General features: G+C 39.3%; 1 protein-coding gene and 1 pseudogene across 2 annotated transcripts; one reads left to right on the top strand and one right to left on the bottom strand.

Annotated features, from left to right (window-relative positions):
- Window positions 1-42,648: 42,648 nt before the first annotated feature.
- On the top strand, window positions 42,649-42,771 carry LOC129763765 (U4 spliceosomal RNA; annotated as a pseudogene).
- Window positions 42,772-64,258: 21,487 nt separating this feature from the next.
- LOC129777522 (BCL2/adenovirus E1B 19 kDa protein-interacting protein 3) lies at window positions 64,259-137,390 on the bottom strand. 2 transcript variants are annotated; one of them, XM_055783834.1, is made up of 6 exons: window positions 137,138-137,390; window positions 136,329-136,580; window positions 66,075-66,346; window positions 65,805-65,881; window positions 65,581-65,745; window positions 64,259-65,516 (listed from the first exon to the last, which is right to left on the bottom strand). In XM_055783834.1, the coding sequence occupies exons 1-6, from the start codon at window positions 137,229-137,231 to the stop codon at window positions 65,465-65,467; spliced, it is 912 nt and encodes a 303-aa protein (XP_055639809.1). In that variant the 5' UTR covers window positions 137,232-137,390; the 3' UTR covers window positions 64,259-65,464. The 2 variants fall into 2 exon arrangements, with proteins under 2 accessions (XP_055639809.1, XP_055639817.1); XM_055783842.1 differs by having other exon boundaries at window positions 136,670-137,382.
- Between the last annotated feature and the right edge of the window lie 6,789 nt (window positions 137,391-144,179).

Genomic DNA, 144,179 nt, shown 5'->3' with positions numbered 1-144,179 from the left:
GCACACAGCAGCCTCAGGTTAGAAGTTAACAACAGCTGATATTCATTTGGCTGAAATGAAATTCAGTTCTGACGTTTCCGATAATCAAGATGAAATTGACACTGGGTGGAAAAAATAAACATCAAAACATATTGAAGGACAAAAGTTCATTTGCCCATTTTCAATGGTTGCCTGGATCTGTCATTTTAATTATCGTTTGGAATATATAGGTTTTCGATGCAACCTAGCCCGAAAATCTATGCATTTGATCTTAGCGAAGATGATTTTTTCCAAAACTGAGGCACTGATTCTCGAATACACTTCACGGTGGAAACGAAAATAACGGCACGCCATTGAACTACGTTTTACGAGTTAGTGAAGTGTCGAAGATAATGATGAGTTTTCAGGCAGAATGAGCACTTTTCAAATAAAAAATCATTAATGAAAATTATCTTTTTCGTATCAAACTAGTATTCAATGTGAGTGGAAAACTTTGTTTTCTTCATGTGGTATAATAATCCCATACACAAATTTCATCTGAAGATAATTTGATATTATAATGATAAATTTAGTGGGAAACTAATCTCGCATCCAGATGTCGACACCGTACCGTTGTCATCGCGAATGCGTTTCATACCGTTTCCACCGTGAAGTGTATTCGTAGTGTATTCGAGAATCAGGCCCTGATTCTATGTAATGCGACGTGCCGAAGCACCACTCAGTTTCGCATTGGAGGCGAATTCAACCTGTAATTGAACATTGCGATGACAGTGGTACAGTGTCGACTTTCAATGTGGGATCATAGTTTGGACCCCGAACTCTGGGCCTGATTCTCGAATACACTACGAATACACTTCACGGTGGAAACGGAATGAAACGTATTCGCGATGACAAAGGTACGGTGTCGGCATCTGGATGCGAGTTTAGTTTCCCACTAAATTTATCATTATAATATCAAATTATCTTCAGATGAAATTTATTATTATATCACATGAATAAAACAAAGTTTTCCACTCACATTGAATACCAGTTTGATACGAAGAAGTTATTTTTCATTCATGATTTTTTATTTGAAAAGTGCTCATTCTGCCTGAAAACTCATCATTATCCTCGACACTTCACTAACTCGTAAAACGTAGTTCCATGGCTTGCCGTTTATTTCGTTTCCACCGTGAAGTGTATTCCAGAATCAGTTTACAAAAATGTCCAAATAAATATGTCGCATTACAGGTCCGTCCAATCAGCTAAATGTCGACTGTACTTTCAATCTAGAAGCAATTTAAGAATTGGTGAAAATTGAATAATCGGGAAAGTCCCCAACCATCAATAAGCTCAAACAACTGCCAAATTCTCATACTCATCATATCCTGGCAAACAAATTATGAATAAATCAATTTGTGTTTTATTATTATTTTGGATATTGTTTTAGAAAGCATTGAACTGTATTTCGTAAAGTCTTTTTTGGAAGGTTTAATGGCCCTGAAAAGCGCCGCGTTTTATGGAATGGTTCCAATTTAGAAAACTTAGTACTCGTGGTTTTGAAAAAAACAATTCGAACGCCCTCGATGCCGCCTTGTTCTGGAGTTGTCACCAAAGCAGTTTGTATAAAGAAGAAACTGTTTTCTTCTGCTACCTGCTGCCGCTTTGCGATTGCGTTTGCCACTCGCCACTCGCTGCAACTGCCTGTTATTGTCTTGAAGTCCACCGAAACTAATGCGGTCTGTTCTGAATGCGGGTTTTCTTATCGTCGCGAGCAGCTTTGCCAGCTAACTCGATCACTTCGGCGGCCGAAACTATATAACGCCGACTAGGTGGACTGGTGCACTGGTACTAACGCGCTCGGCCTAGCTACCCTTGCGGAGCAACTGGCGAATACACCTACGGATAATTGCAGACCAACACGGTTCGAGCGGGATTTTGCCTTTCCCTTCACTTTTCCTCCTTTGTCAAGACCAGACATGGCTGCTTGTGTTGGTTTGTTGATGTGATGTGATGCGAAACGATGTGGTGTACGGTTTCGATGAGAATGGCCGTTACGACAGCGGAGCGGGGATTTTTAAGCTGACTGGCTGGCTCGAGAATTACGCATGTGTGAGACTGCGACCAATGTTCGCGATCTACCGGTCGCCCGCGTAGGTTTTCCTAGGCGCCTGCCAACTGGTCCAGAATAGTGCCACCTCCAAAAGCAATGGATTAAATATACCTCCATCTTTTTCCGTGATCACTTTATAAAATGTTAATGTTAAGGCTGCCATACAAATGAAACACAAATTTCTGCATAACTCGAAAACTAATCAATGGAGCAAAATTTACGATGTGAGGGTTTTTGGGTACGAGAAATGTTTCTATGATGCTATGACTCCCCTTCCTACTCTGAAAAAGAGAGGTGGTCCCATAAAAATAATGTACATATTTCAACCAAACATGTTCCAACCAAACATAACAATTGAAAATTTTCGGAAAACTCTGAAGGAAAATGGGAAAATTCAAAAAATTCAATTCGCATGTATTCTACAATTACATATTAAAAATCTTGCACGAGAATTGTGTCTGAAAATAATCTGATATTATAATGTCGAGTTTTGGTAGAAGTACTGAAATTTTATAGCAAAAAAAAATTAATGGGTAGATTAGAAGATCAATCAATGAACAGTTCTGCGATTGGACCCATGAACGTGCGCTTAGTAAGAAAACGTGGATGTGATAACGAAAAATAAATTTTTGGCGGGATGAAGTTTGCCGGGTCAGCTAGTAGATAATAAAGTATTATTTATCAATTATTCAGTAACCGACAGATATTTTTATGTTATAGAATAATGAATAGAATAATTTATCAATTGTATGACCTATGATTTGCCTTCAATTAACCCCTCCTATACTCTATTATACGGTCTCACAGGCCGAGAATCAATAATTTTGTTCTTAGTAGGCTGAATTAAATGTCTATTGAAACTGAATGAAGTCGAAGGAAACATATTTTCTGGAGTTTTTTCATTTTATTATATCTTCTTTACTTTAAATAAATACCAATAACGTCTAAGAATACACAGTAGCAAAATTACAGAAACATGCACAGTCTGTGACACTGTTCGCGAGTATACAAGTTATTATTATGCGTGCGAGTACAGGAGGGTTCAAACTATGTTTCATCGTTTAGTACTACATACATTATCTAATTACTTTTTTATACAGTCAACGTTGGTAGACCGCAGCCTAACATTTGAACAATTAGTCGTCCGCAATGCACAAAAGTTTGGCCATCCCTGGTTAAGATGTTTCGTACTAAAGAACGAGAATCGGAATATTGGAAACTCGCTATATCAAGTGTATTGCCTTTGAAGGAAACTATGTTGAGGAACAAATGCAGCTTTACAAAAAAAAGATTGTTTTCATTAAAATCCCGGGACTTTTCAGCACATAACATATTTGTCTGTAGCGCTGTCCTACATTAATAGACATTTAACCCCCTTAATGTATACCGATTGATCTGAAATTTGAAACACACTATTATAAAATTTAAAAACAGCGGATTTCAGGATCGAATTACATATGTTCTCAAAACCCCATCAATATGGGTTTTTCTGAAACCCTATTAATATGGGTATCATATTAAAGGGCTTAACTAGTACAACACAGTTATTTATGAAAAATACAAATCCAACATGGAAAAGGGGAAAATGATTAACTTTGAAAAATCATAACTCAAAAACGAAAAAAAACGCTTCCTTCGTTTCGAGATATGTTTTGTGAAAAATCCTCAGCTCTCCAGAAAAAATATAAAAAACTATAGCGCATTTGGTCCCGAGACTATGAAAACAATAAAAAACGAATGAAATCAATAATAACGGGAGCAGAATTCAAATTTTCTGCAAGTATAGTATTTTTTCAAGAATTTTTTCAAGGCTTTAATTTGATATGTCGATCATCTGAATCAGTCTAGTAGTTCAATAGATATGAATTTTTGAAAAAAGTCATTTTTGGCAAAAATGCGAGAGAAAGGTTTCTTGGACCACCCTAAAATGGAAATGGTCACCCTAACAAAAAAAAAATACGGGTCTCATAATTTGCGATAAAGAACAAAACTACCACTTTTGACGAAAATCTGAGAACGATGGAAACCGATGGTTATATATATATATGGATGTACACAGAACACAGTTGCAAATCCCCGTCAATATGAGTATTAATTTAAATTATTTGACTAATAGAATATAGTACATCATGAGAACATTCCGAAAAAAACGAAGTAAAAAATATTTTTTTAAGAAAATGGTTTATTAGTTTTATTATAGACTAGCTGACCCGGAAAACTTCGTCCCGCCCAAAATTTGTTTGTTGTTATCAATACCTTCAAACTTTCACGTTTTCTTACTATGATCAAGTTCATGGGTCCAATCTTCTATTCGAACCCGTTGAATTTACCTTTTACTTTAAAATTCATAGTAAAAAAAACTCATCATTATTATATCAGATTATTTTCAGACACAATTCTCGTTCAAGATTTTCCAACCACTTGCAAATAACATGTTTCTCCGTTACATGGAATAAATGTTTTATACAGAAAATATAATAGAATAAAGACAGCCCTAAATCGGACAGTTCCTTCCTCAAGTTCTGCTGATTTCAACACATCCGGCGATCATTTTTTCGGTATAAATAGAAGAAGATATAGATATGCGTTTCATCACATTAAAATCCATTTCCAGGTTCGAACAAAGATCAATTTCGCTAGCGCAAACATCAAATAGACTTACACTTGTCACTATGAATTGTAGAACATATGGAAACTTAATTTTCCGAATTTTCCCTTTTTCCTTCAGAGTTTTCCGAAAATATTCAATTGTCATGTTTGGTTGGAATATTTTTGGTTGAAATATGTGTAATATTTCTATAGGACCCCCTCTCCATTCCAGAGGAGGGAGGGGTGTCATACCATTATAGAAACATTTATCATACCCAAAAACCCTCACATCCCAAATTGTGCTTGATTAGTTCTCGAGTTATGCAGAAGTTTGTGTTTCGTTTGTATGGCAGCCCCCCTTAGAGAGGGGGAGGAGTGTATTCACCATAGAAACGATTCGTGCCCCGTTAAACCTTCACATACCAAATGTGGCTCCATTTGCTTGAATAATTCTCGAGTAATGCAAAAATTTATGTTTCTTTTGTATGGCAGCACAACTCCCCCCCACCCCCTTAGAGAGGGGGGTGGAAAGTGTAACCGCCATTGAAATATTTATTGCATTTATTGCTTGAATAATTCTCGAGTAACGCAGAAATTTGTGTTTCATTTGTATGACAGCTCCCCCCTTAGAGAGGAAACCTTCCCCGGCCCCAAAAACCTCTACATACCAATTTTCATGTTGATCGGTTCAGTAGTTTCCGAGTCCATAAGAATCAGACAGACAGACAGACAGAAAGACAGAAATCCATTTATATATATTATATATATATATATAATATATATAAATATTCTAATGATACAAGTAATGTATTAAAAACTAGAGAATAAAAAAAGGTGTTTTTTTTCACTTTTCATATTTTAATTACTATTGTAAAAACTACCTCCACCGGGTGCCCAGTTAGAACCCACAGAAACACTTTATGATTTTATTCATAACTTTGGCGATACATTGTCGATAATAGTTGTTCGAGTGAGATTCAAAAAGTCTTGCTTTCCAACAAATGAGCGATATTTATCCAAAAAGCAACGTTTTTTTTCCCCACGTCGAATATATTCGATACCGACATTCACTGCTTCCATACGCTTTACCATCCCATACGAAACCGTCGGTGTTGTGCGGAATGACCTCAAATCAGATTCGCTCATCAAAGTTTTACCCGCAAATAAATACCGTTTACGTGCATGCATGAACTGCCACGTAAAATTAATTAGCACCATTTGTTCAACTGAAAAATACAAATGAAATGTTTTCCTTTCGGGCTGGCAATTTCTCCCCATACCATGATGGATCGTACGGATCCTTGCGTGGGACAAAACCGTGTGCTGCGCTCGTTCGTATGCTCATATGCTAATTTTGCGCTACAAGTTTGGTCTTCTCGTCAGCTCGCCAGACCCAAACACACGACAGGAATTAACGGCCCGGAGTCGTAGGACAAGTGCATCCGACAGCTTGCATGGACATCAGTGGCATTCGCGAAAAAAAATCCGATAAATAAATATGGTCAGAGAGACAGAGGAGAGAGTAAAGCTATTTTTGATTGCAAAATTTATCACAAATCATGAATTAATAATATCCTCGCGGTTTCATCCCTCGTCAATTGCAAGTGTTGCAGTGAAGCGTGAGCGAGCTGTATGTTGGCATGTATTCTGGATGTGTATGTTTTTGTTTGCTAGCTGTTTGCTGATGACGACTGCCAATGAAACATAAAAATAGGACATGTAAAATGTAATTTTTCATGTCTGTTTCGCGTATTGCTGAAGCTTTTACGTCCATGTGTCGCTTATAATTAGTAGTTCGACACAAGTATCGCACATTTTGCCGCTGCAGATAAGTTCTAAATTATTGACGAATCACGGTTGCATTAAAACGAGTGCATTACAGCATATTATGGGAGTTAATGAAAAGTTGACATTAATTTTGAGCGAGAGCTTGATGAGTACTTCCATTAAATATGTCATTTGAAACCATTCAAAATGTATTACACTTCACAGTTGTTATTATGATACGTACTTTAATCACCACGCGGTATCCGTCTACTGAACATTGTTGAAAATGAAAAAAAGCGTTTCAATAAGTTCAAATCTCGCGTAACTTTTGAAAAGGTCCTATGTAACATTCACATCAACTCGAGAAAAACGGAGTTGAAGATCGGAATACTGTTCCGCAAATTGTTTCAAAAGGAATCGATCTTCATCACTACTTTTACCACTAGCAGTCAATAATAACTCTGAAAAACCAATCGTAACTGTTGTCATGTGATTTTAGTTAGAAATTCAAGCCTTCGAGCGAAAAATGTTACATTGGAAGTTTTGACTGCCCGCTTTGTACATTGGACAAATAACGTTGCACGATGAGAATTTGAAAATAACTACTAAACAACGATCCAAATACTTGCACTTCGTGCTAAAAGCAGATCATTATTGTTATAACTCGTTGAATTTAACTAAAAACGATATCAACACCCGAAAATAACAAAAACTCAAAATGACCGAAGTGCGATTTCGTGTTGTATTGGTTGCTTTGTTACTTCGGATGTATCGAGCGTCAGAGGAAAGTGGTGTCCGAAGTAACAGTCGAGTGCTTAAAATTCGAATCTGTACATTGGTCATTTTTTGTATCGGCGATAAAAAGGTGAAAAGAATAGATACTTGAACGATTGTTTTCTCAATGCATTAAATGATTGATAACTAATAGTGTGCATCCATTAACTCGATTTGTTTACATTTGTTACTTAGGACGTTTTCAAAAGTTACGCGAGAAATGAGCCTCAACCTTGTTACCATAAAAATAAACAGTAATTCATGTAAGCTCCTTTAAAATAGTCTATTAATGAACAATGTAAAATGCTGATCTATCTTCATTGTGTTCAATTCGGCTTTTCCTCGTAAAAAGTATGATGACAGACCGCGTACAACAAGTCAAAAACTGAAGACAATGCCTTTTTGGTTCGTTTTGACAGAACCGATAACAAATGCATTTGGATGCTGACAAGGAAGGGAGTAGAAGGGAAAATAAAATCATACATACACGCAGATTGAGTCTATTTTGACTAACTCGTTATTTTGTTTCGTGCGATCCTTCCAAAGGAGTATTCATGCAACGAATGTTGTTTTGCACTCCTTGTTTTGTTATGTTCACTCTCAGTCCCGAATGAAGATGGTCGGTAAGTGAATAATGATTGATCGTGCAATCTTACGATTGCTTGCTGCATTCTCTTCGCCATTATTATTCCTAGCAGATACAAGAGTGATTTATAATAAGGTGTGGAGGAGAAATTTTCCATACTTGCTTAGGAGTTTATCCATTTCTATCTTTGCATAATAACTGCTATTACAACCATCCTCCTTAGGGGCTGTCCACATTGCACGTTGACAACTTTAGGGAGGGGGTGGGGTATGTAGGGTTTACGTGAAAGTCCACGCTTGTCCTCGGTGAAGGGGGAGGGGGCATAGACAATATCCACGTGGACACGTTGCATGAATATTTAAAAAAAAGCTATTCACACCTGTGTTCCACAATATATGGGAACTATTCTGCATTTTCAATAAATTCATCCGTATGAATCTTTAAAAAGGATTGAGCTATCTGATTGTTCTGAACATCTATATTGACGTAGGACTATGTCTTTCATTTCTATACAGGGGTGTAAAATCAAAGTTTCGAAAACGAAAACGAAACCGAGATTTTGAGTGTTAATAGCTCCTAAACAACTGAACGAAATGGTATGATAAACACTTCATTCGAAAGATAAAATGTCTACGCGTTCTATACTTGTTACTTTCTGATCCAAAAACTTATTTCAATAGTCTTAAATTTGCTTTCAAAACAGGCTATTGAAATCACCAATCGGTATATAAACGAGCGCCGCTCGGAAATCCACTCAGTTCTAATTGAACAGCGATTGGAGCATGTTGTCGCTGTTGTGGTGAAGCTCTTCATTTATCATGAATGCGCGGATGAACGGTGTCACCAAGAGCCTGTTTGTGCACCTTAGGCCAGAAAGGAATCCATCAGGAGGAGAGTGATGCCACAAACGGTTCCCCGGGAAGATTTCGAAGCAGCCGCTACACACACACACATACACGCGCGGAATTATTTCCGTTTGGATGCCATTCAGCATCGATTAAGATCCGGAAAATAATCTGCCAGTTCCTCTGGGAATTTAAAAATACATTCATGTGAAAGAGTTTATTTGAATGTTTTCTATCCATGTAACACTGTGACCAAATATGTTTCAATCAAGTGCTATTAACAGATGGTTATCGAGTTAGCATAAACCACTGGTGGGCTTCCAGTATCGAGGAAAATGTGGAAATATCTAATCGTTACTGAAAATAATCTGCCAGTTCCTCTGGGAATTTAAAATTACATTCATGTGAAAGACTTTATTTTAATGTTTTCTATCCATGTAACACTGTGATCAAATACATTTGGTTTTATGATTTTTCTATCAATCGCAATTAACAGGATAGCTTCTGAAGATTATTCTTCCCCATCAGTAGGATATTTCCGTATCCAATATTGTATGCGCCCGCAATCGATTATTGCTCAGTCGCCGAAAGTTCCGAGCTCAGAGAGTTCATTCCCCTCTAGTTTGCCTTCCAAATTTCCATCGTAAACCACGCCTTCTCTCGATTCAATCACGCACAAAAAGCATACTTAAGCGATATTCTGGTGGTGAGACGCATTCATTTTTCGTGAGGACATCGACAAGACAACATCGTTGCTGAGGGTGCGAAGGATCGAGATCTGCTCTGAAACGCAAGCAGTTTGTTTGAAACTGTGAGGGAGCACAGAGAAGCCGATCCTTCAGGAGAAGAGAAGGTGACCATCGAAGCAGCCGCTACACATACACATACACGCACGGAATTCTTTCCGTTTGGATGCCGTTCAGCATCGAGAAAGAAATCCGGAAAATAATCTGCCAGTTCCTCTGGGAATTTAAAAATACATTCATGTGAAAGAGTTTATTTGAATGTTTTCTATCCGTGTAACACTGTGACCAAATATGTTTCAATCAAGTGATATTAACAGATGGTTATCGAGTTAGCATTAACCACTGGTGGGCTTCCAGTATCGAAGAAAATGTGGAAATATCTAATCGTTACTGAAAATAATCTGCCAGTTCCTCTGGGAATTTAAAATTACATTCATGTGAAAGAGTTTATTTTGATGTTTTCTATCCATGTAACACTGTGACCAAATACATTTGGTTTTGTGATTTTTCAATCAATCGCAATTAACAGGATAGCTTCTGAAGATTATTCTTCCCCATCAGTAGGATATTTCCGTATCCAATATTGGATGCATAAAACCTTGTGCCTCCAACGTAACGCTCTCGTTTTCGAAGTTCTCCAAATATTCATTCATTCAGAATGAATTCAGATTCAACTTCAAACAAATGATCTCTAAATCAACGATAGTCCTACGTCACCCTTGCGGTTATACCATATATATATATAACCCACTTCCTGTTTTTTGACGTAGAACTACATCTTTCAGGAAGGGTGCCAAATCAGATTTTTTTGTGAAATAAAGTTAACGTTAATAACTATTTACACAGCGAACAAATTCTGATACTTTTCACACCAATTGAATCGGATATTCTCTAAAATACTGTAAAGTACAATCCACTAATACTTAAACAGTTTTCTTCCTGTTTTAAAAAAAATTAATGAAAACTGGAGCATTCTTATTTTCCCATACATTTGTTTTGCCGATTTGTGTGCATTCCCGAACAGAGCTGTCAATAATGAGCAACTGATACATTCGTTTCTGTCCGTTTTCAACATATTTTGTTTAAATAAGCCATCCGCAATTTGGAACCACAATATTCAAAGCCTCTCAAAAACAAAGAATGGAATGGAATTGAAGCCACACCACTTCTAGTTTGGTGGTCATCGAAGCAACATGGTTGTCGCAGAGCGCCGAGCGGGAGAGGATTGTTTGCTTGACGGGTGAAGGAGGAGTATGAAATAGAGTATCTTTCCACATGGGCCCTTCTCAGGGCTAGAGGTGGAAACCAAAAATAGAATAAAATGAAAACACAGCGGATATCATTCATGCTTTATGCTGATTTCACAAATACACACACACAGCTTGATACAAGGAGAGGAAGCCCTCTGTATCGAGGTGTGCTACGACAAAGAAGAGCAGCATACAAGTTTTTTTTTGAGCTTGTGCGGAATATAGGAGCAAAAGGGTTCATAGTTTGTGATCGATATCTGAGTAGAAAGGAGAAAATGTGATGCGAGTTGAACCAAATTAACGAGAAGTGCTGATAGCTTTCGACGCTACTCGACTCTTTCGAGTCTACTGAAGTAATAATAAATTCAATAGCTAAAAAGTTCGATGCATTCTAAAATAATATCCGAAGTGATAAACAAGTGGATTGAATAATATAATTCCGTAGTTCTACGTCGAAAACTACGGTCGTGTCCTATAAACAACTCATTACAATTTTTTCATACAGTTGGACTTCTTTGCTGAAATGTGTATTCTGAGAGAAACGCACATGAACTGGGAGGGATCAATTCATTTTCATTATTTTTATGGGATCATACATTCCAGCAGGATGGAGTTGCCACCAAATCATGTTAGAATGTTTTAATATTAAAAAAGGCGACATAGTTTTCTTAGGCGCTGGTTTCGATTCCGTTCCGTTCTTGATGTAAAAACCGCTCCGTTTCAATATTTTGAGAACTCCCAGTTTTTGCGAAAATGGAACACGAACAACAATTTTTTTCCTGCACACTTGCATATCTTGTAAACACAACTAAAAATTGCAGTTTTGAAATAGCAACAGACAATGAAAAATCCAATGAATTGCGATAATGTTGAGAGAAGAAAATCTTCAATGCAAACGGAATGAACCATAATCAGCTATTCCCAAAGCCGATCTTAACCTGGAGAATGTCATCTTTATGTCTGGTGAGATTCGAAAGGAATTCTGCATTATGCATTATAAATTACAACAAGTACAAGTACGCAACTGAACGAACCAAAATCAGCGATTTATAATTCGCCAATATGATCTTATGTTTCTTTGACAGTCCGACAAATATTATTGGAGTTTGGCTGGGATGTGCTACTCGATGACGTACTTTTGACGTGGGACTACGTCTAACCGGAGTATTTAATGAAAACCTAAAAAAATAAAAAATGTAAATGAAAACCTAAACACAGAACATGCAGGAAAAAATGAAAGATTCCGAATGCTTATAACTCGAACATTTCTTACTGGATCGGAAAGATGTTTGCATCATTGGATAGGGAATATTTCTACGCTTCTATTGCAATTAATAAAATGTTATTTTTCATTAGATAAACAATTGAATAACTGTGAAATGTTAAGCTTAATCTAAACGGCATAACTGCCTCATTTTGATTGGCCCGATCTACGATTTCCCTAACACAGCCATCAAACCCAAGCAGCCTTGGGTAAATCAGCATTGCAAATACATGAAAGTCGGGGGTATTTTCGTTCCGACTGAAATGTGTTTCCCTAACACAGACTTTAAATCCAAGGAGCGTAGGGAAATTGGCATTCCAAATACATGTAAGTCGGGGGCATTTTTGGTCCGACTGAAATGTGTTTCCCTAACACTGAGTTCAAATCCATGTAGCGTGGGGAAATCAACATTGCAAAAACATGAAAGTCGGGGGAATTTTTGTTCCGACTGAAATGTATTTTCCCAACACAGACTTCAGAACCAAGGTGTCTGAGGAAATTGGCATTGTAAATTCATGCAAGTCAGTGGCATTTTTGTTCCGACTGAAATGTGTTTGCTTAACACAGACTTCAAAATCAAAATGTCTGGGAAAATCGGCTCTGTAAATAAATGCAAGCTTCGAGTACTTTTGTACTCGCTTGCCTTTGTGCAAACTAGAATATGTTTCTTTAACACGGTCTCCTAAACTTAGGAACCTGGGAAAATCGTGCAGACACTAGCGACGAGTGAACTTTCAAGTTTAAATCCTTTATATTATAAAAAGTAGAAGTTGAAGTTTTTTATTCATGCAAGTCGGGGGTATCTCTGCACCCGCATTTTTGACGTGGGACTACGTCTATCCGGAATATATAGGGGCTAAAATGAAAACCTAAACACAGAACATGCAGGAAAAAATGCAAGATTTCGAATGCTTATAACTCAAACATTTCTTACTGGATCGGAAAGATGTTTGCATCAATCGATAGTGAATATTTCTACGCATCTATCGCAGTCAATAAAATGTTATTCTTCATTTGATAAACAATTGAATAATTGTAAAATGGTAAGCGTTATCTAAACGCCCTGACTGCCTCGTTTTGATTGGCCCGAATTACTGTTTCCTCAGCACAACCATCAAAACCAAGCAGCCTTGGGGAAATCAGCGTGGCAACTACATGGAAGTAGGGGGACTTTTGTTCTCACCGAAATATGTTCCCTAACACAGACTTTAAAACCAAGCAGGATTGGAGAAATCTGTATTGCAAATACATGAAAGTAGGGAGAGCTTCTGTTCCCTAACAGAAATTTCTAAACTAAGGTGCCCGGAGGAAATCGGCATTGCAAATACGTGCAAGTCGGGGATATTTTTGTTCCGACTGAAATGTGTTTCCCTAACACAGACTTCAAATCCATGGAGCGTGTGGAAATTGGCAAGGTGTCCGGGGAAATCGGCTTTAAATGCAAAATGCGAGATCTTTTATACTCGCTTGCCTTTGTACAGTTTAGAATATGTTTCCTTAACACGGTCTTCTAGACTTAAGAACCTGGGAAAATCGTGCAGACACTAGAGGCGAATGAACATTCAAGTTTAAAGCATTTGTAGTATAAAAAGTAGAAGTTGAAGTTATTGATTCATGCAAGCCGGTAATACTCCTGCACACGTATGTTTTGTTTTGTACTCCAAAAAGCGTTCTCCTAACACGAATTACAAAAGCGGCTACGAACACAACGCTTTGGCTCGGTTATTCAAGATTGCATTGAAGGATATGCCTTCATATGCTCTACTCACTGAATTTTTACGCATACCATTTGATGGTTAGGTAAAATATTGATAACCATTTTCTACGATAACGCCTATTGATTATACAATATGCGTTCGACGTACATGTCAAAATCGAAACTGAGTGCCTGAAGCTCATCAAATCCAGCAAATTAGCGGTTCGAGAAGTACGTAAACTTGAGAGATGCAAGCTTCAGAGGGAAATGTAAAATAAAATAATCGTTTGATAATTCTTCCGTACACATATTCTGTCCTAGGAATCATACCAAACGTACAGGGACTGTCATTAAATTCACTTGTAGTGGAGAACATAATCTATCACAATGTATGAATTGACCTTACATGGCATTTATACAGTCTTTTTACTCACACAGCAATTAAATTGAATTCAGTTGAATTCGTAAATTGTTTCATTCAATCAAAAACTCAATCAATACAAACAAATGTATTGATTGAGTTTCCATGTTTCCACTAAGGTAGTTCCACGTCAACCTTGCGGTTATATCATAGTTATAACCCACCCATTTTTTTTGGGCCGTACTCACTAGATATTGCATCTTTAGATGATCATTTGTTTAGACTGGTGGAGAAACAAATTAAGGGCAAGAATTTCGGCTAATTGGATGGCATAAAAGCATCTTGTACTATTTTGTGATGAGAAAACAGCAGTTCTGTGGGACTGTGGAGAAAAAAAACGATGCACATACAGTACGTTCCAAGAAGTTAGAACCACTCAAGTTTTTGAATTTTTCAGTGATCAAGAAAAGCACGGTTGAAACGAAGTGTAAATAGTGAAAAACAGTAACTGTCCCAACCACTGGAGCCCAAGGAAATGTTGTTTGCGTCGCCCATCAGGATTATAAAATTTATCAAACAGATGTAGCAACCCTAGTCAGCAAAACAGTTTTGCAGCTGACTAGTAACACACAGAGCATAAATTGGCGCATCAATACAAAGACCACTCACGCAATCTCCTCATGTAAGAGTAGAGCTGCAATCCATCACCGTCAATGTCACAAAAAAGCTGACCATAGTCACTCAATTCCTCTCACGGTACGTGAGATCCAAATATTCAGTAGTGATACTCACTCTCTTGTTTCTGACACCTAACCAAATGACGGTTGATTCCAATGCCTCTCACTGCCGATCGCTCTGTTTACAACTTTACGTTACGAGAGCGGTGGTTGTGGCGTATGATGGTAGTAGAAATGTGAGTGATCAGACAGTTCCAATCATTTTTGATAATCGCGACGGTTGTTTAGATTCGTTTGTTGGAGTAGAAGTTGTTGTTGTTGTTAGAGATGTCTAAGTTTTTCGTTTATTCGATTATCGATTAATCGTGGGCTAATATTCGATTCATTCGAACAATTGTCCTTCAGTATTCGATTAATCGAGCGAATATTTATTTCTTGTAGTTAAAATGAACAGACATATATAATAAAAAATATTATGGTGTCATGATTTTAAAAGTTACATTAAATATAATTTTCAAATGAACATGGTGCAGCATAATGGTTTTTGAATGAAATGGTATTTAAATATATTGATAAATTTACCATTTCATAATTATTTGCGGATCATGAAAACGATCCGATTAAAAACCGACAAGGTGTGTTTTGACGTAGGACTACGTCTAACTGGAATATATAGGGGGTGAAATGGAAATCTAGGCACTGAACAAGCAGGAAAAAATGCAAGATTTGGAACGCTTATAACTCTAGCATTTCTCGATAGATCGCAAAGGTTTTTGCATCAATTGATAGGAAATATATCTACGCATCTATCATAACGAATAACATTTCATTTTTCTTGAGATAAATAATTGAATAATTGTGAAACATCAAGCATTGTCAATATGCACTATGTACCCATTTTTGATTGGTCCATTTTGTGCTCCTCAAATCGTACCGACCAAATCGGGCAACCAGAGCAGCAGCGAAATAGAATGAAGCACGATTGGAAAGGAAAAAGAAGAAAATGAACGAAACATTGGTCGCAGTCTCACACATGCGTAATTCTCGAGCCAGCCAGTCAGCTTAAAAATCCCCGCTCCGCTGCCGTAACGATCATTCTCATTCAAACCGTACACCACATCGGTTCGCATCACAACACATCAACAAACCAACCCAAGCAGCCATGTCTGGACATGGTAAAGGAGGAAAAGTAAAGGGAAAGGTAAAATCCCGCTCGAACCGTGTTGATCTGGAGTTCCCCGCAAGGGTAGCTAGGACGAGCGCGTTAGTACCAGTGCACCAGTCCACCTAGCCGGCGTTATATAGTTTCGGCCGCCGAAGTGATCGAGTTAGCTGGCAAAGCTGCTCGCGACGATAAGAAAACCCGCATTCGGAACAGAACACATTCGGTTCGGTGGACATCATGACAACAACAGGCAGTTGCAACGAGTGGCGAGTGGCAAACGCAATCGCAAAACGGCAGCTGGTAGCAGAAGAAAAAAGTTTGATCTTTATACAAACTGCTTTGGTGGCAAATCCAGAACAAGGCGGCATCGAGGGCGTTCGAAATGGCTTTCCAAAACCACGAGTACTAAGTTTTCTAAATTGGAACCATTCCATAAAGCAAGGCGCTTTTCAGGGCCATTAAACCTGTCAAGAAAGAGTTTAGGAAATACAGTTCAATGCTTTCTAAAACATTATCCAAAATAATAATAAAACACAAATTGATTTTTTCATAATTTGTTTGCCAGGATATGATGAGTATGTGAATTTGGCAGTTGTTCTGAGCTTATTGATAGTTGGGGAATTTCCTGATTATACAATTTTCATCAATTCTTAAATTGTTTCCAGATTGAAAGTACAGTAATTTACAATTAGTTTGACATTTAGCTAATTGGACGGACATGTAATGCGACTTATTTAGTTGGACATTTTTGTAAACATAGAGATCCAAATTATGACCCCACATTGAAAGTCGACACTGTACCACTGTCATCGCAAATGTTCAATTACAGGTTAAAATCGCCTCCAATGCGACACTGAGAGGCTCTTCGGCACGTCGCATTGAATGTAATTTACTGTACCACATGTCACAAAGTTGGATAGGAAGAAATTTTCCAACTGTGAAAGCTGTGGCGAGTGGCAACAAATCGCTAAACAGGAAGGTTTAGCCGAACAAAATGGGGATATCGAGTGATAACAAAACAATAAACTCTTTAGATTGAAGATAATTTTGTGATCCTGAAAAGGACCCTTTTTAGCCTGCATGTGAATCCAACGAGCGAACAAATCGTAATGAATGTATTTTCTTCTTCTTTCTTTGTTTTTAAGAGGCTTTAAACTTTGCAGTTCATTCGCCTCTACTGGTGAATGTATTTTTTTGCCATCGCTCCCTTTGAACGCTCATTCGTTCGTCTCGTTGGACTCGCCCCTCTGGCTGAGTCTGCCGATTTGTCTCTATCCTGTGAGTGTGTACCGCTAGAGTATAAAACACGCGGACCCCAAATAAATATCTTATTTTCTTTCAAACCGTAAACCCGTGTGGTTGTACGGCATCGGCATCGTGGACGTAACAAAGGAGGACAAGTTAAGGGAAAGGCAAAGTCTCACTCGAACCGTGCAAGTCTCCAGTTCCCTGTTGGTCGCATTCACTGATTGCTCCGCAAGGGTAACTAGGCCGAACGGATTGGTGCCGGAGCACCAGTATACCTAACAGCGATTATAGAGTTTCGGCCGTCGGAGTGCTCGAGTTGGCTTTCAAAGCTGCTCACGACAATCAGAAAACCCGCATCAAGAACAGAGCAGCTTCGGTTCGGCGCTCATCAAGGCAACAATTAGTTTCAGTGAGTGGTAAAGTGTTTCTCCGGCACGTCGCATTAAATGTAATTTACTGAACAACATGTCACAAGCTGGATGGGAAGAAATTTTCCAACTGTGAAAGCTGTGGCGAGTGGCAAACGCAATAGCTAAACAGGAAGGTTTAGCCGAACAAGATGGGAATATCGAGTGATAACAAAAACACAACACCAAAGGTTCTTTTCAGAACCCCCAACATTTTCATAAAGAGTAAACAGTAAACTAATCCATTTTTCAGGTAGATAGGTAGGTATTCACGTAGGAGAAGAAAATAAAACAATATATTTAAAATATATATTTAACAAAAGCTGTCTCCTTTGTATAGTCCTACGTCACTCCGGTTATGTCCCCGACATTACCCACCCGTCTTTTTTTTTTGAGAACTATTGAAGTTTAGTTAATGAACGTGAGATGAACACAAATCTCAGATCTCAAAGAATCGCTCAAAAATCATCCTCTTGCATTGAGGCTTTATTGAGAAACTTTTTATACCGTGCCATTAACTGCGCCACGAACAATTTCAGATGGAATATATACTTGCTTCCTTGGTGCATCCGGTGTTCATAATACCCGGCATAATTCAACGTTTGCGTCTTCAGACTCATATCGCGATTTTTAACCAGATTCGGTACCAATCCACAGATTATAACATTCGATAGAACGCCTTGGGATAGCAGTTCGTATAGCTGTTTCCTCACCACTTCCAGCAATCTTACAATCTTACATTCAAAATTTTAAGAATATCCTCCTAAGATAGAGCCGGCACTCTTATTCCCAAGCAACGACTCCTAACCGCGGGAATAACCCGCGAAGTAGAATTGGCGCACAAAATCAATCTGCACATAGACAAATAATTTTCAATGGTTCTTCTCAGCGCATCCTGGGTATCTTTGGTCAGCTAATCCACTTCGGACAAGACGAGTCTCATATTCGCTCTACCCACTGGAATCAATTTGCTTGATCAAATTCGACACGACCACCCTACTATATATCACGGCAACCGATTAATTCAACTCGATGTGGTAATTACTGCTGATGGTCCTGATTTCCACCTTCCGGTTCGAGGGCGTTGTGAAATTGATTATCTCATTGCGTAGCCGTTCCGCGCCCGGTTGGTAAAGTTTCCGCAGCAGACACATGATGCGAGTTTTCTTACTGGCCTGGAAGGACCGTAGAACATGCGGGAAGTCTCTCTGGGAGCGAAGCTTAATCAGGTAGTCCAGTTTGAACAGCTGGCGCGGTCGGTTGCGGTCAACCCAGAGAGCCATTGTACACAAAAATATTTGATGTATAATGTATACAAAAATACTTGGTGACTTGTTTTCGTGTTGGCCTTTGTCAAAGTAAGAGCCCCCGCATGCTGCAGACTGACTTGTCGACCGATAGTTCGGTCGGCTTCTTAACCAGTACGGAGAGGTATGCATGTACGCACATTACACCGATTCAATTGGGTCGGTTTTTGCACCAGTACGCCGATCCGACCAAACTGTCGGCTGAAAAAAAAGTCTGTAGTGTGCGGGGGCTCTAAATGTCATCACCTCCAGAGATGTCAGATGTTTTTTTTGAAAGTCTTCGACAAAAAATTGAAATGTTGATGTGTATAAATGGCAGATATTTTTGTAACCGCGAGAATAGCAAAGTAATGTATGAAAAAAGGGGTTGTTAGCGCAGGGAATCAAGTCATAAAGAGTAGAAATACCATATCCCTGCAGCTAGTAACTAAAAATATAAGTCTGCAACAGGATAGGTAGGACATCAAACATCAGTAAAATTGAGAACATGTCTACAAATTTAGCACCGTTGCAATGATGAGAAACAAATTTGGTAAAAAAAAATCGAAGTCGAACGGGTTTCAAAATGCATTATTTTGCTAATTTCAAACCCGATCGGGATTCGCAATAGAGGGGATAGTCAAAGCGTGTCATTCCACAAACTAAGTACTAATACAAATGACACGTGTAATACTACGTAGAGTCGGCGAAGTGCCACTAAAAACATTAAGGCCATCTGAAAAGATTAAAAGAAAATGCATGCCTGAAAATATAATATTCTTCAAATTATATTTAAAATGAAACTATATATTCACATCTGGCATCCCTTGTCGTAAAGAACGAACACAAAGAGGCGAATGTTGTGAATATCGCCAAACACCAAACCATCAGCTAGACTTTTGAGTGTCGCACTATTCTGACATTTCAGCAACAGGACACTCACCAAAGAGCTCGGATTTCTACTGTCAAGTAGAAGCTCACCATGTGTTAGTGTTGTGATAATACTCTTCTCACACTATTGAACTGGCTTTGGGATGGTCACCAAAGATAATCGTAGTACAAAATTTGTTGATTATCTTTGTGTGAGTACCATCACTTGATTCTCACGACAAATCGCAGCTCTGTGCAAGAGCATGACATACTCGCCGTGAGATGAGCGAGCGAACGCGATTCGGATGGGAGCTTTCCGACGGGAGTAGCATGTCGGTGAGAGAGCGAGAATTTCACCACGGGAGCTTTTGCCGATCGGTTGGCACGATCGAGGCGCAGGAGAAATAAATGGGGCAGTTGGTAAAAAGCTGGCAAGCAAGTGAGTTAGATATTGGAGTTTTGTTGACGTGGGACTACGTCTAACCGGAGTATATGGGGGGTAAAATGAAAACCTAAACACAGAACATGCAGGAAAAAATGAAAGATTCCGAATGCTTATAACTCGAACATTTCTTACTGGATCGAAAAGATGTTTGCATCAACTGATAGGGAATATTTCTACGCTTCTATCCTACTTAATAAAATGTTATTTTTCATTAGATAAACAATTGAATAACTGTAAAATGTTGAGCGTTATCTAAACGCCCTAGCTGCCTCGTTTTGATTGGCCCGGTTTACGGTTTCCCTACCACAACCATCAAAACCAAGTAGCCTTGGAGAAATCGGCATTGCAAATACATGAAAATCGGGGATATTTTTGTTCCGACTGAAATGTGTTTCCCTAACACAGACTTCAAATCCATGGAGTGTGGGGAATTTGGCATTGCAAATACATGCAAGTGGTGCACCCGTGGCCGAGTGGTTAGCGTCTCACATTATCATGCCGGGTGTTCGGTTTCGATTCCCGTTCTGGCCGGGGGATTTTTCGTCAGAGAAATTTCCTTCGGCTTGCATTGTGGTCACAATACATTCAAGGCGTGGTATTTGGCTGAAATAATCTCAACTAAGTATCAATAAATGACGCTAGTTGATGCATACGATGAGACGGCAAAAGTTCCACAGGGAACGTTAACGCCATTCAAGAAGAAGAAGAAATACATGCAAGTTGGGGTTATTTTTATTCCGACTGAAATGCGTTTCCCTAACACAGACTTCAAATTCATGGAGCGTGTGGAAATTGACATTGCAAATTCATGCAAGTCAGAAATTGTTTCATTCAATCAAAAATTTAATCAACGCAAACACAAATGATTGGTAAGCTGAGATAGTCCCACGTCAACCTTGCGGTTATATCATAGATACAACCCACCCGTTTGTTTTATCTGTGCGTAGGCGGATTTGGCGATCTTAGCGATCACAGTTTTAGTAGCGTTAAGCGCATTAGTGGATAGTCACAGATATTGACGTGACATCCATCCTCACGGTGTAAAGTGCGAGTTTTGTAGTTTTGCGCACCATCAAAGTGTACGGTATCAGTTGTGTTTCCGATAAAACAGGAAGTGGGTTATATCTATGGTATAACCGCAAGGGTGACGTAGGACTCTCGTTGATATAGAGATCATTTGTATGAAGTTGAATCTGAATTCATTCTGAATGAATGAATATTTGGAGAACTTCGAAAACGAGAGCGTTACGTTGGAGGCACAAGGTTTTATGCATCCAATATTGGATACGGAAATATCCTACTGATGGGGAAGAATAATCTTCAGAAGCTATCCTGTTGATTGCGATTGATTGAAAAACCACAAAACCAAATGTATTTGGTCACAGTGTTACATGGATAGAAAACATTCAATTAAACTCTTTCACATGAATATATTTTGAAAATTCCCAAAGGAACTGGCAGATTATTTTCAGTAACGATTAGTAATTTCCACATTTTCCTCGATACTGGAAGCCCACCAGTGGTTAATGCCAACTCGATAACCATCTGTTAATAGCACTTGATTGAAACATATTTGGTCACAGTGTTACATGGATAGAAAACATTCAATTAAACTCTTTCACATGAATATATTTTGAAAATTCCCAAAGGAACTGGCAGATTATTTTCAGTAACGATTAGTAATTTCCACATTTTCCTCGATACTGGAAGCCCACCAGTGGTTAATGCCAACTCGATAACCATCTGTTAATAGCACTTGATTGAAACATATTTGGTCACAGTGTTACATGGATAGAAAACATTCAATTAAACTCTTTCACATGAATATATTTTGAAAATTCCCAAAGGAACTGGCAGATTATTTTCAGTAACGATTAGTAATTTCCACATTTTCCTCGATACTGGAAGCCCACCAGTGGTTAATGCCAACTCGATAACCATCTGTTAATAGCACTTGATTGAAACATATTTGGTCACAGTGTTACATGGATAGAAAACATTCAATTAAACTCTTTCACATGAATATATTTTGAAAATTCCCAAAGGAACTGGCAGATTATTTTCAGTAACGATTAGTAATTTCCACATTTTCCTCGATACTGGAAGCCCACCAGTGGTTAATGCCAACTCGATAACCATCTGTTAATAGCACTTGATTGAAACATATTTGGTCACAGTGTTACATGGATAGAAAACATTCAATTAAACTCTTTCACATGAATATATTTTGAAAATTCCCAAAGGAACTGGCAGATTATTTTCAGTAACGATTAGTAATTTCCACATTTTCCTCGATACTGGAAGCCCACCAGTGGTTAATGCCAACTCGATAACCATCTGTTAATAGCACTTGATTGAAACATATTTGGTCACAGTGTTACATGGATAGAAAACATTCAATTAAACTCTTTCACATGAATATATTTTGAAAATTCCCAAAGGAACTGGCAGATTATTTTCAGTAACGATTAGTAATTTCCACATTTTCCTCGATACTGGAAGCCCACCAGTGGTTAATGCCAACTCGATAACCATCTGTTAATAGCACTTGATTGAAACATATTTGGTCACAGTGTAACATGGATAGAAAACATTCAATTAAACTCTTTCACATGAATATATTTTGAAAATTCCCAGAGGAACTGGCAGATTATTTTCAGTAACGATTAGATATTTCCACATTTTCCTCGATACTATATAATGATGATGATGGTCCCACCTCTTTCCCCTACAAAGGCTTGAGCGGGACGAGTTATCTTATTGATAATAATTGAGTTACTGAGTTTATTACATCATACTAACCAGTAAGCACATTAAATTGAAAAGAAAACGGACTGGTTATCCCGCAGACATAGATTACTAATCGATAGAACAATTTAAGCCTTTGTCTAAAGTATTCATTCCATGGCATGTCGAGAGAATTTCCAACCCGGGAAGACCCTAGACCGATCGGGAATTGAACCCAATGCCTATGTCAGTATTAGCCATGAATTTTCAAGGGAAATCCCGCTTTATCAGATCCCCGGCCACGGCCTGCAATTGCGATCGTTTCCGAGTTCTAGTAGCTGAGCAAACCCAAGCCTTATTCTAGCCGACACTTCAGGCCCATCACTTCACATATCCCAAGGCATGTCAAGAAAATTTCCAACCCGAAAAAATTCTTGACCGATCAGGAATTGAACCCAATACCTATGTCAGCATTAGCCTAGAATTTACAAAGGAATTCTCGCTTCACTGGATACCCGACAACGGTCTGTTAATCGTTTTCGAGACCATACAGCTGAGCAAACCTAAGCCTAATTCCAGCCGATACTTCAGGCCCTACATTCAACCTGGGGTATAAACGTGTCAACCTGAATCTGCAATGAGATCCGCCACAACACAGAAAAATCTTGATATAATTATCTGTTGAGAAGATGAATTTACAAGTATTCCGATTGAGCTATCCCTAGCTTACCTCAGGTTTCCACATTAAACCCCTTGGAATGACTTTGTTTTATTCGATCAAAAATTCTTTTGCTTTTGTTCAATCTCACGTTTCTCTATGTTTGCCAACGCGCGCGGGCTCAAACTATTGCAGACTTCACAATTATTTTTTAAATTTAATTGAATAACTAAGATATATATAAAAGCAAAAAAAAAAAATACCATCATCACCATAGTCTTGACAAGAAAAATACACGGACACACATACACTCAAAAGACAATAATTTCCTCGTTTTATGAAATAATGAAATAATGATGATGATCTCCTCAAAAAGTTTGTACTGTACGAGTTCTCTTGTTGATCTTTATGTAACAATTATTAAAATAACCAGTAAGCACATTGAAGTAAAAAACAAAACAAACGGACTGGTTATATTACAAACATAGATTCCTAATTGAAGAACAATTTATGTTATCAACTTAACGTATTTAACCCATGGCATGTCGAGAGAATTTCCAACCCGGGAAGACCCTGGACCGATCGGGAATTGAACCCCATGCCTATGTCAATATTAGCCATGAACTTACAAGGGAAATCCCACTTTATCAGATCCCCGGTCACGGCCTGCATTTGCGATCGTTTCCGAGTTCTGGTAGCTGAGCAAACCCAAGCCTAATTCTAGCCAATACTTCAGGCCCATTACTTTACATATCCCAAGGCATGTCAAGAAAATTTCCAACCCGAAAAAATCCTTGACCGATCAGGAATTGAACCCAATACCTATGTCAGCATTAGCCTAGAATTTACAAAGGAATTCCCGCTTCACTGGATACCCGACAACGGTCTGTTAATCGTTTTCGAAACCAGACAGCTGAGCAAACCTAAGCCTAATTCCAGCCGATACTTCAGGCCCTACATTCAATCTGGGGTATAAACGTGTCAACCTGAATCTGCAATAAGATCTGCCACAACACAGAAAAATCTTGTTATAATTATCTATTGAGAAGATGAATTTACAAGTATTCCGATTGAGCTATCCCTAGCTTACCTCTGGTTTCCACATTAAACCCATTTGAATGCTTTCATTAAAAAGAATTGTTTTTGCATATGTTCTATCTCAAGTTGTCTATGTGTGCTAACGCGCGCGGGCTCAAACTATTGAAGATTTCACAAATATTGTTTAAGTTAACCATCATCATTATAGTCTAAAGATAAGAAAATACAAATATCCGTTAAACTTCGTCATCTTACACACTAACATTAATTATATGCAGGGTCAAAAATCTAAATCATGCTTCAAAAACTCTTTACAAATACTACGGAATATTCGAAGGCTTGTTGCTGTCTTTGCTTCATTTGGTAATGTGTTATACAGGCGATATCCTTTATAAAAAAGTGAGTTTTGGGTACATGACATTCGAAAGTTCATGGTTCTGAGGTCACTTGCTTGCCTTGTGTTATATCGGTGCATATCTCTTCCATACGTTATCGTGTTTTGTAAATAGTTCGGTGTCATGCCGCTAACCATCTTATATATGAACGTAAGAGTGCAATATTTGATACGCTGTCCCACTGACATCCATTGTAGGCATTCAAGCATAAATCTTCGTGGAGTAAGTCGATCGCATCTCAATATCAAGCGCATGGCCTTGTTTTGAACAATTTGCATTCTATTCATTTGCCTCTTATTTGCGAGAAATAGCACAGATGCACAATAATCGAAATGTGGAGCGATCAATGCTTTGTAGATGGTAATTTTACTTTCAAAGGTCAAGAATCGATTAATTCTACAAAGCACTCCATATTTTTGAGCTGCCTTCTTTATAGTATAGTTTATATGTTCGTCGAAGCGCAGCGTTTCGTCAAGAATAACGCCAAGATATTTGATTGAAGTCGTTCTTTCCACAGTTTGCCCATCGATAGTTATACTAAGACTATCACTGTCAAGATTGCGTGTCGATACTACCATATACTTTGTTTTGCTAATATTTAACTTAAGTTTTTTCCATCTCAACCATTCGTCTAAGTTTTGCAGTTCACGGTTCATCTTGACGAAGCAATCTTGCAATGTCTCAGCAACAATGAATATCACTGTGTCGTCAGCAAACAAGTTTACGTCACTGTCATTTAACACCTGTTTAATGTCATTAATATAAAGCAAGAAAAGCAGCGGCCCCAGAACACTTCCTTGAGGTACACCCAGATTCACTGGTCCCGCCGATGATTCACTGTCCCTGTAAATAGTGATTTGTGTTCGCCCGTTCAGGTAACTTTCAAACCAGTTCAATACAGGTCCAGTTACATTATAATTGGAAAGCAAATCAAGTAATTTCATTCGATCTACTGTTTCAAAAGCCCTCTTCAAGTCAATAAATACAGCCAATACTATTTTTTTCGTTTTACTGGAAGCCCACCAGTGGTTAATGCCAACTCGATAACCACCTGTTAATAGCCGCGCGTGTATGTGTGTGTAGCGATGTCTTCCCAGGGAACCGTTTGTGGCATCACTCTCCTCCTGATAGATTCCCTTCTGGCCTAGGGTGCACAAACAGGCTCTTGGTGACACCGTTCATCCGCGCTTTCATGATAAACAAAGAGCTTCACCGCAACAGCGACAACATGCTCCAATCGCTGTTCAAATAGAACTGAGTGGATTTCCGAGCGCCGCTCGCTTATATACCGATTGGTGATTTCAATAGCCTGTTTTGAAAGCAATTTTAAGACTATTGAAACAAGTTTTTGGATCAAAAAGTAACAAGTATATAACGCGTAGACATTTTATCTTTCGAATGAAGTGTTTATCATACCATTTCGTTCAGTTGTTTAGGAGCTATTAACGCTCAAAATCTCGGTCTCCGGCGTAACGCTTTCGTTTTCGAAACTTTGATTTTACACCCCGGTATAGAAATGAAAGACGTAGTCCTACGTCAAAATAGGAATTCGTGCAGTGATTGCTGACAGTGAACAGCATTTGGAATAGTTTTTCGGTGCAGTGGATGTCCACGAGAAATCATTGCGGGACGGCACAATGTGATGAAGAAGAATTAAAAAGAAATTAATACAGAAGCTGGTGAAACAAATAAAATACCCACCAGAGTTGGGTGAGTGTAGCAACGGCGGCGACATCAAAGGCGGAACAGCAACGACGGTGGTGACGCGCCAGGTAAGTGCGACTGCATAAGTGCGAGAGTGAGCGAGCGCGAGCGTGAGTGTTGATGTGAGAGTGTGATTAAAATTTGCTCTGTGTTTTGATTTGAAAGCTCTATCCACGAGGTTGATTCAGTGAATATCGCCCCAGTTCTTCCACAAAAACTGAACTGTGATAACTCAATTTGTTTATATGCATTCATACCGCTTGAAGTTCTCCAGAATTTGGAGTAAAAGTTGCTTTGTTGTAGAATTCATTCGATATCCTTGTGGATTTTTTGCTTGGGAAAAAGTGAGTGACAGTTGTCAGTATAAATAAGCTTAGCGACAGGGATTTTGACATTCAGCTCTAGTACTGCCACACTGAAATAATACAACTGAACAGGTTCGTGTAGTGGTAGAATACTGTCAGTTTGAATAGGCAGCTAAATAATAGCTTGAATAACATATTCAATTTGATTTGAATTCGACTTAGCAAATAATAAATCAGATCCAATAAAGCAAGTCAATCCCAATTGTACCGCCAAAGTGAACAGAAGTGTTAAATAAAATTTATTACAAGCCATTTGTCGATCCAAAGTGCATATTGAATTTTTCTAAGTTCCGATTAGAAATCAACGATCCTGCCCTAACATTTGGTGCCGTGACCAGGATTAAGAGATTTCTTTCCCGATTCCGTATCGCAAGAAAATTCAGTGATTTGGATCTCCGTGTCATCATAGTGGAGGAATTATTTTCCGGTTATTGCATTAACCAATCCTCATCGCAAATAGTTCCCGCCTGTGATTCACAAATTATACAAGGCCTGTGAAAAAAGGCTACACGGTACGTGTAATTCCAATCCTGCAGGTATTCTCGTGAGATACCTTGAGATTTTTCTCTCGTTTTATTTAATTCCGGCGGATAATATCATCAACGGACCGCATACATCGCTGGAGGACGGAGGACTGATCGTGATACGAAATACGAATAATACAAGGCATTACGCTCGCCTTGAAAAGGTTAGTAGCGTTCCAAAAATTCTATTTTCTGTATCCAGTTCTACCGGGTCTTTTCTTTTTCCCACCGGTTATCAACTTTCCCGCTCACAATGGATGAGGATCGCACAATGCAGCGACTCACAAATCGCCGTGTATCGCTGATATCATCGCTGGGGAGAGCGGAACAGTTCGTGGAGAATTTCATCGCCGATCGCGACGCATCGCAAGTGCCATTGAGGATAGAGAGTTTGGACACGATATGGAGGAAGTTAGACGACGTGCAGACGCAACTGGAAATTGACGAAGACACCGATGAAGGTATGGCCGCCAATACACAAATACGATCCGATTTTGAATCGGTCTATTTCCGAATAAAAGCCACTCTAAAATCCTATCTACCCTGTATCCCTTCTTCAATAAACACAACTCCTAACTCTGCTATCTCTGGGCTCTCCGGTATAAAGCTTCCGACCATCTCGTTACCAGAATTTGATGGAGACTATAATCAGTGGTTGACTTTCCACGATACATTTTTCGCCCTCATACACTCGAATGCCGATGTATCCGATATTCAAAAATTTCATTATCTCCGTGCTGCAGTTAAAGGAGAAGCAGCGCAAGTAATTGAATCCATTTCAATGTGCTCCGCCAATTATTCAATTGCATGGCAAGCATTAAAATCCCGTTATGCGAACGAATATTTGCTCAAGAAACGACATTTGCAAGCTCTTCTTGATTGTCCTCGAATGAAGAAAGAATCTGCCGCCGCTTTACATAATGTTGTTGACGAGTACGAACGTCACACTAAAATCCTTCACCAGCTCGGTGAGCCAATCGAAGCATGGAGTACAATACTCGAACACCTTTTGTGTCTGCGTCTTGATGAAGCAACACTAAAGTCATGGGAAGATTACGCAACGACAATCGAAATACCAGATTTCAAAAGTCTAATCGAATTTCTACAACGCAAAATTCGTGTGCTTGAATCCATGTCTGTGAATAATCAATCATCACATCCCATGAATTCACAAAATCACAACAACATAATTCGCAAACTTCCATTCACAAAAATCACAACACATACTTCTGCTGAAAAACAACAAAGAACATGTCATGCTTGTGACCAACAACATCCACTGTTGAGATGCCCAACATTCGAAAGAATGAGTCCAACTGAACGTCTCAATCTGATAAACAATCGCCGTCTCTGCCACAACTGTTTTCGCCAAGATCATGTTTCCCGCAATTGTCCATCCAAATACACCTGTCGTCACTGTAAAAGAAGACACCACACTATGCTACATGCCAGTTTCTCCGTGAATGAAACACCAATTATTCATCCAACACCTGTAAATGATTCAAGAAATTCATTTTTCCAACGATCCGCCAGCATAACAAACAATCGTCAGTTTGTTTATGATCATCAACCGCTTGTCACATCTTCCAATCATACCACTGTTGAATCGAACAGTGCTCCACTATCGAATTCGAACGTTATGCTATCAACTGTGGTATTATTAGTTGTCGACGCAAATGGAACTGTGCATCCTGCCAGAGCAATGTTGGATAGCGGTTCGCAATCCAATATCATGAGCGAAAAATTATGCCAACTGTTGAAACTCAAGAAACATAAAATTCAACTACCAATATACGGCATTGGAGAATCTACATCCACCGTACAACATTCAGTTCACACACGTATACGATCCAGAAGATCCAATTTCGAGCTTGATTTAAGCTTCTCCGAAGAAGAACGACAATGCGAAGAACATTATGCTGCGAATGTTTCTAGAACTTCCGAAGGTAGATACATAGTAAAATTACCACGACAACAGAACTTGGATTGTATGCTAGGCGATTCAAAATCGGTAGCTCTCCGCCGATTCGAGATTTTAGAGAAACGATTTTCAAATAATCCAGAATTGAAACTGCAGTACCAAGACTTCATGTTAGAATATCTATCCCTCGGGCACATGAAGCAGGTATTCCCACCAGAAAAAGAAAACATCAGGACATTTTATTTACCACACCATCCAGTATTCAAGAGCTCCAGCAGCACAACAAAAATGCGTGTTGTCTTTGATGGATCAGCCAAAAGTAGTACCGGCTATTCCCTGAATAATGCGCTTCAGGTTGGGCCAACCATGCAGGATGAACTTCTGACTCTATTAATTCGTTTTCGTAGATATCCGATCGCATTAGTGGCTGACATAGAAAAGATGTACCGTCAGATACTAGTACATCCAGCCGATACTCACCTCCAAAGAATTTTCTGGCGCTTCAGTCCTCATGAGCCAATATCAATTACGAATTACAAACCGTTACATATGGCCTAGCCCCATCTTCATTTCTCGCCACTCGAACCTTACAACAATTGGCTGAGGATGAGGGAAACAGTTATCCACTAGGTCGTACAGCATTAATGAAAGGATTTTATATGGATGACCCAATAAGTGGAGTAAACTCCACAGCAGAAGCAATAGAAACACGCCAGCAACTCGATGAACTTCTATCCAAGGGAGGTTTTTGCCTGAGGAAATGTTCATCAAATCATCCAAAGGTGCTTGATGGACTCGAACCACAGCAAATCGGTATGAGTCCTGTCCTTAAATTAAGGCCCAATTCTGCAAGTCGGGCTCTTGGCGTCAGCTGGGAACCGCACACAGACGAATTTTCTTTTCCGTTTGACCACAGTGAAGATAAATTTCCGCCCACGAAACGATCCATCCTTTCATGTATCGCCAGACAATTCGATCCACTTGGTTTGACCGCTCCAGTCACGATAAAAGCAAAAATTCTTCTACAAGAGCTCTGGTTACTTCCATGTGGATGGGATGAAGATGTTCCTGAAAGAATAGAAATGAAATGGAAAAAACAGGAAGTGGGTTATATCTATGGTATAACCGCAAGGGTGACGTAGGACTATCGTTGATTTAGAGATCATTTGTTTGAAGTTGAATCTAAATCCATCCTGAATGAATGAATAAATAAATATTTGGGTGACTTCAAAAACGAAAGTGTTACTTTGAAGACTCAAGGTTTTATGCATCCAATATTGGATACAAAAAACCTTGTTCTGAAGAATAATCTTCAGAAGCTTTCCTGTTAACTGCACTTGATTGACAAATCACAAAACCAAATGTATGTGGTCGCAGTATTATATGGATAGAAAACATTAAAATAAACTCGCTTGAATGTAATTTTCAATTCCAAGGGGAACTGGCAGATTATTTTTCAGCAACGATCATTTCTTTCCAGGTTTCCTCTCGATAACCAGCAAACGAAAAGAGTTGCGTGCGTGTATGTGTGTGTGTGTGGCGGCTGCTTCTATGTCTTCCCGAGGAACCGTATTTCGATGCTGATACTCTCTTGGTCACCTTCTCTTCTCCTTCTGATCGATCGGCTTTTCTGCGCTCCCTCACAGTTAAAACAAACTGATTGCATTTCAGGTCAGGTCAAGCCAGGTTATGAATACCTCGATCCCTCGCCGTTCAGCTCGTTCAGTAACGATGTTGTCTTGTCGATGTCCTCAGGCGTCGTGCACAAATTACGTAACGCAAAAATCCGGATTTTGAACCTCCCCCCCCCCCTTTCGTAACGCAATTTCCTATCTCTAATAAACAGAAAGTAACGCAACATCTAACCCCTCCCCCCTTATCGCGTTACGTAATTTGTGCACGACGCCTCACGAAAAATGAATGGGTTTCACCACCAGAATATCATTTCAGTATGCTTTTCGTGCGTGATTGAATCGAGAGAAAGGTGGTTTACGATGGCAATTTGGAAGGCAAACTAGAGGAGAATGAACTCTCTGAGTATGAAAATTTCGGCGACTGAGCAATAATCGATTGAAAATTATATAATTTTGGCGATACGAAACATTTTCCGTTTTTCATGTTATGCATCCATTATTGGATACGAAAATATCCTACTGATGGGAGAGAATAATCTTCAGAAGCTTTCCAGCTAATTACACTTGATTGAAAAATAACGAAAACAAATGTATTTGGTCGCTGTGTTCGCCATATAATTAGAAAACATTAAAATAAACTCTTTCACATGGATGTATTCTTCAATTCCCAGGGAACTGGCAGATTATTTTTCAGCAACGATTAGATCTTTCCGGAATTTTCTCGATGCTGTATGGCATCCAAACGAAAATTCTCATTTCAGTTTGGCCTGCAAAAAACTTTTCTGAACTCTAATCCATCAAATTTGGAGCCCTGAAAAGGGCCGTTGATTATATGCTAAGCTAATATAGCACCCTCTCCTTGGATTCGACGGGCCAGCTGAATGTCCTTGGGCATGATGTGACGCGTTTTACGTGGATAGCACACAAATTTGTATCTTCGAATAAGCCTCCTGCAGCGTCATAACCGCGGAACTTTGGAAGCGCAAGTCGGTTTTGAAGTCCTGAGCAATTCCACGAACCAAAAGCTGCAAACGTAGCTTGCGGATCAGCAATTCGGCCGACTTCCGATAGCGATGAATTTCACGCAAAGTTCCCGGTCGATAGCGATGTGGCTTCTTCACCTATCCTGCGGCTGGTGTGCTTATCCGAGCTGCTTTCGTGTGCCTTACCACTGAAAGACTAACCTGCTATCTGCTTGGTCCCAAACAAACGAGTCGTCACAGTGCGAGAGTAGAGTAAGAAATGAACGAAAGCAAAGGAAGCGTCATTTTATAACCTGTTTTCGAAGCTATCATTAAGCTATTGAAACAATTTTCCGACTCAATAAATAGCAATCATATAACTCTTGGACATTTTATCTTTTGTATGAAATGATTATCACTGTTCCGTTGATCCGAAGCAGAATGAATCACGCTTAAAGAAGGAATGGATTTTTTCTTGGAATTTAGTCAGCAGAAATAATGCCCTTTCCCAACACTTAAAAACGACAAACGGTAAACAGTTTCATCAAAGTGATTTCTTCGATATGGGGATATATTCACTACATCATGTCATGTATTTCATATTCTTCATTATGAAATCCATATCCATGGCACCTATCGGTATCGAATTATCATCGACACCGCGATTTTCGCTAAATGCTCCTTTCAGTTCGGCCTGTAAAAAACTTTTCTGAACTCTAATCCATCAAATTTGGAGCCCTGAAAAGGGCTGTTGATTATATGCTAAGCTAATATAGCACGCTCTCCTCGGATACGATGGGCCAGCTGGATGTCCTTGGGCATGATGTGACGCGTTTTGCATGGATAGCACACAAATTGGTATCTTCGAATAAGCCTCCTGCAGTGTCATAACCGCGGAACTTTGGAAGCGCAAGTCGGTTTTGAAGTCCTGAGCAATTCCACGATCCAAATGATGCAAAGGTAGCTTGCGGATCAGCAATTCGGTCGACTTCTGATAGCGACGAATTTCATGCGAAGTTCCCGGTCGATAGCGATGTGGCTTCTCCACCTATCCTGCTACTGGTGCGCTTATCCGAGCTGCTTTCGTGGTGCCTTACCACCGAAGGACTAACGAGCTGTCTGCTTAGTCCCGATGAAACGAGTCCTCACGGTGCGAGAGTAGAGTAAGAAATGAACGAAATGATGATGATGATGTTGAATTAAAGAGGCTTTAAACTTTTCAGTTCATTCGCCTCTAGCCTTGAGAAAGGCCTTGGGTTTTTTTTTTTTAAATCAAATTTCGCGCATGCTTCCTCTGCTCTCGTTTCCGGTGAATCATGTATATAGTGTAATAATTGTATAACATATGCTGGAAGAGAAGTACGTTAGTAATGGGAGGCATATTTGGTCACCTGGTAGTAGAAATAAGAAATAATTATATCAAACACGCTGAAAGAAAATAAAATGAGAAATGATGTCTAGCCCAGGAAGCTGAAAGTGAATTATATGGTAATTAAAAGATGTTAATTGACTTGTGTGCCATCCACGCAAAATTTGAATTCGTATGTCGGAAAAGAGCCTTTTTTTTACAAAAAATTAAAATCTGTGTATTTTGTTGTGAGTGTGTGTCTAAGTGTGTGTGTGGGTGTGTTTGGTTTGTGATATCTAACTACATATCTAACTAATTTTTTTTTTGTTTTTTGTTTTGTTTTTTTTTATATATATATTTATTAATTTTTTTTTTTATAAATAAAATGTGTGTGACCTAACATATGTAATACGTTGGTAACACATATATTAGCTCACAAGCATTAGGTGTTAGTATGAATGATGTGGTTAAGTCTGTAACATATAGTAAATAATTGTATAATGGTTAAATAAGCTCCAAAAGATCCGTCTCCTTCAGGAAATGCAGTAATTTGTCCTCCTCCAAGTTATCTCTTGCTAGGGCTGTCCTTGGGTTGTCAGCTATCTGAAACTTAGTTCTCATAAGGTTGTAACGTGGGCAGACAAGTAGAAAATGTTCTACGGTCAGCCTGACGTTACAGGTATTACAAATGGGTGGTTCGGTTTTTTCAACCAAGAACCTGTGCGTTAATTTGGTATGTCCAATACGAAGACGTGTTAGACATACTTGAAAAGATCTTTGGTTTCTATCCATCCAAGGATGGGTAGTGTTTTTAATTTTTCTCAAAAAAGTATCTCTGCAGATGTTCCATTCGTTCTCCCAGCACGTCATCAGAGATGAGTTAACCCATCTGGTTATATCATCAGATGGGACGCTTCGGATGTTCTCCCTTCTTTGGCTAGGCGATCAGCCTCTTCGTTACCGCGGATTCCACAGTGACCTGGGATCCAGCAGAAGGTGATATCATTTTGGGCAGTTTTCTCTTCAATTGCGAGTACCCATGGATGTTTGCTACTTCCGCTCTCAAGAGCAAGAAGCGCGCTAGCAGAATCGGTGAAAATAACCGTCTTTCTGTTGTGTTCGCACTTTGATGTAGCGATAAGAAGTGCCGCTAATTCAGCTGAAAATACCGAACAGATATTTGGGAGTTGGAACTTAACTTGCAGGTTATTAGCAAAAATGCCGATACCTACTTGTAAACCATCAAAGGATCCATCTGTAAAGATCTTGTGGTGAAAAAGGTATTTACTGTGGATGTGGTTGTTGAAAAAGGCCAAAACTATGCTGCTGTTTTCACCAGCTCGCACAGAGTTTTTAATTGACCAATCAATCTGAGGTTCCCGTTTATACCATGGTCGAAGGTTAATAATGGGAATTGGTGCAATCGTTGGAAGAGTGGTTCGGCATGTATCCTGCAACCAGTTATTCACTCTCACAAGTGAGGATTCAAATGTTGGATGTTTCTCAAGCGTTCGTATCGCGCGCGTGCTGTAGAATCTCGTGAGGAACAATTTGAAGGGTAAATTGCCTGACTCAGCGAGTAACGCTTTACTTGGGCTAGTTCTAAAGGCCCCTGATGCTAGTCTTATTATCTTTTGATAGCTAGGCCTCAGTTCTTCAAGCGTTTTCCAGGTGGTACGGCTGAAGAGTTCAATACCGTAAGTAAGTTTGGAATAGACTAAGCTTCTTCCAATGTTGAAGATAGTTTTGCGGGATCCTGTTCGGCTTCGACCGCTTATAACGCTAACTAAATTAAGGCGGTTTTTAATGTCCGATATTGTACTCTTAATATGTTTATTGAACGTGAGTTTTTTGTCCACAATTACACCGAGAATTCGTGCAGAATTGACTCGTTTAATGGAACTACCGTTCAGAAGATAAGAACGTAGTTTTTTCCTGTGACGCTTATTGTTGCAGCAATGAAGAACTTGAGATTTTTCAGCTGAGATCCTAAATCCCACGGAATTCGCCCAGTTATTAACAGACGAGATTCCTTCCTGAAGTCTTCTTCTTGCTAGTTCTGGGAATGAGTTTTTTGAAATTAGCAGAATATCATCTGCGTATAGCAAAGCGTCAATATTTTGGGGTATGGCATCAAATAATGATTGCATCGCTATCAGGAAAAGAGCAACCAATAGCACAGAACCCTGTGGCACTCCATTTTCTTGCAGTTTACTGGTGGAAGTGGCTCCTCCGAGAAGAACTTTGAAACTACGATTTTGTAGAAAACTGCGAATTATCTCGAACAAATTACCTTCGATACCCCATTGATGGAGTTGGTCCAAGATATTATATCTCCAGGTTGTATCGTAGGCTTTGGATATGTCCAACAGAGCGAGTTTCCCGTGGAGGTGGTCTCGCGTGATCACGTGAAGGTGTTGATCAAGTTGGCTGAAGTACGTATTGGTACCATTGCCTTGACGAAAAGCATGTTGTCGAGGATCCAGGAGATGACGTTCTTCAAGGTTCGTCATCAATCTCCGTTTGATCATTCTCTCGAAGACCTTACCTAGGCAATTGAGAAGGGTGATGGGACGAAAACTAGTGGCTAGTGGTTTTTTCTCCATCGGTTTAAGGATGGGAATGGCCTTCCTTCCATGAGTCGGGGAAACATTTGCTAGCCCAAAGGTTATTATAAATTTGGAGCAGCGACGTTTTGACGTGGAAAGGTAAATGTTTTAATATGCTATATTCTATTTCGTCTGGTCCGGCTGATTTGCCTTTGGACTTACTAATGGACCACAACATTTCTTTCATAGAGAACCTGATATTGTAAATATGAGGTTCCCCTGAGTCCGAGGGAAACTCTGTAGTCTCCGCGACAGTTTTACGAGCTTTGAAGTCGCTTTTGTAGTTGGAGGTGGCAGAAGTACTAGCAAAATGGTCAGCTAAATGTTCAGCAATGGTTCCGGGATCATCGGTAGTGGTACCATTGATCGTAATGGAATAGCCTCGCGATCTTCTTTTGCCACTGATTGCATTAACCTTGCTCCACAGTTCACTAGAAGTTGTCTGAGGGCAAAAGCTATCAAGAAATTTAGGCCAGCTATTTTGTTTAGCTTCCGCTATAATTTTCCTTGCTCTAGCTCTAGCAGATTGAAAATCAGCTAGGGCAAGTACGTTTGTCTCACTACCGTCCAGTTGTCTTCTAAGCTTCCTTAGCGCTTTTCTTCTGGATTTAATGGCCTGTTTGACATCATTATTCCACCATGGGACTGCCTTCCGGCCGGAGATACCACTAGTGCGGGGTATATTAGCTTTCGCAGCTGCGAAAACGGCTTGGGAAAACTCCTCTACTGAATAGTTACCCTGTGCAGGTAACAGATGCGAAATGGTTGATTCGAAACCATCCCAGTCGGCAAATTGGTACAACCATCTCCTTCGCAGGAGGATTTTTGGATTACTGGTCAGTGTTCGGATGTGAATGGGAAAATGATCACTTCCTCTTAGATCATCATCGACACACCATCTGACTCTGGGCGCAAGGTCCCATGAGGTAATCGTTAAATCAATTGAAGAAGTAGAGCCAGAGTGTTCATCCATACGAGTATGTTGGAAGTCGTTCAGGATGATGAGGTTGAGTTGTTCAAGGATTTTTAAAATAATTTTACCTCTTAAATTGCATCTTTGGCCACCCCATACAGTATGGTAGGCGTTAAAATCACCCATGATTATGAAAGGGTGTGGTAATTGTTGAATGGCATTGTTCATTTCTGCTTCCAAATTACTGTTACTATGCGTTGGGGAAATGTATATAGAAGCGAGGGTTAACCGTAACGGTCCCGTGAGTTGGATTGCGCATATCTGTAACTGTGATGAAATTTGGATGAGGGTATGTGGGAGATGGCTCAAAACAGCGAGGCATACTCCACCCTGGCGTGAGGTAAGTCCCTCACGGAAGTACCACTTGTATTTATCTTGTAGTGAAAGTTTAAAATCGGGTGTAATCTTAGTCACTCTGGCTTCTTGGAATGCAAGTGTTAGTGGGAGATGTTTCTCCTCAGCTAACATTAATTTAATTTCATCCATTGACCTACTAAGCCCACGCAAATTCCATTGAATGGCAAGTTTTTGGTTGGATGTTGAATCTTGGACAACAGGTGTACTGTTTTTGTGTGGAGTGTTGAATTTTAAGAAATGTTATGGAGGCTCTTGAAGGGTTTAATTAATTTGGAAGGAGGTATATCAGAAATTATTTTGACTGTTTGTTACCTTTGGAAGTCTTGGTCTTCAGTCTATGGTCAAATTTTAAATAATTTGGTATTGTTCGATTCGTATTGGGTACTGTTTTGTATGAAGTGGATGGTTGAGGGTCGGCCTGTTGTGGGGCGGCCGGTTGAGAGATTTCTGGTTGTTGGTTTTTATATCTTTTCCTTGTTTTATCATTAACGCGGAAATTTTCATCTTCAGATGATTTCAAATCATCTGAAGTTGAAGTTTTTGAATTTTTGATCTTACGTTTATTTAATTTTGCTGATTCAGTTTCCATGGGAATTTCTGAATCAGTTTGGGAATCGGAAGTGGAGATGGTATATTCAATGTCTGGCTGGTTAACTATCGGTGTGGAAACCGTTTGGATGATTGGGGTAGGGTTGGGCTGCGTGCAGTTGCACTTGCAGCGATTGCATCCTGTACTTTGGGCTACATTAAGTCTCTCTTGGACTTTGCTTGCGTAAGAGGATCCATTTACCTTGGCCTGGAAGCTTAGTTTGGCTTCCTTGTAGGATATGCCTTGGTCAACTCTCACTTTGGTGATGTTATTTTCCATGACCCATGCAGGGCATTTTCTATACGTAGAAGGGTGGTTGCCACTGCAATTTACACAGAAGGCAGGAGCGTTGCAAATGAAGTTCTTGGCTGTTTCTTCATTGCCTAGTTCTGGGTGTGCTTGTCCACAGTTTCGGCATAATTGGATCTTGGTTCTACATTTTTTTGAAGTATGTCCGAATTTGTAGCAGCCGAAGCACTGCATCGGATTCGGATAAAAATTGCGCGTGGGGGCGCGGATGAAGCCAAAGTTAATATATTCCGGAATTACAGTACCTCTGATGGTCAAAATCAGGGTTGGAGTTGGAATTAATTCCTTCTTGGTTGGGTCCATACGGGAAATTCGTTTGATCGCAATAACTCTTAGGTCAGCAACCTCTTTTAAAAGTACAGCTTCTGCCATATCAATCACATCCCTACAGGATACCACGCATTTGCGTTGGTTCAAGGTAGGGTGATAAGTTATCTCCACAGGGGTTTTGTCAATTAATGACCCAGGAGTGCATCTACATATTCCTTGTTACGAATATGGATCACGTGTTGCAACTTATTGTTTTCATCACGCTGTGGTCTCGCGTCCTTGAAATCGCGATCCGTAACAGCTTGGATGGTTTTTGATACTACAAACGGATTTGATGGTTGGGGGGTTATCATTTGATGCTTTGAGGAGTAAAATTTGAAGCTCCCCGCATAGGGGGTCAGCCCAGAGAGGAGAGGTGCGTGTGGTGGGCACGCCATTATAAAGATTTGTTGACTTACCGGCACTGCTGGAAGCCATGGTAAAGGCTGGCTATTCCCGGGAGGTACAGCCAGGAAGGTTGATGTAGAGATACACACTAGAAATGGCACTAATGCAGAATAAAAAAAAAAAAAGGCTCAACAGTTTCGGAGCTTGTTTCAAAAAAGTTTTTAAATTTCACTAGAAACACTACTTTCAATACAATGAAACACTACTATAATGTCTATGAGGTTTAAAGAAAAACTGTTATAAATATCACTAACACTATGTACTGCTGCTGGGGGGGTGCGCCCCCGCACCGGAGAAACGGTAGTGTGGGTACACCACCACTCTGCAGTCCAGGATCAAACACCAGCTGAAAATAAAAACCACCACCAGAGATAAGTAACCAGTAATAATAATGTGGGATATATATAAGTGAGCTGCAAAAAACGCGCCAAAAACAGGGACCGACGCTAGGGGCAGTGAAAACTGCCGGTATCGAAAGCCCTCAACCGTCTAGGCTATTCGGTGGCCTCCTCCTTGTCCTCGTCTTGTACACCTGCGAGAAAAACTTTATTTAGGACTGATTAGAGCCTCAAGGAATTTCCTTTAGCATAGAACCAGTTGTGTGAGGAGAAAACTTCTATTTTTTGCTACTCTTTTCAAAGGGGCGCTAAAAACATGACCATCTCGGTTGAATGTCAGAAGCACCGTGGATCGTTACGGCAGCGGAGCGGGGATTTTTAAGCTGACTGGCTGGCTCGAGAATTACGCATGTGTGAGACTGCGACCAATGTTTCGTTCATTTTTTTCTTTTTCCTTTCCAATCGTGCTTCATTCTGTTTCGCTGCTGCTCTGGTTGCCCGTTTTGGTCGGTACGATTTCAGGAGCACAAAATGGACCAATCAAAAATGGGCACATAGTGCATTTTGACAATGCTTGATATTTCACAATTATTCAATTATTTATCTCAAGAAAAATGAAATGTTATTCGTTATGATAGATGCGTAGATATATTTCCTATCAATTGATGCAAAAACCTTTGCGATCTATTGAGAAATGCTCGAGTTATAAGCGTTCCAAATCTTGCATTTTTTCCTACTTGTTCAGTGCCTAGATTTCCATTTCACCCCCTATATCTTCCGGTTAGACGTAGTCCTACGTCAAAATTATTGCTCAGAATTACCACAAATAGCAAATTATAAAACCAAAAGGTTCGCATTCCTACCCAATTCAACTGTGCAGTTGCATTTTTTCGCCGATGCATCAGAACGAGCATATGGTGCATGTGGATATGCCAGATCCACCGATTCCAATGGGCAAGTGTACGTCCAATTAATAGCTGCTAAATCCAAAGTCGCGCCGTTGAAGCAGCTCTCCATACCAAGACTGGAATTATCAGCAGCTGTTCTAGCATCCAGATTGTATTGCCGAATAGTTGAAGCCTTAAATATGAATATATCTGCTACATATTTCTGGTCCTATTCTTCTGTGACTCTTGCTTGGTTACGATCACCTCCGACTACGTGGAAAACTTTCGTGGCTAACAGGGTTTCAGAAATCCAACAGGACACCCATGGATCACCCTGGAACCATATAGCAGGAAAGCAGAACCCTGCAGATCTCATAACGCGTGGAATAGGCGTCGAAGATTTCGTCATTAATGACCTATGGCATCATGGACCTCCGTGGCTTAAATTATCGCCCGATGAATGGCCATCGTCAACAACTGATCATGATGCATCTGAAGAAGTGCTAGAAAAAAGAAAAATTGTATTAGTCACACAAGCACAACCGAACATAAACAGCATGTTTACGATTTTTTCCACCCACACAAAATTGCTCCGAGTAACTGCCTACTGTATCCGATTCATTACATCTTGTCGACGTCGTTCACCAATAGTTCCTGGAAGCAAATTGATACCACTTTCCGTCGATGAGCTTTCGAATTCCTGCAAGAAATTAGTAAAATTAGCCCAAGCAGATGTGTTTCATGAAGAATTAAGGGAATTAGGGAAGGGAAAAACATTACCGAAAAATTCATCATTGCGTCTACTATCACCATTCATAGACACTGAAGGGATTCTCAGAGTAGGCGGAAGACTAAATCTATCTGATCAATCTTACCTCACAAAGCATCCTATCCTCCTTCCTGGCTTTCATCCATTCACACGAACACTTGCACAACATTATCACCTGAAATTGTTGCATGGTGGCGGCCGTGTAACGCTAGCTAAAATGCGCCAAGAATATTGGCCAATTAACGGAAGACGAATAATAAATAGCATAATTCGTAATTGCTATCAGTGTGCGCGCGCTTCGCCCACACCCGCTAAACAACAAACTGGTCAATTGCCACAACAAAGAATAACTCCAAGTCGCCCATTCTCAGTGGCTGGAGTAGACTATGCTGGCCCTTTGTACATAAAACCGATTCACAAGAGAGCATCACATACAAAAGCATACATTTGCATTTTCGTATGCTTCACCACGAAAGCCGTGCATATAGAACTGGTGAGCGATTTGTCAACACCAGCATTCTTATCGGCCCTAAGAAGATTTATTTCCCGGCGAGGCCGCCCAAATCAGATTCACTCCGATAATGGGAAAAATTTCGAAGGAGCACGAAACGAATTACACGAACTTTACCGGCTACTACGAAACGAAAATGCAACACAACAAATCACAAATTTTTGAACAAATGAAGGCATACAATGGCATATGATTCCACCAAAAGCCCCCCACTTCGGCGGATTGTGGGAGGCAGCTGACAAGGTAGCCAAAAAGCATTTGTATCGACAGCTGAGAAACACTATGCTCACATTTGAGGATTTATCAACAATTTTGACCGAAATTGAAGCGTGCATGAATTCACGGCCACTCACACCATTGACCGAGGACCCGAACGACTTGGCCGTGTTAACACCCACACATTTCTTGATTGGGGAATCACTGTCCGCTCTCCCCGATCCCGACTTCACCGGACATACAACAAACAGACTCAACCACTATCACCTGCTGCAACAACGAGTGCAGCAATTCTGGCACCAGTGGAAAACCGAATACCTCCAAGAACTGCAGAAGGAAAACAGACACCACCGAAAAACATCATTCCAAACAGACAGGATGGTCGTCATTGTTGACAAATTTCTTCCACCAGTCAAATGGTCATTGGGCCGAATCATCGAAGTTCACCCTGGAAAAGACGGACTCATCCGAGTCGTCACACTTCGCACCGCAAGAGGAACTATCCGCCGACCTATCACAAAGATTTGCCCGCTTCCGTACGAAAACACTGAAAATTCCAACAATTTTTCGGATTCCTAAAGAAAAACACTTTCGATTCGATTCCGTTTATTTTCAAAACAAAACAAATTGTAAATACCGAACTGACATTAGATTAACCAGAGTGAAATTCAGGAATTTCAGGTGGCGGCGATGACAGTTGTCAGTATAAATAAGCTTAGCGACAGGGATTTTTACAGTCAGCTCTAGTACTGCCACACTGAAATAATACAACAGAACAGGTTCGTGTAGTGGTAGAATACTGTCAGTTTGAATAGGCAGCTAAATAATAGCTTGAATAACATATTCAATTTGATTTGAATTCGACTTAGCAAATAATAAATCAGGTCCAATAAAGCAAGTCAATCCCAATTGTACCGCCAAAGTGAACAGAAGTGTTAAATAAAATTTATTACAAGCCATTAGTCGATCCAAAGTGCATATTGAATTTTTCTAAGTTCCGATTAGAAATCAACGATCCTGCCCTAACAGTGAGTGAATGACTCCGAGACTATCTCTGGCGATATCGTAACCAATAAGTTTTATCCGAGGTGCGATTATTGCTAGTTGAAAACTAAAAAAAAATTAAGGGGTTGTATCTAGGACACAACCGCATATTTTCGACGTAGAACTACGCAATTATATTATGCAATCCACTTGTTTACAACTTCGAATATTATTTTAGAATGCATCGAAATTTTTGTAATAGATTATGTCCTTCGTTACAAATAAATTTGATGAACGTCCTTTTACGTTTGATATGATGCCTAGGACTACCAAAATATGTGAAAGGAAAAATTGTCAAACGATCATTGTATTTTACATTTCCCTCTGAAATTTTTGCACATCTCATGTTTATGAAGTTCTCGAACCGCGAAAGTTTATTCTCCTCTAGTATCTGAAATGACGATTTTCCCAGGCTTCTCAGTTTAAAAGTACGTTTAGAGAAACATAATCCGGTCCCCCAAGCACATTAATTTTGAAGTCCGTGTTAAGGGAACACAGCTCGGTGGGAACAAGAATACCCCTAACTTGCATGTATATTTGCAAAGCGGATTTCAACAGGTACATCGATTTTGAAGTCTTGGGGAAACCGACCCAATCGAAACTTGGCAGTTAGAGATTTTAGATAACGCTTGATATTTTATAGTTAATCAATTATTCATCTCATGAACATTTTATTAATTATGATAGACGCGTAGAAATATTTCCTATCAATTGATGCAAACATCTTTCCGATCTATTTTTGACGTAGGACTACGTCTTTCATTTCTATACCGGGGTGTAAAACCAAAGTTTCGAGAACGAAAGCGTTACGCTGGAGACCGAGATTTTGAGCGTTAATAGCTCTTAAACAACTGAACGAAATGGTATGATAAACACTTCATTTGAAAGATAAAATGTCTACGCGTCATATACTTGTTACTTTTCATCCAAAAACTTGTTTCAATAGTCTTAAAATTGCTTTCAAAACAGGCTATTGAAATCACCAATCGGTATATAAGCGAGCGCCGCTCGAAAACCCACTCAGTTATGATTGAACAGCGATTGGAGCATGTTGTCGCTGTTGTTGTGAAGCTAATTTCGTTTATCATGAATGCGCTGATGAACGGTGTCACCAAGAGCCTGTTTGTGAACCTAAGGCCAAAAGGGAATCCATCAGGAGGAGAGTGATGCCACGGTTCCGCTTGAAACATCGAAGCAGCCGCCACACACACACACACACACATACACGCGCGGAATTCTCGTTGCTATCATCGTTGCTGAAAAATAATCTGCCAGTTCCCCTGGGAATTGAAAAATACATTCATGCGAAATAGTTTATTTTAATGTTTTCTATCCATATAACACTGCAACCAAATACATTTGGTTTTGTTATTTTTCAATCAATCGCAATTAACAGGAAAGCTTCTGAATATTTTTTCCCCATCAGTGGAAATTTTCGTATCCAATATTGGATGCATAACATGAAAAACGGAAAATGTTTCACATCGCGAAAATCAAGTCATTTTCGAGCGATTATTTGCTTTCTACTCATATAATGCTTCGACCAAATACATTTCGTTTTGGATTTTTTCAATCAAGTGCGATCAACGTAAGAATGTAAGAATGTAATGAACGTGAGAATGCGAATGTCTTTCGGCAATTTATTAGAGGTGCAATGAATCTTTAGGAATTCCCGCTCTACGCGCACTGGCAAACAATGTTTACTCAACAATTTCTCAAACTAGAAATGGGTGTTGTGAGAGAGGATTAGCGAACGCGAAAACGACAAACGGGAGAAAGATACGTTTGGAGGTTGAAGGAAATTGGCAGAAAACTTCTTCATTCTATCATTCAAATAATGTGATTCATACCACATCGTTTCGCCAGAAAGAGATTATTAATGCTCAAAGGAGGAATCGAGTCCTCCGAGTAAATTACCCAGCGCAAATTAGAGTCGACTATCGATTGCGGCATTCGTACACAAATAATTTTATAATGCAGTTTCACCAAAGTGATTTCTTCGGATATATTCACTACATCATGTCATGTATTTCATATTCTTCATAAGGAAATCCATATCCATGGCACCTATCGGTAACGAATTATTATCGAAACCACGATTTTCGCTAAATGCTCCTTTCAGTTCGGCCTGTAAAAAACTTTTCTGTACTCTAATCCATCAAATTTGGAGCCCTGAAAAGGGCCGTTGATTATATGCTAAGCTAATATAGCACGCTCTCCTCGGATACGATGGGCCAGCTGGATATCCTTGGGCATGATGTGACGCGTTTTGCATGGATAGCACACAAATTGGTATCTTCGAATAAGCCTCCTGCAGCGTCATAACCGCGGAACTTTGGAAGCGCAAGTCGGTTTTGAAGTCCTGAGCAATTCCACGAACCAAATGCTGCAAAGGTAGCTTGCGGATCAGCAATTCGGTCGATATCTGATAGCGAAGAAATTCATGAGAAGTTCCCGGTCGATAGCGATGTGGCTTCTCCACCTATCCTGCGCTACTGGTGCGCTTATCCGAGCTGACTTCGTGTGCCTTACCACCGAATGACTAACGAGCTGTCTGCGAAAGACTAACGAGCTCGAGTCCTCACGGTGCGAGAGTAGAGTAAGAAATGAACGAAAGCAAAGGAAGCGTCATTTTATAAACCATAAAAGTATAGAATCTAAATCCCACCCTTATTATATTCGTGAGTATACAGTAAGCTTATACAATAAAGAGGGTGGGGTTTACATTCGATTCTTTTATGTTTTATAAAATGACACTTCCCTTGCTTTCGTTCATTTCTTACTCTACTCTCGCACCGTGAGGACTCGTTTCATCGGGACTAAGCAGACAGCTCGTTAGTCTTTCGGTGGTAAGGCACCACGAAAGCAGCTCGGATAAGCGCATCAGCCGCAGGAAGCGTGAAGAAGCCACATCGCTATCGACCGGGAACTTCGCATGAAATTCGTCGCTATCAGAAGTCGACCGAATTGCTGATCCGCAAGCTACCTTTGCAGCATTTGGTTCGTGGAATTGCTCAGGACTTCAAAACCGACTTGCGCTTCCAAAGTTCCGCGGTTATGACGCTGCAGGAGGCTTATTAGAAGATATCAATTTGTGTGCTATCCATACAAAACGCGTCACATCATGCCCAAGGACATCCAGCTGGCTCATCGTATCCGAGGAGAGCGTGCTATATTAGCTTAGCATATAATCAACAGCCCTTTTTAGGGCTCCAAATTTGATGGATTAGAGTTCAGAAAAGTTTTTTACAGGCCGAACTGAAAGGAGCATTTAGCGAAAATCGTGGTGTCGATGATAATTCGATACCGATAGGTGCCATGGATATGGATTTCATAATGAAAAATATGAAATATATGACATGATGTAATGAATATATCCCCATATCGAAGAAATCACTTTGATGAAACTGTTTACCGTTTGTCGTTTTTAATTGTTGGGAAAGGGCATTATTTCTGCTGACTAAATTCCAAGAAAAAAGACGGGTGGGTAATGTCGGGGACATAACCGGAGTGACGTAGGACTATACAAAGGGGACAGCTTTTGTTAAATATATATTTTAAATATATTGTTTTATTTTCTTCACCTACGTGAATACCTACCTATCTACCTGAAAAATGGATTAGTTTACTGTTTACTCTTAATGAATATGTTGATGGTTCTGAAAATAACCTTTGGTGTTGTGTTTTTGTTATCACTCGATATTCCCATCTTGTTCGGCTAAACCTTCCTGTTTAGCGATTTGTTGTCACTCGCCACAGCTTTCACAGTTGGAAAATTTCTTCCCATCCAGCTTGTGACATATTTTACAGTAAATTACATTCAATGGCACGTCGCATTACCACCACTCAGTGCCGGATTGGAGGTAATTTTAACCTGTAATTGAACATTTGCGATGACAGTGGTACAGTGTCGACTTTCAATGTGGGGTCATAATTTGGATCTCTATGTTTACAAAAATGTCCAACTAAATAAGTCACATTACATGTCCGTCCAATTAGCAAAATGTCGAACTAATTGTAGATTACTGTACTTTAAATCTGGAAACAATTTAAGAATTGGTGAAAATTGAATAATTAGGAAAGTCCCCAACTATCAATAAGCTCAGAACAACTGCCAAATTCACATACTATGAAAACATCAATTTGTGTTTTATTATTATTTTGGATAATGTTTTAGAAAGCATTGAACTTTATTTCCTAAACTCTTTTTTGGAAGGTTTAATGGCCCTGAAAAGCGCCTTGTTTTATGGAATGGTTCCAATTTAGAAAACTTAGTACTCGTGGTTTTGAAAAAAACCATTTCGAACGCCCTCGATGCCGCCTTGTTCTGGATTTGCCGCCAAAGCAGTTTGTATAAAGAACAAACTTTTTTCTTCTGCTACCTGATGCCGTTTTGCGATTGCGTTTGCCACTCGCCATTCGCTGCAACTGCCTGTTGTCTTGATGTCCGCCGAACCGAATGTGTTCTGTTCCGAATGCAGGTTTTCTTATCGTCGCGAGCAGCTTTGCCAGCTAACTCGATCACTCCGGCGGCCGAAACTATATAACGCCGGCGAGGTGGACTGGTACACAGGTACTAACGCGCTCGACCTAGCTACCTTTTCCGGTGCAATTGGCGGATACACCTACGGGAAATTGCAGACCACCACGGTTCGAGCGGGATTTTGCCTTTCCCTTCTCTTTTCCTCCTTTGTTGAGTACACGATGCCGATGTTGTACAACCACACGGGTTTACGGTTTGAAAGAAAATTAAATATTTTTTTGGGGTCCGCGTGTTTTATACTCTAGCGGTACACACTCACAGGATAGAGACAAATCGGCAGACTCAGCCAAAGGGGCGGGTCCAACGAGACGAACGAATGAGCGTTAAAAGGGAGCGATGGCAAAAAAATACATAATTAGAGGCGAATGAACTGCAAAGTTTAAAGCCTCTTAAAAACAAAGAAAGAAGAAGAAAAATACATTCATTACGGTTTGTTCGCTCGTTGGATTCACATACAGACTAAAAAGGGTCCTTTTCAGGATCACAAAAAGTCTAAAGAGTTTATTGTTTTGTTATCACTCGATATCCCCATCTTGTTCGGCTAAACCTTCCTGTTTAGCGATTTGTTGTCACTCGCCACAGCTTTCACAGTTGGAAAATTTCTTCCCATCCAGCTTGTGACATATTTTACAGTAAATTACATTCAATGACACGTCGCATTACCACTACTCAGTGTCGGATTGGAGGTAATTTTAACCTGTAATTGAACATTTGCGATGACAGTGGTACAGTGTCGACTTTCAATATGGGATCATAATTTGGATCTCTATGTTTACAAAAATGTCCAACTAAATAAGTCACATTACATGTCCGTCCAATTAGCTAAATGTCGAACTAATTGTAGATTACTGTACTTTCAATCTGGAAACAATTTAAGAATTGGTGAAAATTGAATAATCAGGAAAGTCCCCAACTATCAATAAGCTCAGAACAACTGCCAAATTCACATACTCATCAAATCCTGGCAAACAAATTATGAAAACATCAATTTGTGTTTTATTATTATTTTGGATAATGTTTTAGAAAGCATTGAACTTTATTTCCTAAACTCTTTTTTGGAAGGTTTAATGGCTCTGAAAAGCGCCTTGTTTTATGGAATGGTTCCAATTTAGAAAACTTAGTACTCGTGGTTTTGAAAAAAACCATTTCGAACGCCCTCGATGCCGCCTTGTTCTGGATTTGCCGCCAAAGCAGTTTGTATAAAGAACAAACTTTTTTCTTCTGCTACCTGATGCCGTTTTGCGATTGCGTTTGCCACTCGCCATTCGCTGCAACTACCTGTTGTCTTGATGTCCGCCGAACAGAATGTGTTCTGTTCCGAATGCAGGTTTTCTTATCGTCGCGAGCAGCTTTGCCAGCTAACTCGATCACTCCGGCGGCCGAAACTATATAACGCCGGCTAGGTGGACTGGTACACAGGTACTAACGCGCTCGACCTAGCTACCTTTTCCGGTGCAATTGGCGGATACACCTACGGGAAATTGCAGACCACCACGGTTCGAGCGGGATTTTGCCTTTCCCTTCTCTTTTCCTCCTTTGTTGAGTACACGATGCCGATGTCGTACAACCACACGGGTTTACGGTTTGAAAGAAAATAAGATATTTTTTTGGGGTCCGCGTGTTTTATACTCTAGCGGTACACACTCACAGGATAGAGACAAATCGGCAGACTCAGCCAAAGGGGCGGGTCCAACGAGACGAACGAATGAGCGTTAAAAGGGAGCGATGGCAAAAAAATACATTCATTACGATTTGTTCGCTCGTTGGATTCACATACAGGCTAAAAAAGGTCCTTTTCAGGATCACAAAAAGTCTAAAGAGTTTATTGTTTTGTTATCACTCGATATCCCCATCTTGTTCGGCTAAACCTTTCTGTTTAGCGATTGCATTTGCCACTCGCCACAGCTTTCACAGTTGGAAAATTTCTTCCCATCCAGCTTGTGACATATTTTACAGTGAATTACATTCAATGGCACGTCGCATTACCACCACTCAGTGCCGGATTGGAGGTAATTTTAACCTGTAATTGAACATTTGCGATGACAGTGGTACAGTGTCGACTTTCAATGTGGGGTCATAATTTGGATCTCTATGTTTACAAAAATGTCCAACTAAATAAGTCGCATTACATGTCCGTCCAATTAGCTAAATGTCGAACTAATTGTAGATTACTGTACTTTCAATCTGGAAACAATTTAAGAATTGGTGAAAATTGAATAATCAGGAAAGTCCCCAACTATCAATAAGCTCAGAACAACTGCCAAATTCACATACTCATCAGATCCTGGCAAACAAATTATGAAAACATCAATTTGTGTTTTATTATTATTTTGGATAATGTTTTAGAAAGCATTGAACTTTATTTCCTAAACTCTTTTTTGGAAGGTTTAATGGCCCTGAAAAGCGCCTTGTTTTATGGAATGGTTCCAATTTAGAAAACTTAGTACTCGTGGTTTTGAAAAAAACCATTTCGAACGCCCTCGATGCCGCCTTGTTCTGGATTTGCCGCCAAAGCAGTTTGTATAAAGAACAAACTTTTTTCTTCTGCTACCTGATGCCGTTTTGCGATTGCGTTTGCCACTCGCTGCAACTGCCTGTTGTTGTCTTGATGTCCACCGAACCGAATGTGTTCTGTTCCGAATGCAGGTTTTCTTATCGTCGCGAGCAGCTTTGCCAGCTAACTCGATCACTTCGGCGGCCGAAGCTATATAACGCCGGCTAGGTGGACTGGTACACTGGTACTAACGCGCTCGGCCTAGCTACCCTTGCGGGGAACTCCAGATCAACACGAGCGGGAACTCCAGATCAAGGTTCGAGCGGGATTTTGCCTTTCCCTTCACTTTTCCTCCTTTGCCATATCCAACCATGGCTGCTTGTGTTGGTTTGTTGATGTGAGGTGATGCGAAACGATGTGGTGTACGGTTCGGATGAGAATGATCGTTACGGCAGCGGAGCGGGGATTTTTAAGCTGACTGGATGGCTCGAGAATTACGCATGTGTGAGACTGCGACCGATGTTTCGTTCATTTTTTTCTTTTTCCTTTCCAATCGTGCTTCATTCTATTTCGCTGCTGCTCTGGTTGCCCGTTTTGGTCAGTACGATTTGAGGAGCACAAAATGGACCAATCAAAAATGGGCACATAGTGTATTTGGACAATGCTTGATATTTCACAATTATTCAATTATTTATCTCAAGAAAAATGAAATGTTATTCGTTATGATAGATGCGTAGATATATCTCCTATCAATTGATGCAAAAACCTTTGCGATCTATTGAGAAATGCTCGAGTTATAAGCGTTCCAAATCTTGCATTTTTTCCTACTTGTTCAGTGCCTAGATTTCCATTTCACCCCCTATATCTTCCGGTTAGACGTAGTCCTACGTCAAAAATCCATTCCTTCTTTAAGCGTGATTCATTCTGCTTCGGATCAACGGAACAGTATGATAATCATTTCATACAAAAGATAAAATGTCCAAGAGTTATATGATTGCTATTTATTGAGTGGAAAAATTGTTTCAATAGCTTAATGATAGCTTCGAAAACAGGTTATTGAAATCATTCGTATCCGTATGTAGCGCGCCCACTTGGAAACCCATTAATCTTATTGGAATGTGAGATGGGGAAGCTCATACTTACGTCTATGCATTATGCTGTACACTACAGACTTTTTTTCTCCGTACTGATTAAGAAGCCGACCGAACTATCGGTCGACAAGTCAGTCTGCAGTCGACGGGGGCTCTTAATTTTGTTTTTGCAGGCCGAACCGAAAAAATTTCAGTCGAGTTAACTCTTTTTTACAGTAATGCTTTTGAATCCGGACACTTTGCATTACATTCAATATCATACCACAGCCATAAATTTTTTTTCATGTTGAATTTATGCGATTAATAGTTGCTAATATAGTTACTGATAGTTTCTTGATAGTTAATTATCAATCGCATTAATTCAACATGCAGAAAATGTTGTGGCTGCGGTATGGTATTAAATGTAACGCAAAATGTCCGGATTCAAATACATTACTGTATACTTACTTCGATGTTATTCGTTTCTCTCTCAGGGTAAGCAACGAATATAATAAGGGTGGGGTTTAGATTCTATACTTTTATGGTTTATAAAATGATGCTTCCTTTGCTTTCGTTCATTTCTTACTCTACTCTCGCACCGTGACGACTCGTTTGTTTGGGACCAAGCAGATAGATAGTTAGTCTTTCAGTGGTAAGGCACACGAAAGCAGCTCGGATAAGCGCACCAGCCGCAGGATAGGTGAAGAAGCCACATCGCTATCGACCGGGAACTTTGCGTGAAATTCATCGCTATCGGAAGTCGACCGAATTGCTGATCCGCAAGCTACCTTTGCAGCTTTTGGATCGTGGAATTGCTCAGGACTTCAAAACCGACTTGCGCTTCCAAAGTTCCGCGGTTATGACGCTGCAGGAGGCTTATTCGAAGATACAAATTTGTCTGCTATCCACGTAAAACGCGTCACATCATGCCCAAGGACATTCAGCTGGCCCGTCGAATCCAAGGAGAGGGTGCTATATTAGCTTAGCATATAATCATCGGCCCTTTTCAGGGCCCCAAATTTGATGGGTTAGAGTTTAGAAAAGTTTTTTGCAGGCCAAACTGAAACGAGAATTTTCGTTTGAATGCCATACAGCATCGAGAAAATTCCGGAAAGATCTAATCGTTGCTGAAAAATAATCTGCCAGTTCCCTGGGAATTGAAGAATACATCCATGCGAAAGAGTTTATTTTAATGTTTTCTAATTATATGGCGAACACAGCGACCAAATACATTTGATTTCGTAATTTTTCAATCAAGTGTAATTAGTTGGATAGCTTCTGAAGATTATTCTTTCCCATCAGTAGGATATTTTCGTATCTAATATTGGATGCATAACATGAAAAACGGAAAATGTTTCGTATCGCGAAAATTATATAATTTTCAATCGATTATTGCTCAGTCGCCGAAATTTTCATACTCAGAGAGTTCATTCTCCTCTAGTTTGCCTTCCAAATTGCCATCGTAAACCACACCTTCTCTCGATTCAATCACGCACGAAAAGCATACTGAAATGATATTCTGGTGGTGAAACCGATTCATTTTTCGTGAGGCGTCGTGCACAAATTACGTAACGGGATAAGGGAGGAGGGGGTAGATGTTGCGTTACTTTCTGTTTATTAGAGATAGGAAATTGCGTTACGAAAGGGGGGGGTGGAGAGGTGGTTCAAAATTCGGATTTTTAGCGTTACGTAATTTGTGCACGACGCCTGAGGACATCGACACGACAACATCGTTACTGAACGAGCTGAACGGCGAGGGATCGAGGGATTCATTACCTGGCCTGACCTGACCTGAAATGCAATCAGTTTGTTTTAACTGTGAGGGAGCGCAGAAAAGCCGATGCTGATACTCTCGTGACCAAGAGAGTATCAGCATCGAAATACGGTTCCTCGGGAAGACATAGAAGCAGCCGCCACACACACATATACACGCGCGCAACTCTTTTCGTTTGCTGGTTATCGAGAGGAAACCTGGAAAGAAATGATCGTTGCTGAAAAATAATCTGCCAGTTCCCCTTGGAATTGAAAATTACATTCAAGCGAGTTTATTTCAATGTTTTCTATCCATATAATACTGCGACCACATACATTTGGTTTTGTGATTTGTCAATCAAGTGCAGTTAGCAGGAAAGCTTCTGAAGATTATTCTTCAGAACAAGGTTTTTTGTATCCAATATTGGATGCATAAAACCTTGAGTCTCCAACGTAACACTCTCGTTTTTGAAGTCACCCAAATATTTATTTATTCATTCATTCAGGATGGATTTAGATTCAACTTCAAACAAATGATCTCTAAATCAACGATAGTCCTACGTCACCCTTGCGGTTATACCATAGATATAACCCACTTCCTGTTTTTTTTTATTTTTTTTTTGTAAAAATTGTTTTATTTTTCTGTCATACTTGTACAAATTTTGTGTGTTCTAACATTTCGTCAAACTTCTAGATCTAATTGAAAGTTTAATTCAGCTACATTAATTCTTCCGTTGCATTCATTTACAAAACATATGTAACTAATGAAAAGTTTGAGAATTTTCTCTCTTCGTGATTTGTCTATTCCTGCTAAAGCAGGTTTAACCAGGTCCTCGAAATCAAGCCTTCTCCACCTAAGATGCCCGAAATTTTTTGCTGGAAAGCCATCCAAGCCGGTCCAACTCGAACACATGTGCAAAATTTGTGAATGAGGGTTTCAGTACATCGGTTTCCGCAATGTTCACAGCTTGTCAACTCGCTGCATCACGAAAAGCAATTTTCGGTGCTCAATTTTTTCGTTCACACGTAAGTATAAGTTAGTTCGCTGTGTTGAAGTAAGCTTTCTCGAGGCAATGTTCCGCCATGTGCGTGGCCAGTTCACTGTTGGACTGTTCCGTTCCACCCTTGGCAATTCAGTTCGCTTGATGAAGAGCTGGTGGATTGCACCGACGGAAGGGTTTTGTAGGATTTGGTGGGGAATTTGGGATAGGTTTGCTAGAATTGTTTTAAGGTCGGGAAGATCTATTGGGATTCTTGAACGGGGATTTGCGTGGAATAGAAGGGATTTGTAGAAAGGAAGGGACTCGATTTCTCGCAGATGTCGGTTTATTGCAAGTGATTTGCGTTTTAGCGCTGGTAGTTGCAGCTTCAGGCCTCCTTCTTCTATGCTACGCGCCAGCTGCATCATCGGGACGCGGGCAACTATTTCTCTCCACAGAAATGTTCCCATCGTTGATGTTAACTTCGCTGTATGTATACCCAACGGTGATAATATGGACGCAATGTACCATATCTTGGAAGTGCCGAACGTATTCAGCATGATGATTTTCTGAAGCAGCGTTAGCGTGCACAGAGAATGCAGCCACATTTGCTGCGAAAATTTCCCCACCAGCGCGCTCCAATTCAAAGTTGTCATCTGTTGTATGGAATTTGTGAAAATAACACCTAAGATTTTGACAACATGGGCTGTTTGCAGCCATTGGGTGTTGATAGTTTCATCTTCACAAAAACCGACGTCAACAGCCACAGTTTTACTTAGGTTCAGTATTGCCCCGGCAGCCCTCTCGAAGCGAGTAAACAGCCCATTCATAACTTCGATTTGACTTGCCGATGTGACGATCACACTGATGTCATCTGCATACGCCACCAGCAGATCGTTTTCGCACACATGTTCAAGCCTGCATACCAGAGGATGTAGGTATAGTACGAAGAGGTGCATTGACAACGGGTCCCTCTGTCGCACCGATCGCTGGATCTCAAACGGACTAGAGAGATGTCCATCGACTCGAGAAGTGGATCGACTGATAATGCAGGATAGCAGAGCAATGAAGTCGGGGTTGAAGCCGAGCGATCGCATGGCCTCGAAGAGGAAAGAATGTCGGACCCGATCGAACGCATGGTCGAGGTCGAAGCTGATTAGCTTTCCTGCACGTCGGTGATATCGAAGACTCGCTATCCGATCTTTCAGAGCGAGAGTAGCTTGGAAGATGTTGTGCTCCGAGTTCGAGCATTTTTGTCCATCGCTTATAACGTGGTGTTCTCTCATCACCCGCTCCAGTCTGGTTTTGAGGATACGGGAGAACAGCTTGTAATCGCTGTTGAGCAGAGAGATCGGACGATATGATCGGGCTGTGTTATTGCCGCCTCTTTTCTTTACCAACACTATGATGCCCTCCACGAAGGCTGGAGGAACATTGCCGCTGAGCGCCTCATTTAACAGCAAGTTCAACTCGCGGTGGATGACATCGAACATGCGGTGGTAAAATTCTCTGGGAATACCGTCGCAGACAGGGGACTTTCGGGGTGCGCTCGTTTTTATTGTAGACCAGATTTCCTCTGTCGTAATATTTCTCATTATGACTTCGTCGTTCGACGGAACAATATTTTCGCAGACGAAGCTGTGCTCATTTTCCCCCCTCGCCGCCTCAGAATAGAGTGTCGAGAAGTAGGTGACCATGTGCGCCTCAATCGTTCGTGGATTTGTTATCGTTTCATCCTGCTCTGTCTGCAGTTGCGTGATGATGGTTTTCTTTCTCCGTCTTTTCCCCAACTGAAATATCGATATAGGTTCTCCCGCCACGTGCGTTTCGTTTATCCTCATGAAGGTGCGAGAGAATCTCCGTTGAAGCGCTAGCATTTCGCCTTTAAGTCGGTTGATAGTGGTCAACATTTCTGGGTGCTGGTAGTACCCATCGTACGCTTGCCGCAGCTCACTGTAGAGGAACTGATGTTCTCTGTGGAAATCATCGAAGACGGCTCGAGACTTCCATTTGAAAAATTGTTTGATTTTTGGCTTGGCAAACGCGATCCACCATTCAATCCAAGAGCCATAATTCCTGCGTTGCCGGGTCCAGAACTGCCACTGGTGTTGGAATTCTGCAACGTTCTCGTCGGTCAGAAGATATGGTCTTAGGGACCAAAAACCACGGCCATGCTCTGGTCCAAGATGGGGAAGGCATATTCGAAGTGTCAGTGCTTTGTGATCAGTGAATGATCGCGCAGACCGCTGCTCACATATATGCGATCCAGGCGCGACTGAGCGTTGCGACAGACGTACGTGAAACCATATCACGCGGACACAGTTTCTCCCATACATCAAGCAGCTGTAGTTGTTGGATAGCAGCCTTGAGAGCGGTACTCGTATTCGGGCTGCTTGAATCGCATGTTCGAAGCACACAATTAAAGTCGCCTGCCAAGATTACATTCGTGGTGTGATGACGAAGATAGTAGGGAAGCGTTTCGTGGAAGAAATTCTCCCGAGCGGCGCGATGCGAAGATCCGGAGGGAGCGTATATATTACAGATCGTGGTGTCTTGCACTCGCAGCGCAATCAGCCGACTGTCCAGGCTTCTCTCGACGTGAGTGACTTGTATGTGCTCCTTCAGAGCGATAGCTGTTCCCCTTCTCGAGTGGTCTACATTGAAGAAAACGATGTAGCCGGGCAAGGAGAGCTGTTCGTTCTCTACTTCTTGCAGACACACGATGTCGAGGCTTTGACTATTGACGAAGTTTCGTAGCGCGTTTAGTTTCGTGGGGTTTGTGATGGTAGCGATGTTGATGGACGAGATGTTGTACGATGTGAGGGCCATTTAAATTATTGTTACCTCACTCCTATCGTCTCGGTGTCATCTCGGCGGAATTTCTTTCCAGCTGGTCGTCCTCGGCTTTGTCTGCTACTAATAGATGTGGTAGAGTCGTCAGTTTCGTTACCATTGCTGCTCTTGCTCTGCGAACGCAGCGCTGGTTTTCTGAAGAAATCGTCTACGGCCACGACGCCTTGTGGTGGTGCTAGTAGAGACGTTGAGGACTTAGTGCGTTGTATTTGAGCTACTGGCTGACTGCTTGGGTTCGTTTTCGTGCCGGGAGCGATCTCGGATTGGCTGTTTTGATTTGATTTCAAACCTGAGGGTTCAGGCTGGCTCGCAACACTCGGCAGTTCTGGAAAAACTATCTGTGATGACAGTGGGGGCACGGTGGACTTATGACCGACTACCTTCGTATTTGGTGGTCTCGCACCAGCTGATTTTCTGGGTTGTTGACCGGTGGTGGACCTAGTAGTCTGCTTCGTCACGTTCGCGTAGCTCTTTTGAAACAGTAGCTTTTTGTTCTGGGCACATGATATGCCAGTGTGCGCTTGTTCCTTGTAGTGGCGGCAAGATTGAAGTTGTCCCTTGTATACCACGAACGCTTGCTCTCCGTCGATGGTGACCCAAGAGTCAATGTTACGTTTCACTAGCATACGGGCAGACCAGATACCGAGTGGTATGCCTTCGGCTTCGGTGTTCTCGCCCCACGACATCTCGCGAATCGAGAATACTTCTCCGTATTGGGTTAGAAAATTGACGACATTTTTTTCTGGCACATCTTCGGGGAGATCGTGAACACGCACTTCAACACTACCGTCTACCAATGTGATACGGAGTTTCTGTTTTTTTCCCTCATTTTCCACTTCATGTTTCCCGTCATGTTCGTCAACGATTTTTTGGGCGAGTGTCAGGTCACTGACCTTAACGAACGCACATGCATCACCTCTATGGCACTGAAGTCTTTTGATTTCTTCCCTCTTCAACCCGAGAACCGAACGGCAGAAACCAAAAAGTTTCTCGACTGATGGCTTCACGGCGATTTGCGAATAATCAATTTTGAATGTGTTTTCTCGCCTCATCGCGGAACACTTATCACGCGACGCGGCACAGTATAATATTGAAATTTTCAACGGTGGGTACTTCACTTGAGATAAGCGCAATCGAAAAAATACGTCTGCACGTCTCAAAAGCTGAGCGGGTTATAATCTATTAAGAAATGTTCGAGTTATAAGCATTCGGATTACGGGTAGGGTTAGCACACAAATCGGCAGAACAAATGTATGGGAAAAAAAAGAAAGTTCTTCCAGTTTTCATGAATTTAAACCGTTTAGACATTAGTGAATTGTAATGTATAGCATATCAAACAAATCTTAGAGAATTTCCGATTCGATTGGTATGCAAATCATGAGAAGTCAGTCACAGTGAAAATAGTTATTAACGTAAACTTTATTTCCTAAAAACGTGACCTGTTTTCTGATTTGGCACCCTTCCTGAAAGACATAATTCTACGTCAAAATCCTCGAGACAAAAATCTTCGTTGATAAAAGTAAACAAGTGAAAATGATAAAAAAAGCGAGCGAATTACACTGAGAAACAAGCCCTACTTCTTTCGACGATACTTTCGGCCAATAGTTAGAATTTTATGGAAATAATATCTCTCAGAAACCCACGTACGCTATCATACCGAAATGTCTTCACATATTCCATAATGTCTTCAAAATGGCTTCACAATATCAAATGTCTTCACAGTTAGTTAAATGTCTCCAAAACGAAGACTATCTTCAAACCAGGCATCCCTGATATTTTGGTTTGGGAAACATTTCGGCAACGTTTCAAAATATGCAATTCGCAACCAGTGCCACAAATTATCAAAATTTATTCACGAAGAAAGGAATTAGCTTTTTCCCAGTGTCGGATGAATTCTCTTCTGTTGAAATTCAACACCATATCTGTCCTAATGAGTATAACACAAGAGTCGAGACGCGTGAACTTTGTCTAGTATGTTGAACGAAAACAGCATGAATAACTTTCATCACTGTCTATTATTTCAGGTGATTAGCACGAACGTTAAGTTGATCTTCATCGCTTGCAGTGAATTTGTATTGAAAACGTGTTTAATTTCCATATTTAGAAAAAGAGAAAGGACCAGGAATTCGGAAAAGGCAACATTAGTTTTCCTTGAATGTTAACCGTTGTGTGGTTGAGCGACGTTTAGCGTTCCGTTTCCTTTTTCGTTCCCGTTTACGTTTCCGTTCTTTTATTACCGCCATTTCGCTCTAACACGATCTTAGTTTCTAACTCTTTCTTTGTCTAATTTCACTTCACTAACTCCATTTTCGGGTTTTCAGGACCTTTTACAATGAACTAAAGCCACCATCTTCTTTCCCAAAATGGCATCGGAATACGATATTCGACTTCTGCTGTTGAAGCCATTTCATCCAATAACCATATCGTAGGGGTTTTATATCATTGCTGGTCATTCAGAGCCAGTATCATTAAGCCAGAAATCAAAACAGGATCGTTTTCCGCTCTGCTGTTATTTTCACCTTTTGCCCATATAATTGGACGTTATGCCATTTCCGGCCAATCGGGAGTTTGTCGAAGTCGCCAGAAACCAGTTTTTTTTGTGATGAATGGCCATTCAACGTCAACCAGTTGAGAGCAAGATTGATTCATGGTGAAGAATCAATCTTGCTCTCAACTGGTTGACGTTGAATTTTATGCTTTGATTTTCAACAACACGCAATGATCTTCAGTATCGACGTTTCGAATACCATGTTCACTCCACTGGTGTTCATTGATAGTGTTGTTTCATATTTATCGACTCTCGCTCGAGCAGCAGATTATCAGTACAAGATGGGTTGAAATTCGCCGTATTTGAATTCAATTCGATACGAAATCTTGAATGGCATTAACATCCCTGTGGAACTTTCGCTATCTCATCATAGGTATTACTTGCGTCATTTTTATTAGTACTACTTAGTTGAAATTTCTTATGCCAAGTAACACGCCTTGAATGCCACTCAGGCTAGCCCTAGATTACGCGTGGAGTACAAGTAGGATGAATTTTCTTTGACGAAAAATCTCCCGACCAGAACGAGAATCAAACCCCCGGCATGATCATGTGTGACGCTAACCGTTCGGCCACGGGAGAACGTGATAGTTAAAGGGATCGAATCAACCGTTCGATTCAATTTACGTAATAAGGCCAATTATTTCCGATAGATAGTTCTTACAACTCTATGTAATTAAGGAATATAATAATCTTCTTAGGTGTATTTTTATGGAAAATAAATACTTTATATTATTTTTTTATTCACACGGAAAATGCCAATTTTCTCTAAAAAAAATCAGTGATATTGATAATGGTACTGAGTATCCGATAATTATTTTTATTCTATAGATTAATTTATCATTAAATATTTATTAGTCTTAAAGCTAACAAAACAGATTTTTTTGCAATTAAGATTTGAATGGTACAGGTCCCGGTACAGATTTTTGATAGGAAAAGTACAGATTTGTTCATTTGTTTTGGCATTAACAGACTACAGTGGTCCAAATAATACAATTTTACCCTTCCAGTACAGATGAAAATGTGGCACCACTGTTCACAGATAGCATGCAAGATTGTGTTCAAGCCTCACACACTTTTCTCACGGATGTCGCTGCTGTTCATTTAAAATTATCGTTTGAATTTCAAATCGGAGATGCTAGATGTGGAGAAATGTATCCATTTTAAAGACCTTATAAAGTTATATGTTCGATGTAAAAATATGTCTTTTCTATAAAAATACTAAATCTATGATAAATATCCGAGCAAAACTGGTAGAAATTTTCACACATTCATAGTTTCATAGTAGATCGTGCTTACAGGAGGCTTCAACAGAGCTAAAAGCCTTTCCAACATCTTTCTTCTGGAAATAGACTCACTTTCTGAATTAACAGAATTCTCTAAATTATTACAATTTCTGAACAAAACATCGTAATTCTGCTCATTATCTTAATATATTCATACCCATTCTTGTTTTCGTTTGAATCAGACACGCGCGTAGATTTTGTCCATTCGTATTCTGTTCGTTAGTAAGTGGTGGAACAAGATAGCAAATACGGTTACCAGCAGTACTGTGCAAAAAATGATGAGTGCCACGGAAAGTTCGAAAATTCATCCGAACACCTGACGAATAACTTTCATGTATTTTTCCATTAAGGTGGAGGTGGAACGAAGCCATTGTAGTAGTATAGGTAAAATCACGTGTTTTCATATGGTAATAGTGTTTGTGAGAGAAGAGCAGTTTGTTTTGTTTTTTGTATGCAAGTAGATCAATTCACTTATTAGACCGTGTGGCGCTTGACACGAGTCTTAAAATACATTTGGAAAAAATAACAATTCAATACTGAAGTAAAATGTATGAACGATGTGTTCCGATGAACAATTGCAAATATAAATATATATAGAAGGTACATTTGCATATGAAGTAAAGTTCTGATTATACGCGAGCGTAACATGAGCAAATTCATAACACATGCGAATTGGGGCTCTTTTGGTATTAACAAGTTCTTTCGCACTTTCGTTGATCGTATTTTTTTCACATATTCACGTTGAAGAGCCCTCGCCCTTCTCTTCGTTGGCCGAGGCAGTTTGATTGAATGAATTACTTCTCCGTTTACTATTTTTGATAGCAGAGGCAGCCGTGGCAGTGTTCCGAGTTCTGCAAAACAATGTTCTTAACCAATGTTAAAGTTGCTAAAACTTGCATTATGGACCCAACGTAAATCATTTCATTTTATTGATATGAATACAATTTTATTTTATTGATTTTCATGACATGAAACGCTATGACTAAGGAATAACATTTTATTGAGAGTTTTTCATAGCTGTTTCGATGATGTTGTTTGGTGTGTAGGAAAAATAACGTTGCTTTCACCAATTTAAACAAAGCATTGCGGAAAATTGGAAAATGAAAAACTAACTTTCAGAGCACTAGCTCGAGTTTTCCGAAGTTTTTCATTATACAGTGCGACGGCAGATGAAAATTTTATATCTCGTGAGTAATCGATTAGAGTTTGGTTGATATTACTTGATGGGAAGTGTGCGAAAACGATAATTTTTTTCACACTGTTTCGCTAAATTATTGATTTTCGGGCGAGGGGTGAGGGAGGGAGATGAAAGAAATGAGCGCCATTGTGGCAGTCATTTGTGGCTTCCTTCCACCTTCACCGTGAAATTCATTAACATAAAACCTACAAAATGACATCCCTCCTTTTTTTACGTTATTTCTATACTGAGAAATGTCCTGCTTTATGCGACCAAATTATAACTGAAGCAGTGTATAGTAGGTCTAGGGATCATTTACTATCAGGTAAACGTAGATTGGCTCCTTCAAGACCAAGAAGTATCCATTAGTATTCCGGAAAATTTTCACATTTTGGTGAGTAGTTTGTCATCCGCAACTCATATTTCCGCACTTTTTTCAAACGATTCCTAAATCTCTGGAATTGTCAAAGCCTCAAGCTTCTCGCCTCAGCGCTATTTAATATGACTTATATACTTATATGAATGTGTTCAGTTCTTTGTTTTTAAGAGGCTTTAAACTTCATCATAAGGATGTTATGGCTATCGACTCACAGGAGAAGTCTTGTAGCTCTAATAGGAATTTTTCCGTTGCGGACCAGATTTTTAATTAGTCGGCTCCTTGCATTCTTCTTCTTGAATGGCACTAACGTTTCCAGTGGAACGATACATTACTTGCGCCATTTTTAGTAGCGCTTAGTTGAGATTTCTTACGCCAAATAACACGCCTAGAATGTATTCTGAGTGGAATGCTTTAGAACACTCATGACCGCAGTACAAGTCGGAAGATATTTCCATGATAATAAATCTCCCTACTTCAATGTGAATCGAACGCGGACCCCGGGCATGATAATGTGTGACGCTAAACACTCAGCTACGGCTCCTTTGTCCGATTAGTCATGTCTCCTAATGCATACAAAAAAAAACGCGCGATGAAATATAATTTCTTCATATACACAGAAGACATACATGGAATGAATCTCCATAAAAGCATATGGTGAAGGTCTTCCTGAAGAGATCACATTATCGGGACCAGTCTTCCGAAAAACACTTACACATGTCCACGCGATGTGGAAGTTCCATGTTTTTGTTTGAATTCGAACATGATTTTCGCTAGTATTGAATGTCTATCCCAAACACGAACAACAGAGGCGAATGCCACATTAGGCAAAGTCTCTATAAAAATAAAAATAAAATTAAAAAAAAAAAAACACGAACAATGATACACAAACATAGACATGTGAAAACAAACACGATGTTTATAATTCAAGAACATCATGTACAAACATACCACCCGAAGTCGCAGTATTCATTGCTTTCGTTTCGTTTCTTTTCATACACGGAAAGAAATTATTCATCGCAAAACATTTCCTCGTAGAATACTTTTTCACAGAAACGAACTTGAAATTTAGTTCGCATTACAAAAGTTGCACGAACTAAGAGGCTATGAGTTCATGCACATTTTGCAAGTCTGATTAAATAATCCTTGGTTTCGTGCAAAGAAAACATTCTCTAAATAGAAAGAAGCTTTCTATGAGAATTTTTTTGCGTGCATGTTGGCAATTAAAGTCTGGGGAACCGACTGCACAGCGGGCGACGTCGTACAAATGCTGGCCAAATAAATAAATACCCAAAAATTAGTTCTAGATGCAACCTTCGGCGGCACACAGCAGAACCAGAAAAGAAATTTCAGCGGCTCAAACACAACATTAATTTCTCGATGTTATCACAGACTGAATGAAGGAAAAAACTAAAAGCACACTTACACTGCAATACATATGCTATGTGTGCATGCGATTGCATCATCCTTTCTTCTCCTCTTTTTCGCTCGTTTTATAGCTCGGGTCGCGTTCGTCGCGAACAAGCAGTATTGGCCATTTGAATTCAAAGATCCAGCCAAAATTGTGGCTCCCGTGGTCGAGTGGTTGACGTCATGCCTAACATGTCACTGCTGAATAATTCTGGTACTTTATATTCGATTAAAATTATAGAAATATTGTAATCAAAATTTGTTGTGGGTATCTAAACATCTCCGCCACGCTCTATTCAATTTTAGTACTTGTTCAAATAGCTAATAATAGCGAATGTTACATGAATTCAATATATAAATTGATGCGTGCACTAAATTATGATTTCAGTTGTGAAATACTCTTATATCAATCGACGTTTATTTTGTTCAGAACAGATAAAGAGGTTTATTTTATTTGCCCAATATTTTAAACGAAGCACCCATTGTCATGATAGGAAAGCATTTTTTCCATGTCAACATACCAACACACCACGCGTTGAGTGGTGGTGGTGTGGTGTCCGATTCGCTTTAACTACTCTACGCACTGCCGGTGCTTGGGGTGAAATTGCAAGAGAAACTGTACACCATGTTCGAACATCATGTGAAACATTGGGATTAAACATCGTATGTCCAAACATACTACGAATACAAACATGTCACATTTTCAAACATAGGTACGAAAAAATCATGTTTGTATTCGAACACAAAACTGCGAACAGCAGCGTGGACTTGTTTATCCCGGACGCAGTGTTTTTTTGTGAAACATGGAAGACTGATCGGGACTGTAGAAATAGAGCTATTGTAAGATATGTCATATGCAAGATATATGCAAGATACCACTCTATCCATCATTTCACCTGGTTGAGGCCAATACAATGTGGGTGAATGTGAGTGGAACAATAGAAAGATCAATACTTTCGCTACACATGGATTAGCTAAACATGGATTAGAAGAAACATCCATCATACGTTTTAGTCTTTTCATTAAACTGTATTTTTTACTTATAACTATCATAAAACTGAAAACTGTTGAATCAACATAGAATTTACCCCAAAAATTGTTCGGCAACAATCCCATTCAAAACGCAAGTATTTTGTCTTTCGAATTTTTTATTCTTTCAAGGATAATCAGTAATATAAAAATTAGTGACTAAACAATAATAATTTACAATTTTGAATATTAATGTTATAGGGTTTATCTCATATTCATTCGGTCTTTTACCAATTGCAGGAAATCCAATAAGACGATATTTTTCAATTACTACCTTATATTACAATCTAACGTTATACAGAATAGCTTTATGGTGTGCAGAAAATGTCGAATTATCGTTCTCAAATTCCTCTCCCTTTCTATCTTCTGTTGGATGATCCTGAAGGAGACACAGATCAGTGAAAAGTACAAACTAAAGATACAATGTTAAGAAATGTGCTCTCAGATGACGCACCGAACGTTTAGTGTATAATTTAGTTAAAATTGAATGAAGCCGAATACATGGAATTGAAGACAATTTTCGAGAGGAATATACAAATAACGCGCATATTGAACGATGCATATGTATTACTGAATGTATTTATAAGGTAGATCATAAAAATGGAATAAGGTGTTTACTGTGGAAAACAATACATAAATAATTTCCTTATAGCAGTCGTGCTTTGAAATATTCCTCCAATTTCCACCCATAATCCTTATCAAACTTCCTTATACTGGTTTATGAATCGATTGTAGGAAACTGCTTTCAGATTCCTACATCCTGGATTATAACATACAATATAAACGACAAATACAATAACATACATATTTAAATCACAAGATACAAGACAGAACTTACATGCCATTCCGTTACAACAAACAGCCGTTACTAAAGCATGTGTTGTACCAGGATATTCCTTCTGTCAGTCATTTGAACTGTACATTACCTAACTAACTCTAAATCTTCAACGATATCTCTGTTTCTGCCTTGGAACGTTTCACGTTCCATTGAACTGGATTTTTTAGCAATCGATTTTTCTTCCTGAGTTTCCAGTGAGCCTTCTGCTTACCCAAGAAAAATTCGTTCAAATGCAATTAAGGGGGTTCGATTTTCGTTGACCTTCTGTTCGGGGTAATGTGAAGTAATGCAACAAATAATAATAAACAAAAGCAACTGGGACTCATTTTCATCTCGGTCACTGACTAAAGCTGTATGATGGCTATTGTCTGTGGCGCATGTTGAACGAATGTAGTAAACCAAAAACAGAACGAACGCATAAAGTTTGAGTTATCAATAGATGTTCTTCTTACAGTTGAAGTTGAATTGATTATTCGATTGAAATTCGGGTGAACAGTAGTCCTCGTTTATGTAACCAGGCACTGAAGAAGAACAGTATTCAATCGTTTGTGTATATGCTAAGCTATGTTTTAACGTGATACAAACCCGAGACCGGCTCCCAGCAGTAATGACAATACATTGGTCAATACGAGTGAATATAGAACTTCTCGTGAGAAGAGTGAGTTCTTTCCGACCCTAGCCTGCCGCATCGAATATCCTTGCTGCAAACGGCGAATGGACTGCTTGGGATGCTCAAACTTCCACTCTCCCCTACAAATGGATGGCAATGATTACAAATATTACAATTATGTCGATGTAAAATAACTCACTTTGACGGCAAGTGATCCGATCTAGTGCCCCATTCCCAGATCCAATCGTTATCTTTCTGAGCGGTAGTGTTTCCTTCCTGTGGATGGGACAATCAAGCAAGTATTCATAAATTTAATAGTCAACACTCTATTACACTATACACTAAATTTTCGAAAGAATATTCCAGTTCAAAGAAACTTAAGATGTAAAGATTGTTGAAATTCTATAAAAGTGTACAATGCATGTTTTCAGCGTGCTCATTACGCCTCCAGATCTACTCCAATGGTTACCTTATTGAGATAATTGATGTAAACTCCTTTAAGCTCTTCCTCTGTGGTGGCAAGCTCTGTATTCGGGCTGTTGGGTGGTGATTTTGGACTACCACGAGGCGAATCTCGTCGCGAGCTGGTCAACGAAGCAACTCGGCTCGATTCCTTGGATTCTCGCTGGGCTTCCCGCAGCAGCCGGAGATACTCTTCCACTGAGGTGAAGGGTAACGGTGTCGTTCGTTCAGGGCTCTTTGGGCAAGTACTTGTGCTGGAGGATACCTCGATCCACGATTCTGAAATTGGATCAAAAATTTAAAAACAAAATTAATAAAATGTATACAAACCGCGAGAAATACATGGTAACAAGAACACCTAACAACAGATTCGAGGTGATGCATAGTAATAACCATAATAGAAATATTCTCTTGGAATCAAAATTATAATTAAAAAACTAAAACTCCACCTAACTCTGCGCACTTTCGTGTTTCCAGACTGAATACATCAATTGACTATTTGTTGCGCGTATTTAAACTGTTGAATAGTTAGATTGTTCTCTTGTCGTTGTTATAAACCGATAATTCGCCGAAAATATTTGAGTTGTACAGGGAAAAAAACTAAAATCAAATCTGACATCACTGAAAATGTCATATTTTTGTTCCTTTTAGCATCGACGCTAAAACACAACGAATTCTTTTTCAGATCCGGAATTTATCCGCAATCAGTAAGTTTTGAGTGTTTGCATCTGAATGTGACTTATTTGAAGTATTTAAATGAATAAGCTATTAAAAAAAAGAATTTATGACGCGCAGGAGTAAGCTCATTATGTTTTGTTCATGTTCCACCGCGCAGAATGAAACGGATGACTCCAGAAAAAATGGCGCTATTCCCGCCAGCAGCTTGTTTTGGCCACGGAGATGGCAAGAAAAAGGTATTTTGAAACACCCAGCAGCAAAATATCAAGGAATTCCGGAAAGTACACACCTAAAATTGAATGGTAACGTGAAGAGAGAGAAAGAAAGCATAGTCCAGTGAGTAACCGCGGCATCCATAGGCGCGGTTTCCGATTGACACGAAACGTTTAAAGACATCCGTGACATATTTTCAGCGGACCATTAAAAGGGAGATTGCATTTAAGGAGCGTGTTCCTGATAAAAGTGGCTGAACTTTGGTTGGTTTGGAAAAAATCCTCAAAGCAGCTCATCTATAACATTCTGAATGCGTCTTGGCCCGGTCTTATAAGCTATAAAAATCTGTTTTATAAACGGCAGCAGATAAAACGTAAATCAACATCTAATCAGGACGATTCCGAAGCGTTCTATGGATTTACCAAGTCAAATATAAACAGTAGGAAGTTTATACCAGTAGAATGTACGGAGGCAGCATTCATAATCATTCTATTACCTTTTAAGATCAACATAATCGTATTGACTCGCAATTTAGTAATGCATCGTGTCATGAGAAATCAACCCCACTGAAACACGATACAAATTCGACATTCGACACTGAAAAAATCTCCTATTTCTCAACAACATACCACAATAGTTCAGAATAATGGACGCAGTGGTTCACACCCAACAGGGGAAAAAATTAAAGGAGGTTGTGTCCAAGATACGACCGCATTGTTGACGTAGAACTACTCTGTTATTTGATATAAGTCGCATGTTTATAACTTCGCATACTATTTTATAATGCTGTGAAATTTTAGAAATAACTGTTTGGTAGAATATCATGTCATCATGCTACATGTTATTCAATTATATGCATATATCGATGGCTTGAAGCCACTAAATATACACACACTTATCTCCGTTTTTGCGCTCTTCTCAACAGAAGACCTTTGTGGAGAGAGTCGGAAACCAAAATTCCAGAACATTTATTTTCTTGATGGGCCGACGATAGCCTAGCTTGATGATTCCCCACACAATTGTGTAGCTCAAAACAATGTAATGACATCAGTTTGATGCAATGATTGCAATGCCAGAGTAATCAGCGCGTGAGTAATTTGGTCACGTCCTCAGCTCTCTCCGAAACGAAGACATGTGATGACGCAAAACAAGGAAGAACAAGCTATGTTTATTGCCTTGAATAAAAAATGTGACAAAAAGTTTGCCTCAGCGAGATCCACTGCTTATACTCTAGGCAAGTATTCCCCTTCATTATTCTTCTTCTTCTTTTCCTTTGTTCACGGGATCATAAAATTTAAATATGATTTCCCCTTCGTTGCTCGTCGATAAGTTACCCGTTATTGACAGCTCTGTTCGGGAAAGCACACAAATGGACAGAACCAATGTATGGAGAAATGGAAACGTTTTAATGAATTTTAACCATTTGCACACCAAGTGATCGTAATGTATAGCATATCAAACAAATCTTAAGGGCTTTTTGATTAGTTTGGTATGTAAATCGCCAAAATCCGTTCGTGACAAAAATAGTTAAAAACGTTAACTTTATTTCATAAAAACGTGACCTTTTTTCTGATTTGGCACCCTTAATGAAAGACGTAGTTCTACGTCAAAAACATTGAATCTTCAGATGGTCTGCGGAATGTTACTTACGAAGAAGCTTTCCAAAGGGCTTTTCCGAAGCACGTCTTGTCAGCCTGAAAACCAAGCAGAGTAAAAAATCGTCCACCGGTACCCGTTGTGGCCACTAGTGAAGAGTACAAAGACTATTATAATTATAACGACTTGGAAGTTGAAAAACAAAACAAAAAAATATATATTATCAATTATGATAGACGCGTAGAAATATTTCCTATCAATTGATGCAAACATCTTTCCGATCTGTAATGTATTGTGATGGATATATATATATATATCCAGTGATATATATATATATATATATATATATATATATATATATATATATATATATATATATATATATATATATATATATATATATATATATATATATATATATATATATATTTATATATATCTCTCTCTCTTCTATCTATACTAAAAAAAGGATCGCCGGATGTCAAAAAACAGCTTGTAACAATAATAAAATAAATTAAATAATAAAATATCGCTACAGATAATGTCTAACTACCTGACAATAATTTCATTATTTTAATAAATAACGTTTATCTTCTCTACTTTTCTATCAAAGCTCACTCGCGAAATAGTTTTTTCCCAGAACGACAATATTTTTGTGGGACATAAATCAAACATATAATGCACATATTGGTTATGTTTTTTACAATGTTTGTTAATTACACATCATGCCTAGTTCTGCGCACCCAATAAAAAGGTAAATTTGGCTGTTAAAAAGGTTATTTTTCTTATTTATTAACAAGCATAGAATAATGTTTACAAAAATTATTTTTTAAATAGTTTACTAAAACATTGTTTGTGGTTTTATTGCCAGTGTTACTACTAATGATGTAGTTTCAAGACAGTATTAATTTTATATGATGCAAATATTTTGTTACAGAATGATTTAAACTTTGAAAGTTCTTAACTGCGCAGAATATGGAGGAGTTACGGTACTGAACTCAAACATAACTTACTGTCTGTTTACTCTTTGAATATGTTTCCATTTTCAAGACCATATCGCCGGCAAATTAAACTGTAGCCGGCTGAATCAGTGATAATTTTGTTTTGACGTTGTTCCACACAAACGCTTGCAATGTATTGCAAGCTTGTCTCAATGCGTGCATTTATGCGTTGGCTGGGCATCTTGTTTTCTAATTAACATACCGGTAGCATTAAAGTGTCACACGATTTTTATCGCAAGTAGTATTGCATTTATTTTTATTGCATTATATGGTACAGGAAGCGGTATCATTGTACAAAAGTGTTTCTGAAGCTCCGTTCCACATTCCGGTCAGTCACCGTCATAATGCATTGGAATTGACTTACTGTTTAATAATAGCTGTTTAAAAGCTCATAAAAATAAAATATATATCGAAAAATTTCAGCCAAATCAGTCGAGTAGAGAGAGATATTTGAGATATCGATACCATCAGCTGAAAAAAACAAGATTTCGAGAAAAACGCTTTGAAAAATTCGTACAGAAATACTATATCCCTTGAGATAACCTCACACTTTTGGTTGTGACTTTCCAATGAAATCAAATATCGTAAAATCCTTTTAGGACGATATTTCTGACGGCATAGGCTTCCCAAAAATGAAAAAAAAAAAGAATGGGTCAAGTCGGGGACATAACCGGAGTGACGTAGGACTATACAAAGAGGGCAACTTTTGTTAAATATATTTTTAAATATATTGTTTTATTTTCTTCTCCTCTTGATGCGGGCTAAATGGAAAGCGCAGCAAGAAAAATTCGGGGCTCAACGTGTTAAACAAATCGCTAAGGAATGCTTGCAAACGGAGGATTTTGTTACAAAATCATTAATTCCAAGAGGAAAACTGCCATCTTCACTATCATTTGTGTCCTTTAAAGTGAGTATTCCTAAAGACCTCAAATCCAAAGCAATGGATCCCGCCACCTGGCCGCAAGGAATTGAATTTAGAGAATTTATCAGCAATGATTCTAAGGTTCGGCATTTTTGGAAACCCACGCAGCGTCTCGATCGAGGAGCAACCTCCTTGAACCTATTGCAACTTCAGGCCAATCAACAAGTTTCAACCTAGACATACATTCATCTGATCTACGAAATCATCCTTCTCGTTCGTCCGACGCTTACTCTAAATACTTGACGATTTGCTACCAAAATGTTGGAGGCATCCGTACTAAAACGCAGGAACTGTTTCTCAAACTATCGTCCTGTGATTATGATGTTGTAGTACTCACGGAAACATGGTTACGCCCGGACATCATTAACTCTGAGCTTACTTCAAAGTATAGCATTTTTCGATGTGATCGGAGTTCTGCCACCAGTGACCTTCAACGTGGCGGCGGAGTTTTGATTGCGGTTAAAGCCTCCTTGAGTTGTATCTCTGTTGCTCTGGGAGACTGCAGCAATCTCGAGCAAACCGTCGTTCGCATAAAGCTTTTGAAGTCAACGATCTACGTTTGCGGAATTTACCTCCGACCCAAATCGCAACCGTCGTTGTTCTGCACACTTCGTCGCAATTCAACAGCTCCGCGAACGTATTGCGGACTCCGAAAAAATCGTTGTAGTCGGTGATTACAATTTTCCTCGTCTAACATGAGAAAAAGACGACGATGTCAAAGGATTGCTGCCATCTAACGCATCTTCTGAACAAGAGATTGTGCTGATCGAAACTATGATTGCTTCTGGTCTACACCAAATCAACAGCCTATTAAATTCAAATGGTCGTATACTCGATCTAGCATTCGTGGACGAACCAAGTGATGTTGAATTGATTGAACCGCCTTCAGCTCTCCTCAAACTGGACAACCACCAAATGCCGTTCGTTCTTCGTATTGACGTTGATGACTTTTCTATGCAGTTTCCTGAGAGCCTGGATAAAACTGTAAACTATGACTTTCGACGATGCGACTACACGGAGCTGAACACTGCCATTTCCGCTATAAACTGGGATACGATTTTCCACGGCCATGATACTGACGAAACGGTATGTTTATTTTATGACAAAGTGTATGAAATCCTGGATCAGTTTGTTCCGCGTAAAAGGTGCATACAGCACTCTTACAAGGATCCTTGGTGGACATCCGAGCTACAGCATCTTCGCAACGTTATACGAAAATCTCGAAAGCGCTTTTGACGTAGGATTACGTCTTTCGGGAACAAATTGGGGTACAAACACATCTTGAAAATTGTCCAATTTCAAACGCTTATTGCTCAGTCATTTCGTGATGGATTGATAAAATTTTTGCGTCAATCGATTTTGGCACTCCATAACAATTTTTATATTGAAGAAAATAATATATGTCATGAAACTAACTATCGAACAATTGAAAAATCTCCACCCCTATCCTAACGGAAATAGCCACTTCTGATTGGTCGAAATTGACGACACATTCGGCGGGTCCCAAACAGACATCAAAATCAAGCTGCCTGGGGGAAATCGGCATTGCAAATACATGAAAGTAGGAGGAGCTTTTGTTCCCACCGGCATATGTTCCCTAACAGAGACATCAAAACCAAGCTGCCTGGGGGAAATCAACATTGCAAATCCGGAGACGAATGAGTCACTAGATTTAAAGTCTCCGTAAACGAAGGAAAAAAGAAGAACATTGCAAATACATGAAAGTAGGACGAATTTTTGTTCCTGCCGAAATGTGTTCCTCAACGGAGACATTAAAACCAAATCACTATCAAAGAGATTAACGATATAATTCTTCAAACATTTCCAAAATCAACAGATAGCCTAACGGAATCCTACGTCAACTATGCGGTCGTGTCTCGGACACAACCCTCCTGTGACTTTTTTCGAGCAAGGACAAACGATAATCGCAATCATATTCGTTCGATTGAAGCCCTGTACAACGATTGCCAAATTGCATCGTTTCGTAGCTACATTGATCAAATGGAAATGACCGCGAAGCAAAATCTCTCTGCTCTTTGGAAGCATGTACGCAATCGTAAACGCTGTAAACAACTCCCAGCTGAGATGACGTTAAGAGATAAGACTGCTGATTCCCAGATCGGTGTAGCCAATTAATTCGCTGATTTCTTCGAAAGCGTACATAGCGCTAACTCACCGGCATTTTCGTCTCTCAGCATAAGAGACCATCCTGCTTTTGAGGTGAATTTACCACTTTCAAGCATAACAATTTGAAATTTGTACTGCTCTAAAAAAACTCGACGCTTCTAAGGGACCTGGGACAGACAATCTTCCACCGTTGTTCCTGAAAAAAATGTGCAGAGTCTCTAAAAAAGCCGCTTTCAACAATTTTCAATATATCTCTCCGTCACAGTGTTTTCCCGAAGCTATGGAAGACAGATTCAATCTGCCCAATACACAAAGCAGATTTGAGACATCTAGTGGAAAATTACCGTGGTATCTCCATTTTGTGCTGCTTGGCTAAAGTATTCGAGGAATTAGTCCACAACGTCATCTATTCAGCGTCTCAAACAACCATCTCCGAATTTCAACACGGATTTGTGAGGAAGCGGTCAACCACAACAAATCTCATGGCGTTCACCAGTTTCATATCAACAGAAATCGAGAAAAAGCGCCAGATAGACGCCATTTATTTCTATTTTTCCAAAGCGTTCGACAGAGTTCCTCACGACCTCGCCGTTACGAAACTTCGTCATCTGGGTTTCCCTCACTGGATCACCGAGTGGCTGCGTTCCTATCTGGCTGAGCGACAGGCGTACGTCAATATCAACGGTTCGTATTCTCGTGCATTCTCCATCACATCTGGTGTGCCACAGAGCAGCGTGCTGGGGCCACTGATTTTCGTGCTATTCGTGAACGATCTGTGCTTTCGATTGAAGTCACCAAAACTGCTTTACGCCGACGATTTGAAGATTTATAGATCCGTCACATCTTACTTCGACTGCTGTGCACTTCAGGCCGATATTAACGAACTGCAAAAATGGTGCCTTGAAAACGGTATGGAACTGAATGTGAAAAAGTGTAAGTCCATCGCATTTTCTCGCCGACAATCTCGAATCGAATTTGTGTATTCAATTGGACCCGTACCCCTGGAGTGTGTCGATTCCATCCGCGATCTTGGTGTGATCATCGACAATAAAATGCGATTCAACGAACATATTAACGTAACCACCGCCCAAGCGTTCTCAGTCCTAGGATTTGTTCGACGTAGCACCAGCAACTTCAAGGATGTTTACGCAATGAAGGCACTTTACTGCTCATTAGTTCGTAGTATCTTGGAGTATGCCGTATGTGTGTGGGCTCCATTTCATACAACCCAAACACTTCGTATGGAGAGAGTGCAACGCAGCTTCGTCCTTTACGCCCTACTCTCATTACCGTGGTCGGACCCAGCGAATATGCCCGATTACGAAAGCCGCTGTAGACTCATCGCTATGAAAACGCTACCCTCCAGACGTTCGAATCTACGACGGCTTTTTGTGTTCGATTTGGTTATGGGGAACATCGACTGTTCATCATTGTTGTCCAGTGTTGCATTTTATGCACCTTCCCGTCAACTTCGTGAGCGTGAATTATTATACATACAGACACAGAACCTCTTATGGTTTTAATAACTCGTTAGATGTTTGTTTTCGTTTGTTCAATAATGTTTGTACAGTGTTTGAGTTTAATGTGTCAAAAAATGTCTTCAAGAATAGGATTAAGGTTTTATTAGGTAAATCCAGTCTGTGGAATTGTTTTATAACATTCAAGACGCTGAAAATAAATAAATAAATAAATTCAAGTATGTATCTTGAAAGTCTAGTTACAAATATTGAATTTTTGCCTTCTTTACCAAAAATGCCTATCAATGACTTGTGATCAGTATAAGTGAAAACCCTTTGTCCATATAAATATTTATGAAACTTTCTAATTGTGCAAACTAGAGCTTAAGTTTTCATATGCAGAATTGAATATCTTTTTTGTGCGTCATTTAACGTAAATAATGAAAAACTAATTGGCGTTTCTATGCCATCAATCACATGTGCAATTACACCACTCAGACCATAGCCTGAAGCATCTGTTACAACAACAATCTCCTTCATGGGATCATAAAATTCCAAAATGTTGGCAAAAATCAAAGATTGCTTACTCTCTTGTAACGCGTTTTCACAATTACTGTCCCAAACAAATTTTGTGTTCTTTCTCAACAAATCATATAAATAGTATATTTTGGAAGACATATGAGAAACAAATCTGTTATAATAATCTATTAAACCGAAGTATGATATGCATTTATATTTATGCATTAGCAAGTCTTTCCAATACCAACAACAATTTAATATGACAATACTTCAGATCGTTACCTGCTATTAAAATATCATCAAGATAACAATAAATATGATGAATTCTACCCAACACCTGATCCATAACTTGTTGAAATATTGATGCACTAGAAGATGCACCCTGCAGTAACCGATTGTATGTGAACAGACCTTTGATTTATAACCATAAACTTCTCGGAGCGTTCAGTTAACACAAGATGAGTGTAAGCACCCTCAAGGTCTAAGGAACAAAAAACCTTGCAGTTCGTCAATTTAGCAAAGAAATCACTAGCTAAAGGTAAAGGGTATGTATCCGGTATTAACACCTTGTTTATCGATACTTTGCAAACAATTAGGAGTCTGATTTCATTTTTTCATTCTTCATAACTATTATCACAGATGATACCCACTCACTAGTATTTATCGGAGTTATAACTTTCTCTTTCTCCAATTTGTCTAAATATGATAAAACTTGAATCCTCAATCTAAAAGGTACGTCATAAGCTCTTTTAAAAATACGAACCCCGCTCTTTAACACTAATTCCGCTACAAAATCTTTGATGGGTGTCGAAAATCTACAACTACAAAATGTACAGTCTACCCAAGCTCAAGCTCAAGCTTAAGCACTGCTTGTACTGGCTTGGGTTTGGTCCGGGGTTGCACTGCCCTCGGTAGCTGCTTAAGACTTCTTCATAGTTGATAGGGCTCGCCCCGATGATTGTGGCGGTTAATACAATTGCAACGGCAAACGCAAGTAGCACTCCCGAAGGACTCATCTTGTTCCGTTGATTCCGTGTATAAATGATCCCGGATTGTCGCAGACTCAGCAGAATAGTTCTTAACAGCTTCCACTGACTGATTTAAGATGAGTCCTTCAAGAGTGCTACTTGCGTTTGCTGTTGCGATTGTGTTAACCACCACCATCATTGGGGCGAGCCCTATCAGCTATGAAGAAGTCTTGAGCTGCTACCGAGGGCAGTGCAAACCCGGACCGGACCCAAGCCAGTGCAAGCAGTGCTGCGAAAATCTCGTGCAGAGTTTCTTCAAAGACGTGGACACCATTCGAGCTAACTGTTTCAAAAATTGCACTGCCAGCGTCGTACCGAGCGCCCTAATCGTGAACGACATCCTTAGTGGTATTAAGGATGCGATATTGTCGGCTGTAAAATATATTGTGGACTAATGACTCAATTAAAAAAATCTCCAAAAAAGATTAAATAAAACAGGAAGTGGGTTATATCTATGGTATAACCGCAAGGGTGACGTAGGACTATCGTTGATTTAGAGATCATTTGTATGAAGTTGAATCTGAATTCATTCTGAATGAATGAATATTTGGAGAACTTCGAAAACGAGAGCGTTACGTTGGAGGCACAAGGTTTTATGCATCCAATATTGGATACGGAAATATCCTACTGATGGGGAAGAATAATCTTCAGAAGCTATCCTGTTGATTGCGATTGATTGAAAAATCACAAAACCTAATGTATTTGGTCACAGTGTTACATGGATAGAAAACATTAAAATAAACTCTTTCATATGAATGTAATTTTAAATTCCCAGAGGAACTGGCAGATTATTTTCAGTAACGATTAGATATTTCCACATTTTCCTCGATACTGGAAGCCCACCAGTGGTTAATGCTAACTCGATAACCATCTGTTAATAGCACTTGATTGAAATATATTTGGTCACAGTGTTACATGGATAGAAAACATTCAAATAAACTCTTTCACATGAATGTATTTCTAAATTCCTAGAGGAACTGGCAGATTGTTTTCCGGATCTTTCTCGATCCAAACGGAAAGAATTCCGTGTGTGTATGTGTGTGTGTGTGTGTGTGTGTAGCGGCTGCTTCGAGATCTTCCCGGGGAACCGTTTGTAGCATCACTCTCCTCCTGATTGATTCCCTTCTGGCCTAAGGTGCACAAACAGGCTCTTGGTGACACCGTTCATCCGCGCTTTCATGATAAATGAAGAGCTTCACCACAACAGCGACAACATGCTCCAATCGCTGTTCAATTAGAACTGAGTGGATTTCCGAGCGGCGCTCGCTTATATACCGATTGGTGATTTCAATAGCCTATTTTGAAAGCAAATTTAAGACTATTGAAACAAGTTTTTGGATCAGAAAGTAACAAGTATAGAACGCGTAGACATTTTATCTTTCGAATGAAGTGTTTATCATACCATTTCGTTCAGTTGTTTAGGAGCTATTAACACTCAAAATCTCGGTCTTCGGCGTAACGCTTTCGTTTGATTTTGATTTTACACCCCGGTATAGAAATGAAAGACGTAGTCCTACGTCAAAACAGTTCATGTTCTTACATATTTGTACAGGGTTTTTTATTTCGGGCTTCCGAAAGTATACAGCCCTATGCTGACAACCGTTTGACATAGCTGTCAACCAAAGCGTCATATCGTTAGTTGAATGTCTGCCATTTTACAATATGGATCGTTTTAGCATCGCACAACGTGTTAATTTTGTTAAATTATACTATAAAAATTATGAAAAACCGGCAAATGTTTTTCGAGCATTACAGACGGATTTTGGTCGTCATGGACGGCCTACAGAGCACACAATCGCTATTGTAGTGCGTAAGTTCGAACCATGGATCCGTACTGGATCCGTAGCGGATATTGTGAAACCTGTGCATCATCGTAATATGCATTCGGCCGAAAATATTGCTGCTGTTGCTGCCAGTGTGGAGGATGACCCGAATGTTTCGATTCCACGACGTGCTCAGCAATTGAGCTTGTCAAACACATCATTGTGGCGAATTTTGCATTTGGACTTGCACCTACATCCATATAAAGTCCAACTGGTACAAAAATTGGAGCGTGGTGACCATGGAATGCGTCGGGCATACGTCGATTGGGTGAACGAACAACAGCAGCAAAATGTTGAATTTACGCATCAAATTTTCTTCAGCGATGAGGCACATTTCGAGCTCGGTGGCTATGTGAACACCCAAAATTTCCGTATATGGGGCTCAGAAAATCCACACGTTATTGTTGAGAGGCCATTGCATCCGCCAAAAGTCACTGTTTGGTGCGCATTATGGTCTGGTGGAGTCATCGGGCCGTATTTCTTTGAAAATGAGGACGGCGAGACAGTAACTGTGAATGGTGAGCGCTATGGCCGCATGTTAACCGATTTTTTTGCCACAAATTGAAGATATGGATACGGATGACATGTGGTTTCAGCAGGACGGCGCCACGTGCCACACAACACGACCGAACATGGCCATATTGCAAACGAAATTTGGAGGACGCATAATTTCGCGTTTTGGTGATGCCAATTGGCCGTCCAGATCATGCGATTTGAACCCGCTAGACTATTTTTTGTGGGGTTATGCGAAAGACCGTGTCTATGCCAACTCTCCGCAAACTCTTGAACATTTGAAAGACAACATTCGTGAAGTTATGACCGAGATACCGCCCCATATGTGCCGAAGAGTCATCGAAAATTACCTGTTCCGGATCAAGGTGTGCGAGGAAGCCCTAGGTGGACATTTGAATGATGTTGTATTTCACACATAATGGCATAAACCAAACTTTAATATGAAATAAAAGTTTCATCGAAATTCGAATTCTAAGTGTGTTTTATTTCAATTTACTTTCGGAATTTAAAGTTAGAAAACCCTGTACTTTCACTATGGACAGAAAGTCAGCAAAAGAAAACTTTGTTTTATACATAATAATTTATCCACATTTTTGCGAAGCACTTTTTGCTTGGAAGCCATCTCGATAACCACTTGTCAGATTGTGACAAAATTTTGTGCGATTTACGGTTTCCCCAACACAGACTTCAAAGTCAATGTACCTGTGGAAATCCGCTTTGCAAATATACATACAATTAGGGGGGCGCCTAGGAGAATTCGCATTGCAAATAAATGCAAGTTGGGGGTATTTTTGTTCACACCAAAATGTGTTTCCCTAACAAGGACTTCTAAACATAGATGCTTGGGGAAATCCGCTTTGCAAATATATGCAAGCTGCGACTACTTTTGTGCTCGCTTGTTCTTGTGCAGACCGGACTATATTTCTCTTAAACGAACTTCTGAACTGAGAAGCCTGGGAAAAACAGGAAGTGGGTTATATCTATGGTATAACCGCAAGGGTGACGTAGGACTATCGTTGATTTAGGGATCATTTGTTTGAAGTTGAATCTAAATCCATCCTGAATGAATGAATAAATAAATATTTGAGTGGCTTCAAAAACGAGAGCATTACGTTGGAGGCTCAAGGTTATATGCATCCAATATTGGATACAAAAAACCTTGTTCTGAAGAATAATCTTCAGAAGCTTTCCTGTTAACTGCACTTGATTGACAAACCACAAAACCAAATGTATGTGGTCGCAGTATTATATGGATAGAAAAAATTAAAATAAACTCGCTTGAATGTAATTTTCAATTCCATGGGGAACTGGCAGATTATTTTTCAGCAACGATCATTTCTTTCCAGGTTTCTTCTCGATAACCAGCAAACGAAAAGAGTTGCGCGCGTGTATGTGTGTGTTTGTGTGGCGGCTGCTTCAATGTCTTCCCGAGGAACCGTATTTCAATGCTGATTTCGATGCTCTCTTGGTCACCTTCTCTTCTCCTTCTGATCGATCGGCTTTTCTGCGCTCCCTCACAGTTAAAACAAACTGATTGCATTTCAGGTCAGGTCAGGCCAGGTAATGAATCCCTCGATCCCTCGCCGTTCAGCTCGTTCAGTAACGATGTTGTCTTGTCGATGTCCTCAGGCGTCGTGCCCCCCCCCCTTACGTAACGGAATTTCCTATCTCTAATAAACAGAAAGTAACGCAACATCTACCCCCTCCCCCCTTATCGCGTTACGTAATTTGTGCACGACGCCTCACGAAAAATGAATGGGTTTCACCACCAGAATATCATTTAAGTATGCTTTTCGTGCGTGAATGAATCGAGAGAAGGTGTGGTTTACGATGGCAATTTGGAAGGCAAACTAGAGGAGAATGAACTCTCTGAGTATGAAAATTTCGGCGACTGAGCAATAATCGATTGAAAATTATATAATTTTCGCGATACGAAACATTTTCCGTTGCGCGCGCATACAATATTGAATACGAAAATATCCTACTGATGGGAAAGAATAATCTTCCGAAGCTTTCCAGCTAATTACACTTGATTGAAAAATTACGAAATCAAATGTATTTGGTCGCTGTGTTATATGGTTAGAAAACATTAAAAAAAACTCTTTCGCATGAATGTATTTTTCAATTCCTAGGGAACTGGCAGATTGTTTTGACGTAGGACTACGTCTAACCGGAAGATATAGGGGGTGAAATGGAAATCTAGGCACTGAACAAGTAGGAAAAAAATGCAAGATTTGGAATGCTTATAACTCGAGCATTTCTCAATAGATCGCAAAGGTTTTTGCACCAATTGATAGGAAATATATCTACGCATCTATCATAACGAATAACATTTCATTTTTCTTGAAATAAATAATTGAATAATTGTGAAATATCAAGCATTGTCAAAATGCACTATGTGCCCATTTTTGATTGGTCCATTTTGTGCACCTCAAATCATACCGACCAAAACGGGCAACCAGAGCAGCAGCGAAATAGAATGAAGCACGATTGGAAAGGAAAAAGAAAAAAATGAACGAAACATTGGTCGCAGTCCCACACATGCGTAATTCTCGAGCCAGCCAGTCAGCTTAAAAATCCTCGCTCCGCTGCCGTAACGATCATTCTCATTCAAACCGTACACCACATCGGTTCGCATCACAACACATCAACAAACCAACCCAAGCAGCCATGTCTGGACATGGTAAAGGAGGAAAAGTGAAGGGAAAGGCGAAATCCCGCTCGAACCGTGTTGATCTGGAGTTCCCCGCAAGGGTAGCTAGGCCGAGCGCGTTAGGACCAGTGCACCAGTCCACCTAGCCGGCGTTATATAGTTTCGGCCGCCGAAGTGATCGAGTTAGCTGGTAAAGCTGCTCGCGACGATAAAAAAAAACCCGCATTCGGAACAGAACACATTCGGTTCGGTGGACATCAAGACAACAGGCAGTTGCAGCGAGTGGCGAGTGGCAAACGCAATCGCAAAACGGCATCAGGTAGCAGAAGAAAAAAGTTTGTTCGTTATACAAACTGCTTTGGTGGCAAATCCAGAACAAGGCGGCATCGAGGGCGTTCGAAATGGTTTTTTTCAAAACCACGAGTACTAAGTTTTCTAAATTGGAACCATTCCATAAAACAAGGCGCTTTTCAGGGCCATTAAACCTTCCAAAAAAGAGTTTAGGAAATACAGTTCAATGCTTTCTAAAACAATATCCAAAATAATAATAAAACACAAATTGATTTTTTTCATAATTTGTTTGCCAGGATATGATGAGTATGTGAATTCGGCAGTTGTTCTGAGCTTATTGATTTTCACCAATTCTTAAATTGCTTCTAGATTGAAAGTACAGTAATTTACACTTATCTCGACATTTAGCTAATTGGACGGACCTGTAATGCGACATATTTATTTGGACATTTTTGTAAACATAGAGTTCGGGGTCCAAATTATGACCCCACATTGAAAGTCGACACTGTACCACTGTCATCGCAAATGTTCAATTACAGGTTAAAATTACCTCCAATCCGATACTGAGTGGTGGTAATGCGACGAGCCATTGAATGTAATTTACTGTAAAATATGTCACAAGCTGGATGGGAAGAAATTTTCCAACTGTGAAAGCTGTGGCGAGTGGCAAATGCAATCGCTAAACAGAAAGGTTTAGCCGAACAAGATGGGGATATCGAGTGATAACAAAACAATAAACTCTTTAGATTGAAGATAATTTTGTGATCCTGAAAAGGACCCTTTTTAGCCTGCATGTGAATCCAACGAGCGAACAAATCGTAATGAATGTATTTTTTGCCATCGCTCCCTTTTAACGCTCATTCGTTCGTCTCGTTGGACTCGCCCCTCTGGCTGAGTCTGTCGATTTGTCTCTATCCTGTGAGTGTGTACCGCTAGAGTATAAAACACGCGGACCCCAAAAAAATATCTTATTTTCTTTCAAACCGTAAACCCGTGTGGTTGTACGGCATCGGCATCGTGGACGTAACAAAGGAGGACAAGTTAGGGGAAAGGCAAAGTCTCACTCGAACCGTGCAGGTCTCCAGTTCTCTGTTGGTCGCATTCACTGATTGCTCCGCAAGGGTAACTAGGCCGAACGGATTGGTGCCGGAGCACCAGTATACCTAACGGCAATTATAGAGTTTCGGCCGTCGGAGTGCTCGAGTTGGCTTGCAAAGCTGCTCACGACAATCAGAAAACCCGCATCAAGAGCAGCTTCGGTTCGGCGCTCATCAAGGCAACAATTAGTTTCAGTGAGTGGCAAAGTGTTTCTCCGGCACGTCGCATTAAATGTACTTTACTGAACAATATGTCACAAGCTGGATGGGAAGAAATTTTCCAACTGTGAAAGCTGTAGCGAGTGGCAAACGCAATAGCTAAACAGGAAGGTTTAACCGAACAAGATGGGAATATCGAGTGATAACAAAAACACAACAACAAAGGTTCTTTTCAGAACCATCAACATATTCATAAAGAGTAAACAGTAAACTAATCCATTTTTCAGGTAGATAGGTAGGTATTCACGTAGGAGAAGAAAATAAAACAATATATTTAAAATATATATTTAACAAAAGCTGTCCCCTTTGTATAGTCCTACGTCACTCCGGTTATGTCCCCGACATTACCCACCCGTCTTTTTCAGCAACGATTAGATCTTTCCGGAATTTTCTCGATGCTGTATGGCATCCAAACGAAAATTCTCGTTTCAGATTGGCCTGTAAAAAACTTTTCTGAACTCTAATCCATCAAATTTGGAGCCCTAAAAAGGGCCGTTGATTATATGCTAAGCTAATATAGCACCCTCTCCTTGGATTCGACGGGCCAGCTGAATGTCCTTGGGCATGATGTGACGCGTTTTACGTGGATAGCACACAAATTTGTATCTTCGAATAAGCCTCCTGCAGCGTCATAACCGCGGAACTTTGGGAGCGCAAGTCGGTTTTGAAGTCCTGAGCAATTTCACGAACCAAATGCTGCAAAGGTAGCTTGCGGATCAGCAATTCGGTCGACTTCCGATAGCGATGAATTTCACGCAAAGTTCCCGGTCGATAGCGATGTGGCTTCCTCACCTATCCTGCGGCTGGTGCGCTTATCCGAGCTGCTTTCGTGTGCCTTAACACCGAAAGACTAACGAGCTGTCTGCGTGGTCCCAAACAAACGAGTCGTCACGGTGCGAGAGTAGAGTAAGAAATGAACGAAAGCAAAGGAAGCGTAATTTTATAAACCATAAAAGTATAGAATCTAAACCCCACCCTTATTATATTCGTTGCTTACCCTGAGAGAGAAACGAATAACATCGAAGTAAGTATATACGGACACTTTGCGTTACATTTAAGGGGGTATTCTAGTGTAGAGACACGAATTTCGGACGTTTTTTCGAACTCCGTAAAAATAAAACAAAGAATATTTTTACTATCCGTTATATCATTATTCGTTTATCTATCTTTCAACAATAAAACAAAAATAGGACGGAAAAAAAATATTCATAATTAGAATAGTTACATGCTGGTGAAGTGAGGGTGTTCAAAAAAAAGTTGTGCCATGGCGTACACGATTCCAGTCCTTCTGGTTATCTGAAACAAAAAAATCGAACAGATTCTGAATCAGTAAAGATGTCGCTATGGCATGAACCTCGGACAAGTCAAAAACATGGGTTTTAACAAAATGGCGGCCGTTTGAAAACAAAAATGCTGTTTAAAACGTTTTTTTTTGCGTTTACCGATTTTTTAAAAATAGTAAAATTAAAAAGTTCTAATTTTTTATTGGTTCATGCGATAGAGATGCAGATTATTTTCATATAAATTTGACATAAATCGGTTCAGTAGAACTTGAGATATCGTGTACGCCAGTTAGAAAAAAACTAGTTCCGAGAGAAACGCGTTTGAAGTTCATTGTGATGGCCGTAACAGGTTAGATACCACATCACTAAGATGGCTCTAACTAGGTAAATAATAGGATTTTCGATAAGTCCTTTCTAGAGTATATTCTTGAATGCCTAAACTACAGAAATATGGTAAAAAAAATTTCGATTTTTTCAGATTTCTAGACTAGAATACCCCCTTAATACCATACCGCAGCCACAACATTTTCTGCATGTTGAATTAATGCGATTGATTAGTAACTATCATGAAACTACCAGTAACTATATTAGTAGCTATTATTCGCATAAATTCAACATGAAAAAACAGGTAGTGGGTTATATGTATGGTATAACCGCAAGGGTGACGTAGGACTATCGTTGATTTAGAGATCATTTGTTTGAAGTTGAATCTAAATCCATTCTGAATGAATGAATAAATGAATATTTGGGGGACTTCGAAAACGAGAGCGTTACGTTGGAGACTCAAGGTTTTATGCATCCAATATAGGATACGAAAAACCTTGTTCTGAAGAATAATCTTCAGAAGCTAACCTACTAACTGTACTTTATTGACAAATCACAAACCCAAATGTATTATATGGATATTTTATGGATAAAAAACATTAAAATAAACTCTTTCGCTTGAATGTAATTTTCAATTCCCAGAGGAACTGGCAGATTATTTTCAGTAACGATTAAATATGTCCACATTTTCCTCGATACTGAAAGCCCACCAGTGGTTAATACTAACTCGATAACCACCTGTTAATAGTACTTGATTGAAAAATATTTGGTCACAGTGTTACATGGATAGAAAACATTCAAATAAACTCTTTCACATGAATGTATTTTTAAATTCCCAGAGGAACTGGCAGATCATTTTCCAGCAATGATTAGATCTTTCCGGAACTTTCTCGATGCTGAATGGCATCCAAACGGCAAGAATTCTGCGCGTGTATGTGTCGATCCTTCGCCGTCCACCTCCTCCAGCACGTTAGGCAACGATGTTGTCTTGTCGATGTCCTCACGAAAAATGAATGTGTCTCACCACCAGAATATCGCTTAAGTATGCTTTTTGTGTGTGATTGAATCGAGAGAAGGTGTGGTTTACGATGGCAATTTGGAAGGCAAACTAGAGGGGAATGCACTCTCTGAGCTCGGAACTTTTGGCGACTGAGCAATAATCGATTGCGGGCGCATACAATATTGGATACGGAAATATCCTACTGATGGGGAAGAATAATCTTCAGAAGCTATCCTGTTAATTGCGATTGATTGAAAAATCACAAAACCAAATGTATTTGGCCACAGTGTTACATGGATAGAAAACATTCAAATAAACTCTTTCACATGAATGTAATTTTAAATTCCCAGAGGAACTGGCAGATTATTTTCAGTAACGATTAGATATTTCCACATTTTCCTCGATACTGGAAGCCCACCAGTGGTTAATACTAATTTGATAACCACCTGTTAATAGCACTTGATTGAAACATATTTGGTCACAGTGTTACATGGATAGAAAACATTCAAATAAACTCTTTCACATGAATGTATTTTTGAATTCCCAGAGGAACTGGCAGATTATTTTCCAGAAATGATTAGATCTTTCCGGAACTTTCTCAATGCTGAATGGCATCCAAACGGAAAGAATTCCGCGCGTGTATGTGTGTGTAGCTTCCCGGGGAACCGTTTGTGGCATCACTCTCCTCCTGATGGATTCCCTTCTGGCCTAGGGTGCACAAACAGGCTCTTGGTGACACCGTTCATCCGCGCTTTCATGATAAACGAAGAGCTTCACCACAACAGCGACAACATGCTCCAATCGCTGTTCAATTAGAACTGAGTGGATTTCCGAGCGGCGCTCGCTTATATATCGATTGGTGATTTCAATAGCCTGTTTTGAAAGCAATTTTAAGACTATTGAAACAAGTTTTTGGATCAAAAAGTAACAAGTATAGAACGCGTAGATATTTTATCTTTCGAATGAAGTGTTTATCATACCATTTCGTTCAGTTGTTTAGGAGCTATTAACGCTCACAATCTCGGTCTCCGGCGTAACGCTTTCGTTTTCGAAACTTTGATTTTACACCCCGGTATAGAAATGAAAGACGTAGTCCTACGTCAAAAATGTTATGGCTGTGGTATGATATTGAATGTAATGCAAAGTGTCCGGATTCAAAAGCATTACTGTAAAAAAGAGTTAACTCGACTGAAAATTTTTCGGTTCGGCCTGCAAAAACGAAATTAAGAGCCCCCGCAGACTGCAGACTGACTTGTCGACCGATAGTTCGGTCGGCTTCTTAATCAGTACGGAGAGGTATGCATGTGCGTACATTACGCCGATTCAGTTAGGTCGGTTTTCCCACCAGAAGGCCGATCCGACCCAACTGTCGGCTGAAGAAAAGTCTGTAGTGTGCGGGGGCTCTAATTGAAGTGTACAGCATAATGCATAGACGTAAGTATGAGCTTCCCCATCTCACATTCCAATAAGATTAATGGGTTTCCAAGTAGGCGCGCTACATACGGATACGAATGATTTCAACAACCTGTTTTCGAAGCTATAATTAGGCTATTGAAACAATTTTTCGACTCAATAAATAGCAATCATATAACTCTTGGACATTCTATCTTTTGTATGAAATTATTATCATACTGTTCCGTTGATCCGAAGCAGAATGAATCACGCTTAAAGAAGGAATGGATTTTTTCTTGGAATTTACTCAGCAAAAATAATGCCCTTTCCCAACAATTAAAAACGACAAACGGTAAACAGTTTCATCAAAATGATTTCTTCGATATGGGGATATATTCACTACATCATGTCATATATTTCATATTCTTCATTATGATATCCATATCCATGGCACCTATCGGTATCGAATTATCATCGACACCACGATTTTCGCTAAATGCTCCTTTCAGTTCGGCCTGTAAAAAACTTTTCTGAACTCTAATCCATCAAATTGGGAGCCCTGAAAAGGGCCGTTGATTATATGCTAAGCTAATATAGCATGCTCTCCTCGGATACGATGGGCCAGCTGGATGTCCTTGGGCATGATGTGACGCGTTTTGCATGGATAGCACACAAATTGGTATCTTCGAATAAGCCTCCTGCAGCGTCATAACTGCGGAACTTTGGAAGCGCAAGTCGGTTTTGAAGACCTGAGCAATTCCACGATCCAAATGCTGCAAAGGTAGCTGCGGATCAGCAATTCGGTCGACTTCTGATAGCGACGAATTTCACGCAAAGTTCCCGGTCGATAGCGATGTGGCTTCTCCACCTATCCTGCTACTGGTGCGCTTATCCGAGCTGACTTCGTGTGCCTTACCACCGAATGACTAACGAGCTCGAGTCCTCACGGTGCAAGAGTAGAGTAAGAAATGAACGAAAGCAAGGGAAGTGTCATTTTATAAAACATAAAAGTATCGAATGTAAACCCTTCCTGCATCCTCACGGGAGCACACGATGCATCCTCATGAAGCTAGATCTCGTCCCTCTAGTTTTGTAACCTGGTTGTATCCACGCTGGACTTTGATGGCTTTCGCAAAAACATCAAATCTTCGAAGAAATCGTTTTGTCCAATGGTCTGCAATGGATGATCAATTTCTCAGACTGCTCACTCTCGACTAGAGATGAAACGGAATGTTGATTTTAATTTCACTCCGGATGATCAAATTTTCCGGATGATCGAATCATAAAAAAATTAAAAGGAAATCTCCCGGTAAACGTAAAATAACTATGATTTGCACTGACTTATTTGTATAATGCAGTATCTTAGCCACAAATTGACTAGCGCCCCATAAGGGAGCAGTAATGTTTTGAAATTCGAAAAAAAATCATTGCCTTGTTACAGCTCATGAACCGAAATATTATTCAAATGATCAAGTCCAAATACAAGCAAAAGCTTGGTCCAGGAGCCAAGGAGAGTTCGATGAGATGGTTAACCGAATCAACATTAGGGATGCTATGTTTCGGGTGGCCGAGGCTTGGGACGAGGTACCGACTGATTGCATTGTGAATTCAAGGAAAATGTTGATATCCCGTTGTTGGCTGTAAAAGAACGCATGAACGCATTAACGGTGATTTTATGGTTTTCGGAAGACTCAAATTTTGGCGTCTTTACGACAATAGTAAGTAAAGTCTGAATGAGCTAAAATGTTGTATAGTGTATTTGTTCGAGGTAATCTATACTTTTCAGGAAGTCCCATTCGTAAATTTGAGATGACCATTCTCACTGGAACTCTAATGCAAATCGTTACTCATGAATTTATTTTTAAACCGAAATAAACAATAATTTGCAAGAAAAAAAATTAAATTAAATTAAATCTATTCTGCGATAATATCGTAACATATGAAGATGCTAAATAGACATCTTTTGAGGATCCAATAAATCAAAGGACTATCCAAGCGGATTCAAAGATTTATCACTTATTTTGTATTCTTTGCAACAATTTCAACACTCCTACCCCAACTTTTACTTTTCTTTACTACATCCATGATTATTCGAAAGATCATAATATATATGATGCCCTGTGGATAACCGAATTAAAACATACTAAAAAGACCCTGCTCATCCTAACTACATCCATGTTTCATTATATTATCATATTAGGTATGTTTGAATATTAAATCGATGTATTCATTTAAATTTGGAAATTCCTACGTATAAAAATCTACTGGAGATAATCGAAACTAGTTGTATTGACCAACCCCTTTTCCAGCCCTCTCCTCTATCTAGCTTCGTACAAATTTGTTCAAATAATCATATTTATAAAGTATATCAACAAATTATTCAAAATTTTCGATAAAAAAAACAAAACCAAAATACTCCACCATGATCGAGTCTAAAATTCCGGATAATCGAGTCGGACCTGTATTTACTTTTTCTTAACTTAACCTTTTCTGTTATTAAGTTCTTAACAGAAGAAAATCTGTTCAATATTCCTTGCAGAAAACGTGATACTCTATTAATATGTGTTCTTCATCTTCACTCAGTTTTTAAAGTCAATTAATTCATCCTCTTTAAAACAAAACTATTGATTGTCGGTCTAGGAGACCATTTTCGCGAGTATTTTATTGTTAAAAACAGGTTAAAAACGTTTTGTTGGGAGAAGTAATGGATACAATCTGGAACGTAACGTTATCTGATTGTGTAGAAAGTTCATTCGGATTTACATTAGAACTTCATTTCTTTTCTGAAGAAACATTCCGCAAAAACTGAAATATATATATATTCGGAAGATTATCCATCGTATTTATTTTCCATCGATTGGTGAAACGCTACACTCCATGCGAAAACTGATAAATATTGACCATCCGGATAACAGAAAAATTCTTGCTATCAATTTCATATCACATCTGTGTGTATATTCGCATGCACCAGACTTTTTTATTCGATGTTTTCTTCTTTACGTTAGCCATGTGGTCCTGATCTTTTGTTGTTAAAAGTTACCTACTGGCGGTTTTCCAATTTTCTTTAATGCTGCAAACAAACAAAAACAGACTACTGTACCACAAGCATTTACAAAACATAACATCTTTTATCGCATATACAATTAGCCCACATTAATCTAAAATATGTATTACACCTGATAATAAGAATAAGTAGGGGACATTCAAAAACAACTGATCGAATAAAAATCGCCGCTTTATTCCCTGCTTATAGATTTTTGTACAGTATGCATCACAATATACAGACATTTGCTGCATTGACCCCTAAAACGCTTGCTGTCGGTATGATAATTGTTCAAATGAGTGCAATCACGGGAAAATTATCGCTTGGCGATCCTTCTCTGTCTCATCCACACACAAATCCGATCGATGGAGAGTGAATCATTGGTCGACAGAGCTGCTGTTCTTTCTACTTACGAGACAGAATGAACATGTCTACCACATGTTTGGATTCGCTCACTCACTGAGTGGTATCGTATGATGCGAGACCAACACGTTGATTGAAGAAGCTGTTTTCACTTGCTGAAAAAATTTGGTTGCTTTCGTCGATTCTCTCGTCAATCACCAACATTGATTGTAACTAATTTTATGAACAAATGAAAATTCAAAAAAAATACCGCAGGACTTTTTTGACAGCCTAATATAATTACACAACCATGTTAACCATGTTAAAGAATTACTAAGAGTTGTAGAAAAACAATTGGGGAGAATGATAGAAGGCTACTAAAACTACACAGCTTCAAGCTTTGAGTTTGATTTACTCGAAATCATAGGTATGTTACTTAGTCCGGTCTGACTGAACACCGACTATACAATAGTCTTCAAACGATGAAGGCTAGGATTGGATCAGGGTACGTGAACCGGTTCTTTCTTCTGTTTCTTCGGTCAATGGTTGTAAAGTCCGAGGAAATGAAGATACTTAACGCGTTAGTTATAATAATGTTTGTAAATTTGTAAATTAATGATTTTTGAGAATCAAAGAATACAAAGTAAATTTATACTGTATTCAAGCTCACAAGCGCGTTTGGTGTGCGGAATGCGTGCAAATAAATTCTTAGCTTGAAATATAACTAACTCACGTTACTCACGTTTTAACCAACAATACAAAGATCCATAGGTCATCATAAACTCATCCCACCACCAACAATGAATTTAACGTGTAGTGTTTCCATGTTCAGATCTATCGCAACCACACGACATTCTAGGGCTTCCATACACAGGGTCAACAAAAATAGACACCTATCTTCAATTTGAATTAATCAGCTTTGAACGAGTTATATACTTTTCAATACTGGATGATACTTAATGTTATTTCATACGCGGACATGAGAACACTGTGTAGTTGAATGCATACTGTAAAATTCTGCGTTGTAATCGTGAATGGCCTTGGCAAGGGTGGCAGCGAAAATGGTCATGTCAAATTTCAAAAACCGACCATGTGCATTTTGTTTATTGGCCCAAAAAATTACTGTGCAAAGTTTCAGCTAATTCGGACATGATTTAGGGGTGCCTCAAAGCTCTCAGAGTTTTAATTTTTTGATCCTCGAAAATCTTCCAAGGGGCGAGTAAAGGAAATTTAGAAAATCGAATTTTTTTTTTCGATGTCAAATGACTTAATAATGCATAAAACTGGTGTCTGGTGTTATCTCGAAAAAAAATTTTTGGCAGAAAATCGACTTTTTGGGACTTTGCCTGAGTGGCCAAAAAATCAAAACTTTGAGCGCTTGAGGCACCCCTAAATCATATCCGATTGAGACTTTGCACAGATCATGGACCAATAAAAAAAATGTACACGGTCGGTTTTTGAAATTCGATGATGAAATTGTTTCCATACATCCATTGCCACCCTAGCATTGGCGTGTTGACCAATGTTATTCGGGTTATCAGGATCGCCTCAGTGTGCCGATAATGAGAATTCAGAGTTCTCCTATACATCAGCAGAAAAGGTTTTCTCGAGAATTCATTCGAAATGCAATTCGACCCCTGTGCTACGTAAAATAATTGACGTATTTACATTCCACAGCTAGCAGAAATTCCTAGCGTCTCTTCGTAGTATCGTGTCCACAATTATAGATTCCCACCGTCCCAAGTGTGTCAATAAAGCCTCATCATGAATGAATGAATCGATCCGTTGTAACAATTGACTACCGGCGCGGTACGAAATATATCTATTTTGAGCATTGATTGAAAAATACGACGCGAGACAAATTTCTTCGTCTACCTAGAATTAGAATTATTATCATCAGTGTAACAAATAGTTCGACACTTGCTTCATTTGCTCTATCCTCCCGTACACTCACATTAAACGTACCGGCAGCACAAGATATGATACTTGTCAGGAAAATAAAATCGACTACTAAAAATAAACGAAAGCTGCAATATAAAATCAAGAGAATATCATAGTTCATGTTCTGTTAATAGAGGGTGTATAAGCACGGATGAGGGGTCAATGAACCGTACCCTACACTAGAAAGTATAGGAATAATTTGGGACTACGTTGTACATGACTGTTTATACCGTGGTTCAGGAAATGTAGTTCTGAATTCCGATGGCTGTTTGACAACTTGGATGTCATCCAAAAATGGTCAAACAACATCAAACTTTCGTTTTACAGAAGTACAGAACTATGATTACCCATTGCTTAAATTGTGCTAAAAGTTCCCAAATCACGCAGTTTGAAGGTATGGCAATTTGCGATTACAAAAGCTTCTTTCCCTAGTTCTGGTGGTTCTCGGGACGTAAAAAAGCAGCATCAGAAAGGACCACCTGTGAAATAGTGAGATTGGTCGCAAGCGTTGCCACACCACAACCAAGATACACAAAAAAACTCGCCCGAATATTGTGAGTCAGACCATGTTGTGAAGACATTAAAGGGTGTGTCACATCAAATTGCATCACGGAAAAAACGCTGTAGAAATTTAATTTTTAGGAATGATATCTTCAGCTTTCTCTTTAAAATCAGATAAGAGTGTATAGATCACGTTGGCCATGCTTCACTGTCAATTTTTCGTAAATTTGGAAAAATGTCGTCGAACGAAAAAGAGCGTCGTGAATTAATCCTGTGCACTCATTTCGAGAATCCGGAGTTGTCACATCGGGACATCGGTAAGATGCTGGGAATCGTCCAATCCACGGTCAGCAGAGTACTAAAACGATACTTCGAGAACCTAACCATCGACCGGAAGGTGAAGAACGGCAAAAATGGATGCTCCGTCAGTGAAAAAGATTACAAGCGCGTAGTTAAGCAGTTTAGACGTGATCCGAGAAGTTCAGTCCGGGATGTCGCCAATAAGCTGAATTTGTCAAGTTCATTCGTCCAGCGGACCAAGCAGCGGGAGGGCCTGCGTACATACAAGGTTCAGAAGGCTCCTAACCGCGACGAAAGGCAAAACATGGTGGGGAAGACGCGAGCCCGGAAGCTGTACACCGAAATACTGACGAAGCCGCATTGCCTGGTAATGGACGACGAAACCTACGTCAAAGTGGACTTTCGTCAGCTGCCGGGCCTGTTGTTCTTCTCCGCAGAGAACAAATTCAGCGTTCCGGAGGAGATTCGCAAGCAGAAACTATCCAAGTTTGCCAAAAAGTACATGGTGTGGCAAGCGATCTGCTCTTGCGGAAAGCGGAGCGCCCCCTTCGTGATGACCGGCACGCTAAACGGGCAGGTTTACCTTAAGGAGTGCCTACAGAAGCGCTTACTACCACTATTGAAGCAGCACGAGGGCCCGACCATCTTCTGGCCGGATCTCGCTTCGTGCCACTATTCAAAGGACGTGTTGGAGTGGTACGAAGCCAACGGGGTCACCTTCGGTCCAAAGGAAATGAACCCGCCCAACGCGCCGGAGCTTCGCCCAATAGAGAATTATTGGGCGATTATGGAGCAGGCCCTCCGGAAGAACCCAAAAGTTGTCAAATCGGAGGCGGACTTCAAGAGAAAATGGTTTTCTGTTCAAAAAAAACTACAACCTGACGTTGTACAGAACCTTATGGACGGGGTAAAGAGGAAGGTACGAGCATACGGGCTTGGGCTCGAAGTATGAAAAATGGTAAATGCCAAAAGTTGTTTAATAATTTTTATTTTACTGTCTAAAATTTTCAAAAGGATCGGTCTACTGGGTGAATTTCTACAGCGTTTTTTCCGTGATGCAATTTGATGTGACACACCCTTTAGGCCTGCTTAGGAATGCTCTAACATAAAATTGCGACAGATGATCTCGCAATCATGATCTTAACTGAATTACAATGAATTACATCAATAGTCAACGATGTCATGTTTTTGTTTCTTCAATAAGTAAATTATCTAAAATTCAAGATTTGATACTGTAGGGGCTGTACTGTAAAGTTCCGGGATTTTTCAACATATGACACCCTAAAAATGAACAAGATTCATTCCGAGAGGTTCACCGGTCACTAGCTTATGTGTGAAGTTTCATGACATTTCGTTTATTTGTTCAAAAACTACAGATGTAATCGAGTGGACTTCTTTTAACGTTTTGTGACAATGGATGAAACGTGGATCCATTACCACATTCCTGAGTCCAATAGGTGACAAGAGTGGCTGACAAGCTGGTCAAAAGACCAACGGTCCGCCGTTTTTTGAGATTACCTACACAAGGGAAAAACAATCACCGGAGAGTATTATGCTGCGTTATTGGACAAACTGAACGACGAAATAAAGAAAAGATGGCCCCATATGGCGAAGAAAAATGTATCATCACAACAATACACCGTCGCATACGTCGCATAGCGATGACCAAGTTGGGCAATTACGATTCCAATTGGTTGCTCACCCACCATATTCTCCAGACATGGCCCACAGCGACTACTATATCTAGATCAACATGTCAAAAAGGTCTTTCTTCTTTGATCGATTCTCTTCACCGTCTTTCTCTTTCGATAACCACGGCCTTTCAGACAGATTTTACTCCAGTTTAGCCATATAGCAGGGGATAGTAACTTCAAGCGAAAAAGTGGGACTGATTCGAGATTGCTTTTATGTAAACAGTGAACTTTTTTTACACTCTAAAAATTGAACCGACTTGCACTGACAACTGAATGATATTGTCAATTTGTACGAGATGCCTCAAAACAACTGGGAATAAATATTGTTTATATACAGTAAGTTACATTGAATGTGACGTTTAGATTATTGGACAGACCTGTAATGTGACACGTTTAATTGGACATTTTTGTAAACATCGAGTTCGGGGCCCAAATTATGGCGCCACATTAAAGTTGCCACCAGACGTCGACACTGTACCACTCACATCGCCAATGTTCAATTAAAGGCCAAAATCGCCTCCAGAGCGACACTGAGTGGTGCCTCGGCATGTCGTATTAAATTTAAATTACTGTATTATGTTGTTATTTATGTTCGCATCATGAGCAACGAACACACATTCATTTTCCACTTGCAACAGTATTCACGACGATTGGATGGATGAATATACGACTCCTACATGCATCTAGTACGACTATTGTCATGCGTTTATACGATTTACTACAGACAACACAAAAACGAATGGTGGAAAACGTTCTTGATAATTATGATAATTATTATAGATTTTTGTAAATACATGTATGTTTGGAATATTACGTTAAAAATTATTTTTAAGTCAGAATATTTCCGGTTTTAAGAAAAGTGAAAGTTAAAGTTGCTTTTTTATTTTTAACTTTTAAGAACGAAAGATTATCTGTTTGCCGGCCTTTTGAGTTCTGATAAACATGGTGACAAAAATAAATTAGTTCAACTTAGTAATTCAATTGCACTTAACTCAAATCTGTAAACTTGAGATTATGAACTTGACAAACCAAGCTGCCAAGTATGCCAACCCAGCAAACATTAAATCGTATAACTATCTTTTATCGAGCATCGAATATCTGATATTTTGGGTGGTATATGATGCGCCCAAATAGCATATACAGTAAGTTTCCTCTAATCCTCGACATACCGAGGCACTACTCAGTGTCCCATTAGAGGTTATTTGCCTGTAATTGGACATTCACGATGATAGTGGTACAATGTCGACGTCTGGTGGCGACTTTCAATCTGGAGCCATACTTTGGGTACTAAACTCGATGTTTACAAAATATCCAATTAGAGATGAAAATGTCCAATTATTTGTGTCCCATTACAGGTCTGTCCAATTAACTAAATGTCGAATTAGAGGTAACTTACTGTACATGCAAGGTTATTAGGCAATACCTAATAACATAATAAGTCTGTTGTCATACGAATATACGATTCATCACTGCCATAAAAAAATGGCAGAAAATATTTAAGTAAAATGTTCGGCCCGGGGAATCACCATTTTTATATGTATATAGAACCTTTATAAACATTTATGTTTGTACAAATAGGAATTAATCAATTGGCTTTTAGGGATATAAATGTTTGATATGAGTGGTGGCGACGGTTATAAAATTGCTCCGATGGGATTTGAACTCCGGTTGTTTGGATTATCAAGCCGCAGCTATCTCGTACGGCTATCTAAAATATGATGCTAGGGCAATTAAAGTTTTTACATATGATACGAAAGAGTTGCACTCGGATACTTCATTCCTGATTGTTTATTGTGCTTTAGTGGAAATATCGCAAAATTTATATAGAAATGGTTAAATAAAGTTCAGTACTACATGTTTCAAGTAATCAAATAACATGAAGTAAAAAATTTCATTCATATTTTAACAATTTAAAACTGCCTTGGGGCTTGCCTAGCAAACATTAAATCGTAAAAAAAATCGAGGGGTTGTATCCGAGACACGACCGCTTAGAACGTAGGACTACGCAATATTTTTGCTTTTGAAATTTGATGGTTCATCATTTCGAATATTATTTGCGAATACGTCGAAATCTAATAAATAAATCTTTAGTAAAAAGTTCCGGGGACCCTGAAAAGGTTTAATGGCTTGCGTAGTTTTGTAGACTCATTTCGAGAAGCAACGATCATTTTTTGCCTTTGCGAGAACAATACACTAATTGGTCACATGTCGCAATGCGTTTCTTTATATCAATGCACGCATTGCACTGAATATTAACGAGAGGCATCTTCCGTGCATCGCCATAGAAGACGAATGAACTCTCTGAGTTTCAAGTGTCTATAATTCAAAAGAAGAAGAAGTGCATCGCCATTCAGCAAGCATCAAACACGCGTCTAACAGATGCAGTGCTAAAAATGAAATATCGCGAGAATGACCGTTTATGAAAAATCATTTCTCGACTCTCGGTCAAAACCGTCAACAAAGTTTCTAAGTTCTAAGTTTTGCGCAATGAAAACAAGCTACACACAAAAAACCAAACACTGATGTTTAGAAGCGACCTATACTCAATTGTACTCTGCTCTTTTTTCGCCTGCTTTGCCATGACTCGGATGGTTGTGTTAATTGCAATGCCAGATGCACTTCAAGTGAAATATTCACTAGCGTTCACAGCTCGAGAGGATACATTAAACACAAAACGAGTAGAATAAGCGACCTTTGTTGTTTCGGGCACAGAAATATTCTGAGAATTTTCCTCAGAGGAGATGCAATACTTATACGCTAGCGGCAGCTTACTTGCTATGCAAGGGTGGAGTTTACTTCGCAAATTTTCTCTTTCCGCTATCCCCCTTCGTTGTTTCTGTTCTAGCGGCTTCATAAGTTACCCGTTATTGACAGCTCTGTTCGGGAAAGCACACAAATGGACAGAACAAATGTATGGAAAAATGGGAATTTTTCCATTTTTCATCAATTTAAACCATATACAGATTATTGTAATGTATAGCATATCAAACAAAAAAAATCTTAGAAAATTTCCAATTCGATTGGTATACAAAACGTTTAAATCAGCTCGTAGCAAAAATAGTTATTGACGTTAACTTTATTTCAGAAAAACGTGACCTGTTTTCTGATTTGGCACCCCTAATGTAAGACGTAGTCATACGTCAAAAATCTAAAAAAAACATACATCTAAGACACATTACTTGTATGATGTATATAACTGGCATATGAATATGAAATTGGAGGCCATATACATGTAATATTGGGGTATATGATGTAATATAAACGGTAATTATACGATTTATTATTTTCTAGGATGTATGTATATCGCCGCCACGTTTGCAGGCGCATCATATACATGCAATTTATATTAATCATACTTGTATGTTTGTGAATATAATCCTTAAAATAAAATCATTACACTAAAAATTCGTTCCAAACAACTTATACAGTTACCAAATCACGCAATAAACATTAAGAAATGCAGGGAATCTCTTATCAATATTTGTTCAAATTTAAAAATGTGTTTAACTCCTGTTTTGTTGACAACTTTTATGTATTCAATTAAATCGTATGATAAATCATATATAAACATAAACATTCCCACCTTTCATCCTTCATTAAACACCTCGTAGTAGAAATCTGTCAGTAGTCATACACTCTCCTACGAAACATAGTGGAAAAAAATATATTCGTCGATGTAAACAAGCGGTGAAAAAGGAGACACTTTTCGTCGAGTGATTTGTATGAAGTTCTACTGCCGTGCATATAGTTTGATAAACGAGGTCCCCTTTCACACTCCTTGTCGTCGAACACATCAGGAAATCCTGTTACTGCTGAGTTATTAATGAAAGAGAATGTAGATTAAGAGAATCGATCAAAGAAGATAGACCCTTTTGACATGTTGATCTAGATATGTTCCCAAACCTCAAGCAGTGGCTCCAGGGAATGAGATTCACATCGAATGAGAAAGTCGTCGCAGAAACTGAAGCATATTTCAATGACTTATCCGTTTCGTACTACAGAAAAGGGAATCAAAATGTTGGAAATATTTATTCTCAAAGGAATAAATACAGCTTTACCTAAAATACGATTGTTTCCATTAAAAATCGCGGGACTTTTCAGCCGATGTGGTGTTCAAATAAGTCAACATAACCGACAAGCTGGCATTGGAACATCGCTTACCGAATCAGCGAGTAAAACTATGTTGCACATTGTAATTATAGGGTCAGAGAGTAGAAGAGCTCGGTAGTTCAATTATTACAACGTCTGCTTCGTCTTCGTCTGCTGCTAATTGCTATAAAGTATCATTCCCTGGATTATTCCAGGGGTACTTCGCCGTCTCAACGTAGTATTACTTGCGATTCCGGTAAGCTCGTAGAGACCTTAAATGAACCACGTGAAGACCCTAGTGAAAAAAAACTAAAATTACCATAAACAAATGTAAGCTGCAATATAAAATCAAGAGAATATCATAGTTCATGTTCTGTTAATAGAGGGTGTGTAAACACGGATGACGGGTTAATGAACCGTACCCTACACTAAAAAGTATAGGAATCTTTTGCGACTACATTGTACAGGATTGTTATATACATTTCCTGAACATGTAGTTCTGAATTCCGACAGCTGTTTGACAACATGGATGTCATCTAAAAAACAGGAAGTGGGTTATTTCTATGGTATAACGCAAGGGTGACGTAGGACTATCGTTGATTTAGAGATCATATGTTTGAAGTTGAATCTAAATCCATTCTGAATGAATGAATAAATGAATATTTGGGGGACTTCGAAAACGAGAGCTGGAGGCTCAAGGTTTTATGCATCCAATATTGGATACAAAAAACCTTGTTCAGAAGAATAATCTTCATCCTGCTAACTGCACTTGATTGGCAAATCACAAAACCAAATGTATGTGGTCGCAGTATTTTATGGATAGAAAACATTAAAATAAACTCGCTTGAATGTAATTTTCAATTCCAAGGGGAACTGGCAGATTATTTTTCAGCAACGATCACTTCTTTCCAGGTTTCTTGTCGATAACCAGCAAACGAAAAGAGTTGCGCGCGTGTATGTGTGTGTGTGTGTGGCGTCTACTTCGATGTCTTCCCGGGGAACCGTTTTTCGATGCTGATACTCTCTTAGTCACCTTCTCTTCTCCTTCTGATCGATCGGCTTTCTGCGCTCCCTCACAGTTAAAACAAACTGATTGCATTTCGATCAGGTCAGGCCAGGTAATGAATCCCTCGATCCCTCGCCGTCCAGCTCGTTCAGTAACGATGTTGTCTTGTCGATGTCCTCACGAAAAATGAATGGGTTTCACCACCAGAATATCGCTTGAGTATGCTTTTCGTGCGTGATTGAATCGAGAGAAGGTGTGGTTTACGATGGCAATTTGGAAGGAAAACTAGAGGGGAATGCACTCTCTGAGTTTGAAACTTTCGGCGACTGAGCAGTTATCGATTGAAAATTATATAATTTTCGCGATGCGAAACATTTTCCGTTGCGCGCGCATACAATATTGGATATGAAAATATCCTACTGAAGAATAATGAATGAAGCATGTTTAGAAGCTTTCCTGCTAATTACACTTGATTGAAAAAATACAAAATGAAATGTATTTGGTCGCTGAGTTATATGGTTAGAAAACATTAAAATAAACTCTTTCGCATGAATGTATTTTTCAATTCTCAGGGAACTGACAGATTATTGACGTAGGACTACGTCTAACCGGAAGATATAGTGGGTGAAATGAAAATCTAGGCACTTAGCAAGTAGGAAAAAATGCAAGATTTGGAATGCTTATAACTCGGGCATTTCTCAATAGATCGCAAAGGTGTTTGCATCAATTGATAGGAAATATATCTACGCATCTATCATAAGGAATAACATTTCATTTTTCTTGAGATAAACAATTGAATAATTGTGAAATATCAAGCATTGTCCAAATACACTATGTGCCCATTTTTGATAAGTCCATTTTGTGCTCCTCAAATCGTACCGACCAAAACGGGCAACCAGAGCAGCAGCGAAATACAATGAAGCACGATTGGAAAGGAAAAAGAAAAAAATGAACGAAACATTGGTTGCAGTCTCACACATGCGTAATTCTCGAGTCAGCCAGTCAGCTTAAAAATCCCCGCTCCGCTGCCGTAATGCTCATTCTCATCCAAACCGTACACCACATCGTTTCGCATCACATCACATCAACAAACCAACACAAGCAGCCTTGTCTGGACATGGCAAAGGAGCAAAGGAGGATCGCGACGATAAGAAAACCCGCATTCAGAACAGACCATAATCGGTTCCGTGGACACCAAGACAACAACAGGCAGTTGCAGCGAGTGGCGAGTGGCAAACGCAATCGCAAAACGGCAGCAGGTGGCAGAAGAAAAAAGTTTGTTCTTTATACAAACTGCTTTGGTGGCAAATCCAGAACAAGGCGGCATGAAGTGCGTTCGAAATGGTTTTTTTTTCAGCGAGGATTAGATCTTTCCGGAATTTCCTCGATGCATCCAAACGAAAATACCCCTTTCAGTTTGGCCTGCAAAAAACTTTTCTGAACTCTAATCCATAAAATTTGGAGCCCTGAATAGGGCCGTTGATTATATGCTAAGCTAATATAGCAAGCTCTCCTCGGATACGATCGACCAGCTGGATGTCTTTGGGCATGACGTGACGCGTTTTGCATGGATAGCACACAAATTGGTATCTTCGAATAGGCCTCCTGTAGCGTCATAACCGCGGAACTTTGGAAGCGCAAGTCGGTTTTGAAGTCCTGAGCAATTCCGCGAACCAAATGCTGCAAAGGTAGCTTGCGGGTCAGCAATTCGGTCGACTTCTTCTCTTTATTATATAAGCTTACTGTATCTCAGGGTAAGAATATAATAAGGACGGGGTTTACATTCTATACTTTTATGGTTTATAAAATGACGCTTCCTTTGCTTTCGTTCATTTCTTACTCTACTGGCGCACCGTGAGGACTCGTTTGTTTGGGACCAAGGAGACAGCTCGTTAGTCTTTCGGTGGTAAGGCACCACGAAAGCAGCTCGGATAACCGTACCAGCCGCAGGAAGTGTGAAGAAGCCACATCACTATCTACCGGGAACTTTGCGTGAAATTCGTTGCTATCAGAAGTCGACCGAATTACTGATTATCATACCATTTCGTTCAGTTGTTTAAGAGCTATTAACGCTCAAAATCTCGGTCTCCGGCGAACACTTTCGTTTTCGAAACTTTGATTTTACACCCCGGTATACAAATGAAAGACGTAGTCCTACGTCAAAATGGTCAATCAACATCAAACTTTTGTTTTACAGAAGTACAGAACTATGATTTCCCATTGCTTAAATTTTGCGAAAAACTTCAACTTTTGCTCACTCGATTCCTTTCGCCTGGAATTGGTATCAACATCTAGTTCAATGATCCTATGAGCCACTGGTTATAGTATGCTCCTCATTAGCTGTCACTAGTCTCTGTCAGCATTTATACGGAAGTAAATCGTAGAAGAAACGTTCCAAATGTTGACATTATCGTTAAAAAATTGTTAGGTAGTCTTTGGTAAGATTGAAATTGATTTATACTGAAAAACAAATCTACAAAAAGTTATGTTTTTCGGCGTTATACAATGACGCAATAGCCTGTACAAACACGTATTGTCAATATGCAGTGTTTGTTAAAACGGTATCAACATTTTTTTTGACGTGGGACTACGTCTAACCGGAGTATATGGGGGGTAAAATGAAAACCTAAACACAGAACATGCAGGAAAAAATGAAAGATTCCGAATGCTTATAACTCGTGCATTTCTTACTGGATCGAAAAGATGTTTGCATCAACTGATAGGGAATATTTCTACGCTTCTATCCTAATTAATAAAATGTTATTTTTCATTAGATAAACAATTGAATAACTGTAAAATGTTGTTAAATGTTATCTAAACGCCCTAACTGCCTCGTTTTGATTGGCCCGGTTTACGGTTTCCCTACCACAACCATCTAAACCAAGTAGCCTTGGAGAAATCGGCATTGCAAATACATGAAAATCGGGGATATTTTTGTTCCGACTGAAATGTGTTTCCCTAACACAGACTTCGAATCCATGGAGTGTGGGGAATTTGGCATTGCAAATACATGCAAGTGGTGCACCCGTGGCCGAGTGGTTAGCGTCTCACATTATCATGCCGGGTGTTCGGTTTCGATTCCCGTTCTGGCCGGGGGATTTTTCGTCAGAGAAATTTCCTTCGGCTTGCATGGTGGTCACGCGTATTCTAGAGCTTGCCCCTCGGAATACATTCAAGGCGTGGTATTTGGCTTAAATAATCTCAACTAAGTATCAATAAATGACGCTAGTTGATGCATACGTTGAGACGGCAAAAGTTCCACAGGGAACGTTAACGCCATTCAAGAAGAAGAAGAAATACATGCAAGTTGGGGTTATTTTTATTCCGACTGAAATGCGTTTCCCTAACACAGACTTCAAATTCATGGAGCGTGTGGAAATTGACATTGCAAATTCATGCAAGTCAGAAATTGTTTCATTCAATCAAAAATTTAATCAACGCAAACACAAATGATTGGTAAGCTGAGATAGTCCCACGTCAACCTTGCGGTTATATCATAGATACAACCCACCCGTTTTTCTTTAAACTATCGTTCGGATACACATCTTGATTGATGAATCAGAGGGCTTGAACCACGGCTTAGAAATACCTTTCTCGGAAATGGCAATGTACAGCATCACTTTCTGTTCAAACTTACGTCTTAACATATATGTTATGTTCGGAGATGCAGTAGAACTATCCATGGAATAGTATCGATCGTTTCCGATCCGTTTCCAATGTTTTGATCGCCACTATGTTACTGATTCCCTTTTGATGGCAAAACTGGGGAGCTGGGGACATGGAAAACTGTGGACATAAAAAATGTTTGTTGGCGGAATTTGAAAGAACAAATTGCACTCTATATAATATGTGAATTTCAAAACTATGTTATTTTTTGTGTTTGAGTAAATGAAAATTGAAATCATGAGTTTTTGGGTAAATACTCATCAATAACTTTGAGCAGGATTAAGATATTGTCATGTACTGCATCGCAAAATGTTGGTCTTGATAAGCTCTAAAAGTCCTACGACGACAGTTTTGATGTAGAATTTCAAATATAAAAGTTAGAGTGAAAAACCCCGTTTTTTCATGGTTACCCTAATGCAACTTAGATAGAAAGCGCTAAAAACAACTTTGTGGAAGATATTAAATCTCTAGACATAAAAATGTCTTCGACAAAGTTGTTACACATGATAGAGCGCTTATTTTTATGTTATCAAAATAGGGAGATCAAAACTGTCAATGAAATAAAAAATCTAACTCTCTTATCTTTAAAGATAGAGGTAAATATATTTCGACAATGTTGTAGGTCCAGTTATTTCAATCCACTTTTTAGAACGAAACTTTTTTCTATGTTTTAATATTATCGATTTAGCGCTTTTTTACTATATTTGACTCTATCTTTAAAGATAAGAAAGTTAGATTTTTTATTTTGTTGACAATTTTGGTCACCCTATTTTTGATAACATAAAAATAAGCGCTCTATCATATGTAACAAATTTGTCGAAGACTGTTTTTATCTAGAGAATAACTGTCAAGCTCTAGATGCTAATTTCCACTTGAATGCACCTCCTGGACCAGTATGCATTGGTCATTCAAGATACTTTGCATACTAGAAATCATCAAAAAAGAATTGGACTACTTTTTGGAAAAGGCCAAAATGCGTTTGTTAATTTTTCACAAAAAATCATAAATTAAAAACTATAATATCTACAAAATTCTGGTCAAAGGATGAAATGTAGAAAACACAAACAAAACAAACCCTTTTTTTTAATTATACTGAAATAAAAATATTTAAAAATTGAAATTCACTTTTCTTAAATGCGTATTTTTTGAAAATTCTTGAAAAAATATATGAATAGCCAATTTTCAATTTCCAACAAGTCACCCATACATCAGAAGATGGGTACATTTACAGGGAAAAAGTTTTTCTGACAACAACTCTTTTATGTTTTCTTTGAAAGTTTAAGTTTAAATTTTAAAGTCAAGATAGCGATAATACACTATAGACAAATATTTAGAACTTATTGAAATATGAACTTTTGTTGAAGACATCAACTTTCTATCTTTTATAGTATAGTTTTATAGATTTTAGTATGGGGATTACTGAAAAACTCGTAACATTGTCGAATACACTATATCGCTATCTTGACTTTGAATAAAATTAGGATTAGTTTTGTTTTTTCAAAGAAAACATGAAAAACTTGATGTATGACTCGTTGGAAATTGTAAGGGCTATTCATATTTTTTTTAGAATTAAAAGAAATTAGAAATTAGAATTAAATTTATGAGAAAAATAAATTTTAAAATCTTTTTTTAGTGTGATTTTTTTCAGAAAAATTTTGATATTTTTTATGATAATTTAAATATTTTCTTTTGGCCAGAATTTTGTAGATATTATCATTCTCAAGTTATATTTTTTTGTAAAAAATTAAGAAAAAAATGACCCTTTTCAAAAAGTAGTTTAATTCTTTTTAGAAGGTTACAAGTATGCAAAGTTGCTCAAATGACCAAAGACATACTCACAACGTTTCACTGCTATCTGAAATGGCGCTACCAACTCCTAAGACAAGTTGGCATGAAACCCGTCTATTGCGAATGAAAACTTTTCTTGTTTTTCAGGTTACCTACTTCAGCTGCGGTGTCTTCGAATATTTTAATTATCAAATTTAGGTAAAATTTCCCAGAAAAATAAAGAATCTTGCAAGTACCAGTCTATTCATGAAGGAATGTAAAATCAAACTAAACACAAAACAAACGATGGCTGTCAGAACAGCAAACATAAAAAACAAAGTTGCCAACATAAAGTTCTAACCACAGCGCAACTTAAAGGTTTGACTTCCTGGATGTGAAAAAGGTAAGTTCTGAAGAATTTTATGTAATGATGTAAAACTGGTTAAACCTCCTGCTAACCCAAGTGCTCTTGACCTCTCGCTTTGCTCGAATTCACTATCGTTAGATTGCAAGTGGAATGTAATCCAGGATCCCAACGGTAGTGATCACTTGCCAATCGAAATTTCCATCACCATTGGGTCGAATTCTTCTGAATCTATAAACATGGCATATGACCTCACAAGACACATTGACTGGAAAAAATATGCGGACGCGATTGCTCTAGCCATCAATTCCAAAGATGGTTTACCTCCATTGGAGGAGTATAACTTCCTTTCTCGTTTGATCTATGACAGCGCGGTTCGCGCTCAAACGAAACCCATCCCAGGTTCCACTATTCGTCGAAGGCCTCCCAATCCATGGTGGGATAGCCAATGTTCCAAGCTTTATCAGGATAAATCGAATGCATTTAAAGCTTTTCGGAAAAGTGGAACCATTGAGAATTTTCAAACGTATTTATCCCTTGAAAATCAATTTAAAAACTTGATCAAAGGGAAAAAACGTGCTTATTGGCGAAATTTCGTGGGAGGTCTGTCACGAGAAACGTCAATGAAAAAATTATGGAAAGTGGCTCGAAACATGAGAAATCGCTCTTCAACGAATGAAAGCGAGGAATATTCACATCGATGGATTTTAAATTTTGCACGGAAGGTTTGTCCCGATTCCGTTCCTGTACAAAAAATTGTTCGAGATATTTCACAAGATAGGTGCGATCTTGATTCCGAGTTTTCGATGGTAGAATTCTCTCTTGCTCTCCTTTCATGTAACAATTCTGCGCCGGGATCGGATAGAATTAAGTTCAACTTGCTGAAAAACCTCCCTGATGTGGCGAAACATCGCTTGTTGAATTTATTCAATCGGTTTATGGAGCATAATATTGTTCCAGATGATTGGAGACAAGTACGAGTTATAGCTATTAAAAAACCCGGAAAGCCCGCGTCCGACTTCAATTCGTACCGCCCAATAGCAATGCTGTCTTGTATACGGAAATTGTTGGAGAAAATGATCTTGTTTCGCCTTGATCGTTGGGTTGAAACGAATGGCTTACTCTCAGATACACAATATGGGTTCCGCAGGGGCAAGGGGACGAATGATTGTCTTGCGTTGCTTTCTTCAGAAATTCAAATGGCTTACGCCGGAAAAAAACAAATGGCTTCAGTATTCTTGGACATAAAGGGGGCCTTTGATTCTGTTTCAATAGAGGTTTTGTCAGACAAATTACACTTTCGGGGTCTGCCGCCTCTATTGAATAATATGTTATATAACTTGCTTTGTGAGAAACATTTGAACTTTTCTCACGGAGATTCGGCAGTAAGTCGGTTCTCTTACATGGGCCTCCCCCAGGGCTCATGTTTAAGCCCCCTTTTGTACAACTTCTATGTAAGCGACATCGACAATTGCCTTACACAAAATTGCAGCCTAAGACAACTTGCAGATGATGGAGTGGTGTCTGTCGTAGGATCAAACGAATCCGACCTGCAAGGACCCTTACAAGATACTTTGAACAATTTTTCAACCTGGGCCATTGGGCTAGGGATCGAATTCTCCACGGAGAAAACAGAGATGGTGGTTTTTTCGAGGAAGCATAGACCAGCAAAACCAAAGCTTCAACTTTTGGGTAAACCGATCACTCATGCTATGTCATTCAAGTATCTTGGGGTATGGTTCGACTCCAAATGTACTTGGGGGGCCCATATTAGGTATCTGAGTAAAAAATGTCAACAAAGAATAAACTTTCTCCGTACAATTACCGGCACCTGGTGGGGAGCCCATCCCGAAGATCTTATAATGTTGTATCGAACAACTATTCTCTCAGTGATGGAGTATGGCAGTTTCTGTTTTCAATCAGCTGCCAAAACACACCTCATTAAACTCGAGCGAATTCAGTATCTTTGTCTCCGTATTGCGTTGGGATGTATGCCCTCAACGCATACCATGAGTCTCGAGGTTTTGGCAGGCCTACTCCCACTAAAAGATCGCTTCAATTTATTATCTCTTCGGTTCCTCATCCGGTGTAAGGTCATGAACCCATTGGTGATCGGAAATTTTGAGCAGCTGATCGAGCTAAATTTTCATTCTGGATTCATGAGCTCATATCATGAATTCGTCTCCATGCAGGTTGATCCTTCTTCGTATATTCCCAACCGTGTTTGTTTTCCTGACTACATCAATTCCTCTGTACATTTTGATCTGTCCATGAAGCAGGATATCCATGGAATTCCAGATTATCATCGATCGGGGATCGTTCCTACGATTTTCGAAGCAAAGTATGGGCGTGTCAATTGTGATAATATGTACTTTACTGATGGGTCCTCTATGAATGAGTCCACAGGATTTGGAGTGTTCAACAATTTTTTTAGCACCTCACACAGTCTTCAGTATCCTTGCTCAGTGTATATTGCTGAATTGGCAGCAATTCATTGGGCGCTGGACAGCGTCGCCTCACGACCTGTTGAACACTATTACATTGTAACGGATAGTCTTAGCTCTGTCGAAGCTATCCGTTCAGTGAGGCCGGAAAAGCACTCGCCGTACTTCCTTGAGAGAATACGAGAAATTTTGAGTGCTTTATCCAGACGCTGTTATGTCATTACCTTTGTCTGGGTCCCTTCACATTGCTCAATTCCGGGTAATGAGAGGGCTGACTCATTAGCAAAGGTAGGTGCAATTGAAGGCGAAATTTATCAGCGTCAAATCGCCTTCAATGAATTTTATTCTTTAGTTCGTAAAAATACCATCGTTAACTGGCAACGCAAATGGAACGAAGATGAATTGGGCCGGTGGCTCCACTCAATTATCCCTAAGGTTAGCCTCAAACCATGGTTCAAAAGTCTGGACTTGAGTCGGGACTTTATTCGCACCTTCTCCCGACTCATGTCCAATCACTGTTCGTTAAACGCGCTACTCTTTCGTTTTGATCTTGCCGACAGCAATATCTGTGCCTGCGGCCAAGGTTACCACGACGTCGAACACGTTGTTTGGTCGTGCGAGGAGTATCTTGTTGCCAGATCGAATTTAGAAAACTCTCTTCGGGCTAGAGGAAGGCAGCCCAATGTGCCGGTGAGAGATGTGTTGGCTGGTTTAGACCTTGATTACATGTCCCAAATATATGTCTTCCTAAAAGTTATCGATCTTCGTGTCTGATTATCCTTATATCCTTATATTCTCCTTTTCCTTTTTCTTCGCGAGAAATCAAATCCCTTCTTATTAACAATAGAATAAGGTGAACTGTAAAAACATTTTAGATATAAGATAGGCTTAAGAATTGAGTGTAATGAATGTGAGTGTGAATGTGAGAGTGAACATTGTCAACATATCCTTTTATCCCTTCCTTTTCCTGAAGAAAATATGTCACCCTTCTAAACTCGAGTAGACCGCGAGTAATCGGTTTTCTACACCATTAACATTAGAATTAAGGAAAAATGTTTATATATACTTGTAACAATACAGTCAGGAGTTTGGCTCCTTTAAACTTATGTAACTGAGCCTGTAAAAATAAACGATTTAATAAAAAAAAAAAAAATGTAAAACTGGAAAAAAACTCGGCATTTCTCTCTTTGACGCTCAAAGCAGCTTTAAATTCAAAACAAATCCTAGTTTCAGAAAATAACTTGAATGTAAGCAAGATTTCATCCTAGCGAAAAATACTAGCGATGGAAAAATCTTCAGTAATGGTCAATCGTTCTGTGGACGAAATATTATCTCTTGCACTGAGGGCTTGGTAAACATTTATTCTATTTTATTCAAATCGAAGAGAATCAATCATTCACTCGTTCGGATGGCGGCTTGCAACTAAATGTCTATGTAATGAAGCAAAACCGGTGAATAGGTCATGAGAAGTTCTCTATATTCGAACCGAAATGATCGAATCTTTTCAACCTTTTTTGGCTTCAAGATTAAATATCAACAATAAAGCTCCAAAAACTCGCATAACGAAGAGCTGCTTCCAGTACCGCTTATGCAGTGGTAATGATCGCGAGGTGAAATCATGAAATTTGTTGATATCGCCTCTGGACCGGTTTTTGTTTTGTTTTTGCAAAAAAAAAACCTGCTACCCAACCTCAACGCACACTGTTGCAAAATTGAATAATCGTTTCGCATTTCTCTACCATATTCTTCTTCTTCTTGAATGGCGTTAACGTTCCCTGTGGAACTTTTGCCGTCTCAACGTATGCATTCACTAGCGTCGTTTATTGATACTTTGTTGAGATTTCTTAAGCCAAATAACACGCCTTGAATGTATTCCGAGGGGCAAGCTCTTGAATACGCGTGGCCACAGTGCAAGTCGAAGGATTTTCTTTGGCGAAAAATCCCCCGGCCAGAACGGGAATCGAACCCGAACACCCGGCATGATAATGTGAGACGCTGACCACTCGGCCACGGGTGCACCTTCTCTACCATATTGCGAACTACTAAAAAACCTTGAAACTATTCGCCAGTATTTGTTGTTATATTAACGTTTTGGATCCAGCGAAAAAAAACCTACGAACACTTTGTTATTCGTTAGAAAAATATTGATAGCGCGCCAAAGAGGAAGCGATGACTCACCCTGAGGAACGAACAAACGACAAGCACACATGCGTTCCAGTTATTGAAGCGCGAAAAATGATTACACGCTAAATGTACCAAAATAATCGTTTCTTTACGAAAATAGCATCATCAGTCAAAAACAACATATGTTTCGTGTGCGGTACCGTTTGTTCCGATAGCACTGGCCATGTTAGACCCACACACTGTCAGCTTAATCAGATGTTTGTAAGGTTTCATTTATCTACAGCAGGAAGAGTTCCTTCCTATATTGTTGTACATAGTGCACCTTGCGTTCGAAGCCAAATGGAAACAATCTTTCGCAAAGTTTATTACTTGAAAACAAGATAATGGATAGTGCAAGCATTGGGGCATCACGTAACCTCAAGTGCGAGAAAACAATAATAACTTTTGTTTCCTCGGTAGCGTCTGTAATAATCATCGAAAATACTACATACTTCCTCTCCGCCCCTTTCTTAGTGCATCGTTTTCATACAAACACTACTACACTAATCTACGCTTTGGCAACTAGAAAGTAAATACAGAAGAACGCAAATTAGCAGTTCATTTATTCACACTTTATTTTTAAATTTTGATACGCAACGCATTCTTTCAACTATAAACATGCAAATATTTATTCTGATATTTCACAGCAGACACAGAACGAGAGATCACAAATAACATCCGAAAGCAGGGCGTCGTTCAAGCCTGAAGTTTTTTTCTGCTAGCTGTGGCAACGCTTTCGCTTCCGGGATAAACAAAGATAGAACTGTGAGCGGACAATGTTATGCGAGTTTTTGTAAAGGCGATTTGCAAACGTTTGAAAAGTTGGGTCAGTTTAAAACCATGTTTTTTTTCGAAACCTATTCTTTAACGGTTCAATGTTCAACAAAACAGGAACACACATCATAGAAATTTCACATCTGAAATTTCAAATGTGGGTGTACGACCTTGTTCCACGCTACAGATGGCCTTAGAATATTGCCATATTTCAGTCGCACGGAAGAATGGACTTGTACATTGATACGCGTATCATGCGTATTAACGTGTACGTGTGAGCACGTCTTCAATATTTACTAACAAACCGTACGCAAGACCAAACATTGGAAAGAGCAACCATAAAACGCCTATAACACACAATAATTGAGTTCCGTTGTATTTGTTCTGTTTTTATTGCATTTTTTTCCACGCTTCGAGTTTTCACGCGGAAAGGGAACCGCCATGAAAGTATGCTGCTGTAGACTTCCGCGAATATGCGTGTGGGGTCGTTCATATTCTTTTTACGAAAACATAGTTCTATAGGAAACATTGAAACTCGTGTCCAGTTTCCAAACAGCAGTAGAACATGAATACTCCTAGAGCAAACGCTTCACAAGCTTCGACATGCAATTATCACGAAGCATATTCTAGCTCACAGTGCATGATAAAACATGTCCGAATGTGTTTATAATACTTTTGTTGCCACACAATACAAAAATCAATATGCCTTCACCTAGTTAAGCCAAAACAACATGCTCTGTTTATTTGGACGGTGCCTTCTCAAGACAGTGTGTTTACGATGGGCTGTTTTGTGTCGAAATGTTTGCTTCGTTTGGTATCAAGTTACAAAGCGGCGCTAAATACCAACTAAACGTCGTGTTGTTATTGAACGTACAAACATCGAATGTGTTGTAGAATTGTGAACAATGCATAACTCAACCATAACCGTATTTTCACTTCCGAAACATAGCAAGGTGAAGGACGCGTACGAAGAAAGCCTAGATACTGATGATCTGCTTGTTTTTGATATCTATGATGCCGTACGCTAAAATAAGTGAGTGAGATAAAACAGAATGAACAACTCAACGCTCAGAAGCGTTCCAGTGCTAGTTGAAAAGTTGAACACAGAAAAAACCGAAGGAGGAGGAGAGCGTTAAGGTTTGATGGTGCATATCAGGATATTTTAAAAATAAGCGACTGCCCGCCCCAAATAATCACTTATGCGGGCGCTACACGATTCGTCCAACGTTTCACTCGAATGTTGGACTCAAACATTTGACTCGATGAATCGACAAATGTTGTGACGAATGTGCTGCTACACGGTGAAGTGAATGTTCGATTCAATGCAATCGGACCAAACAATCGGCGAGCATTTGGATCGAATGTTTATTGTTTTGATTTACCATCAAAAATGTTAGGAAACTGGATGACGATGCGAGTATTGAAATTGCTGCCGTAGCAATTGTACTGATATCGGACTGTAAATTAAAAATGCTTGAACTCAACATTATTAAACTGCAATATTTTGCCGAATATTTTGAATTTTATGAACCAATTTCATAGTTCCTTCATCTAAAACTTGTAAACAAACCAATCTGTCAAAGATAGATTCGGACGAATCGTGTAGCGGTGTATCGAATGTCATCGAGTGTCGAATCAACGAATGACGAAAATTCTTTGACTCGTGCCACTCGCGTTGGAAGGTAATCCACAACGAACGGATTACCTTCCAACGCGAATATTCGACGCTCGACATTGGAGGCTCGTAGCTCGTCAGTCGACTACACGATGCGTCGAATCATCGAGCGTCCAGCATTCGAGGGTGTTCGTAGCATCGTGTAGCGCTGGCTTTACATGATTCGCAACACTTCCTATCTTTTGGATATTAGGGCATAGGGAGACGATGATGTAAATAATATTAGGCTGTCAAAAAAGTCCTGCGGTATTTCCGCGAGGTGTCGTTGTAAGCGCGTAGTTCTAGTTGTATTCATTTTATCGAGTCATGCTATAGCTTGTTGGAAAGGTATTTTTGCGCGCTATAATATAGTCCTTGACAGTGTTTTGTTTGGTTAAGTCGTTCGTGAGTTATAGTGTCTCAAATATGGAGCAAAATAAAGAGGAAATCCGACATATTTTACAGTACTACAATGACGAAGGCAAAAATGCATCTCAAGCTGGCAATAAAATTTGTGCAGTTTATGGAACCGATACAGTTTCTATTTCCACCGCACAACGATGGTTTCAACGTTTTCATTCTGGTGTAGAGGTCGTCGAAGATGCGCCACGCTCCGGAAGGCCTGTCGTCGAAAATTGCGACAAAATCGCTGAATTAGCCGAGCAAGACCGGCATAGTAGCAGCCGTAGCATCGGCCAAGAGCTGGGGATAAGTCATCAAACCGTTATTAACCATTTGAAGAAGCTTGGATTCACAAAGAAGCTCGATGTATGGGTGCCACACACGTTGACGCAAAAAAACATCTTTGACCGTATCGACGCATGTGAATCGCTGCTGAATCGCAACAAAATCGACCCGTTTCTGAAGCGGATGGTGACTGGCGATGAAAAGTGGGTCACTTACGACAACATGAAGCGCAAACGGTCGTGCCCGCTGAAGCGGCTCAGACGGTGGCCAAGCCCTCATTAACGGCCAGGAAGGTTCTGCTGTGTGTTTGGTGGGATTGTCAAGGAATAATCTATTATGAGCTGCTATCCTATGGCCAAACGCTCAATTCGGACCTGTACTGCCAACAACTGGACCGCTTGAAGGTAGCACTCATGAAGAAGAGGCCATCTCTGATCAACAGAGGCCGCATTGTCTTCCATCAGGACAACGCCAGGCCACACACTTCTTTGGTGACGCGCCAGAAGCTCCGGGAGCTCGGATGGAAGGATCTTTTGCATCCGCCGTATAGTCCGGACCTTGCACCAAGTGACTACCACCTGTTTTTGTCCATGGCGAACGAGCTAGGTAGTCAGAAGTTAGCCACAAAAGAGGCCTGTGAAAATTGGCTATCCGAGTTTTTTGCCAATAAGGAAGCGAGCTTCTATAACAGGGGTATTATGAAGTTGGCATCTCGTTGGGAACAAGTCATCGAACAAAACGGCGCATATTTGACTTAAAACAGATGATTGTAACTAATTTTATGAACAAATGAAAATTCAAAAAACATACCGCAGGACTTTTTTGACAGCCTAATATGTGTCAATGTTAGTGTTTGGAAATATTGTTAAATTACTGCAATTACAGCAATAATAAAATCGGAGCTAACTTAGTGATACTAAACAAGAAATGGGTTATATCTGTGATATTACCGCAAGGTAGACGTAGGACTACCGTTGGCTCGGTAATCATTTATTTAAAATTGCATCTGAATCAATTCTTAATTAATGAATGAATGAATATTTTGAAAGTTTTTCTTTTTAGTGTGTGGGAGGATGAGTATAAGTGTGGAATTGTTATTTACATAAAATTCAGCTCTCTCGAACTTGTTGGTGGTCCCGAAACGAACCGATGAAATTTAAGTGGCCTTGTAAAAGCAACTCAAGATGTTCGATATGTGATTCGTGAGAATAACACGAGATTTTTCATGATCACTCCATGCGCAGAATAGAAACTGAGGGCGCCATTTCACGGTGAAAACGAAATAAAGTCTATATAACTTTGTGGCAATTTTTCATGACTGTTCCATGCGAAAGCAGAACAGAAACTGATGCTATTGGATTGCATCACGGGAACACCAGGTCGAATGCGTAAATGGGTGCGTATATTCCTTCGCCCGAACGAATTCACACGCAAACAATTTTTCACGACTATTCCATGCGAAAGCAGAACAGAAACTGATGCGAGTAAAAGTACTCACACCTTGTCTGTGTCCGCTATGGTTTCCCAAACACTAATATAAGCGAGCAAAAGAAATCACAGCTTGCATGTATTCACTATGACGGTTTCTCCAGGTGCTTAGCTTTGCGTCCGTGTTCGGGAACACATTGCGATCACCAATCATCATCAATGAGCTAGATTGTTATGACTTCAATAGCTTGCTTTAAAAGCAATTTTTAAGCTATTGAAACCATTTTTGGACCAATTAGTGACAATCATATACCTCGTTGACATTTTATCTCTCTGATGAAGTGATTATTATATCACTTCATTCAGCCGGTAAAGAGGTATTAAAGTTCAAAACCTTGCAGTCCAGCGTCACTCTCTCGCTTTCGAAACTTTGAACTTACACCCCGGTACAGAAATAAAAGACGTAGTCCTACGTCAAAAGAATTGCATGTTTTCACTTGGTGGCAAAATTCCCCCTGATTTTTTAAATGTCTTTGATTTTCAAGACTTTGCAAGTAGTCGACCCCATAGAGAGGGGTTTAAAAAATGTCTGTGATGATACCAAGATACCAATAACAATTTTTTGTAGCCGATGGAATGACTTTTTTTTTTCATTTGAATTAGATGCACGCCACCCTACAAGATTATTCTGAGATGATGGAGTTTTGCAACAGACCCATCTGGTCATAGGAACCATTTTAAATTTCAAGAAATTTACGAAAATAGTCAAGTCCTATGGTGACTATTTTTGCATAACATATCTCGATCTCTTTTGTGATAAGATTTTTCAAATTTGACGGATGGTTCGAAAAACAATTGGCTTCAATTTGATTTGTCGACCATCAAAATCGGTTCAGAGGTTCAAAAGTTATGAATTTTTGAAAACAGTCATTTTAGGGAAAAAGTGGATAAACATAATTTCCACCCTAAAATGGAAAGGGACACTCTAATAAAAAAAAACAGGTCTAATGTTTCGGCATGGTATGACTGTATATAGATTTGTGTGATTCCAATAACCTGTTTTCAAAGCAATTGTCAAGCTATTGAAAAGTTTTCGGGTCAATAATTAGCAAGCATATAACTCTTGGACATTTTATTTTTCGATTGAAGTGACTATCATTCAACTCCGCTCAGCCGACAGAGGGGTATTAACGTTCAAAACACTGCAACTTTGTTTTGAAAACAAATGATTACTAAGCCAACGGTAGTCCTACATCCACCTTGCGGTAATATCACTGATATAACCCACCACTAGTATTTTTAATTTTTGTTTTGCACTCCGAATTACGATTTTCAAATGATTCAACATTCCTGATATATGTTGAACGGTATTATACTGATATGGAACAGTATACTTATCATATACTAGCTGACCCGGCAAACTTCGTCCCGCCCAAAATTTATTTCCACTTCTTCTTACTAAGCGCACGTTCATGGGTCCAATCACAGAACTGTTCAAAAATTATGTTTACTATAACATGTCAGTACTTCTACCAAAACTCGACATTATAATATCAGATCATTTCCAGACACAATTCTCGTGCAAGCTTTGTCATCCACTTGCGAATAACATGTTTCTCCGTTACATGGAATAAATGTTTTATACAGAAAATATGATAGAATGAAGACAGCCCTAAACCGGACAATTCCTTTCTCGAGTTTTGCTCTTATTAACACATTCAGCGATCTATTTTTATTTATTTAGATAGAAGACGATATAGAAGTGCGTTTTATCACATTAAAATCCATTTTCACTTTCGAACGAAGATCAATTTCGTTACCGCAAACATCAAATGGAATAACAACGCTTGTCAATATGTAGTTGTAGAACACATGCGAATTGAATTTTTCGAGTTTTCCCAATTTCCTTCAGAGTTTTTCCAAAATTTTCAATTGTCACGTTTGGTTGAAATATGTGCATTATTTTTATGGGACCCCCTCTTCTTTCCAGAGGAGGAAGGAGTGTCATACTATCATAGAAACATTTCTCGTACCCAAAAACTAAAAGTGGGTTATATCTTTGATATAACCGCAAAGTGGACGTAGGTCTAACGTTGACTTAGCAATAAATAAGTAACAAGCATATAAATCTTGAACATTTCAGAGAGAAACGAATAACATCGAAGAAAGTATGCAGTAATGTACTTGAATCCAAACGCTCCTCAATCCGGACACTTTGTATTACATTCAATATTATACCACACCCATAACATGTTGTGCATGTTGAATTAATACGATTGATAGCTACTAATCAAACGCATCAATCGCATGATAGTTACTAATCAATCGTATTAATTCAACATGCACAAAATGTTAAGGCTGCGGTATGATATTGAATGTAATGCAAAGTGTCCGGATTCAAAAGCATTACTGTAAAAGAGAGTTGACTCGACTGAAATTTTTTCAGTTCGGTCTGCACAAACGAAATTGATTGGGAAAGAACAGCATAATGTATAGACGTGAGTAAGAGCTTCCCCATCTCATATTCCAATAAGATAAATGGGTTTCCAATTGGGCGCGCTACATACGGATACGAATGATTTCAATAACCTGTTTTCAAAGCTATTTTTAATCTATTGAAACAATTTTTCGAGTCAATAAATAGCGATTATATAACTCTTGGTCATTTTTTTCTTTTGTATGGAATGATTATCATACTGTTCCGTTGATCCGGAGCAGAAGTATTAACGCTTAAAAAAGGAATGGATTCCTCCTTGGAATTACTCAGCAAAAATAATGCTCTTTCCCGACAATTAGAAACGACAAACGGTTGCGACATTCGCACACAATTAATTTCATAATGCAGCTTTCATTAAAGTGATTTCTTCGACATGGGGAAATATTCACTACATCATGTCATATATTTCGTATTCTTCATTATCAAATCCATATTCAATGGCACCCATCGGTATCGAATTATCATCGACACCACGATTTTCGCTAAATGCTTCTTTCAGTTCGGCCTGCAAAAACTTTTCTGAACTCTAAGGTAATAGCACGCTCCTCGAATACGGTGGGCCGGCTAGATGTCCTCGGGCAGGATGTGACGCGTTTTGCGTGGATAATACACAAATTGGTATCTTCGCCATAACCGCGGAATTTTGGAAGCGCAAGTCGATTCATGTCGATCGGTTCAGTAGTTTCGGAGGCCATAAGAATCAGACAGACAGACAGAAAGAAATCCATTTTTATATATAGTGAAACAAATATCGATTCAATAATAATTGAACAATCGATAACGATTTTTGTAGAAGAGGAAAATATTTCCCTTGAACGTGAAAGGGTTAAAGATAAAGTTCGAGGTAAAGATTGATTGACCACTTTCCACTTTTCCTCAATCTCATCAAATATGCTGCTTTGCAAGTGGCTACAGTAGGGTGGCCGCGAAAATGGTCATGCCAAATTTCTAAAACATTCTGTTTATCTGCCCAAAAAATGACCTGTGCAAAATTTCAGCTCAATCCGACATGATTCAGGAGTACCTCAAAGCGTTCAAAATTTTTCTGTGAACCTCGAAAATCTCCCAAGGGGAGGGTAGGGATACACGAAATCGAGGTTTTCAAAAATAAAATGTGATGCCAAATGTCTTCAAATAGCATGGAACATCGAGTAGATACTGTCATCTCGAAAAAAACATTTTTTGTCAAAAATCGGCTCTCTGCGTTTTGACGTAGGACTACGTCTTTCATTTCTATACCGGGGTGTAAAACCAAAGTTTCGAGAACGAAAGCGTTACGCTGGAGACCGAGATTTTGAGCGTTAATAGCTCTTAAACAACTGAACGAAATGGTATGATAAACACTTCATTTGAAAGATAAAATGTCTACGCGTCATATACTTGTTGCTTTTTCATCCAAAAACTTGTTTCAATAGTCTTAAAATTGCTTTCAAAACAGGCTATTGAAATCACCAATCGGTATAAGAGCGAGCGCCGCTCGCAAACCCACTCAGTTATGATTGAACAGCGATTGGAGCATGTTGTCGCTGTTGTTGTGAAGCTAATTTCGTTTATCATGAAAACGCTGATGAACGGTGTCACCAAGAGCCTGTTTGTGCATCTAAGGCCAAAAGGGAATCCATCAGGAGGAGAGTGATGCCACGGTTCCGCTTGAAACATCGGAGCAGCAGCCACACACACACACACACATACACATACACACACATACACGCGCGGGATTCTCGTTGCTATCATCGTTGCTGAAAAATAATCTTCCAGTTCCCCTGGGAATTGAAAAATACATTCATGCGAAAGAGTTTATTTTAATGTTTTCTATCCATATAACACTGCAACCAAATACATTTGGTTTTGTTATTTTTCAATCAATCGCAATTAACAGGAAAGCTTCTGAATATTTTTTTTCCCATCAGTGGAAATTTTCGTATCCAATATTGGATGCATAACATGAAAAACGGAAAATGTTTCACATCGCGAAAATCAAGTCATTTTCGAGCGATTATTTGCTTTCTACTCATATAATGCTGCGACCAAATACATTTCGTTTTGGATTTTTTCAATCAAGTGCGATCAACGTAAGACCACGTCTTTCGGCAATTTATTAGAGGTGCAATGAATCTTTAGGAATTCCCGCTCTACGCGCACTGGCAAACAATGTTTACTCAACAATTTCTCAAACGAGAAATGGGTGTTGTGAGAAAGGATTAGCGAACGCGAAAACGACAAACGGGAGAAAGATACGTTTGGAGGTTGAAGGAAATTGGCAGAAAACTTCTTCATTCTATCATTCAAATAATGTGATTCATACCACATCGTTTTGCCAGAAAGAGATTATTAATGTTCAAAGGAGGAATCGAGTCCTCCGAGGAAATTACCCAGCGCAAATTAGAGTCGACTATCGATTGCGGCATTCGTACACAAATAATTTTATAATGCAGTTTCACCAAAGTGATTTCTTCGGATATATTCACTACATCATGTCATGTATTTCATATTCTTCATTAAGAAATCCATATCCATGGCACCTTTCGGTAACGAATTATTTTCGAAACCACGATTTTCGCTAAATGCTCCTTTCAGTTCGGCCTGTAAAAAACTTTTCTGTACTCTAATCCATCAAATTTGGAGCCCTGAAAAGGGCCGTTGATTATATGCTAAGCTAATATAGCACGCTCTCCTCGGATACGATGGGCCAGCTGGATGTCCTTGGGCATGATGTGACGCGTTTTGCATGGATAGCACACAAATTGGTATCTTCGAATAAGCCTCCTGCAGCGTCATAGCCGCGGAACTTTGGAAGCGCAAGTCGGTTTTGAAGTCCTGAGCAATTCCACGAACCAAATGCTGCAAAGGTAGCTTCGGATCAGCAATTCGGTCGATATCTGATAGCGACGAATTTCATGCGAAGTTCCCGGTCGATAGCGATGTGGCTTCTCCACCTATCCTGCTACTGGTGCGCTTATTCGAGCTGACTTCGTGTGCCTTACCACCGAATGACTAACGAGCTGTCTGCGAAAGACTAACGAGCTCGAGTCCTCACGGTGCGAGAGTAAAATAAGAAATGAACGAAAGCAAAGGAAGCGTCATTTTATAAACCATAAAAGTATAGAATCTAAACCCCACCCTTATTATATTCGTGAGTATACAGTAAGCTTATACAATAAAGAGGGTGGGGTTTACATTCGATTCTTTTATGTTTTATAAAATGACACTTCCCTTGCTTTCGTTCATTTCTTACTCTACTCTCGCACCGTGAGGACTCGTTTCATCGGGACTAAGCAGACAGCTCGTTAGTCTTTCGGTGGTAAGGCACCACGAAAGCAGCTCGGATAAGCGCATCAGCCGCAAGAAGCGTGAAGAAGCCACATCGCTATCGACCGGGAACTTCGCATGAAATTCGTCGCTATCAGAAGTCGACCGAATTGCTGATCCGCAAGCTACCTTTGCAGCATTTGGTTCGTGGAATTGCTCAGGACTTCAAAACCGACTTGCGCTTCCAAAGTTCCGCGGTTATGACGCTGCAGGAGGCTTATTCGAAGATACAAATTTGTGTGCTATCCACGTAAAACGCGTCACATCATGCCCAAGGACATTCAGCTGGCCCGTCGAATCCAAGGAGAGGGTGCTATATTAGCTTAGCATATAATCAACGGCCCTTTTCAGGGCTCCAAATTTGATGGATTAGAGTTCAGAAAAGTTTTTTGCAGGCCAAACTGAAACGAGAATTTTCGTTTGGATGCCATACAGCATCGAGAAAATTCCGGAAAGATCTAATCGTTGCTGAAAAATAATCTGCCAGTTCCCTGGGAATTGAAGAATACATCCATGCGAAAGAGTTTATTTTAATGTTTTCTAATTATATGGCGAACACAGCGACCAAATACATTTGATTTCGTAATTTTTCAATCAAGTGTAATTAGCTGGAAAGCTTCTGAAAATTATTCTTTCCCATCAGTAGGATATTTTCGTATCCAATAATGGATGCATAACATGAAAAACGGAAAATGTTTCGTATCGCCAAAATTATATAATTTTCAATCGATTATTGCTCAGTCGCCGAAATTTTCATACTCAGAGAGTTCATTCTCCTCTAGTTTGCCTTCCAAATTGCCATCGTAAACCACACCTTCTCTCGATTCAATCACGCACGAAAAGCATACTTAAATGATATTCTGGTGGTGAAACCCATTCATTTTTCGTGAGGCGTCGTGCACAAATTACGTAACGCGATAAGGGGGGAGGGGTTAGATGTTGCGTTACTTTCTGTTTATTAGAGATAGGAAATTGCGTTACGAAAGGGGGGGAGGTTCAAAATCCGAATTTTTGCGTTACGTAATTTGTGCACGACGCCTGAGGACATCGACAAGACAACATCGCTACTGAACGAGCTGAACGGCGAGGGATCGAGGTATTCATTACCTGGCTTGACCTGACCTGAAATGCAATCAGTTTGTTTTAACTGTGAGGGAGCGCAGAAAAGCCGATCGATCAGAAGGAGAAGAGAAGGTGACCAAGAGAGTATCAGCATCGAAATACGGTTCCTCGGGAAGACATAGAAGCAGCCGCCACACACACACATACACGCGCGCAACTCTTTTCGTTTGCTGGTTATCGAGAGGATACCTGGAAAGAAATGATCGTTGCTGAAAAATAATCTGCCAGTTCCCCTTGGAATTGAAAATTACATTCAAGCGAGTTTATTTTAATGTTTTCTATCCATATAATACTGCGACCACATACATTTGGTTTTGTGATTTGTCAATCAAGTGCAGTTAACAGGAAAGCTTCTGAAGATTATTCTTCAGAACAAGGATTTTTGTATCCAATATTGGATGCATAAAACCTTGAGTCTTCAAAGTAACACTCTCGTTTTTGAAGTCACCCACATATTTATTTATTCATTCATTCAGGATGGATTTAGATTCAACTTCAAACAAATGATCTCTAAATCAACGATAGTCCTACGTCACCATTGCGGTTATACCATAGATATAACCCACTTCCTGTTTTTTGGAGTACAAAGTAAAACATATGGTTGAGGGTGCCAACGAAAATGCACATCTCGATTTTTTACACGGGACTTCCTGCGAAATATTGGTTTGCGAGATAAAACACTCTATGCAAAATATTAGCTCAATCGGACTTCATTTTCTAGTGTTGCAGACGTCACAATTTGAGTTTTTTGAAAGTGTCTGAAGTCCGATTGAGCTAATATTTTGCATAGGGTATTCGAGACGTCGAATGATATTTGGAATCAAAATATTTTTTAAATCCCTGATCTCATGTACCCCCTCTCTTCGGAAAATTTTCAAAGTTCAAAAAATCAAAACTTTGAGCGCTTTGAGGCACCCCTAAAATATGAGATGAAATTTTGCACAGGTCATTTTTTGGACTAATAAACGAAATGTACATTGTCGGTTGTTGGAATTCGATGATGATTTTTTTTCTCCATACATTCATTGCCTGCCTAGGCTACAGCTTTGTTTGCTATAAATATTATGACAAATTTGTTTAGTTCCATCTGGAATGTCATTGTGTAATTGCTAAACCTTGCATCAAACTTCAAGAAAGTTGAAACCATGCAGAAGAGTTGATGTTATAATATTGCGTTAAATATGGAGCAATGTGGACGAATCATATAAAGTTTGAACTACACAAAGGTTATTCTGGATGTCTGGATAATCCGTAAAAGTCTGAAACATTCCAGACGATTTGCTTAACCCTCCTGTACTCGGGTGTAAAATCATAACACGTATACTAGCGCACGGTGTCATAGACCGAAAATTGAACTGCGCGGTAATGTTGCCATTGTGTATTTTTCAAGCTTTATTGGCATTTATTTGAAGAAGAGGGTATAATTGAAAGAAAAAAAATAAAACATATGTTTTCTTCATCTTTATTCTGTTTAAATAGTCATCTAATTCAGCCTCCTCAAAATAGAGTAATTTTGACGTGGGACTACGTCTAACCGGAATATATGGAGGGTAAAATGAAAACCTAAACACAGAACATGCAAGAAAAAATGAAAGATTTCGAATGCTTATAGCTCGAACATTTCGTACTGGATAGAAGAGATGTTTGCATCACTTGATAGGGAATATTTCTACGCATCTATCGCAACTAACAAAATGTTGTTTTTCATTAGATAAACAATTGAATAACTGTAAAATATTAGGCGTTATCTAAACGCCCTAACTGCATCGTTTTGATTGGCCCGATTTACGGTTTCCCTAACACAGCCATCAAAACCAAGCAGCCTTGGGGAAATCGGCATTGCAAATACTTGAAAGTAGGGGGACTTTTGTTCTCATCGAAAAATGTTCCCTAACACAGACTTTAAAACCAAGCAGTGAAATCGGCATTGCAAACACACAAAAGAACCTAGAGGCGAGTGAACTGAAAAGTTTAAACCCTCTTGAAGCCAAAAAGAAGAAAAAGAACACACGAAAGTAGGGCGAGCTTTTGTTCCTACCGAAATGTGTTCCCTAATAGAGATTTCTAAACCAAGGTGCCTGGAGAAATCGGTATTTCAAATTCATGCAAGTCGGGGGTATTTTTGTTCCGACTGGAATGTGTTTCCCTAACACAGACTTCAAATCCATGAAGCGTGGGGAAATCGGCATTGCGAATTCATACAAATCGGGGGTATTTTTGTTCCGATTGAAATGTGTTTCCCTAACACAGACTTCAAAACCGAGGTTTCTGGGGAAATCGGCTCTGCAAATAAATGCAAACTGCGAGTACTTTTGTCCTCGCTTGCCTTTGTGCAGAGTGGAATATGTCTGTCCTAACATGATCTTCTAAACTTAGGAACCTGGGAAAATCGTGCAGCCACTAGAAGCGAATGAACTTCCCAGTTTCAAGCAAATTCGAGATTCGAGAAGTATGTACACTTTTGGGATGTAAACTTCAGAGGGAAATGTAAAATAAAATAATCGTTTGATAATTTTTTTTGTCTTTATTGGAAAGATTTTCAGCCTTAGGCTGGTTCATCAAACGTTTGATAATTCTTCCGTACATATATTTTGTTCTAGTCATCATACCAAACGTAAAAGGTCCGTCATTAAATTTACTTGTAACGAAGAACAATCAATCACAATAAATGAATTGACTTTACACAGCATTTGTTCATTTTTTTCACTCACAGAGCAAATATATTGAACTCAATTGAATTTGGAAACTGTTTCATTCAATCAAGAATTTAATCAATACAAACGAATGATTGCTAAGCTAAGGTAGTTCCACGTGAACCTTGCGGTTATATCATAGATATAACCCACTCATTTTTGATACTCCAACACAAATAACAAAATTCGAATTTTTCACTGTTATTAATTAAAAGTAAGCAACTGAGCAACTCCATGAATTATATCATGGAAGTATAAAGAGCTATAAAATAACATAAAAACGTATTCATTCATTCTTTCGGGATCAACCGTAGTCGCGTTAAGAAGTGTCTTTCGGTACCTAGTAAAGTGTTGAAAATACTGTCTAAGTGGTGAAAATACTGCCTTTCTCAAGGCATTTTGCCCTTTTCCAGTTCAGTGTGCTTTTAATATGAAAACTTCGTCGGATGTAAACAAGAGTTCAGTGGATCACAAATCTAAAAGGAAAAAACGTGGTCATTCAGCAGATGGCATGGAAAATCAGCTTCTTAACAGGAACCCGTTCTCATCACTGTCGGACTGTATGCAAACAGAGCCAGATGGCCCAGCAGAAGTTCAACCGAAAAAATCAACTCATAAGAAGAAACAACCTCCACTGGTTGTTAAAAATGTGGAAATAAAAACCCTCGTCGAATCAATTCCAAAATGTGGTGTGAATCCGATGTTTAAAATCACTCGGTTCGGAACAAAAATTATTTGCGACTCAGCTGAGGAATTCAACAAAGTGGGAAAATATATACAGAAATGCGAGTATGAATACTACACATACGACAAACCTGGAGAAAGACCCTATCGAGTTGTTCTTCGTGGTCTTCCATTGGTCGACCCTAAGGAGCTTCAATCACTGTTACAAAGCGAATGCAAACTTGAATGCAATGCCGTACACATCATCAAACGAAAACTCGAGTCTGTGAATCAAGATGATGCATTATATATTGTTCAATTCCAAAAAGGGTACACTACCCTTAAGAAGCTGCTTGAGGTCAAATATGTTGCGAATTTCTTTATCCGTTGGCAGGCCTATCGTAATAAGCGTGCTGACGTAACTCAGTGTATGAATTGTCTGTACCACGGTCATGGAACTCGGAACTGCCACCTGAAGGGCAGGTGTAACAATTGTGGAGCTGCTCATGCTATGGAAAGCTGTCCAACGAAAACTGAACCAGCCAAAAGATGTGCAAATTGTGCAGGGTCACATCCAGCAACAGATCGTAGTTGTCCTAAACGCGCCGACTATATACGTATCTGGCAACAAACAACACATTCAAATCGAACAAGTAGAACATCAACCAAAAGACCACCTGTGCCAGAATTCAATGAAAAAGAGTTTCCTCCTATGCCAAACTCTGTGGAACCAATACGACCTTCAAATTCAGTAAGCTCTCAGATTCCAAGCAACGCCGGATGCTATTCTCGTTGTCTTGATCCTCGCATCAGAGCTAAAATGCAAGAACAAGCTGTAAATCCCAGCCCAACGGAAAGCGATCAAGCCTTATACAGTTCCTCTGAATTGTGGGCAATTTTCAACGAGCTCTGTGAACGTATAAAACTGTGCAAAACTCGCGTGGACCAAATGCAGGTTCTTAACGATATGATGTTCAGATATGGGGTCAATTGAGCCCCGCAAAATCAGAATTGCAAATTGGAACGCTCGCTCTGTTCGACCGAAGAAGATTGAATTGTGCAACTTTTTTGACCCAACAAAATATCGACGTGGGCATTATCACAGAAACCCGGTTAAACCCTTCTATTAAGTTCTCGCTTCCAAATTACATTATAACCCGGCTAGATCGTTCCAATCAAAGTGGTGGCGGTGTGGCAATCATAATCAGGCGTGGCATCAAGTTCGAAATAATTTCTCATCCAAAGACAAAAATCATCGAGGCAGTAGGCGTGAAAATCCATAGTTTTCGTGGTCACATTACGTTTTTTGCTGTTTATACACCAAGACAGTGCGTGGATAGAAACGGTTCGTCAAATATCTTTGTAGAGGACTTGGAGAAACTTACTAATAATAGATCAAGGTTCGTGATTGCAGGCGATCTTAACGCTCGTCATGGCTAGTGGCTGAATCAAATTTGTAATAAAAATGGCAAACTATTAGCCGATCATCTCTGTTCTGGAACCTGTTCCATCCACTTCTCGGATGAACCAACATTTTTATCACCATCGGGATCAACTTCCACGATAGATTTGTTTCTGTCAGATTTGCCATTATCGAAACCGATTACACACTATGGGTTAAGTTCCGATCACTATCCGGTGGTGTGCGAATTGGAATGCTCTCCAACTTCAGTTCCACCTATGAAGCGAAGAGATTATCATGGAGTTGATTGGGCGGCCTTCAACCGAATAGTTGATACTCATCTTCCTGATGATCCGATACTATCAAGTACAGAAGCGATCGAAAACCACTTGGGCATTTTTGAACATGCAATCCACGTTGCAGAGGACACTTGCGTCCAATGGGTACCTGTTAGAGAGACATACATCGCAATCGATTCATATACAAAACGTCTGATTCAGCAGAGAAACGCCGTACGAAGACAGTTTCAACGAACGGGTTGCCTAATCAAGAAACAAGAAACCCGCTTTCTCAGTCATCTCATTGCTGATCGGATGGGGTATATTAGAAACCAGAAGTTTGCTAGTGAGATAAAGCGTCTAGGAATACATTCAAACCCTTTTTGGAAATTAACGAAAATACTAAAACGGAAACCGAAATCTTTACCTCCACTAAAGGATGATTTAGGTGGAATACTGGTATCACCGTCGGAGAAGGCGAATGCTATCGCGAAAAAATTAGTTGAGGCCCATAACCTAGGAGGAAACATCGTAAGTTCAAACGAAGCTGTAGTTGAACAATCAATTATACAACTAAACATGCGAAATGAAAACCCAGCTGCTGTTAATGTAACGGCAGCCGACGTTAACATGGCTGTGAAACTCGGGAAGAATATGAAGGCCCCGGGAACCGATGCTATTTTCAACTTAGTACTGAAAAAATTAAATAACAGAACCTACAACTTCTTGGCCGCTATCTTCACCAGGTGTTTCCAATTGGAATATTTTCCTACCAGATGGAAAACAGGTAAAGTCATTCCGATACACAAACCAGGGAAAGATCCTACGCTTCCAGCGAGTTACAGGCCAATCACGCTTCTGTCTGCGGTGAGCAAAATTTTTGAACGTATAATCCTCCAGCGGCTGATGATACATATCGATCAACAACAAATCATTATTCCGGAGCAGTTTGGATTTCGCAAACGTCATTCCACAGTACACCAATTGGTTCGTGTGGAAAAAATCATCAAGAGGAACAAGGCTTTATCTAACAACTGTGCTATGGTGCTACTAGACGTGGAGAAGGCCTTCGATAACGTTTGGCACGATGGCCTAATCCATAAATTAGTAGGAGCAAATTTCCCACTGTACCTAGTAAAAATGGTGCGTAGTTATTTGAAGACGAGAAAATTTCGTGTGCATATTACTGGTTCCTGCTCTGAACTTTCAGTCTTTTGGGCCCCATTCTATATGTGGTATACACCTCCGACGTTCCCCAACTACCAGCTGGTTGCAGTCTTGCATTATACGCAGATGACAGCGCCATTATTGCGAATGGCAGGATACCAGTACATTATAGATCAAGACTACAACGAGGAGTAACGAGTTATGTGGAATACCTTCATAGTTGGAAGATTAAAGTAAATGAGGGAAAAAGTCAAGCTATTCTGTTTAAGCATCGCCCTTCGCCGAAGTTATCCCCTCCACCAAACTGCTACATCAGTGTAAACGGCAGCCGCGTGAATTGGACCAACGAAGTGAAGTACTTCGGAGTTATTATGGACGACAAATTACTGTACCGTGCACACACGGATGAAATCAGGCGTAAATGTATTGGTCTATTGCAGTCCCTATACCCACTGATAAATCGAAGATCCAAGCTTCATTTGGAAAATAAATTAGCAGTATTCAAAATGATTATTGCACATGTTGTTAATTACGCCATGCCGGTATGGGGTTCCTGTGCTGAGATGCACAAGAAAAAACTGCAAATATTGCAGAACAAACTCTTGAGGATGATCCTTGATGCACCACCTCGAACTAGAATTAGAGACCTGCATAGTATTTCCGGGTGCAAAACCATTCAGCAACGTATAGACGAGTCCTACGAGTGGTTAACAGCGAGCGCTGCATCGTCTGAACATCGTCTCATTCGTGAGCTAACAAATTAGGAAATTATGAAAATTTAGGTTAAGTAGGTTATAAAATTAAAATCAATATATGATGAAGATTCATCAAATCTAAAAATAAATTTACAAAACAAAATTTAAAAAACAAACATAATAATAATGTAAAAGGTTGTAAAGGTTGAAAAATTGAAAATTGTATCTCTTGAAAATGAAAACATATGTATAACACTATAGAACTGAATAAAATTCTAATTAATCTTAAAAAAAAAAAAAAAAACGTATTCATCAATTGTGGTTTCATTGGAGTAAGAATCAGAACATAGCATAACTGCATGCTTGAAACATACATATTTTTTAGATTTCATGCAGTTTTTGCGTGTTTTTCGGTTCTTTTATCGAAGAGAAAAAAACGACCAAACGAAGAGAATGTATAACGACCTTCTGAATAATTACCAGATGATGAAGGTTCTGGAAAATAAAATTTGCATATTTCTAATATTCTTTGTCTTTGTTTCCTTGATAAACTAAGAAAAATGGGGCATATAAAAGGATTTCAGGAACTTCCTTTTCTTTTTCTTGTTTTCTTGTCGATATTGTCCATTATAAAAAAATATCCCCGAAACTGTAACTTTTAAAAATTACCATAAGCGTCCGATTAGTTTATAGTTTACTGTTTACAATTCTTCCACAAGTGAAATTCTTTCACAAGTGTGTATATGTATGACCATTATATTTAGCGAATAACTATACGAAAGACAAACATTTATATTTTGCTTTTGAACGTATGAATCTAACGACGAATATATCGACGAATAGTCAATATAACATAGGAGGGATATGAAACGGGGACATAACGAAGGAAACATCATTTTAACGTTGACATCGGCGTTTCTGAGCTATACCTGTTCCTCCGATCCGATTGTATCCGATCGATAAACTTTTACTTAGTCGCGGCAATACATACACACACTCTTTACAGATACACGGGCCAAAGGTTGTGCAGTCCACTGAACATTCAACAAGAGCCAAAGGTTGTACCGCTCATGACAACTCTACACGAACTGATGATTGCGCCGGATAGTGACCATTCTCTCCTGGATTCCTCGAGTTGAGAAAGATGCACCACGCTAGATATGGGTTACAGACTAGGGGGGCGTTGCTGATTAATGGTCAGCTGCATCCCAATAGGAAGTATCCCGTGTCGGGCACACGTACAGAGCATTGGATACTAACCTCGAGCCAACCGCGAGTAATCGGTTACATATTACTAACATAGATAATAAGAAAAATTGTCAAAGTATTGGACTCCCGGCCCCGTGAGGCTAACGCCATATGAGCCTTGATAAAAATATATATTTTGGAAAAAAAAAATTGGAATGCTTAGTACACTGGAGTCGCTTTTTACGCGGGGGATACGCGCCGCATAAACAAAAACCGCGTAAAAGAAACCTGCTTAAATTCCTAAATCCGCGTAAATTCCAAAATCCGCGTAAAAATAAACCGGGTAAATTTCAAAATCAGAATAAAAATCTAACAAACAGTGAATTATTAATTAAAAATGTAACCCGTGTTCTAACAATTTATTAACTTTTTTTTTGTATGCTATTATCATGATATTTATTATGTACATCAACGACATGCGACGAGTTTCACGATTCTGTGATATTAACCTTTTTGCAGATGATACTGTGTTATTCATTGCAGCTAATGATTTGAATCAGGTCGTTTTACATTTGAATGGAGATTTGCGTTCTTTAAGTAGATGGTTGAAGTAAACTAAATTTATGGTAATCTCGCGAAATCGTTCTAATGAAAACGTCTCTATTGTAATTGATGATGAGACCATTGATCGCGTTCGGGAGATTAAATATCTTGGCGTGATTATTGATGACAAACTCAAGTTCAATACTCACATTGACAATGTTATCAAGAAAATTGCCAAGAAGTATGGAATCTTATGCCGATTGAAAAACAGGAAGTGGGTTATATCTATGGTATAACCGCAAGGGCGAAGTAGGACTATCGTTGATTTAGAGATCATTTGTATGAAGTTGAATCTGAATTCATTCTGAATGAATGAATATTTGGAGAACTTCGAAAACGAGAGCGTTACGTTGGAGGCACAAGGTTTTATGCATCCAATATTGGATACGGAAATATCCTACTGATGGGGAAGAATAATCTTCAGAAGCTATCCTGTTGATTGCGATTGATTGAAAAATCACAAAACCTAATGTATTTGGTCACAGTGTTACATGGATAGAAAACATTAAAATAAACTCTTTCATATGAATGTAACTTTAAATTCCCAGAGGAACTGGCAGATTATTTTCAGTAACGATTAGATATTTCCACATTTTCCTCGATACTGGAAGCTCACCAGTGGTTAATGCTAACTCGATAACCATCTGTTAATAGCACTTGATTGAAACATGTTTAGTCACAGTGTTACATGGATAGAAAACATTCAAATAAACTCTTTCACATGAATGTATTTTTAAATTCCTAGAGGAACTGGCAGATTATTTTCCGGATCTTTCTCGATCCAAACGGAAAGAATTCCGTGCGTGTATGTGTGTGTGTGTAGTGGCTGCTTCGAGATCTTCCCGGGGAACCGTTTGTAGCATCACTCTCCTCCTGATGGATTCCCTTCTGGCCTAAGGTGCACAAACAGGCTCTTGGTGACACCGTTCATCCGCGCTTTCATGATAAACGAAGAGCTTGTGGTGAAGCGACAACATACTCCAATCGCTGTTCAATTATAACTGAGTGGATTTCCGAGCGGCGCTCACTTATATACCGATTGGTGATTTCAATAGCCTGTTTTGAAAGCAATTTTAAGACTATTGAAACAAGTTTTTGGATCAAAAAGCAACAAGTATATAACGCGTAGACATTTTATCTTTCGAATGAAGTGTTTATCATACCATTTCGTTCAGTTGTTTAGGAGCTATTAACGCTCAAAATCTCGGTCACCGGCGTAACGCTTTCGTTTTCGAAACTTTGATTTTACACCCCGGTATAGAAATGAAAGACGTAGTCCTACGTCAAAACAGAAAGTGGGTTATATCTATGGTATAACCGCAATGGTGACGTAGGACTATCGTTGATTCAGTGATCCTTTGTTTGAAGTTGAATCTGAATCCATTCTGAATGAATGAATAAATGAATATTTGGGGGACTTCGAAAATGAGAGCGTTACGTTGGAGGTACAAGGTTTTATGCATCCAATATTGGATACGAAAATATCCTACTGATGGGGAAGAATAATCTTCAGAAGCTATCCTGTTAATTGCGATTGATTAAAAAATCACAAAACCAAATGTATTTGGTCACAGTGTTACATGGATAGAAAACATTCAAATAAACTCTTTCACAAGAATGTAATTTTAAATTCCCAGAGGAACTGGCAGATTATTTTCCGGATCTTTCTCGATGCTGAATGGCATCCAAACGGAAAGAATTCCGTGCGTGTATGTGTGTGTGTGTAGCGGCTGCTTCGATGGTCACCTTCTCTTCTCCTGAAGGATCGGCTTCTCTGTGCTCCCTCACAGTTTCAAACAAACTGCTCGCGTTTCAGGGCAGATCTCGATGTTGTCTTGTCGATGTCCTCACGAAAAATGAATGCGTCTCACCACCAGAATATCGCTTAAGTATGCTTTTTGTGTGTGATTGAATCGAGAGAAGGCGTGGTTTACGATGGCAGTTTGGAAGGCAAACTAGAGGGGAATGAACTCTCTGAGCTCGGAACTTTCGGCGACTGAGCAATAATCGATTGCGGGCGCATACAATATTGGATACGGAAATATCCTACTGATGGGGAAGAATAATCTTCTGAAGCTATCCTGTTAATTGCGATTGATTGAAAAACCACAAAACCAAATGTATTTGATCACAGTGTTACATGGATAGAAAACATTCAATTAAACTCTTTCACATGAATATATTTTGAAAATTCCCAAAGGAACTGGCAGATTATTTTCAGTAACGATTAGATATTTCCACATTTTCCTCGATACTGGAAGCCCACCAGTGGTTAATGCCAACTCGATAACCACCTGTTAATAGCACTTGATTGAAACATATTTGGTCACAGTGTTACATGGATAGAAAACATTCAATTAAACTCTTTCACATGAATATATTTTGAAAATTCCCAAAGGAACTGGCAGTTTATTTTCCAGCAATGATTAGATATTTCCACATTTTCCTCGATACTGGAAGCCCACCAGTGGTTAATGCCAACTCGATAACCACCTGTTAATAGCACTTGATTGAAACATATTTGGTCACAGTGTTACATGGATAGAAAACATTCAATTAAACTCTTTCACATGAATATATTTTGAAAATTCCCAAAGAAACTGGCAGATTATTTTCCAGCAATGATTAGATATTTCCACATTTTCCTCGATACTGGAAGCCCACCAGTGGTTAATGCCAACTCGATAACCACCTGTTAATAGCCGCGCGTGTATGTGTGTGTAGCGATGTCTTCCCAGGGAACCGTTTGTGGCATCACTCTCCTCCTGATAGATTCCCTTCTAGCCTAGGGTGCACAAACAGGCTCTTGGTGACACGGTTCATCCGCGCTTTCATGTTAAATAAAGAGCTTCACCGCAACAGCGACAACATGCTCCAATCGCTGTTCAATTAGAACTGAGTGGATTTCCGAGCGCCGCTCGCTTATATACCGATTGGTGATTTCAATAGCCTGTTTTGAAAGCAATGTTAAGACTATTGAAACAAGTTTTTGGATCAAAAAGTAACAAGTATATAACGCGTAGACATTTTATCTTTCGAATGAAGTGTTTATCATACCATTTCGTTCAGTTGTTTAGGAGCTATTAACGCTCAAAATCTCGGTCTCCGGCGTAACGCTTTCGTTTTCGAAACTTTGATTTTACACCCCGGTATAGAAATGAAAGACGTAGTCCTACGTCAAAACGATTTAACTATGTGCAGTAAAATACAGCTATACAAATCAATCATCTCTCCTCATTTAGACTTTTGTTCTTCCATATTATTTTTAGCCAATGATACACAAATATCGAGATTACAGCGCTTGCAGAATATAATAATGCGGTTTATTCTAAAATTTAATAGATTCACTTCCTCATCTTTGATGCTGGACGCTCTAAAATGGTTATCCGCGAAGCAAAGAATTGTTTATTTAACTATAGTGTTCATTTTTGAAGTAGTTCACGATTTGCTGCCTCAATATTTGTGTGATCGAGTTGAAAGAGGAAGTGATTTCCATAGATATAACACTAGAAACGCGAATGAATTAAGAACACATAATTTCCTGTCATGTGCTTCACAAAATTCGTTGCACTTCAAAAGAATAAATGTTTTCAATTCGATGCCAAGACATATTAAATGCGCAACAACACTTACAGAATTTAAGAGGCACTGTATTTCACACGTGAAAACTGTGTTTTATTAACAGTCGAACGATTTTTGTTCTTCATCGTTCAAATCGTGTATTAGTTGAAAAAAAATAAAAGTAGTCTACAAAAGTTTGAGCGTCGCGCGCGTGCCACAGATATAAAGGATATCAAATTGAAAGATTTTTAAGTGCCGGTCTAGGAAATTTTCGTGAAGGAAATTTTCTCGATTTCTCCGAATGAGGATATTCATTGTCAATCCAAAACAAGGCTGGCGGTTGGACTTATGCTCTGGTGGACCCTTTGGCTGCAAGGGCCTCGTCGGGTCCGTATCGGCTCTGTGGCGGACATGACTGAGTATTGGCTTGTCTTTGGAAATTGAAATTTTTTGAACTTATATCTGTGAATAAAATCAGTGCGTTTTTTTGTGTTTGCTAAACTGATTTCAATGTTGAGAAAAAATAAATAAATTATCTTTTAGATTATTCTTGCTCAAACCTCTGTAGGGGAAGGAGGTGGGATCATCATCATCATCATCATATCTGTATCTTCTTTTATTTTTCAGCTACTAATCAGTGATACAATACCAAGTTATTTCGTGAAAAGTCACACCAATAAGCACATTGAATTTGTTAGCGGTTGAAACGTGCTGCGTAGAAAAAACCGCGTAAATTTCGAAATCCGCGTAAATTCCATAATCCGCGTAAAAAAAACCGCGTAAATTCCGAAATCCACGTAAAAAAGCCGCGTAAAATAAAACCGCGTAAAAAGCGACTTCAGTGTAACTCGGAAAATAAATCCCAAGCTTTTTGACGCTTTTGCTGACATGTATGCGATGTGATCTTTAATAGTAAGCTTAGAATCAAGCATGACTCCCATGTCTCCCATCTTTCCGTAATGTAAATTGGCCAATTATTTTTGCTTATCCTTGAAGTAAATACTCTTGCAAATGATTTTTTTGTCCTTTTTGACGTGGAACTACATCTTTCACTAAGGGTGCCTAAATCAGAAAACAGGTCACGTTTTTATGAAATAAAGTTAACGCTATTACCTATTTTTGCCGCGAACGGATTTAGACGATTTTTCTAAGATAAAATTTTCTAAGATTTGTTTTTTATGCTATAGATCACAATACCCTGATGTGTAAATGGTTTAAATTGATGGAATGGGAATGATTTAAAGTCACCATGAACAAAGGAAAGAAGAATGAGAACGAAGGGAAATATTTGCCTGGAGCATATATATTGGATCTCGCTGAGACAAACCTTAGAGACGAATGAGCTGAAAAGTTTAAAGCCTCTTCAAAACAAAGAATGGAATGGAAGGAAAACTTTCAGTATCGTTTCAGATACGAAGCAGTGAATATCGCTTTTTCTTACTTGTTTTTTTTTCATCGCATGTCTTTGTTTCTAATTGAGCTGTGGACGCAACCAAATTATTGACTCGCTGATGTCTCTTGCATTGCAATCATTACATCAAACTGACGCCATAACATCAAGGTTCTGAACACACTAGGCTATCATCGGTTCACCAAGAAAATAATTGTTCAGGAATTTTGTGTGTGATCTGGTTTCGCATGAGAGTAGCAAAACCATCTCCGCCAAGGATGACAGCTAAGCTGATCGAGACCGGAAGCAGTATTCATAGGAAGGACTTCTGTTGAGAAGAGCGCAAAGCGAAGATAAGTGTGTGTATGTAAAATAATATCGAAGTTATTAACAAGCGACTTGAACAAAATTACAGCGTAGTTCTACGTCAACAAAGTGGTCGTGTCTAGGACACAACCTCCTATATATTTTTTGAGTATAGTGTAAAGTTGTACATTCGAGTGATTAGCGTACGTGACACTAACTACAATTTACGTACCTGCTTGATCTTGGAAAGTTAAACTACGACTAAAATTTTCAGCGAAAGTTCAAAGACAAAATATACCTATATAAATGTTAGATTATAGTCACACACCAACTGTGTGTTATGTTATACACACTCGGACATCACTGACTGTTCGAATATCTCTCATGCAGATCTTGAGTATGTAAAACCTTTGTCAGTATATCTACTACGAAATGTGGAATTAAGCTAAAATTAAATTAGACTATTAGTCACTACATTCCTTCGATTCCTACGTCCCAAACGAATATTGAAAGCAAAACTTCAACATGTTGTGACTAGAAGTGATCCTACCAAAACAAGAATTTCCTTGATAGCAATGCAGTGACGTTGATGTTAGACGAAAACAATTGACGCGCAAATGTATATATTCTAGATTTAATCTGAATCGATGAACCAGCCAAACAGATTTCCAGTGATTCCACAACTTCTAATAACTAGTACAACTATTAACAAAATCACTGAATCGGGATGATGTGTATCCCCGAACAGACATCCTATCAATTAACAGCCTGGTATTTAATTATGGGGCTACCCATCACTTCGCATACTTATTATGTTAAAAATAGAACCGGTGTTAACGTCGTACATAGCACGAAGTCGCATAGCCATGCTGTTGATGAGCTGACATTGGTGTTGTTTAAATTATTGTTTCCCCTCGTTCAAAACGATATTCGTTTATCACATCGCCAAAATACACGGCCACGGATAAACAAAAATCAGCCTTTGTAGTCTGCCAGTATTTTTATCATTCCAATTCCAAGCTGTCCACTGTTAACGGGTTGAAGAATGTTATTGTACCAGGGTCTGGCGTCGCGCTAATAACGATTTCACACAAAAAACGGGGTCATTGTCCTTTCGTTGAGTTGTAAACGGATTGAAACTGATGTTCGAAAACACAAGAAAAAACTTTTCGTTAACGTAAACTCATCATAATACTGCGACGCAATATTGCAAACTTCACTACATTTAAAGCTAACATATAGAACACGAGAATGGAAAGTGATCTGAAGTGTCTCTCAACTGACGTGGATTATTCGTATATCGATGATTCATAGAAAAATCCGGCCAGTGGAATAAAACATTTGTTCGTGGAAGTTTTCTGAAGGAAAAAGCCGTTGTTCACACTCACCTCCTAGAAGCTCCTCGCTCGTTTTTGGTGTTCCTGACATCTTGCCTGTCTCTCTCGGTAGGTTGATAGATTTAAACATACTGCAGTTTTTTGTCTCTGGAATGTGTGGTAGGATCCTGGTTCCACCAGCAGGAAAATTACGCTCCTCGTCGTGCGTCGAAAAAATCAATTCTTTCGCACCACTATATTTGTAAACAAAGGCTCCGACCGTGTACGTGAATCTAGTCAATCGAGCACAACCGTTTCTCTTGCCTACAAAACACAACAGAGAAACTGTGAATAAACAAAGCACGAACACAGGCGCAGGTGCTACTGAACGCGCAATACGAGAAGAAACCTACACTCTCATGCAGCACTGTTTACGTTGATCCAGTTTCTTTTTTGCCCCTCGAATGCTTCTTTTCAGCAAGGTATCTTGTTATTAAATATGCAATTTTTTGTGGCACGTTAGAACTTTTTAACGTGAAGAAATTTGAACGCTCACGTTGATTAAATAAACACCGTACACTATCAAGTTACGTCGTTGTTCTTTTGTTTACGTTCACTCTATGGGACATGCACAGAAGGTGCAATAAAATGGCGTTCTCCAGAACCCACAAAGTAAATAAGATCTGTTTGACGCAATGGCCTTGCCAAATAAATAAATAAATATTGTTAATCCCGTTGGAACTTTGAAACGATCTGTGTCCTGCCAGTTCAAGCCACGGTTTGTGATTGCGAATTTTATTTCCGGTTTGTCAACTAATCACCACAGCTGGTTTCGACTTGCTGCGCATTAACACACAGCACGTAAAAGAATAAAGCAATACCCTGTTTCGATCCGAGCAATCTACTCTGCAATGATGGAGATGGACGATTGCACAAATAATAACAAAACCAAGAAACTCTCCAGGTTAACGTCATACACTCTCACTTGTCGTTTGCGATAACTGTGCGCATCCCACGAACACACACTGCGAGTAAAACACGCTCCTGTATTTTCCTGTTTACAAACTGAAGAGACTCGCGAAAACACGACTTCACAGTTTGCCGTTCAGCTTTATTTTGATGCTCGTTTGTTCATTGGTCTCCCGGTCTTTGTTATGACGGCAGTTTTGCGTACGTGACGAATGTTAGTGCACATTTCAACTCCGCAGGTGCTACTTGCAGGGAAAGGGAAAAGAATATTCCCTTTAGAGTAAGGTGCGCCATCTTTCACAAATGACACAGCTATACTCTGTATTGCATATACATTCGGGATTATTTCTTCTATCTGAAATATTTCACCGTTTTCGAAGATGTGAAAGTAAACTTCGCAAGATTTCAAATCAATGTTTATTCACGCAAACTGCATGTTACCCGCCTAAATATAGTGGCTTGCCTTGTTATGTTAATACGAATTATAGTTTTATTAACCCTCCTATACTCGCGAGCATAAACCGAGAAATCAATAATTTTATAACTCAGATAGCCAGATAAAAAAAATCTCACTTCTTTACAAAATTAACGTCAATTTCACATGAATTATAATAAGTTCCTAATTCGTAGGTCAATTACAAAGGTCATCAGGTCATTACAAAGCTATCACTCAACGGTTTGTTTTTTCATAATAATTATAACATATCAAAAAACGTTGTCATTAAAAAGAATGTCATAAGCTTTGTGGAAAATTGTATTGTAGTTCTGCTTCATCACCGAAGGTTCTCGATGAAAGCATTTAGAGATTTTACCCATGAATCATTCAATAAATTTTCGAAATTATTAATCAAAATCAATTACCAACGCAATAGCAACAGCAGTGCAAAGTCCTTCAGTTTACGTACACTAAGTGTAGGAGGAATGGGAGTAGAATGGTCACCCTAAGAAATATGCACATTTCCTGCGTTTACATAATGTACTATTCTTATCATTATAAGAAAAAAGTAGTAAAATCGAATATTTTGACGTAGAACTACGTCTCTCATTAAGGGTGCCAAATCAGAAAACAGGTCACGTTTTTATGAAATAAAGTTAACGTTAAGAACTATTTTTGCCGCGAACGGATTTTGGTGATTTACATACTAAACGAATCGGAAATTCCGTAAGATTTGTTTAATATGCTATACATTAGAATCCCCTGGTTTTTAAATGGTTAAAATTCATGAAAACTTTAAGCGTTTCCATTTCCCATACATTTTTTCTGTCCATTTGTGTGCTTTCCCGAACAGAGATGCCAATAACGAGCAACCTATCGACGACCAACGGAGGGGAAATCGTAGGATTTGAAGTCTCCGTGAACAAAGGAAAAGTAGAATAATGAAGGGGAATACTTGCCAAGAGTATAAACAGTGGATCTCGCTGAGGCAAACTTTCATTCGGCATCGGACTGTTGAGCAATCCAGTTCACTTTGCTTTTACTTCGATCTAAGATTGGACCCCACCAGTGGTAATCCAACTTGGATATCGTCGTTTGGCTTTTCTGTTCGTTTTTCGCGTTATTCGTATCGTGTGTTTTTCTTTCCGCGTCATAAATTGGACGCTTCACGTAGTGTGTGATGAGCAAGAAGAAGAGGAAGGCAGGCTCGAGCCCTGCAAAAAACGAACGCATTGCCAGGGGCAATAAAATTTCGAGGCAAGCGTCATTCAATGATGCACGCGATGTTGATGCAGTGAAAAGCGCTCGCACTGAACCGAGCCTTCGTGAGTGTGACACCGCATCGAACAACAGCGAAGTAGGCGATTTCGCCGCTTCGGTCGAAAATGTAAACGCTGTTACCCAGACAGCAACCAAAATCAAGCTCCCCCCGCTGGTGGTGAAGGCGGTCGCTCTTGAAAAACTCATCAGCGAATTCGCATCGATGGGTGTTACAGCAGAGTACAAGCTGTGTGGCATAATTCAGTTTTTTTCCAAGCAGTTAACATTGTCTGCTTTCCGTCATCATAAGGGTTCGTTGGTGCCTTTGAGAATGCATCAATTCATTAAACTGACGTTATGGCGAAGCAGGCGTTAATATTGTGCGCCAAAAATAATGTGGGGAATACCAAGTATCTTGAATATCTTACTGGAATGTTATAAGTTATTTGGGTTCGCGTGCCAGTCGCAAAACTGCCTTCAACTAGGATTGCATTTGTACTAATATTGATCATAATGAAGTATTGCTACTGTTTTCGAGGTTGTTATTAACAAAAAGAGTTTATTTCGCTTGTCTAGTCACCAAGAAATCAAATGTTGTTCTGGAATTTTGTATGTGATTAGGTTTCGCTTGCCAGTAGCAAAACTTCCTCCACTAAGGGTGGCAGCTACGCTTCTCTCGAGCATGAGAAAGTAATGCTTTTTTTCGAGGCCAGTAATATTAAAAGGATTGTATCTTTTGAGAATAGCTCAAAATGATGCGAAGTGTTTATATTTCTAGTAGTTTCAAGCCACCAATGTATGGCTCTGTATGCATGCTATGGCGAACGCTTGTTTGGCGCTTGGTTTACGTTGTACGAACGATGCCTAGAGGTGCGATTGCTTTGAGGCGATACTAAATAACATGTAACATGATATTTTTGACGTAGGACTACGTCTAACCGGAAGATATAGGGGGTGAAATGAAAATCTAGGCACTGAACAAGTAGGTAAAAATGCAAGATTTGGAACGCTTATAACTCGAGCATTTCTCAATAGATCGCAAAGGTTTTTGCATCAATTGATAGGAAATATATCTACGCATCTATCATAACGAATAACATTTCATTTTTCTTGAGATAAATAATTGAATAATTGTGAAATATCAAGCATTGTCCAAATGCACTATGTGCCCATTTTTGATTGGTGCATTTTGTGCTCCTTATATCGTACCGACCAAAACGGGCAACCAGAGCAGCAGCGAAATACAATGAACCCGATTGGAAAGGAAAAAGAAAAAAAGACGGGTGGGTAATGTCGGGGACATAACCGGAGTGACGTAGGACTATACAAAGGGGACAGCTTTTGCTAAATATATATTTAAAATATATTGTTTTATTTCCTTCTCCTACGTGAATACCGACCTATCTACCTGAAAAATGGATTAGTTTACTGTTTACTCTTTATGAACATGTTGGGGGTTCTGAAAAGAACCTTTTGTGTTGTGTTTTTGCTTTTTTTACCAACTTTCTCAATTTTTTCTCACTATCTCATAGTTGATTCTTGATTTTTTTCTGAAGGCTTTGTACTTATTAAATGTTCAACGCCGGGCTTCTTTTGGCGTATGCACATATCGTACAATCAAAATGATGGCTGTGATAGGGAATGCATAGGTGGTCATCAGCTCATTCACTATCATATATTTCACTATTCAGCACATTACCGTACCTTAAACTGTGGTTTCGTAGACGAATGAATTGTAAGATTTGTATCTCCGCAAACAAAGTAAATACGAGGGTCACTATTTATATTTCGGGAATAGGAACAAAAACAAATAGTTAAGCTGCGAATATATTTTTATTGTTTTTCAAAGTACTCGCCACGATGATCGATACACTTTTGCATGCGCTTAAACCAATGTTCAAAGCATTTATTCCAATCGACACGAGCCTTTTTTTTAGCGATTGTCAAATTATGTGGGATCCAACGTGAACATAATTTTCGCACAACTAAGTGTTCATGTAAAATCGCATATATGCTGGTGGAACTAATGCTTAGGGATGCCTCAATCTCACAATAGGTTACATGACGATCTTGCTTAATCATTTCGTGCACAGCATCGATGTTTTCTGGCAGTACAGTCGATTTTGGACGACCTTCACGAAACTCGTCGGACAGCGAACTACGACCACGATTGAATTCACTATACCAGCGATACACAGTGGTTTTTGATGGAGCTTCATCGCCAAAAGTCAAATTAAGTTGATTGACGCACTCTTGTTGTGATAACCACGTCGAAAGTCCTAAAAAATCATCGCAAAAAATGTTCACGATTCAGTTCCATTTTTTTGCCGAGACCAAACTTTCAACTAAATATAAAATGAACAAATAGCGTCCGTATGACAAAATGTTCTGAGTACGTATATCGTCAAAAATGTCAAACTTTACGATGGAACCGTCAGATGGACTCACATGACATCAGTGTTGCCAATTCCCGAAATATAAATAGTGACCCTCGTAGAAATGAAAAAGAACTGAGGTTTTGGAGACGAACTCTACGATCTGTCGAGAATTAAAAGAGCTATAAGCGTTCTGAAAAACCAACAGTAAATTAACACAGGATTAAAGTCCTTTAAAATAAGAACAGAACAGCAGGAAATACATAGCTCATCATGTTGCTCCTTAGTTATGTTTCTATACAATGCAGATGTAACGTCAGTCAATTTTCAACATCAGTTATCAACCAAAGAAAGCAGTTGTTGCTACCGAGAAAATTCGTCAATGCCATCCTGCATACAATGTGTTGTAATTTGAAGCCACTTTTAATTCGGAAACCATGCATGGGTTTGTGAAAACTGAATGATCAATCAGTTTATATTATATGTCATATTATGTCACTTTAGAATGCTTTGGTATTGTGAAAACTTTTAATAAGTCTTCTTTGAAAGGTTTAATGGCCCTGAAAAGCGCCGTGTTTTACGGTGGCTGGTTTTGCCACCAAAGCAGTCTGTATAAACAATTCTTTTCCTTCTCCTGCCTGCTGCCGTTTTGCGATTGCGTTTGCCACTCGCTGAAACTAGTTGTTGCCACCGAACCGAATGTGCTCTGTTCTGTAGACGGGTTTTCTTATTGTCGTGAGCAGTTTTGCAAGCCAACTCGAGCACTCCGGCGGCCGAAATTCTATAACCGCTATTAGGTATATTGTGATGTGAAACGATGCCATACAACCACACTGATTTACGTTTTGAAAAAGAATGATATATTTTTCAGCGGATCCGCGCGTTTTGTACTTTAATCTAAAGAGTTTATTGTTCTGTTATTATTCGATATCCCCATCTTGTTCGGCTGAACCTTCCTGTTTAGCGATTGCGTTTACCACTCGCCACATATTTCACAGTTGGAAAATTTCTTCCCATCCAGCTTGTGACATGTTGTACAGTAAATTACATTTAATGCGACGTGCCGAAGCACCGCTCAGTGTCGCATTGGAGGCGATTTTAACCTGTAATTGAATTTTGCATTTGCGATGACAGTGGTACAGTGTCGACTTTCAATGTGGGGTCATAATTTGGACCCTGCACTCTATGTTTACAAAAATGTCCAACTAAATATGTCGCATTACATGACCGTCCAATTAGCTAAATGTCGAATAAGTTTTCAATCTGGAAACAATTTAAGAATTGGTGAAAATTGAATAATCGGAAAAGTCCCCAACCATCAATAAGCTCAGAACAACTGCCAAATTCTCATACTCATCATATCCTGAAAAACAGGATTATGAAAAAATCAATTTGTGTTTTATTATTATTGTGGATATTGTTTTAGAAAGCATTGAACTGTATTTCGTAAACTCTTTTTTGAAATGTTTAATGGCCCTGATAAGCGCCGTGTTTTATGGAATGGTTCCAATTTAGAAAACTTAGTACTCGTGGTTTTGAAAAAAAGCCATTTCGAACACCCTCGATGCCGCCTTGTTCTGGATTTGCCACCAAAGCAGTTTGTATAAACAACCAATTTTTTTTCTTCTGCGTCTGCCTGTTGAGGTCTTGATGTCCACCGAACCAAAGCGCGAGCAGTTTTGCCAGTCAACTCGATCACTTCGGCAGCCGAAACTCTATAACGGCTGCTAGGTGGACTGGTGCACTGACACTAACGCGCTCGGCCTAGCTACCCTTGCGGAGCAATTGGCGAATACACCTACGGGAAACTGCAGTCATACGCGGTTCGAGCGGGATTTTGCCTTTCCTTTCACTTTTCCTCCTTTGCCATGTCCAGACATGGCTGCTTGTGTTAGTTTGATGATGTGATGTGATGCGAAACGATGTGGTGTACGGTTTGAATGAGAATTATCGCTACGGAAGGAAGGAAGGTATTGTATTATAGAGACTTTAAACTTTTGTAGTTCATTCGTCTCTAGCCTTGAGAAAGGCCCTTTGAAAACTCTACTCTACTCTATTACTCTACTCCAGCGCTACCACCTCCGCCCTCTTGCCTTGAGAAAGGCACTCGATCCCTCGCCGTCCAGCTCGTCCAGCAACGATGTTGTCCAGTCGGTGTCCACACAAAGAATGATCGTTACGGCAGCGGAGAGGGGATTTTTAAGCTGACTGGCTGGCTCGAGAATTACGCATGTGTGAGACTGCGACCAATGTTTCGTTCATTTTTTTCTTTTTCCTTTCCAATCGTGCTTCATTCTATTTCGCTGCTGCTGTGGTTGCCCGTTCTGGTCGGTACGATTTGAGGAGCACAAAATGGACCAATCAAAAATGGCCACATAGTGCATTTGGACAATGCTTGATATTTCACAATTATTCAATTATTTATCTCAAGAAAAATGAAATGTTATTCGTTATGATAGATGCGTAGATATATTTCCTATCAATTGATGAAAAAACCTTTGCGATCTATTGAGAAATGCTCGAGTTATAAGCGTTCCAAATCATGCATTTTTTCCTACTTGTTCAGTGCCTAGATTTCCATTTCACCCCCTATATCTTCCGGTTAGACGTAGTCCTACGTCAAAATATGAACGAAACATTGGTCGCAGTCTCACACATGCGTAATTCTCGAGCCAGCCAGTCAGCTTAAAAATCCCCGCTCCGCTGCCGTAACGATCATTCTCATCCAAATCATACACCACATCGTTTCGCATCACAACATATCAACAAACCAACACAAGCAGCCATGTCTGGACATGACAAAGGAGGAAAAGTGAAGGGAATGGCAAAATCCCTATGCCGAGCGCGTTAGTACCAGTGCTCCAGTCCACCTAGTCGGCGTTA

The sequence above is a fragment of the Toxorhynchites rutilus genome, chromosome 1 (genome assembly GCF_029784135.1).
Source record: "Toxorhynchites rutilus septentrionalis strain SRP chromosome 1, ASM2978413v1, whole genome shotgun sequence".
Classification (NCBI taxonomy): Eukaryota; Metazoa; Arthropoda; class Insecta; order Diptera; family Culicidae; genus Toxorhynchites; species Toxorhynchites rutilus.
Note: the sequence above shows the minus strand (reverse complement) of the source record. Positions and strands in the feature narration are given on the sequence as shown.

Bases quoted from the DNA above. Each gene is read 5' to 3' on its own strand.
- LOC129777522 (XM_055783834.1), bottom strand. From the start codon at position 137,231: ATGACGTTAACCTGGAGAGTTTCTTGGTTTTGTTATTATTTGTGCAAT. The intron at 65,882-66,074 runs GTAACCATTGGA...TCCCATCCACAG, and splicing joins ACATCAATTATCTCAATAAG to GAAGGAAACACTACCGCTCA. The intron at 65,517-65,580 runs GTTTGTATCACG...GTTCTTCTTCAG, and splicing joins CTGCTGGGAGCCGGTCTCGG to TGCCTGGTTACATAAACGAG.